The sequence below is a fragment of the Pogonomyrmex barbatus genome, unplaced genomic scaffold (assembly GCF_055798465.1).
Source record: "Pogonomyrmex barbatus isolate J1 unplaced genomic scaffold, ASM5579846v1 scaffold16, whole genome shotgun sequence".
Classification (NCBI taxonomy): Eukaryota; Metazoa; Arthropoda; class Insecta; order Hymenoptera; family Formicidae; genus Pogonomyrmex; species Pogonomyrmex barbatus.
In genome coordinates, this window is record NW_028297112.1 from 5695147 (window position 1) to 5839325 (window position 144179).

At 30.3% G+C, this 144179-nt stretch overlaps 6 protein-coding genes and 1 long non-coding RNA gene across 23 annotated transcripts; 5 read left to right on the plus strand and 2 right to left on the minus strand.

Annotated features, from left to right (window-relative positions):
• Window positions 1-4614: 4614 nt before the first annotated feature.
• On the minus strand, window positions 4615-9595 carry LOC148937146 (uncharacterized). 7 transcript variants are annotated; one of them, XR_016138682.1, is made up of 11 exons: window positions 9407-9595; window positions 9047-9120; window positions 8561-8794; window positions 7952-8118; window positions 7092-7545; window positions 6314-6742; window positions 6151-6246; window positions 5775-5932; window positions 5324-5473; window positions 5047-5231; window positions 4615-4902 (listed from the first exon to the last, which is right to left on the minus strand). It is a non-coding gene; the product is annotated as an uncharacterized LOC148937146 (long non-coding RNA). The 7 variants fall into 7 exon arrangements; XR_016138679.1 differs by lacking the exon at window positions 5775-5932 and having other exon boundaries at window positions 7092-7287; window positions 7393-7545; window positions 9407-9593; XR_016138683.1 differs by lacking the exon at window positions 5775-5932 and having other exon boundaries at window positions 8561-8788; window positions 9407-9594.
• A 529-nt stretch (window positions 9596-10124) lies between these two features.
• On the plus strand, window positions 10125-13796 carry LOC105430883 (uncharacterized). 2 transcript variants are annotated; one of them, XM_011644649.2, is made up of 3 exons: window positions 10125-11279; window positions 12043-12258; window positions 12841-13796. In XM_011644649.2, the coding sequence occupies exons 1-3, from the start codon at window positions 11238-11240 to the stop codon at window positions 13201-13203; spliced, it is 621 nt and encodes a 206-aa protein (XP_011642951.2). In that variant the 5' UTR covers window positions 10125-11237; the 3' UTR covers window positions 13204-13796. The 2 variants fall into 2 exon arrangements, with proteins under 2 accessions (XP_011642951.2, XP_011642952.2); XM_011644650.2 differs by having other exon boundaries at window positions 11208-11279; window positions 12050-12258.
• Window positions 13797-17821: 4025 nt separating this feature from the next.
• On the plus strand, window positions 17822-73360 carry LOC105430886 (calcium/calmodulin-dependent protein kinase kinase 1). 3 transcript variants are annotated; one of them, XM_089074072.1, is made up of 11 exons: window positions 17822-18273; window positions 27564-28039; window positions 31915-31984; window positions 51343-51719; window positions 51777-51944; window positions 53235-53656; window positions 56640-57000; window positions 57670-57866; window positions 63969-64331; window positions 64902-65080; window positions 65530-73360. In XM_089074072.1, the coding sequence occupies exons 2-11, from the start codon at window positions 28009-28011 to the stop codon at window positions 65582-65584; spliced, it is 2223 nt and encodes a 740-aa protein (XP_088930198.1). In that variant the 5' UTR covers window positions 17822-18273; window positions 27564-28008; the 3' UTR covers window positions 65585-73360. The 3 variants fall into 3 exon arrangements, with proteins under 3 accessions (XP_088930198.1, XP_011642954.2, XP_011642955.2); XM_011644652.3 differs by having other exon boundaries at window positions 17823-18273; window positions 51343-51944; XM_011644653.3 differs by lacking the exons at window positions 17822-18273; window positions 27564-28039; window positions 31915-31984 and adding an exon at window positions 39739-40088 and having other exon boundaries at window positions 51343-51944.
• Window positions 73361-73493: 133 nt separating this feature from the next.
• LOC105430885 (uncharacterized) lies at window positions 73494-75974 on the plus strand. The gene is made up of 2 exons (XM_011644651.2): window positions 73494-73961; window positions 75031-75974. The coding sequence occupies exons 1-2, from the start codon at window positions 73932-73934 to the stop codon at window positions 75724-75726; spliced, it is 726 nt and encodes a 241-aa protein (XP_011642953.2). The 5' UTR covers window positions 73494-73931; the 3' UTR covers window positions 75727-75974.
• Window positions 75975-76388: 414 nt separating this feature from the next.
• Window positions 76389-83595, minus strand: LOC105430887 (uncharacterized). Of its 3 annotated transcripts, none has more exons than XM_011644657.3 (5): window positions 83394-83595; window positions 83006-83257; window positions 82652-82900; window positions 81971-82465; window positions 76389-81883 (listed from the first exon to the last, which is right to left on the minus strand). In XM_011644657.3, exons 2-5 carry the CDS (start codon window positions 83201-83203, stop codon window positions 81329-81331), a joined length of 1497 nt encoding a protein of 498 aa, XP_011642959.2. In that variant the 5' UTR covers window positions 83204-83257; window positions 83394-83595; the 3' UTR covers window positions 76389-81328. The 3 variants fall into 3 exon arrangements, with proteins under 3 accessions (XP_011642959.2, XP_011642958.2, XP_011642957.2); XM_011644656.3 differs by having other exon boundaries at window positions 83006-83272; window positions 83369-83595; XM_011644655.2 differs by having other exon boundaries at window positions 83006-83272; window positions 83394-83594.
• A 1609-nt stretch (window positions 83596-85204) lies between these two features.
• LOC105430888 (uncharacterized) lies at window positions 85205-88086 on the plus strand. 4 transcript variants are annotated; one of them, XM_089074078.1, is made up of 3 exons: window positions 85205-85325; window positions 86390-86523; window positions 86597-88086. In XM_089074078.1, the coding sequence occupies exon 3, from the start codon at window positions 86744-86746 to the stop codon at window positions 87968-87970; it is 1227 nt and encodes a 408-aa protein (XP_088930204.1). In that variant the 5' UTR covers window positions 85205-85325; window positions 86390-86523; window positions 86597-86743; the 3' UTR covers window positions 87971-88086. The 4 variants fall into 4 exon arrangements, with proteins under 4 accessions (XP_088930204.1, XP_088930206.1, XP_011642960.2 ...); XM_089074080.1 differs by having other exon boundaries at window positions 86390-86497; XM_011644658.3 differs by lacking the exon at window positions 85205-85325 and adding an exon at window positions 85414-85640.
• A 120-nt stretch (window positions 88087-88206) lies between these two features.
• On the plus strand, window positions 88207-93833 carry ImpE3 (Ecdysone-inducible gene E3). 3 transcript variants are annotated; one of them, XM_089074077.1, is made up of 5 exons: window positions 88207-88852; window positions 89380-90076; window positions 90513-90593; window positions 90912-91651; window positions 93091-93833. In XM_089074077.1, exons 2-5 carry the CDS (start codon window positions 90032-90034, stop codon window positions 93473-93475), a joined length of 1251 nt encoding a protein of 416 aa, XP_088930203.1. In that variant the 5' UTR covers window positions 88207-88852; window positions 89380-90031; the 3' UTR covers window positions 93476-93833. The 3 variants fall into 3 exon arrangements, with proteins under 3 accessions (XP_088930203.1, XP_088930202.1, XP_025075047.2); XM_089074076.1 differs by having other exon boundaries at window positions 88240-90076; XM_025219262.2 differs by having other exon boundaries at window positions 88240-90076; window positions 93094-93833.
• The last annotated feature ends 50346 nt before the right edge of the window (window positions 93834-144179 follow it).

Here is a 144179-nt window from a genome sequence, read left to right on the forward strand (position 1 = left end):
TTATAAATGTCTTTCCAAAAGTTTTTTTTTTTTTAATAAAATATTGTTAAACTAAAACTCATTTCAATCATTAAAACTTCAAAATAGTAATTACTTAATTCAGCATTACAAAAAAATAATGTCTTTTATCTTTTGTAAAAACTTGTATTAAAATATTTGTTAGATTTATAATACATGATGCCTATGCCTATTTTGCAATCTCAGAACATCTTATGTAATCTCTTGCTTTTTGCTCTTTAGCTCTTTTCGAATTTTTCTCTAAGAAATTCATTAAAATTTCTTCATTATGAAAGGAAGACCGGTATAAACATATTGCAATGTACCTTTATAAACACGGATAACATTAAATTTTCCAGAGTGTTATGTCAACCTGACGTAATATCGCGTCGGAATATCGCAACGAATCGGTGCACCCGATTATTACGATAAATCGCGTTATCTGGCAGCCGGAAACGGCATGCAACGGCTGTCACGTGTGTCACTATGCCATTGACAAACGAACATCGTCTTCCGTGTACATACAAGCAGCCAATTAATTCGCCAAGGGAAAATGATATACTCTAATCCTGTATCTCAGAAAAAGAAGACATTTACATTTTAATTTCTCTTGTTTAATGACGCTCGCGGAAGTCTAGAGATTCCTTTAATTATTATATTCATATGTTTTAAGATTTTTTATCCTTAATCATCATTACATATTTATTATCAAGATAATGTTAGTCTAAATTCAAAAAGTTTCATAAATCTTTATACATAAATTCAACCAATTATATATCGATGAAATTTGAAAACTGAATTTATATCACATTTTCCTATATAAACAGTTTATTAATTATTTGTGCTGAAAAGTCAAAAATTGAAATGTCTGATATTTTTTTTACGTATTTTATCATATTAAATACTAACGATGTGTGTAATGTCTAACATGATAAAATGTGATTTTAATTTCAAAGTTTTTTGATATTTGAACTTCAATCCATACAAAATTCTTCTCGCATACTAATTCTTACACAGCACCGAGAAATATCTTTTAACAGTAACATCTTCCAAAAACATCTTCGCATTCGAATCAAAATATAGACATTAAAAGAGTTTTATAAATAATTATATTATCTCTTTTCTCTCTGCTTTCACTTTCTCTCTTTTCCCTTTTTTTTCCTTCTTTTCTCTTATAAAATCGACTCTAATTGCCACTTTTATTAGGGATAGTAATATTAGTTTTTACCATAATAAAACATATATAACAAATATAATATTTAATGAATATGACCATTTTTATGTTACCAAATTAAAAGTTTAACATTTGTATTTCGGAAATAATTGTGTAAAATGTCGGCAGACATATTTATTTCATCGTATTTTAATACAATTTGCATCACAAAGATATATTTTTGGAGTACAAGAGGAAGTAAAGAAAAGAGGAGGGTTAAGAAAAAAATCATTCTGTCTTTTCTGGAGCAAGCAACGCAGCTATACCGGATAGATTAATGGATACGCATATTCATCATGACGTAGACGGACTATGGTGTATACAGTTGAAGAAAAAAAAAAAAATAAATAAATAAAAGAAGAGGGACGAGGAGTATAGGTATAATATGCGTCTAATGGTATATGCGCCTTCATGAACAAGTTTCTCGTCGGAAGGATGTACAGCGATAATTGGCGATGCCTTTAAGCATCTTTATAGCTCGGGGTATATTTATTGTACCTACCGCGGCGCGTGTATTATGACGAATGAACATGCGCATGAGGAGAGGACTCACGGACGAGTAGGTCTTTCTCTTCATCTCTTCCTGCACTATCGTTGTTATTCCACTGGTACGAATCCACCCTTTATAAAATTATATAGTAATAGCAAATTCGATTCACTGCACTACACTGGGTTGGCGGCGCATTAAAAAGACTGCTACATATGAAATATCTAAATGTAGTAGCATAATATTACTTCTTTGATAATGAAATTATTAATTCACATTTAGATAAAAGACAAATTCATTGTTGATTTATTTATATAATTGTTTTGAAGTATTTATGTATTTTTACATTTGAATAATTTCATATATATCAGCGTTTTAATGTGCGCTAATCCAGTGCAGTGAATCGAATTTGCTCCGTTATAAAAAGTTGAATATATTATACACTGTTTAATATAATTCGCGATGATGAGAAACAAAGCTTCAGCTCATTTGTCTCATTTGTTATCTTTTTCAAAATTTTGATCATCGACTATTCGATGTTATTTCTTATAAAGGGAACAAATATTGCTACAAAACGCGATTAGCGAATCGCTAGATTTATTATTGCGCGTATGTTTGATTTGCGTTTTTGAAGTGTCAAATTTATAATTGCATTATAAATCTTGAATTTATTTAGCAATTGTCATAACACATAAATTATGTTTTATTCTTCAGTGATATACAGGACAGATTGTACATACAATGATCTTCGATAAAATAAGGCTGTGTGTCAAATATTAAATATGCTATCGATTGTCATCTCGGCTTCATCGCGGTGTCTGCTAATTTCTTACTTTGAAGTGTTGAGCGATATTACTATGAAATCATCTCATCATTTTTGGATGAGGCATAGAATTTTAGAAAAGACTTAATTTTTCCGGAATTATTGTTATCACTACTATTTTGTAGGCTTAAAGGGTTAAATATATCGTAAGAAAAAAATCCCCTCTGCGCGCGATGCGGGCAATAGACTTTCTTTTTCCATCATGATCTCTATTTCCTCGGACAAAAAAATGACCGCGCGCAGCAATGAAGGACTACAGTTGTCTTTCTATAAGGTATGCTAAACTAAGCGCGAGAAGCGACGACGGAGGTGGTTGCGGTTGATCTCTCAGCAACCTCGATGGTGGAAGGAAGTGGCGAGACAGCAAAGCAGCGGCCAAGTTAGACGTGAGTCATCGAGGCGAGACAAGATCTCGGGTAAGGAGGCGGCCTTGATGCCGCGAAACTGTTCGCGATATCGGAACGCCAGCTTCGATCGTCGTCACGTCGCGCGCCAGTGGACTATAGATCGTTCCAAGGAAGATTAAGGTAAATCAAAGCACTATATAGAGTATTCAAGGAATACCAGGAATCTCTCAACAACGTAATATCCTATATTTTGCGAGCGATACGAGGACGTCTTCTTAGTTAAGCCTTTCATTATAAGTGCCATATATATATATATATATATATATATATATATATATATATATATATATATATAGATAGGTAAGATTAGAAATTTTTTTATAATTGATTAAGATTTCTTGTTATTGTTTTGTTTATGCTGTACGCAGTTTTGCATAGAAATAATTAGCATAATTCATCTAAAATTATTAACACATAGAAATATTGATAAGAAAAGAGATAATTCCAGAAACATTCTCATCAGGTGTGAATAATGATATATAAAAATTCATTTACTTCAGAAAGAAAATTAGATATGATATCTCGTTTTTAATATCATAATTCTATATAACTTCGATGCCTGAAGCTTTGACAAGAACGACAATAATTTAATTTCAAAAAATGAAATTTGAAGGCGGCCATAATTGGATTCAAAGAATATTACAATAAAATATGTCTCCGATCGAAATTCAGTGACTTAATCGACCGATCGCGATCGATAAAACTGATCTAATGAATCTATTTTTCAGATTTCTCACAATTTAACGCCGTCATAACGGCGTTTTCATTCCATACGTTATAGCAATGCAAGAATGCGAGAGTGCGGCAGAAGACGATTTTCATGAATGATTCTCATTTGCCAGTAGAAATACGAGCAATGAAAAATATATTATGAAAAAGTTGAGAAGAACTTCGTGCAAAAATTAGATTGTTATATAATATCATTTAAGATTTTAATAACTTTTTTAAAGATATAAACACTTTTGCATTAAAGTAAATATTTGAAACAATAGCAGATATTGGTAAATATATAGAGAAAAGAATTTAAGAAAAAAGTTGTATTTTTAATCTGATTTACTTACAAGTTGTAATGAATTATACATTTGCTTCTAAATTAATTTGTTTATTCATACTTTTATTATACTTTATCCTTTAGATAATGTTTATAAAAAAATTAAAAAATTTTCTCAAAATTGTATGATAACATATCTAGGAAGAGGATAATTTTAAATGTTTCATCATTTTTAATACTGTTTAATGTAATATGTATTGCGAACTTGATCTATCTTTAGGATAAATTTTTCTCTCATGTCACTCAACATAATTAAGATATTATAAGATATTATAAGATATATTTATTAGTAAAAAAAAGTTAAGATTATTTAAATAAATTTATTGTGTTTATTTATAATTTACTAAATTTTATAAATTATAAAATTGTTTTTATTAATTGAATTAACATTGAATATCTAATAATCGTTTCTTGTCGTGCATAAGATATATTATTATCTTATTTGTTGTATACTTATTGTATATATACTGTTTTAAAAGCTATCCTAACTTCTTACTATATCTCACCAGAATAGTTCCCACTCTTACAATTTCAGTACGTTTTAAAAATCACCATAAAAAAGTCACAGCCTTTATGGGATTAATTATATATGTACAATGTTTGGTAACAATTGAATATATAATAATAATAGAATAATTATAATAATAACTCTCTATATATTTCTCTATAATTATATACAGATGCATTATTTATTTTTATGGAGATCACAGAACTGAAGTACTGTATGATAGGAAAAATGCCTTTGTGCTTTTAATTTTAAAAATAATATTAAATAATCCGATTTTATGTTTATTATCTACTTTTAATCTATTCTTCATCATACTGCAATAGTGCTGCAATGTCAACATTATTAAGATGTACATACCTAAGAGCAGTCTTCACTTTATTGCCATGTTACGCAAGATGCAGCATTGACGATGACAGCTGTAAAAGAAAAATTAAATCGAAAATTATCTACGTAAATGTTAAAAATTCATTTTTGAAAATTCTAGAATTAATCCAGAACACTATTATATTAGAGTAAAAGAATAAGAATTACTGAAAAATAAGAATTACAATAAATCTGACCTATAATGCAGTACTCATTCTTTTTATAAGCAACACCAACGGCCTTTCAGAACATCAAAAATGTTTTATAACTACTCAATCTTAAATATTGATACTCTGTATGTCTTGCATCTCTGAAGTTCCTTCCAGTTGATGTAACAATGGTGTCAATAAGAAAGAGTTGGAAAGAGAATGTAAAAAATCACCTAAAATATTTACAAAATGTACAAAATTAAATAAATAATAAAGAAATTCTTCATCTCTCATCTGTTTTATTAATATTGATAAATAAACATACCTCGAAGACAACAGTTCTTCTTACCATCTCTATATTTCTCTACTAAATAAGAAAAAACTGGAACTTTCGAAATATGTGCGAATTATGTGTTTCTTCCATCATATGCGCTACTTATAATTAGAAGTAACTTTCATTGTTGTAATCACAAATCTGAAATTATATCAATCAATAGTAACGATATGAATTTATAGCATTTTGCAGTCTCTATAAAAAAGTCTATACTGACAACTAAGATATTTAATAAATAATTTTTTCGATTTATAAATAAATGCTTTCTTTCCATTTTGGATGGAGAAAAATGGCAATATATGTGCTATCAATAGCATCAATTAGGAAAAGCAGATCTCTCAAAAAATCTTTCAGCAACAATTTAAAAAATTGATATCAAATATATACAAACTATTGTTATAAATAATCATAATAAAATACACAAATAAAAAAATATATTTACTTATTTTTGATTCTTTTAATTCTTTCAGGAGAGAAATGAATCCAATTCCTAATTTCTCATCGTATGATTTAAGACATTTATAATGATGTGAAGATACTTGTTGATTGTTGTTTGTTGACACATCATAAAATTTTAATTAACTCTTCTGTGATATGATTCTGATGCAAGAAAATTGAATAAAGCAAGTACTTAGGAACAACAGTAAAGAAGTTTCTTAAAAATAGTACGATTGTAGACAATTGTATATTAGTAGATTAATCTTATTAATAAATTTATTAAATTAAGAAAAAGATTTGACTAGTAATGTCACTATTAAGTATTATGGTGTGTATTTATTTAAAATGGAATAGTGTAAAACATTAAAAAAAATATTTACCTGCAATTCACAAATTATATCCGTATTTCTCCTTCTAGATAAAGAGCGTTAATTCTGTAATTAACTCTCGATACGTTTCTTTGGATAATCTACAATCTATTAAAATTACTTAACAGAGTACAGTTGTAGCAGTTGCACTTCTTCCATTAATGTATAACCTCACCTATATAGCGAACGAAATTTAATTTCAAATAGTGCAAACGGATCAAATTCATCCCTTAATCTTCTTCTTGTAATTCTCGTGACTCTTTCCCCCCGCTTTCCATTTTTATTTTCATCGAAAAATAATAATACGATTTTGGCCATTATTTATTTGATTTGATGCTTCACGCAGATTCGAAGCATTTATCCCTGCCAAGTGCTCATATAACAGCTTCTTTCTCTCTTCAATTTTACCATTCAACAAGAAATTTCTTATCAAGCAAATTCACGTGAAATAGCTCATATTTTCATCACAATGAAAGTTACGGAATCATGTGGACTGTTCACTTTTCACATTTTCACTACATTTTGGTTACATAATCGATACCCCGATATAGTTATATTTTAGTTACACAATCGATACCCTGCTTAACCTAAGCCCAATAAATACCTAAAGAAATATATAATTTATAGACACATTTGTATATAATAAATTGATATAATAAATCTTTTGTGAAAATTATATTGTATATGAAATATCATATATGTATGTGGATCATTATCGCCTTTTTCCATATATAAAATACTTGCAAGAATATTAACTGTTCTTACAAGTATACAATATGTACATATTATATTATTATCTTACTATTAGCTTTGGAAATTTCATATTAAATTTATTGGAAATTTTATATTAAATATATTTCATTATATTCATTATATTTCATTATATTCATTATATTATAATAAAATTTCCAAAGAAAAATTAGATATTTAATTAGATATTAAAACATATTTACCTATTTATTTGATGACATCATCTATAATAGCTGAATTTTATTCACATAACTTTTACATACAAAAATAATCCTATTCTTATCTTCACATATAAATCCATCATTTGTGCATTTATATCTAAATTACTAAGAATGTAAGAATTATTTATTTGCAATATTGTAGTATTTCATTATTGACCATAATGTATAATCAAATTATCTAGACATTCCAAGTGAAAAAAAGTTAGATAATATCACAACAAATGAGACTTCTGTCATGTGTACATCACGCCACATTTAACAGAGAATATTTCATAAGGATCACCTAATTTAAGAGGTTTCGGTTCATCTCGTACAACATCATAATCATATTTCTCTAAATTGTTCACTATAATATTACTTTTAATAAGTAATGCATACAGAACCATTATTGAAATTATTCCATTTTAGGAACTGATTTGGATGCCATCCAAATGATCTATTTTAAATTATTTATAATTATTTTTAAATTATTTATTTATTAGGGAATATAATTATTGAGAAATTCCACTTATTTTAAAAAAAGTTGCCATGTGTGATTGTACATAAAATATATTTAATGACAATATTTAGTAATTAACATAAATATATGAAATATTATATATTGCTATTATGTGGTATAATAAATAATATACACATGGTAATATAAATAATATATACCCTGTATTATATTTTATATTATTATATTACATAATATGAAAACTATATATTATTTTATTTTATTTTTGTGTTGTATAAGTATATATTGAATATTAAAATTATTATATATTAAATTTATTATTAATATTATCATTATTAAATATCATTAAGTTAATTTATTAAAAAAAATATGTATGTTTGCTTACATGATTCCCTAATATGACATTTTCAATATGATTAATGTCATCATTCCAACAGACAATTTGTACTCTTTTATCATTATCATTGTTTAAAAATTAAAAAAATTTATATTGTTGTTTATTTCCCAACAAAACGAGGGGATTCAATTTCATCTACGTAACCAATAATTTTGCTACAAAAATAATATATTATAATTGAAACAAATTAAAACAAAAATAAAAAGATAATATTAGCTTAATAATAAAATTTAAATATTAAATATATGGTCATCTGCATTAATCATATGTTTATTTTATATATATATATATATATATATATATATATATATATATAGAACGATCAGTTTATGTTAATCGCAAATCAATATACAATGCTTGCCATGGTAACAAATTTGAAGTGTAAATGATATCGTATGTATTGTATGTAAATTGTATGTATACACACGCATATATGCGTGCGTGCGTGCGTGTGTGTGTGTGTGTGTGTGTGTGTGTGTGTGTGTGTGTGTGTGTGTGTGTGTGTGTGTGTGTGTGTATGTATATTATGTATGTATATATTAATTTCTTTTTTATTAAAAACAAATTTTTAAAAAGTTGAAAATGTTATATACTTACACTGTAGAATCATAAATTTGAATAGAATCAAAAACTTCATTTGCACTTATTAATGTTTTTGGATCTAATTCTTTTTCATCAATTATATCTTTTTTTAGATATATAATTTAATTGGATGATAGAATTATTAAATCAGGCAGATTCAATGTCGATGTGTGATGAGATGAAAGACAATGACACCTTATCATTTTCTCTTCCGGAGTGCATGAACATTTGCTTAAGGATTATCTAAAACTAAACGTTAAACATAAAAATGTAATTGACCTAATATTTACTATAAAAAATTTTCTTGATACATAAATGTTAAAATATATATTTAAAATCAGATTTCAAGATAAATGACGTATAAAATTTGATTGGCTTAAGAAATATATATATATATATATATATATATATATATATATGTAAGTGACAAAAATATGTCAACATTTTAAAATGATAATTTATATATATTTTTTATAGTTACATAAATATATTTGTACTTACTCTTTATTCGGTTATCATTCACTATTTGATCCTGCCTATCTAAAATCTATTTCATCTCTTTCCAGGATAATATCCTACAAAGTACACTTATTTGCAGTTTGCAAAATACATTTACTCTAGCAACTTTTTGTATGACAAAGCTGCAACTTAAGTTTTGCATAAATAATAGTTGGAACATTAATTATATTTTTTTCCATATGAATTTTACAGGCATAACCTCAAAATTTAATTAAATACTATTTTCTTATGAAATACAAAATATAGAAGAAAAAATATATTTAAGGATATTTTTAATTATGTTTAGTGTTTTATATAAGGTTTTCTTAAGAAAACAAATATTATCTCGGATCAAAGTCGTACGTGATATCAAAAAGTGCGCAGTTGGGCAGAGTATTGTCCACCGGAAAGAAATCTAAAGCGTGATCTACAATGGGCAGTAGCAGTAGTGGAGGAGTCGTAAGCCGTAAGAAATTGATCAATCACAGTTGATAATTCACCTCACACTCGACTGTGATTGATCAATTTCTTACGGCTTACGATTCATTCATTACTGCTACTGTTCATTGTAGATCACGCTTAATAAAGCAGCAAGTAACTGACATTGACATTATCGACAATTCCGTAAAAAATACCTTAAAAATATCTTTTTAATAATATCTTAAAGAAATTATAATAAAAGCATTTAAAAGACATCTTAAAAAAGAAGATCTTAAAGACATTATTAAAAGTCATCTTAAAAATGTTTGTTTTAAAATATCTTTTGAAAGTCTTTTATAGACTTTTTTTCTTTCTACAATAAGCTATTAATAATAGATCATAAGAAACCAAGGTAAGCGCTTACGTCTCGTTCTCTGCCATCAGCCTAAGAATTGACCAATTACAGATTGAATATAATAAGAATACTCGACTATCAATTCTTATTTTCTAACTTATGGCTTATCGTGGAATGATATTTAGCACACTTATTTACTGGAATATCATCCATTTCATTTTAATTCAAAAATTTTTGGAACTCAAGTTATAAACTTTGCATAGTATTTTATTATTTTATTGTTATTTTATTGTTATTTTTCTTATTTTTAGATGTATATTACAATAAAAAATAATTTTTATCTAAATTCTCTTTTCGATGAAACTAATGTCACAAATATTGCGTTAATGACCAAACACAATTTTCATTGAGTCGGAAAATTCATATTAGGTTTATTTATTTCAGGAGTATTTAAAGAGGGACATGTAAAAAAGAAATATTTGAACAACTAACTATGAAAAATGACATTAAATGAATAAATGCGAAATATGCGTTAGTAATAATGTCTCATGTTATAAATAATTTTATTCTTGAAATAAATAAAAATATATAAATGAATAAATAAAGTTGCATATAAATAATAAACATTTTGATTTAATTATTGCATTATTTAATTAAATTAAATTACATGACCCTATTTTGCATTTTATTTTTATCTTTGTCTTTATATAATTTTGAATTAATCAAATTATTTCCATCCAAATTTTAAACACTTGAAAAAATCGTTTGAAGAAATGATTTTAAGACAAGATATTTCAAATAAAAATTGCTTGTTTTTTAATGTAGATTACAGAAATAATTATCATACGTAGATTCTCATTTGAAATTTTAAAATATTTTCAGTATTCCTTTAGAAGAAATGAGAGAGTAATAGTTTTCTACATAAATTAAAATTAATTAATTAATAGATCTTAAAATTTATAAAATTTGAAATCAAACGATTTTTTAATTGCGCAGTTTTCGAGACGTTAAGACTGTTAAACTTTATGTGGACTTCCTTATTGAATCAAGTTTTGTTCAATATTTGACGAATAATTAAGCGTATAAAATAATTATTTTTTATTGAAACTGGAATTGTGTTCTAGCGCAATAACGGGAACATTTCTCTTTACGGTGCGTTTGTTTCTCAACAAAATATATTTCGTGATTGCGACTGTCACCATAATATGTACATGTGGGTACCCTTATGCGATTACATTTTGCTTATTACGTAACTGTGCGTGAAACGGCATATATAAACGACATTAAGTATACATATATGATGTATTGCTTGTGAGTTCAACTAGTATAGTACTTCATATCGCACGAATAAGTTACGTAGAAGGAATAAGTTACATACTGCCTGTTTCAGAATTTCTTTATCACATATTTGATCTAATAATGGCAAAAGTGATGAGATTCATGTGGCTATTATTTGCGACGGTAAGATCTATAAACTCTCAGTAATTCATTTCTAAAACTTGGCAGCATAATTTATTTTTTTTTTTTTTGTAGAATAATTTTGCTAAAATGTCTAAAATTTAACTATATATAAGTCTGAAAATAATTATGTGAATATTTAAGCATAATAATGATATTACAAAAATTTTTAATAATTAATATTTAAATTGTGAAGTTCTGCTACGGTTTTGAATTGTGCTCTTCCCTGTATTTAATTATAATAAAGTTCCTTTGCTTTCTTAAATCGAAATGTATTATTCTTTCCGCGAAAGTGTTCCGCTGTGCGTATGAAAAATCTGGAGTAAATGCGCGAAAACAGTAAGAAGATGCAACAATAAGATATCTTGATAACTTAAATACGAGTATTTAGTTACATTTAGAAAATTGAGAATAGAGTACTCTAAATTTGTATAAATATTTTCGATTTTCTTAATCTCGAGAATAAGACTCTTATAATGGAACGATCAAACGAGCGAAGCGAAGCGACTTTTTTTCCTCCAGAAAATCTGAAAGATAAAATTATAAGACGTTTTTAAGATATATCTTTTAGATTTGCATATTTGGAAAGTTTTGTTACCATTCGCAAATCGTTTTATTTATATATTTTTTGTCACAATGTTTCTTAATAGGGACGTGCTTGAAATTTATAAGATTATTAATCAAATATGAAAACATTATATTTAATATAAATTAGATAATTTTTTAAAAATGTGCGCGTAATCAAAGTAAATAAAAATTTTTTAAGGTTACAGTAGTGCAAATGAAACCTCTGAATTCACCATTTGATGAATTTACCAACGAAGTCAATCATAGTAATGCGAATTTGCAAAAAAATCTATTTGATTTGAAGAAACAACGACGAAGTTCTGCTTTATCCACTGATGAGGCATCAATAAAAACGAACGCACAAATTGATACTTCAAGCTCGGCAGCTAATATGATCGATACGACCGTACAGTCTGTAAGCGTTTCTTTGTTGATTAAAATTTATAATTAAAGTCAAAAATATAGATTACTGATATCTTTGGTAAAACAATCAATAGTCCTATAGTTCCATTCCGCTAATGAATTATAATCATAAAATATATTATTTATCGCCAATTTATTTCAATAATTCGACAATTCTTTTCTTTTCTCTAGTAAAAATTATTTATTGTTGCTTTGATCATTAACTAACTAATTAAAATCAATTTTCCATTTATTAATTAATAATATGTTTAATAATTAAGATTAAATTATTATTTAATTCATTTTTGTCATTATCTAGTTAAAGTTATAATAAATTAAATTAATAATAAATCTTATATTAATTTTTGTGTTGAAAAATTTTTCTTTTATATTATTTATTATATATGTTACATCTCTTATGTATCTTTCGAATACTCATCTTCTCGAACTGATTAATTTTCAAAGAGAAAAAATACTGTAATACTGATAAAACTCTAAGTGTAATTTTCTTTTGCATTATAAGATATCATAAAATTGTGATTTGATTGAAATGTGATGAATATAAAATACAATTAATCTTTTCAACAAATTTAAGGAGAACTCAACGACAAAACCAGGTCCATTCTCTTGGTTTCTGATGCCACTGGCACAGAAAGTCCAGTTCTCGCCACAATCATTTCTACAAGATCGCCTGCTTCTACTGAGAGAAACACTGAATAATTTAGGCATAACTATATTACAAAACGCAACAGCAAAACAGTTAGTTGGGCCTAGCACCCTGGTGCACTTCTTAGCTCCGACTGATTCTGGTTTCTACACAAATCGGTTGGAACCGGCTGGTTTTCTCGGCGGTAATGGTTGGTTTGCCAACAAAGGCGGTATTCTTGGTGGACCGGGAGCTATAGTCTCTACCGGAAGCCTTCTTACAGATTATCCGACTTCTTACAGAAGAAAGTAGGACGAAATATTGTTTATTCAGATACAATCAATGTAAATAATCAAAGAGCAAAAATTGCGTTTCCATATGTGAAATAATATTTATTGAGCAATTTTTGAAAAAATTTTAGGTTTATCAAGTAAGTTATTTATCATTGATCGTTGCAGATTTATTATCTCTTTTTTAATCATTTGATTAAAATATTAAAGAGTAATCAGTAATATTAAAGAGCAAAGAACACAGTATTTCTTCTGATTCTATGCTGGTTCTATTTCTCTCTACAAGAAATTATTAATAAAATATCTTGACAGAAATTAAATTTGAGAAATGCGAACAGATTAAGTAAATTCCCAGCAAACACTAAGTTATATGTAATATAAATGTTATATAACACACGCGTTATATATAACAGTTACATTGTTGAGCGGGAAATTACAACTAACATTTATATTACATGTAACTTCGTGTTTGCTGGGTCAATAATCCAAATGCAATGTCACATTTTTGTATATATGTATTTATGATATATTATGATGTATTTTTATTATTTTTTTATGTACATCTATATCCATATGATAATAAAATAGATTGAAAAAATTAAAATAAATGTAAAATGTAGTAGTATCAAAATTAAACAATTCATTATAATAGACCGATAATATGTAAATAATCGATAATAACAATAGACAATCTATGCAAAATATCCTGCAAATTTTCACAAAGGTAATTGGGCGCTGTGTGAAAAGAAAGTCGCTACGAGAAATTTCATTTCTACCGAGGAAAAGATTCGATTTCTCGTCTGACGATAATCAATGGTGCTCAACGATCGGTAGTCTTCGTTTACGGTCTACTTCTCTTGACGCTGTCTGTAATCCGACCATGCTGAAATATTGCCTGTTACATGAACGATACCGACATCTCTAGAGACGAAGTTTATTAAAACCGATAACTGATTTGTGTGATTGGTACCGTCGAGAAAACGGTGCAAATCGCATATTTGAAATGTTTGATAATTGGTAACATATGATCGATATAAAATCCAATTTTTTTTTTTTTATGAAATATAAATCCAAGCTATTGATTGAGGCTAGAACTCAATCAATTTAACCGTTAATTGAGAAGAGAAAAATATGAAAGGGTTCATCTCACTTTGCATAAATAGAATTACGGCTGTCTCGACGTAATTCTGCGCGAACTTCGTTGCGCGCAGACTTGACGCAAGCCGCTAATGCGTCTCTTGATTACTAAAAATAGAATTTTTAAAGTTTCTATTATATGTACAGTGACTATACATGAAATTTTATATATGTATTTTATTGTTACTTTAAATTATTTATTCATCACTTTTTAATTTCAATTTCAATTTCGGATTTTATATATGTGTTTAGTGTTGCTTTAAATTTATTATTTCTTCAATTTCTTAATTAAAAAAAATAAGAAAGACTAAATTTAAATTTGACAACCTTCTTAAATTTTTATATTAAAAATCGAGGATAAATTGAAAATAAGAGTAGAATGTTCTTTCAATCAAATTCAAACTTAATCTATTTTATTCGGTCAATAGCTATTCGTCATTCTCGACTAAAATTAAATCTGTTTACTGTCTAGTTCAATACAAAAGAGGAATAGCACTTGATAAATTGGCAATAATACGCTGCACCCATATGAGCTTATGTACAAGCATCTAGTATACCTGTATAAGCAGCTGTGATCGATGAGATTGTAGCGACGCAGTTTGTAACACCGTATATCATTTATAGATTAATTCTGTATGTCAACAGTCTGCTGTGTCACGTTTCTATTGACTCGTTAATATATGAGTGTAAATTATATGAACTTTTTATATTCAAATATTCAAAAGTATTTCGAGCAATATAGTACATCAAACTGAATTAAATCATCAATTAAGCTGATATAATTGAAAATTAATTATTTTGAAAAAAGTTTGCAACTTCATAATATTACTAATATCTGTATAAATCTTAATTATCTTCTATCCTGATCGTTCGATCGTTGTTTATGTTTATAATACTTCACAATTTATTAGGTCATTGCGTAATTATATACGTCGTAACTATATACTGGATGTTGAAATACTTGGAAAATAATTTACATAATTCAAAGATCTTCGTAAGACTTGCAGTTAAAAAAGCAAGCAAGATAATTATGAGTTTTAACATAATTCTTACTAAGACTAACATTTGTTTGAAACAAGTTTTTATTGTCTGAATAGTCATCTGCATTTCATTATCAATAATAAAATGATTTGCCTAGATTGCCGATTAGCATTAATAATAACATATAAGCAGGACGGGATATCATAGTCTATTTTTATTTCAAGATCATTTTAAATAATGTCTTAAATACTAATACTATTCTATGACTAGTTTGAGATCTTGTAGTAGAGATCTTGAAGTATGTATTTAAGATAATAAATATAAGAATATAAAAACTGAACACCGATCATTGCCTTAAAAAATAATATATGTATTTTCATAATCTATAACAATTTATTAAAAATATCAATAAGAAGCAATTAAAAAAAAATTAATAAATTAATAAATTAATTCCTATATATAAAAGCATAATTCTTAATTCTGGACCCGATGAGAGATTTAATCTATTAAAATCAATTGTTTTCTTTGTTAGAAGCTTTTCTAATAGCTAAAAATTACATAATTATCAATAAATAAAATTGTCATTATTGAATATATTGTTACAATAATTACTATTATCACAATTGCAAAATGAGAGCATGTGCAGCTGCATTGACCGATATTGTGCGCAAATGAAGCTTTCTAAATTGAGTTCGATTAAAACACGACGGATCGTTAGTGCGGGTAGCGGAACTTTTTAATTAGATATCAGAAAGAGAATGTCACGGCAAAAAAATCACGGGGCATGATTGGATAGATATATTACTACTTCCGCCGATATCGTAAGCTTTTAACCGCCTGAAATGACGATCGATAGATTATATCCGAGAAAGAGAAATGACGTAGATTATAAATAGACTATGGTTGACTATGTCCGGTCAATCGTGACGAGGTTTCAACTTTGAGAATGGAATTGACAAGACAATCATTGAAAGTATTATCGATACATTAATAACAGCCGTGAAGAATTTATTTGCAAGATGTTAGGCAAAGTCTTTTTATTCGTGTATTTGAGTGGTTTATATAGCAACTGTCTACTCACGAAAGCAACGATGATAAACTCACGGCCAGAATTAGATAGGTCAACGAACGCTCGCGAATCGATGTATATGATGACGTAAGTACGCTTATCTGTAACCTTGAACATAAACTTGAAAATTTGTTCGCAAACACGGGAAATTTTTTTATGTTACATGTAAGTAATTGATGTATGAGGAAATTTTAATTATATATTTTCACAAAGATAATATTCCAAAATTTATAATAGAATCATATCGATCTTAATCTTGAAAATGGAATAATTCAAATTGCATAAAGTTTGAATTAAAAAAGTCGTAATCAAAAAGGTTTAAACGGTTTATCAAAATACAATTTGATTATTGTATATTGTATAAAATAATTAATTCTGTTATTAAAGAAACGAAAAAAATATTTATTTGTTCATAAATAAATTAAAAACAAACAAAATTTTATTAATTAATAAAAGAAATTTTAACGTTTTGTGATAAAGATGAAAACTTTTGAAAGACACAAAAATTTAAATGTTTATTGATCAGGCTGCATCTTATTTAAATCGAATCAATCTAGTAATTTTTTTATTTTTTAGGATTATTTATATATATTCATAAATTCAAAAATGTTTTAAAATTTTTTATTTAAAAATATTGGCATATTGTATCTCTTAGCTTTGAATTAAATTAGAGAAATTAGAGAATAAATCCTCTTATATCCTTATAGATAGAATCTATCTTATAAATAAATGTATCTAAATGTTTTAAATTGAGCATATTAGTTACATGAAATGATTAGTTCAATTGGCTAGTTCATTTAAAGCTTAAAACTGTCCACTATAAAGATATTGTAAGGCACACACACACATACACACACACACACACACACACACACACACACACACACACACACACATTCTTTTTTCAGTTGACTTCTAAAATGATTATTTTAATGAAGTCACTATTAAATAAATCAAGTACGTGTGCGTAAAACGTTGTAATTATTTTTATCAAAATATACTTTTGTTGGATATAAATGTGAATGATTCTACCTTAATCAATCTTATATATAACTTTTTATAATCTCCGAGGTATGTTATATGACCCTAGACTCTTATAACATGATCATGAATTTAAGACAAAATCATTGTACCGTAAAATAATTGTACTTTAACAAAAAACTCTTTAATTATCCGGGTGACAGGATCGGCTGTCAATAACACGTTAATAATGTTAAGTCAACATTGCTCTTTTTAAACAATTATTTTTGTCATGAGGAACAGACCTTTAATTGATCTTTGGATGATACGGTCAACTATCAATTACATGATCAACGACTAGGCTTGCGTTCACCCTCAACGTTCACGCACCCTCGAGCACCTACGTCGGATCGCGAGTGGGTGTTACGAGTGGGGTTGATTAGAAAGGGGGGGAGCTAGTAGATTCTGGTGGGGATGGAATAAAATCTCCCACAGTGTACGGGGAAGTAGTCCAGTCAAACCAGTCGACCAAGCAACGCGGGTGGAGCGTCGCGCGATGGTTGATCGTCATCTTGATTTCCATCTTGATCTTGCCTTCGAATTCGTAGAAAATATCGCAAAGAGTACTTAAAGAAGGCAAAGGAAGTTGATAATCATGCGTACATAGAAGAGAAATTTTCTGGTTAAATACGATGTTACGAAAACTCCCGCTCCGACGACGATCAGTACGCAACTCAATTGGTTTGCATCATTGTAGACGCGCCACGTTTTCAATTGTAAGAAAAAAGGAAGAATCAACCACTCTCGTTGACTATTTCCAACTTATCTTCGGCGAAGAACATCCTTCCGCTACTGAAAAGGATCTCACAGCGCAATTAGACAGGAAAAACACAAAAGAGGGAAGAGGCTTTTATGGAAAATTGCTATTTACGTCTGATATAACGAGTAAGTAACAGATCATAATTTGAAGAAGTTTCCGCCCGCGTGTGTGTTGCATCGCTCTTGATTACGCTCTAGCATGAATAGAAGGAGGATCGACGTCCACGTGTGCATGAGACATTAATTGCGAGAGTCGCATTTGTTTACAAGTCTGTTACACCAATAGCTCTATAGTCTTGTTCAGCGACTAATTCTGATTATACTATCTAGTTCCCTAACGATATATTAAGTTAAATTACATGAACGTATGTAAAATCAACTTCATGCTGTTGTAAATAAAAATTGGAAACATATAGATTTAAAATTCCTAATTTTTTAATCACATTTTAATAAATTTCCATATACAGATATCAGATTGTGCTTTAAATATCCATTTCAATAAACTTAGATTTTTTATTTCTTTCTATCGCTACCATTTATGATCATTTTAATTTTTATATAGTATCCGTGTAAACATAATAATTCCAAATAAGATTTTTCTTTACGATATACTTGCTTAACATTTTTCTAAAATTAAGAAAATATAACGCGCGAGTAAAATGTTTCAAAATTAATATTAATATTCAGCTTCATATAGTTTTCCTTTTTTTCATAAATTAATACTATACTAAATAGGATGTATTATATAAAGTGTTATAAGAATTTTCTTCGAAATCATTAAAAATAACGAAAAAATTTTTTTTGCAATTTTTCTGATTTGTATAAAACTTTTAAATAATAAAGTAATGGTATTACTGCTGGGTTTTCTAAAAAGGACAAGAGAAACGAAACTCTACTTTTTTAATAAAATAAATACTATAAATACTATATAATATGATAAAATAATGAAATAAATTATATATAAATTTTTGCATCTTTTGTTGAGTTCACATTAAATGTGAACATTGATTAAAAATATTTTTCTGTTTTTTGCATAAAGATTTAAATTATTTTTTAATGACTTAAATAAACTTTTAATAATTTAAAAACTATGGATGGATCAACACAAAATCAATTTATTCATTTTCTAAGAAATGTCATAATAAATGTTATAATAAATATTGAACATGTTGTCATGTTCATTTTCAAATATTTATTAATTTTGTTTTCTTATATTTTGTTAAAAATTAATTTGTGTATTGTTGTATTTTGTTTTATTAATACTTCTTTCTTTCATATAAATAAAAATAATATTAATCTTTCTATGTTAAAGATATTAAGATGTTTGTAAATTTATATGCATATAAATGAGGGCAAATGTATCCAACGGATCATTTAAAGTTCATTTATAAATTATTCCACAAAAAGATTGTTTATTCTGAATTTTATACTCGGTCTCCTTTTTATTTTTTACACGTAACAAGACACAATTATAATAGCAAAATTAATAAAAAGTAAATAAAATAAAAGGTGAAATTAAAGTTTCATAGAAACAGAAAGCTGTTTGAAGTGACTTTTAGAATAAGGCAGAGGTTTCATACTTTTTATTTTCTGCTATCACTGCATAATGCAATATGCAAAAATAATTGTTTTAGAAGTTGTATAATGTATGATATATTCATCACTTATTAAAAGAAAGGAATAAACACAAAATAAATCATTAAAAATTTAAATCATAAAATATGTTATATTATTTACATATTTCTTTACTTTATTTCTATTATATACATATTAATTTTATAATATTTATTATTTTATTATTTTATACAATTACTTATTTACATTGTATAACAATAATTAAAACATAATGAATTGATTCTGTCTCGGTTATTATATGAAGTTGATACGTTAGTTGAAAATGTGCGTCTTATTAGAACATACATTACTATTTTTTTTCGAGAACAGAGCCTTTTATTAAAAAGAATTCTATTTTCTTAACTTGTATTTATATCAAAATATGCTAAATTATATAGAAAATTTTGCATTTACTTCTTATTGTGAGGCTTCATTAATAGATTACTATATCTTTGTTAATTAACTTTTTAATTAATTAATCTAACGAAAATGATGAGAACTATAATAATTCATAATGAGCTTATATATAGACTACTTCTTTCATAAATATGTTTTAATGAGTATATGATCAATTGATTGCAGTATAATATCTAATTACTTTAATCATTAAATTTCAAGTTAAATTTCTATTAAAATTAAATTTAATGGTAATCAATTTTAGTTAAATTTAATTTACCATATATTACATATTTCTTTAAATTTTATAAAAATTAAAAAAATTTTTAATATTAAGTGCATAATTAATGCTAAAATATTGAAACAATTTCTATTTTGTTTAAATCAATTTTAATAATAATTAATAATTAATAGAAGATTATGCCATCTTTTCTTTGTAAAGAAGCTTTTCTTTGCAAAGAATATTTAAATTAAAATGTAAAACATTAAAAATATAATATATTAATACATATTAAGAATAAATATCACTTTATGTGATATTTCATAAATGTAAAATCTGTTATTAAATTATTATCCGAAAATTATCCGTATTTTGCGAAAATATATGGAATATTAAAGAATCAATATATTTTTAAAAGGCACATAGTACAAATATGCTTATAATTAAAGAAATGCGATAAATAGTCATTAAATTTTTGCTAAAAAAAGATCATCAAAGTTCACCAATGAAATACTTATCTTTTCACATTCTACTCGCCATTGTTCCTAATCATCCAATTTTTCGGATATATATTCTTCGTTAAAACAGATTTAGAATTGAATTAAAATGATTTTGATGCTTCATTCCTTTTACACTTTTACATAAAGAGATTTTCTAATTCAAACGATGCATTTCTGAATGTGTACAAAAATCTAGTTAGCTTTTATTCACCAAATGGATTCATCTTGGTTTGACATTTACCTCGGCAACAGGCAACATGACGTAATTCATTCATAATTGAAGAATAGTATTCGATCGGTATTGCCTGAGACAGTATTCGATTTTGACGTCACATCCTAGCATCGCAATGCTTTTGCATCAATAACATTCATCCATTAATAATAAAAAAGATGGATCTATTGCAAACCAGTGCAGGCAACTTCTTAATGATTTCTTAAATTTGTAATGATAAATTTGTAATTTTCTTTAATTTGTATTTGACAAATGCGATAATACGTTCATTCTTTAATTAAAAACGAAGAAACTTATATTTTTGTTATTTCTTTTAAACAATCACATTTATTTTTTTGTAACACATTTATTTAAGAGAGAAAGAGAGAGAGAGAGAGAGAAAGAGAGAGAGAGAGCCGTTCCATTGACATAATTACTTCGCTTAAGCACGTAATTATACTTCCATCATCGCCTTGCAGGAATTTCATTCTTCTCTATATATCTATACTCGGAGATATAATCTGCTTGATAAACATTGTAGGCTCGATTACGCAACATTATTATGAAGTAGCGACGAATTACGAATCAGAGAAACTGACGTAATTCCACTCGGTTTCGGATTACTCGATCTTCGTCCAGATCTGAAGATATGTGTATCCTGAATCAGTCAATTACATCTCATTGACTTTGTTACCACAATATCATTTGCATAGGCACCACATATCTCTAGTTCAACTCTTCGTTATTATCCAAGGAAGATTATATATATTATGGATGCTCGCATAACCGTTTATATGTAGAAAGTTTGAAACATAAGTTTTGAGCCAAGCTTCGCAGCACGCAATCAAAATTGAAGATGATTATACGTCTCAAGCTTCTCCTTGAAAATGTAATTGGATTATCTATTTATGAGATTTATATTCGTGGATTAAAAGCGAAAACATTCTATTAAAAGCAATATTAGCAATTTGAGAATAAAAAAGACACTTTATAACTAATCACAGTATATTTTGAGGATAAATTTAAATCTTATATCTTAAAAATGTTATAATTTTTATTTTACAGTTTACAGTTTTTTAATTTAAAACATCGAATTCTTAATAATGATTAAACATTAAATTAAACTGATAACGTATTATGATTCCTCTCTGAAATTTATTTTATAAGATATAAAATGTTAAGTGGATGTCTAATAAAAATTCGATTTAAACTTTTAGAGACGGTCAATTTAAAATTCAAGAAAGAAAAAATTATATTACGGCTATTTTATTTTTTAAAACATTACTGATATATGCTAATGACGTATAATACTAATAATGTCATACAGTTACGTAACGGTACACGTATTGGTACCATTATGAAAAATAGTTTAAATCCAACAACTGGCGATATTGAGGAAGTGAATTTTCGATCTGAAAACGTGTTTCTGCTTTTCAACCAAATAAAATCCTCAAGAAAATCGATAAGCGCGTCAAGGACACTTTCGCGTACTTTTGTGCCATCTTCCTTAGCGTGTGTCTCATCACATCGTGCTGAAGTCCGCAACAGAATTGCACGTGTAACTCCATAATGAACTATAATAAGAATTGACCATGCACGAAGCTGTAGTTGATTAAATCTCATTATAGACTACTGTCTACAAAATGACAATCGATAAAATGCAAAAGATGATATGAATGATTAATAATTATTTAACCAGTCATTCAATATTTATATACCGTTAAAAAAAGATGATTTCTTAATTGACTAATCTTCTTATTAATATAATCAATTTATCTTCAACTATATGTAATATCAAACTATATGCTTGAAATAGCTAGTAGGTGTAAAGCAAAATAACACGAGGATAGAGCGTGATTGAAGTTCGCAAGGGCAATAATTAGACATTGACGACATTGTAGAGACATTGTAAATATTAAGATTTTTTACGATTATGTAATGAAAGGCATACGCGGAAGAGGAAACCGTGTGTATACGAGCCGACTCGTTGTCGCGGTTACGTAGAGTCGTCCTAAATCGATAGAGCCAGAAGCGAGAGCATTGCCGGCTGGGACACACGACGATTGTATGTTACGTATATGTAAACTTAAACTTCCACGTGTCCACGTTTTCTTCACGTATCTACGTATCTTTTATCCGAATTTTTTCTACACACTACATTTTACATTCATATCTTACATTTTATTTAAACGCAAACTCCTACGCGCTTTTTACGCGTTAATTTTAATTGGATGAACTTATTATTGATTTGTTTCCATTAAAAATAATTAAAATTTAACACACACACACACACACACACACACACACACACACACACACACACACACACACACACGCACACGCACACACACACCACACACACACGCACATGCATATATATATATATATACATTACATTATAATTTTTAAATAAGTACAACTTTGTTATCAGCAATGCTTAATAGCAATTAATCATAATTGTAGAAGAATAAATTTATTAAGAATTTTCATAAATATGATGAATCAATCCATTAATTAAAATAACATATTAAAATAACACATTTTGAAAATATGTTCTATACCCGCCCGTTTCAAACTTATTTACTAAATCTGAATAATAAATATTCAAATAGCTGACAGAATATTTTCAGAGTCAGAATAAAAATACATAATAATTATATTCATAAAAAAAAATATTCAAAGTTAATTAATTTCTAACAATCGTCGTTATTGCATGATTAAGCATATAGCATATATTATTGTAGTTTCATTCGGATTTCTGGACGGTGCAAGTACATATTTACAGAAACTGTTTATGTCAAAGACGGACACATAATGACTATGCAAGACCAATGCAGACCGCAAGCGAATGTACCTTACAATGTAGTTAAGAGAATGTATCTATTCTAGAAATAAGCGTACATCTATCTCTTTAAACTCAGCTCTTTCTCTAATTTGGATATATAAAAGCATGTCGAACTACAGTTTCATACGTCGTCGTGACGTAAAAGCGAGTCCCTCATTTAAATACACGTTACCAACTTTGGACATCTATATCTATTTCTAACGACAGATATCATTGTTCCATATATCATCGCGATGCAATGCGACAATCATAACTAAGCGAATGTACATGCAGATATTGTAGTACGAATCATATAATGATCGATAAAGAATTTATCTCTGTGTGCATTCCTCAGTATGCGATATTTCAATATAAATTCAATATAAATTCGGCAATTAAATGGGTATCTATTTTCTTAATATTAATAAGCTATAAAGCTATTTTTCTGTTCTATTTTAGTTTCTATTTCATTACTGTTATTTTTTCTTCATTATTGTGTTTTTCGTTTTTACGTATATTCTTGATGACATAACTAACGTGAAAAGAAAATGTTTCCGTATACGTTCAATTTTGTGTAAGTGATCAATCATTTCGTAATATTTTATTAACGTATACTTTAAGCGGAGGTTGAATGGCAAACTGGTTAAATAAATGCTTATATTCGCAAAGCAGTTGTAGTTAATGGCATAATTTGCTGAATGATGAATATAAAAACAGAATTTCACTGCGTCATGCCGAACACTGCATTAATTATTTGCAAAAAACACATTAATGTTGGTAATTAAAAGAATATCGAGAAGCGTAAAGCAGTGGTTCTTGATCGGTTTGATTCTTTAAATATAAGCCAAAAAGATTGATAGAAATAATGATGAAATAAAAATCTTTTTTTTGGTAAAAATATTATATTTTTGCAAAATTTAAATGTTTTTTTTTTTAATATTTTAAAAGTGCATATATTGAACAAAAGAGAATTAATCATTAATCTTCCACCATAAATTTTATTTTATTGATATTAATCTTCTTTTATAGGCAACACTTTAAATTTGTGGGACTTATTAATAGCACCATTTATTCTTAGCTCAACTTTGCAACCTGACAGATTATTAAAAAGTAAAAAAACAGTTCTTAGAAATGGAACATTTCTTATAAATTATGAAATCTTAAAAAAAACTGCTCATGTAACTAGATAATTACCACTGGCATTATATACTTGCGATATCTTGCTGACTTTAATAATGCTTTTTTGAGCTCGACATTTATAATGTATTGTCTTTATATTTTATATTTTTTGCAATAATAGCAACAAGCAAAACAAAAGTACACTCTTCCGCTTCTGCGAATTAGAGCAGCTATTTTTCGATTACAGTTCAAGGAGCAGAATGTAATATTTTCTAGAGAAGGATAATCTGTCTAACGACGATACAGCGTAGGAAGAAGAATTTCTCGTAAAATTTTAACATTAAATGAACTATATCACTTTTAATAGTTCCTTAGTGACAACTTCTGTGAAAAATATAAACTTTTTCGCAATACTTCAGATGTTCTTTTTAAGTGTCTGATTTTTATGCATGTTATAATTTTTATATTTTTATAGTATCTTGTTTTGTTAATAATATTTATAACATTGAATTGAACATCAATTATGCATGTTTAATTTTTTTGTGATAGACAAAAACAGAGATTGCCTATTATTCTAAAATTGTAGAAATGTGATTAATATTTATAACATTTATTTATATTTCTTATTTGGAAATATAAGTAAATGTTTGAAAAAAGGAAAATTAAAAATTTATGATATCCATTTTTTTATATGGACAAATAATTTTATATACCTAAGCTCAGGAAACCAATATTGTTCTTAAGAGCTTAAAAATAAATGCATGAATTATGTTCATTATGTTTATGCTATTTCGCTCTACCTCCAAGCCACAGAATGACGCGGGTTGTAGTAGCTCAATGCTTTGCCTAACGTATACTTTAATATACTAGGTAAATATATCAAGCACAAAATTAAACGTCCACAGAATTACAGTTAGCCTTTAAATCTACGGCTAACCTCTCAGTTTAGTTTTACTTAGTTTCTCTCAACATTCTACTAATTTGCATTTGTTATATCTTTTGCAAATAATCAAGTTTAATATGGATTTTATTAACATACAGCTATGATGTTCACTGTATTAATTATTTTAAATATATTTATTTTATTACAAGTATATTGTGTGTGTGTGTGTGTGTGTAACTGTGCTTCATTTTCATTATGCACATTTAAATGTTATATCTTGAGCATATCACACTTTTCAATAATTGTAAACATCGTTATTTTCGTACTCTGCAATACGACACAGTATACAATTACGCATCCAACCAATGCAGGAGAGCACGTCAGAATTGCCGGAATACAATTGCGTCGTATTATGCTTCTCGATACGTTCGAGAGGATCATGTAACACGTAGAGATATTAACCCTCAGGTGCACGACATGTTACGTAATGCGTGTAGGTGAAACGACCGATTCAATCCGACAAGATTATAGATGTGCATGCTGTAGTATTTGCAAGTTGGCCTAAATTCCTTAATTAGACCATTAACATGATATTTCGGAATAAAAATCAAGAAATTAATTCGTCAATTAAAAAAAAAATGAAAATAATCAGAATTGAAACATTTGCAGTCTACCTCCATAAGTACTTTATTTTTTAAATATGTACACGATAAATATTAAAAGAAGAATAATTAAAAGAAGATGAGACGAAACTACATATTTAATCCATTCTTAAAAAAAAAAATATTTGAAATCGAAATCGAATTCATTATTGTTTTTTTACTGCAATAATCTAATTGATCATCTCAATCTCGATGCGTTAGCGCATAACTCCATATCGTGAACGGATCATTACATATTTTGATAATTCAATTTTAAGATTAAATATTATAGAGTTATGATTAAATCTATTATTCTAATTGAAAATATAATTTTCAAGAAAAAATGGCGCGAATAAAACGCGCGCTTTATAGTGTTTTAGTTTTAATAAAGTAGTAAAAGAAACCTTGTTCTCATCAAAAATTCGCGAAGTTTGCAATGTTCTCCGATCGTTGCATTATGCAAACAAGAGAAAATAGTTGACTTCTAATATTAAAATAACTTCCGTCGGAATAGCTATGATACATTAAACGCAACGTTATCTTGGTAGCGCATTAGTCTATTTCCTTCCAAATACCTGCGACATCACTCATAATTAATTCCTTATTTTTCTTTAAATTAGCAATCATGTCTTTTCAACCTTAAGCTAAAGGCATAGATGTGCAAAATTTGGAAAATTACATAATGCGAAATTATTGCAAATTATAGGTTATTATTTGACACTATCAATTCTTACTATAAATTATATTTCAAAATTAATATAGACTTATTACAATACTTTACAGATTTATAAATATTCCACATAATGCGATTTGTTGTATTATAAATTACATTATATTAAATAAATTACAAACATTATTACAAAATTAGCATTCCGTTTGATACATATTCTTCATAATCTATTTTACATAATATTTGGACATATCACAGTCGATTTTTCACGTTTCAATTTCTATAATTCTTTGGTCATTGAAACTTTAATGTAAACAGCATCTATTTCTGTTTTACAGAGATAAACGAAGCGTCCTCTTCGAGAAATTATCAGAGATAAGGTCGTTTCCAGACATATATATCCAGCACGAAGAATTTAAAGGACCAATTTCGCCGAGCATCGAACGTCATTTCATCGCACGTGATAAATTGAAAAATTGAAGTAGAAGTCCAATCGACGGGTTGGGATCGCGTTGCGAAGAATATTGTTCAATTTACGATTTTGGAAAAGGAACATTAATTATAATCCGTTATAATTAAAATTATGCATGTGTGATGAGTGCACGTGACAAATTAACAAGTGTTTGCGAATAAAAGTGACGAACGAAATAATTGAGTCACTAGATCGAGACTAAATATAAAAAAAAAAAAGAATGAAACTTAGACAATCAATGTTGACCAATCCTGTTAATCAGTGCTTAATGAGTGTCGCATGAACATGCGGAAAAGACGACAGCAGTCGAGATGAAGCTGGGAGATAATGTAACTATGGAAGGTAAGAAGATCATAATCAGAATGATTAAAGTATTAATCGATACTTCACAACTTGGCGCTTTGCAATTGTTTTTCATTTGTTGTTTCAATGGCATTATTTTTTTGTGACATTATTTGCCACAGTCACTCGTTATCCGTTCAGATTGTTCTTTCTATCCAACCTTTATCGATCCTCCCGTAGCTTGATTTCATATCAAATGCCGAATGAAAAAGTGGATCTACATCGGTTAATATCATCTTGTTTTCCATCATATATATTTGTCATATCTTCACATTTTCATGTAAAGTTTATTATTTCTCGTGTTTGAAATTTTTCACATCACGAGATTCTCCGCATAAAATCAAAATTTCTCGTATATAATTACATTTTCTCTCGAATATCTTGTTAAAAATATCAATATATTTATCTTGGACTATTTCAAAATAATTAGGTAATAACATTTGAATAAACGTTAGTCATCTAATTATTCAGAAACAAACATAATAAAAATTTAATTACATCTTAAACATATATATAATTGGTAGACTGCTAAAAAGTAAATTATAGATTTATTTCTGAAAATGAATAATTTGAATTCAATAGTTGATTAAATATATAAGAATAGTACAATTCTTGTTAAAATTCAACGATTATAGTAGTGACGACGCTTTATTTCTGCAGCCTTTCCGATCAATATCAGGTATCACAGAAATGGGACGTTGAGAGAGAGACAGAGGAGTTAGCGAGAATTGATTATAACCAGAAAGGAAGATACGAGAGATAATACGGATGCGTGATCTCTTGATGATTTAACAATTAACGTATTCATATGCCTACGAATCGTCTATCGGATAATTGAATACATGAGATGTACATCCTTACATTGTTTCCTCTCATATTAATAATATACAGGGTGTCTGATTTCTAATGGTACACTGCTTGTTTATAGGTAGAGCAGGTCAAATTGAACAGAAAGGTTCTCTGCCATTTTGCGATTTGGCGATCAATAATGATTATTTATTAATTACTAAAAATCATCGCGAAAATTACAAAATAGTAAAGGATTTTTCTGCTCAATTTCACCCCGTTCTATCTACACAGCGGTGCACCATTAGGAATTCTCGAATTAGGACACCCTGTATATTATTTAAAATAAAGTAACGATCCTATAATGTTTTACAAAAGAATTTACATTAGAACAATAAAACTGCAAATTTTGTAATTTTCTATGCTTTCATGAAATCTCATGATAAATAATAAAAATAATTCCAGCAAAATAATAAATTACAAAATAATATGATATATAATATTATAAAGCTTTCAATAAAAAGAGAACTTCTATATCAATAGCTTATTATAGTGACAAAATTATAATATCAATCCTGTAATTAACGTTGCTCACGCCGTCAAGGCAATACAAATTGAATGCAGATCGACTACTATATTTCATATATAATTATAAATCATTTTCTATCTCCGACTTTATTTTTCTATTTTTCTATTTTTCTATCGTTTTTATCTGAAAAAAATATTTAAATGGCATTTTTTTAAAAACATTGTTTGTGCCTCAGAAAATAATAATTTTCAATATTCAGAAACATTCAATAGTTACGTTAAAAAAGTTTATTGAAAAAATAATGGCAGTATAAAAAATAACATAAAATTAAAAAGTTAACAAACGCTTAATATGAGTTTGGAAAGTAAAACAATTTCTAGAAAATCGTTTTACTTGAAAAAAGTGATACATATTTATTGCTATTAAATCTGTACATTTTAATTGCTTGTGTTTTATACATATCATTATTATAATTAAAAATCTATACAATATCATTTAGATAAAGTAATAAAAAGAATACTTATAATAAATTCAACATCCATTCATATTCATCATATCATTAATCATCACAAACATTGCAAATACATCGTATAGTTACAAATTTTATTTTAATTAAATATTTAACAGATATACATATGTGTTCTCTCTGGTGCGCATTAAACTAGAAATTTAACGATAGAACATCTTTAAATCATATGCGCACGTGTACATATCGGATATAAACGGTAAATATAAGAAATCTTTTAACAGAAATGTAAAATCGCATATATTATAAAAAATAAAAATTTTTTAAATAAAAAAATTTTAATATTTTAAAATTATTACGATATCGATAACGTAACTTCAGCGTTTGAGAGAGAAATTGCAGTATTGCAAAGATTAAATCATTCGGTGGCATATTCAATTATGCCCGCATAATCGATGTTACTTCATGACTTCGTAAAAGCGGAACTTTATAATTAGCAAATGTCGTTCGTAACATGATAAAATATCTTTAATATCCGTTATAGCATAGTACTCTTCGAGTTTTACGTTTTACGAGTTTTTAGTTAAACTTGTTATGCTTACTTTCTATTATAAATTTTTCAATATTGCATATACCTGTTATCTCTTAAAATATTCTATGAAACTTGAAATTCTTCATTTTCTGAGAGATTGAGAAAAAACTGTTTAATTTTTATATTTATGTCTTTTAAACAATATAAATATAAAATTCTGTCTTTAATATTCATTAAAAATGTGTAATAGAGAAAAATATGAGAGCTTTCGGAAATCGTGCTATATCAACTTTTGTAATAAATTTCACTAACTGCATACAGATTATTTCTTCTTCTATATTACAAATAATATAAATATATTTCAAACTTGTTTATTTTTTTTAATTAACAAATAAATATAAAAAAAATTGTTCAAAATGCTATATCTGTATGTATTCTACAGAAATATTATTATTCGAAAGGAAGTATAATTTCAACACACTCAGCAATCGATCACATCATCGAGATAAAGCCATAAAAATGTCGAACATAGGAGACGATAAACTTAATAATCAACAATAAATTCAATATAAATTCAAAAACAAATAATTCAATTTCATTGTTACTCTCTATTATTCACTTTATGTTACAAATTTTCTAAGGATCAAATTCTATAATTAAAGAAATTAATAAGAAAAGCAAGCTAACAAATTATATAGACTAAATCGTTTCAGATAGAAAATTAAAACTCATTTTATATGTATTAAATACGATCACAACGTTAATTGTCTTTCTAAATACTAGCAAAATAAATAATTTTGTTTTTAAGCGACTGATTTTAATCAGGTTTTTTTCTAATAATATGGATTTGTAAAATAGTTTATGCTTCAGTTTTCAAAAGTTATTGCGATACATACGAAAAAGAGAAAATTATGTAAAATGAGAAGCGATTAAATTCACACTGTCTAGAAAAGGAATTAAATTAGAGACAGACAGAAATATACATATCATCTCATGGAAGTGATCCGCATAATTTCATTATTATGAAAGGACAAAAGAACATGCGTACAAAGCACTCATATCTCGGTTAAAAAACTAAAATTCCTCGATGTAAATTAATTTATTATGAATCATCTCTATAGCGAAAATAATGTGTGACATTTTATTTCTTGCACAGATATTTGTTATTTTTTGACAATTTCAATCACAATCTGTGTTTCAATGACAATCTGATTATAAAAGATTTGTCAAATTGTTTGTTAAAAATTATAAAATAATTTATTTCGAAATCCTGTCCTAAAAAAGATTAATATTTAGGGAAAATTTTTACGATACTAGAAGGAATAAATTTTTATTTAGTAGACTTTCGCTAAAATAATACAATTCTTATAATGTTAGCGGTATTTAATATAACAGTAATATATAACGGTATTTAATATCTAATATTGAATCAATAACATTTAATTCTATTTCTTTATATTAATATATGATCCTGCGCAGTAATGTTACCATTAAAGCAATCATATTATTATACCGGCATTTTTATTTATTTCAAATTAATAAATACTTATTTAATTTTGTAGCTTGCAATGTATGGAGCGACATGGGCTCTCCGCGAAAATATCGGCCACCGCGAATTGGTGACATTCCAAGGTAAGTAATTTCAAATTGTTTCATTTTTTTTATAAATAAAACTTGAAAAATCATGGTTCAAGACTTTTTAAAATAATGGAAATAGATTGAGTATGTACGTAATTATATTAGTTACGAATGATTTATTCATATGATTTATTCATAGTAAAAACATTTGCATTCTATTTATGTCACATATGTATTCTTATATTTAAAGTCGATGTAATATCGCTATCCAAACTGTTCATATACACGATTCTGTTTTGCAATGTTTATGGATGATAATATCGCTGCATAGCTAACTAAAAAAAAAAAGTGTTTTCGTTTCGAGAGCAAGATAATATGTAATATGATGACGATACACTCGCTTACGCAAATGAGCGATATAAATGCAGATATGTATGAGCATACATCCACGTACATAATACGATATATGAAACGCGTATTATATAAAAGAAGAGATGAACTATGTAGTTTCCGCTTCTCTGTGGAATGACGCATGTTCTAGAAGATTGACAAACATGTCTCGAGATCTTCTAAAAATAGATACATATTAATAATTTCAATTAATATCTCGATCAATGTATACTTCATATTTGGTCAAGTTCGAGATATAATCAGTTTAATTAAAAGTTGTTTTTGCAATTTATTAAAAATTATATAATTTTCTATTGGATGATACTTTCATCTTTATATAATTATCTGTTTTAAAAATGTACAATGTGTCTATTCCGTAGAAAACTGAAATTTTCAGACGACTTCTTTTAGACTCTTAAAAATCAAGAAATAAATTATGTAAATAAATGTATATTGATCTGATTGTCAATCCTTTGTAATGAAGCCATTATTTATTGAGTGAAAATTTTAGTGAAATGTTTACATTCATAAATTTTTGAATGAATTTCTTTCCAGATTGTTCATTAGATAGAAAATATCTTAAGACTTCTTTTTATTGGCACTCTTTTTATTGGAATTTTTTTAAATTCTATTTTTAAATTTTGTCCTTTTCAAAAAAAGTTTTTAATAATTTTGTTTTTATAATGCACTGTTGATAATTTGCCAATCATTCAAGTTAGCAATCAATACGTTATATAGATTTACATAAGATCTTATCTTATGTATATATTTACATGTTGTAATATATACAGTATGCTTTACGAATACATTTATATGTGACGTCATTTTTTTATAGAAAATCTTACATTTCTAGCGAAATGATCAAATCAAACCATTAATATTTAAATATTAAAAGATTTTCTTTTATGTATAGAAAACATTAAAAGATATATTTGATAAAATGAGTATATTTCAACATTATATTTAAGAATTCTTTAATTTTGCTTGTAAATTTAAATGACTTGGAAGATTTATGAATTTTTTAAGATTTAAATAAACATTCTATTTATATAGTTATAGTATAGATACTTATATTATAAATTATTAAATTAATTTTATAAAATTATCTATAATTTTACGATTAATTTATGCAATCTTTTATCATAAATCTAAAACAAGATTCTCAGACAAATAAATATCAATAAGTGTCATGAAACATGAGGGATAGGATCATTTCATTTTGACATCTCTAATATTATAAATTTTTACATTTAATATAAATAGGAAATGTTTTACTTTTGACAATTGTCTATCGATTAACCTCGACTTTCAACGACTTCCGATTATACTATACTTGGTTAAGGAAAGTGGCGAAAAAGAAAGTTCAAGGAAGACTGCCTAAACTACCATAATGCATCCAGGCATGCGAATAGATATTTTTAACCATACAGTCGAAGCCGATCGATATATACCAAGGTGATAGAGATTTGTGTCTAAATAATTGCATCTTTGTTCTTATTAATGTTGAAAAGAGAAAGAGAAAAAAACTTGACTTACTTGATGTTGCCTTCGTATTGAAGATTTAATATCTATTACCTTTTGTCAAAGAAGTCTTAAGATATATTTTCTGTCTGACGATCGATCCGGGAAGGAATTCATGAATTATGCAAACAATTCACAAAATTTTCACTCAATAAATAATGACTTTGCTACGAAGGATCGGCAATCAGATCAATAAACATTTATTTAAGTTATTCCCAAAGTACAGTCGTTGCAGTACAGAGGATTTCGCAATACATAGAAACGGGGATGAAAAATAAGCACTGGGAAATCGCAAGAGCGGGCAACGCGAGATATTTTAAACTTCAGCCGAGCGTCGATCGATGGCCAGGCCATTACTGCTTAAATTATTGAATCTTGCGGGACTAACCGATACAAGGTACGAAGCGCTGTTACGCGAGGGTGAGAGTGAACATTGCGAACGCCATAGCGATCGGCTAGCTTTTTCCCCAAAAGGTCATCTCTTCTTTCTTTCTATTTTTTTTTTTTACTTTCTTCTTTTTTATTGTTTCTCTCAGAACGCCGGAGTTACGTTTATCTCATCGCGACACGAAGTGGCGATAATGCGTTACGTAATACTCGTCCGCATATTCCTATAGCATAGGATAACTCGGAAATATATAGCCTCGGAATCACACGCGACGTTCTGAATGACATTGTTTTCATCTACATTGTTCAAGATAGGACGATCATCAGAGTAACGCGGTTATGAATCTCGGGATTTCGTCGATGGAGGTTTCGTAATATTTGTATCGCCGTGCGTTATCCAGCTGACATAATAGTTCAATTGTCGACACACATCATATGTACACTGAGAAAAAAATGCTGTTGAATTAATAACATAATCTAATTGGAAATAATTTTGTTAATTCAATAACATTATTAATGAAACAGTATATCATGCTTTTGTTTTAATAATCAAGATCTTCGTTTCATTAATAATGTCATTGAATTAACAAAATTATTTCCAATTAGACTAATGCTGTTGATTCAACAGCATTTTTTTCTCAGTGTATGTATTATTGAATTAGAGTGTCAAGAATTTGCTCAATCTTAAATAAAACTTTATTAATATTATTAACATCTTTATCTAAAAATATACGCGTGTTTATTTGTGATTTGTTTATTTTCATTTGTTGATTCTCGGTAAAAAAATTAAACAAATAATATATTTAAGTATTCACATGTACTGTATGTATTATAATCGTACTGTATGTAGTCTTATAAAGAGTAAATATATAACTAAACTTGAATTTAATATTCTTGTGAATATATTCAAATTCCGTGGAAATTGAGATTCAAGCAGCATCAATTATAAACTTCTACAAATATATAATAAAATATATATATATATATATATATATATATATATAAATAAATACAAAATGTTTCTCTTCAGGATATTAGATCATATTTAATAACATCATTAATATTTTATTTTCGAAAACAATGTTGTGTAATGTACATATGTAAATATATCCAAAATTACGTTTTTATCTTGATAACAATTCTTCGAAATTATAGGAACGTTTTTAAAATTTTCACATAAAATTGTAATACTCTATCATAAATAGACATAAATAGAATATTTGACAAATTGAAAGAATTTATAATATCATGAAGAATTTTTTTTATGTATTCACGTAGCATATGTCATATTATTTGATTTTTGTGAAAAAGTATCTCTCGTATTTATTATTGACAGAATTGATGCAAACAATATATAAAATGAATCACAAAGGGCTGGAAAAGTTTTAATAAATAACATGTTCAATATGATCTTTACTTTCTCATATTTCCTTAGAAACAGATCTTTACATTAAAATGTATGAACGTTTCGTATTTTACTCCATATAGATATGTACAGCAGATACATATCTCGCGCATAGAGAAGACGTTATTTACATATGACATTTTATCTTTAAAATATCTTCTCTTTTATTCTATGTAATTTCAGTCTTCAGAAAGAACTAGTCCGTAATTTGCCTCGATAATTCGGACCGAAAGATTAAGAAAGAAAAGATTAAGAAAGAAATTTACGAAAGAGAATGGAAAACTAACAAAAGATACGCGAGAATAAAAAAGAGAACGAAAAATATATGGGATTTAACCGTGTGTGCGAAGTCGTCAGTTCCCGTGCTTCGTTGAGCTTGCATTTGCGGAATTTTCGGTTCGCTGAAGCGTATCAAAGCCGACCTTTCCACCTAGAGGCGAATCGGCCTGCGTCTGACGCACACCCTCGCAGTGAACATCATGATTTTTGCCTGTTATTTTTCAAACGAGATGAAACGATATAAAAAAATAGTAGCCTACTGTTGCTTCCAATATCTTAAATATCTTTACGATAAATCTTTTTCACGTCTCCAATACATTGCGGCTTCGTGTATGCAGAATATATTTAAAGAAATCTGTAAAGAAGACCACTTGTTTATCTAGAAATATATTTTTAATTTTCACAACTTTTTTAAACATTTTTATTTTTATTTTAAGTATTATTTATGAATAGCGGAAATTTAGATTTAACTTTTGTAAACTTTTACAGTCTTTTGTATCTTAATCATGTGTCTAACAACATTTTCCGATCATTAAATTGTACTTATAGATACAAAGAATATCTAAGAATAATGTACTTGGAGTTGCAAGATAATCAATATATCCGTTTTCAACATTAAGAAAAAAAAGTCATTACAATTTTGATTATGTGAAAATATTCCTATATTAATTTATCTCTCATAATAATTCCTAATAGAAATTTGAATAATATCAATTATTTCTTCTAAAATAATTAATTTTCTTACATAAGTGTTATAATCATTAAGAAAAGTTTATTTTCATGAAATTATTTCTTTTACGTGACTTTCGTTATGTTAATTTTATTTAATAAAATTAAATTAACTTCAGTTACATTTTTAATTATCGCATTGCACGAAACTCTGCAGAAATTCATCGCGAAAATTATACATATTCTCTAATTTTCTTAGTTTATAGGTTTCATACTTTGTCAGCTATATCGCGCAATATTATACACAAAGCAAATTATTTTCATCTTAAAGAAAACATTTTACTTAGAATAGTTTCAAATATTCGAATAGTTAAAGTTTTTAATTTATAATAAGAAGTACAAAAAATAATTTGGTAATAAAAATTCATAATTCTAATAATAAAATTGTTAAATTGTTCTTTTTTTAAATTCGTGAAAGGAAATAATTCTAAATAAATTAAAGAAATATTATATTGTTTTAATGTTATAAAACATTGACGTAAGATTGTTTATTCAAGCTATTAATCACAAAAACACAGAAGGAAGTTTGTGGTGATTATCATGTAGGAAATACGATGCGGTGTAGTTGCATAGAAACATCTGGTATATTTCACGTATATAAATAGATATGACATATAATCTCGATAATTATACACAATGGCTATATATTTTTATCAAAAAAAATTTTCATTGAAATTTTAATGTTAGTAAGATTATTCAATTTAGATTTAATTATATTTTATATTCTTATATATATTTAATTATTTTTTAAGATTAAATTATTCTGTAATTTTTATATTACTAAGGTTACATTTCCAAAACGTTGCTTTCGAAGAAAATTTTATTCAATGATTGTTTCAAAACGTTATCGAGTGTTTCCTATCACAGAGGTGTTCCAAAGAAACTAGAAAAAAAAATTTTCTCCATCAAGTAAAATTCTCATCTGCGTTTTATGCAAGAGAATCACTAGTAAATTGCAATGATGAATTGGAAAAGCAAATACGAGAACGAAACATAAAATGACGTGACGTTACATAAGATAAATAAGATTAGAATCGAACTTTGATTATGATAATGGAGAATATTCCATTCCTATTTGAATTTGACAGAAAGCCATGTACTCATAATAAAGACTAATATGTCCTGTTAAACAGGCAAAGAATATATATTTTTATACAATATATAGATATTAGATACGTAAATATCACATTTATTAGGTGATTATGATATTATATATCGTCATATATTATGTATATTATAGCAATTAAATACTATGTCATTATTTAATGTTATTTTCGATTTTATTATATACACAGGAAATAAATTTGAAAAAAAAATATTTCGTCCCGTCATTATACAATAATCAGCTTCTGCTTTTCCATTTTTCCTTCTAGTTCTTATTTTCTTCTGAATTCTATCCAAGGCGTTCCAGAAAATGGATTATTTTCGTTTTTTCGTGCACATTCGGCCATTTTACTCTCGGCCTTTTGACCTTTCGTTTCTTCCAATAACAGTTTTGGAATGTAGCCTAAAATTTTGAATTGTGTAAGAGAAAATTGAAATCATCTGCGTGAAATTAACAGAATAGTCGATACGTGTTAGCTAGCAACCTTAAATATCGAGAATTTAAATCATACAAGTTCCATTATCGGTTGCCAAGAGGATGTCATAATTTACATCGCTAGTATGTAATAGATGCAATAATGACAGCGTTTCCTATGCGAATTACGGTGGCATATCGCCAAGAAGGTCAAAGTTATAAATTATCACTTTTTACTAGCAAGATTGTATTTTGCCGTATCAAGACATTCTGATATTACTCGCGTTTTCAAGCAATTCTTTCGCGACTCTCGTAAAGCTTTGTTGCAAGCATTTAAAATAATTATTTCTAAGTTGTCAATATAAATATTACGACAAAATGGATATATTTTCTCCAAAAGTCTTTCTAAATATCTTTATTATTATAGAATTATTTTATTATTTTTTTATTATTTTTATTATTATTTATTAATATAGAACTTAGAAGAAATTGTCCAGTCAGTGAAAAAATAATCTTCCGTGATATCTAGTATAACTTTCAAGTATATTTATACTGACGCTGGAGCATTCGCCAAATGTGAGAGTTTGCAGAAGCGACATTCACATAATGGATTAAAAGAACTGCATTCTTCGATCTGAGAGGCTTGCGAGAGTGAAGCGCGCACTTACACAAACCCATACTTTTCGATACATGTATTATTCACATGAACGCATGTCGCTACAGAGATGATGCAGGACAGTCTCGTCAAAAAATCCAGCGAATACTTCACAATACTTTTTACGATCCAGCAGATCAGAATTAGATCAAAGACGAGTTCAAACACGTGTAAACCGGGCAAACAAAGTTACAAAAGGGCATCAAACACAAAAAGCTGAATAATAAATTTACAAAGAAAACACGAATCCGCTTACATAAGCTCAATCGTTCATCATTGTCTATGTCAAGTTAGTCCTTTAGGAAATATCTACATACTTCTTTCGAGATTATCCATCGAACATATTTAAATATAAAAAATAAATTGTTAAAAAAACAAACTTGTTATATCAATATTAGATATGAATAGTCTTTACAACATTTTTCTCTGATGATTATTAAATATGTTCCAATAACATATATTGATTCGAGTTATAAAATATAACCAAGAGATGATACTTGCAAAATCTTCTCAAGAAACTTCTATTTCTCAATTGTAATACTAAAATGGAAATAGCGTTTTGAATATTCATTTATTCCTCTATATTTCAAGTCAGGCAGCAGAGCTCCATCATAGATGCTCCATGTGCTCTCTCTCTCTCTCTCTCTCTCTCTCTCTCTCTCTCTCTCTCTCTCTCTCTCTCTCTCTCTCTCCTCTCTCTCTCTCTCTCTCTCTCTCTCCCCTCTCTCTCTCTCTCTCTCATCTCCCTCTCCTATCTGTCATTATTACGCAACTCGTGATCGGAGCGGAGCAAGCTGGTACAATATACGACTGGAATATCGGTCTGAAAGGTAGTAGCTACGACGATACCGGTAAAGAAGAGGTGGTGGGAAAAGCACGCGGTCCAAACTCCGCGAGTTACATGTAGTTGCCAGAGCGGAGAGCAACGTGGTCGAGCGAACGAGTTCGTCTCTGAAATCCGAAGTGGAAACTGCGTCGGATGCAGAGTGCTCAAAAATCGCTGACTGCTGTTTTTCAGTCTCTCTTTTTTTCTAAGTTCTCGCAAGTGTGAGTAATCCACTTAATCTCTTCGCAGCTTTAAGTAGACATCTAGTGTGACTGAGCGTCAACATTATCCAGTGTGAAAAGTATTTGAGATTTTCATTAAAAGTGTCAGAGAAGAGGAGATTATTCCGATGATGAATTGACGAATGTTTGCGAATCATTGGTAAACTGCGCCAATGGCGCAGATATTTCAATATGAAGTTATTGAAGATTTCGGCGTCTCTGATAGGTAAGAGATCTCTATATAAACGAAGAAGTAGCAAGATTCTCGATAGTCTCTCTCTCTATATAAATAAAATTGAAATTGTATCTGATTTGTTTATTCATTCATTTGTAAAAAATAAAAACAGGCTACAGTACAACAATAGTTTTCAAGAAAACGTAATGGTTCTTATAAAAATTTTCTTGAAAAAAATAATCAATAAAAAAAGTTGAAAATATAATTAAAAAAAAATAATTATCTATTATAATTATGAATTATTTCACGATCATCATGAATCATTTCATGAATTAATAACAATTCAAATATTCTTGGAAATATTGACATTATTATTTATTTTAACACTTTTTAAGCAATATTTTTTTCATATCTTATAAATATGTACTGACAGTCAATATTTAAATAAGTAAGAGTAAATAATTATTGGAATATAAATTATTGCTCCAGAGGAGCAACTATTATGCAAATGGGATTTTATTCAATTAAAATTTATTTTATTTTCGCGAAACTTTTTTTTTTTGTTACTTATTGTGCAAACAAGATTATATTCAACGTTATAATAAAGACACATAAGAATATTATCTTTACGATCATTCGTAAATTTAGTCGGAATTTAATCACATAAATTATAAATGCTGACTTGAATGATTTAAACATGTATAATGATTTAAACATGTATAATTCGCGTTTCAAAAATTTCACATCCATAAATTGCACGCAGTTGCGAATGAGTGTGATAGCATTGTCAAGATATTAATAGCATCGTAACAATCTGGCAACAATCTGGCAGCTTCGTAACATCGAACGATACACGATGTCGATCGAGACTAATTAATAAACTATTATTATTCGATGCGAGTTTTGAAAACATCGAATCGTGCATGTTTACACGTACACGTACACAATGCTGTAAAATTTACCGCCTACAGATACAACGAACAATCTTATTGACTAATAAAATTAATTCGTAAATGTTAACTACGTCATAGTGAACTACTACGTAATTAAACTACTATATAATTTCAATATACTAATGTATTATCGATAGTTATAGAAATTCGAAATGTCGAGTTATAAAAGTTATACAGTTTATTTATGAGATAATATATTATTTTATCGTATGATAATATTGTAAATAATATTATAAAAATAATGTTACGGTTATCTAAATGTTGGAATAAATATATTATTATTAATTACTGATACTTTTAAATTTGCGATATATTTCCTTTGATATTGATAATATCATAAATATCTTATAATTTAAATTTTATTAAAAAAATATATAAATACACGTATAAATACATTTTGTGCACGGTATTCTAAATCGAAACAGAAGAAATGTGTTATTTAATATTTCACAAATCAGTCTGATCATAATTGCATTCAATAGTTCAATAATTAATTGAGCTAGTAATCATATTAAATCCGATATGACATACAATCTATCGCGTCATAAATATCTAGTTAAGTGCTAGAAGATAATTATGAAAATGTCCGTGTGATAATACGATAGATGAGGAAACAAATATTACAACTAGAAAAAATTTAATTGGTAAAAATGTCTACATTTTTTTATTATAATAACAATTTCATTTTGATATTCTTTGCATTGTTTTGAAAATCGCTTTAATTTGCTTTGCAAAATTGATAAATAAGTAAATAAATTGTTTTAATTTTACTTATACAGAAAAACAGAAATACCGAAATTCTAGATATAGACTATTCTGAAGTATGCTAATACTGTGATGATTCCGCAAGATCGAATGCAAAAGTCTGGAGGTTTAATTGATTTAAAAGACTACGAGTAACAAGAAATGTTGAAACGATTGTTTCGAGGCATGATTAATTTAAAGCGACTTCCAAGAGCCGGAGAGAACAGCAACATATCTATTGCAAGTTCATTTATAGTCTAAAACGTGTTTCTATGTGCAATGTGCATTGGAATCGATCGAATCGCAATATCGGTTTGCGTTGACGATGGTTGCGAACGAACGAACTGGTCGACGGCGCGATGCATCATTAATTCAATCTGTCAGCTAGAGTAAAAGGAACGGAACGACGTCACGAAGGAATGATGCACGCGATCACGGTTTGAAATGTCATACTCAAAGGATATTCGAATACGCGGTGTGTCTATATTTAACCAAAATCATGTAATCCCGAAATGAGACGAGACTGAGTGAGATGTCGACCGTAACGTTTGTATCCGGTAATTTCAATATGAGAAGTTTGCATGAATGTTGTTAGGTAAAGTGCGCGTAGACGTATCTGTAAAATTTATAGACTATATGATTTAAGTTATAATGATTTCAAAATTTATATATATATATATATATATATATATATATATATATATATTTATAAAATGCGACATGTTTTAGAGATTTTCGTAGAAATTCTTGTGTAATATTGTGAAGTGTCATAATTCCGCGGACTTCCTTCTCTTCGGATTTTCACTTCGGGTTTATGACAGCAAACGGAAGGTTGTCAAAGAGCCACTAATATCTACGGCTAGGTGTTAATGAGCTCAATCATCCGTATGATGTAGTGCAATGGTTTATGAAAGTGATGCATAGCCATCGGACGTCCATAAGTGTATGCTTCATCACGCTTAATCAAAATGCTTTCATCTGCTGACCATTACTACAAAAACGTGAATGGATGCGCTCTATATCGATTTTTAAAATTTTTTCTGCAGTTGGAATATCGCTTTGTATGTATTATTTATATCTTTTCTATTTTTTTATTTTTTTTTCTATTTTCTTATCTCTTAAAAATTATTAATAGAAACAACAAACAAAGAATAAAACAAATAAGAACTAAGTGCAGTAAGCAGAACGTACAAACATTAATTTAAAAAAAAAAAACTTAATAAATCTTGAACATTTCGATCAATTTAATCATCTTCAGTAATAGTCATATTCAAGACGGTTTCTGGTTTGGCTCCTATTTGCTTTATTCTTTGTTTATATTAATACATCAGAGCTTTATAATTTACTTATTATAGTTAATATAAACTAATAAACATATAACAATAATAATAATGAAACTTATATTTTTATTTTCGTATTATTTTGATCTTAATTACATATAATAGAAATAAATTTTTCTTTAATATCTTTGGAACATAAATTCCCTTAAAAAATTGATATCCATCAATTAAGTAATTAATTCAAATACACTTTTTTTCCAAGTAAAAGAAGGTCATCTAACGTGTTTCATGATTCTTATCGCGAAAAGTAACACGTCCTTCTAATTGCAAATAGTATTGATCGTTGATGTACGCTAACAATGCATGAAAATGATACGAGAGCTATAGGGAGTCACGTACTATAACTGTGTCGTTAATAACGCTATTAGTCGAGACACTGTCACGTTAGTAACTGATTAATAGCCAACAGAAGACAGTCTCTTCTCTTTCCTCTTTACTCAACTCAACTCGCTTGCCTGCATCATGCCAAACTTTACTCTTCTATCGTAAGAGATACATCTCTCTCCTTTTTTACAACTGTAACATTTTCTCATTATCGTTATCATAATTGATTTGTATCATTTAAAAAATTTTGCTCAAATTATTTTGAAAAATAATTAAGATTTTTAGGAAAAATGACACTTTAGGAAAAATATATACATATAATATATTTTCAAAAAATCCGAAATTCAAATGTTATACATTTTGTTTTAATATCAGAATGTTTAAATATCTAAAATTAAATATCTAATATCTTAAATATCTAATAACATGTTTATGAAATATTTAAGCTTTATTATAATTGAATATCTCAGTAATAATTTCCAACTTAAAAATGAAGATATTTTCAATCCATATGACAAGTATGTTAAGGCTGACATATACTTTTATTTTTGTTGCTTTTATATGCGTACTCGATTCATAAGTAGTTCATATTTTATTCATGTAAAATGAAAAATCCTTTCTATTCGGCATTTATAAAATGGAAATACGAAAGCAATTTTTTGTGACAAAATGTCTGTTTTTAGAATTTTTAGAAATGTTTACAAGAAAAGAGATAAACTATGTGCAAATTAATTTACACAATAATATTATTAAAAGAAAGATTATATGTAATCCAATGTAAAACTTGAAATCAGATTGAGAAAAATTAAATGATAGAATAATTATATGCAATATGCATATAATAATATATGTATACATAATATTTACGTTTTTTTTTCAAGAAATAATATATTTCCACGAATTTTAATACAGCAATATTTAAATGTTAACATTTATAAATCACTGAATATGATGTCACTGATAAATTAAAAGCTTCAAAAATAGAGATCAGATTATATTGATGAATTATTTTGAAAAGTATACAAAACGTACAAATGTAGATGTAATTTAAAATTCTTGTTACCATTCATGCAAAATATAAGGTCAATCTATTTCAGTTAAAATTTGAAAACATTCAAAAAAATAATAAAAATGGTAAATATATAAAAATATAATATATAAAATATATAAAAATGGTACAATAAATACAATAAAAATGGTAAAACAGATTTATAATTTTAATATTTATTAAATTTATGAAAAAAAGTCTTAAAATAAAAATTAGGAAAAATTTAACAATTTTTTCTAATTTCTGTGCAATATATTAATTTTTTTCTTAATTTTTTAGTCAAAAGAATAATTTTATACTTTTTGCTTTTCTTTTGAAAAAATAATAATTTTATTAATATATTTTCGTTTGTAAAAATTAATATTTTAATTTTTATGAGAGATTTGTTTGCTTTCACTTGTCATAACAAAATCTTTCAACTTTTATTTCATAGAAGAGTGCCATTATTGTAGTAGCTCAGCTTTCTCTGAAATTAACGAAATTCTTTTTCTTGAGGCTTTTCTTCTCAAGTAACTCATTTTACTAAAGTTCGCCCCAAGGATCTCGTTTAGTATTTCGTACGCTTTCGGAAAAACTTTTTGCAGAGAATGGCAAGACTAGAGAGCATCCCAGTTGAAAGCACAAGAAGTTTATTCATCAATTGAGACTCTGCATTACGTTTTCCATTTCTCTAATATTGCATGCCAAATGAAAACTATGAGATATCTTGAAAACATGCCAAATAATTAAGAAATCTTCTCTCTCTAAGAAAACATAATTTTAATGTAATGTGTTGTGTCTTTAAAAGCTTGAAACATCGACTTAATATTAGATAATAATATATCAAATCGATAAAATATAGTGCTGAACGATTGACTAATATCATATCATATATTGACAAATTTCGATGTCAATTCAAAAATATATTTCTTTAATGAATTATTCTTAAAAGAGTAGTAAAATTTTAAAATATTTTATTACTTCAATATTACAACTTTGATTCAACTATACATTTCAACTATACATAGGTGTAAATCAAAATATATCACTCCTTCAATATTCAGTTAAGTTCATTAAAATGTTATTAATGTAATTTAATATTTTATTTTAATATTGATAATAACTAGGGCAATTTTTCATTATTTTTGTACAAAGTTAAAACATTTACATTTATTATTACATTTACATTTACATTTACATCTTTTTATTATTTACATTTACATTTACATTACATTTACATTTACATTTACATATACAATAATTTCTTTCAATTTAATAATTCTTTTATTAAAGTGATATTTTATAGAATAATTTATAGGATAATTTTTTCTAATAATTGAAATAATATTTAATTCAATTTCAATTTTATTTAACAATTTTTTTATGTACATACTATGCATGCACTTGACATCATTTTGCTTTTTTTGAAAAGATAATTTTTTAATTATATCATTTTTTTAGTATATATATTTATAGGCATTATTTATTTATTTAGTATTTAGTATATATATTTATAGAATTTAAAAATTGTCTAATATTTGCATTCTGTAGGTGTATAAAATTAAGAATGCATGTGAGTGTAAAAATGTGAATGTATGAAAATCGGTTGCGTACAAATATAAAATTGTATATATTCGGATGTATGAAAATAGAGTATGAAGATATAGGTGTCTAAACATTTGAAATTGTGAGACAGCAAATGTGTGGGCGTATGGAGATAGAGTATATACATGTAGACCCATAACTGCATGAGAGAATGAGTGTGAGTGTATAGGGAGTGGGTAGAGATGTAAATGCAAACATGTAAGAGTGTGAAATAGCAGATGTGTAGGCGTATAAGTATATATGCATAGATAATGTGATTATGTGAAAAAGCGTGAATGTGTGCAACTGTGCAAGGTATATAGGAAAGTGGAGATATAGAAGTATAGGTGTGTAAACGTGTAAAACATGTGGGACTTTAGATGTGTAAGTAAAAGTGTAAGTATGCGTTTATAGTCAATCAAAAACTTGTTACCCATTATCGTCATTAAAGTCTATCTATCTAGTGATGCAAAAGTAATCATACGGAGACGATCAAGATGCTTTATAATAGGGAATTTATATATTCGATTTTATATTTATATTTATATTTTATATTTATATTTCAATTGTATATTGCAACTGGTTGATTGTATACTGTCAGTCTCATGCTTATAAGACATTGACGCATTTGACATGAGACACTGGCCTCTCAATTTCCTTCACGTCTAATTTATTAAATGATTGTAAAATTCTTTATAACAAAAGAGATTCACCGATAGCATCTACTATTTACGTAATTTCTAAAATTGTCTATTTTTAAAATAATTATGCCAGTAAATAACTGTGCATATAATTATAAGTGTTATTTTATAATTATAAAATATACTTATAATTATAAAAATAAAGAAAACTTAATAAAATAAAAATAAATAACACTTATACTTTGGTAGCAAGTTATGTGTTTAATATACATTCATTATTAGATACCCACAAGAACGAACATGTTGCGTGACGTATACTGCATGTACCGCACAACACAATGTAATTACACTTCAATTAATATATTAGTTCACTACTCACTCTTACTTTGAGTAAGAAGTTACACTGGATTCGCGGACGATCTGTAAATAAAGAAAGGATACAATTGTGTGCGCGTGACATGTATACTCATTTCTGAAATAATAATTAATTATTCGGGGATTTATTTTTATCAACCGTGCCGTTCGCATTTGATTAATAAATATCACAGGCATGAATTTTAATTGAAAAATATTCAGATCGGAAAATGTTATACTCTTCTTCGATTAAGAGCTTTAGTTATCACACATTTTGCGCAGTTTTTCAATTGTTTCAACAAAAATCATTGAAGATGTACGATTGAATCAAAGTAAATTCTTCGTACAACAAATCTAATAATCAGCTAGGCTAACATATAAAAGATAAACTTTGATATTTTAGACTTAAATATACTTTAATATTTAAATTTTTTAATTCATTATAAAATGCATTTTTTAGGGTTATTGCAAAATGGTTAAATAACATAATTAATAATCTAACGTTTATATATGTATCCTATATTGGATGTCTCATAGTTACTAACACATCTTTCATAGGCAGATAGATGGATTATATGGAAAATAAAAATTTTCTACCATTTTTCAATTTTCTCATAATAATTAAGATATTAATTTATAAGATCCGTAAATGCGCCCATGTGAAAAGACAGCCTAGCCTTATACACGTTTGTCACACGGCGAAATATTTTAAGATGTAATTTACAAATGTAATAGGCTATCCGTTTATAATATAAATGAATATCTCACTAATTATTACAAAAATCGCACTTCTCTATTTAGTATAATCCACCTATCTATGAAAGGTATGTCAATGAAACATTCTGTATATAATTATTTCACAATTAAAAGTTAAGCTTACATTATGTTATATGAGATGTAAGAAATCGTAATTATTACTATTGCAGATATAAAGTACAAATGTCATCAAAACATTAACTGGAAAGTTTTAGCATACGAAAGTTTTAGCATATCAAAATGTAAGGCGAAATAATTGTGAGATTCCCTGCGTATTATATTACTTAAACTATTATATTACTTAATTACTTGCAATAAATATTCATTACATTTCAGTAATCTAATAATAAAATCTTTAATAGATCTTCTAAGCATCGCATTTGTGATATCATATTCTATATATAAGAAAACGTAATTTGCAATCATACGCCAATTATTATTTCACGAAATTAAGAGTCACAACATCACTCAATCAACAAACAAGAAAGTCATATTATGATAAAATTAATTTACGTTATTGAAAATTTTAATTAATGTATAATACACATTACAAATATATAATAACTCATCAAAGTGTCTTGTCTTAACAAAATAAATATTTTTACAAATGTAACGTTACAAACATACTCTTATCAGTTTGTCAATATCATTAAATAGTGATATGAAAGTCATATAATCGAGCATTTTGTAATAAGATTATTATGAATTTCGATGTTCTTATCGCCACTTGTGGTTTCTATAGTATTGGCCATACTTCGGAATAGATAACTACAACGAAATAAAAAAAAATCTGCGATATGTGAAAATGCGTCTGATATACTATCATGTTATAAATGCAATGTATCGAAGCAATTCCACGATGGCATATTTTTATTACTTTTGCGTTACGTAATTAGTCAGGGAACATAAAATTTTTATATTTTTTTTACGCTTTCTCCTATAAAAAGCCATTTATTTCATTATTAATATTTATTCGTTTTTTTCCTAGCATCATCTCTTTCTCTTTCATTTTCAAAATATAAGATAACTGAAAATTAATTTTTTTGTATTGAACTTTTACTTTAAAAATAAGTTAAAAATTTCTTTTGGCAGAAAGTATATTTTTTTAATTACATTAAATAAATTTCTATCCTTCTTTAAGAGAAAGAGATTAATAAAATTTTAATATATTTTTAGAAAAGAAACGTATGGGAGAAGATAAATTTTAAGAGAAGATTAATTTTAATACAATAAAAAATATTAAAAGATTAAATATTAAATGAAAGTCGTTGGACAGATCATACATATAAGTATAATTATTAATAAATTTATAGCTTAAATAAATATAGAAACAGTTTTTAATGAAAAAAATCCACGAACTATTTGATTGTCGAATCATTCAATTTTTTCCGATTCTCTTCGGTTACGCCGTTACTGACCGTATTGCGATTTACGTGTGCGTATTACGCCTCATTTGCCAGTCGAATGCGGATGCAACGATCAGATAAATGCAGATAAATATGCATTCCGTGATGGGACGTGCTTCACGTACGTAAACAACAATGTACACGCGCCGTCCAGTTTTTGTAGTGATTACGATCCCAGCATTAAAACAGCAATCCCAGGATTAAAACCTGTAGGTTCAACATTAGTTCGTTGACATTCATGAATCGTTCGCAGCTTCAAGTGTTAAAACTTTTTCTGCAGGACGCGATATGTTTTAACGATATTCCTCACTAATCGTAATAAGTGATCCAGATGCCGACATATGTGTTGCGTGTTGTCTAAAAAAGTGTGTATAAAAACAATTTTCCACGTTCGATGCATTATATTCAATTATAAATGAAAATTTGTTTCAATGCAAAAATGTAAACGCCTCTTTTTGTGTTAAAAAAATTTTTATGAAAAATATACAATTTATACGCATTTTTATGAAAACTATACAATAGAATTTTAAAAATTTACAAAGAATTTGTGAAGTTTCCACATTATACTATAATAAAATAAAAATAAAAAATTTTTTTTAAATCGATCAAAATTTTAAAGTTTCTAAAACTAATTCCCCGATGAAGAACGTTGAAATGCGAAATAAGTTTAAAATTGAAATTATATCCTCAGAAACCTGTAGAGCTATGTAGAGCTTTTTGGACTAATTGACTCAAATTCGAAATTGATCCTAAAATAAACTCTGAGTCACGAATCAATGCATTTGCAAGTTATCTATATTGGAGTAGGTTTGCCCAAATGCTTTTTGAAGATCTATATTGATCTATATTTTTTTAAAAACTTTTAAAAATATCACTCTAGGTACTTTTCTAGTTAGTTAGCTTATAATATAAAAATATTTTCGATCTTGTCACATATGATGCGAAAATGAGAAGAAAACTTGGTTACTATTGTACCAAAAAAAAAAACGCAAACTCATCTTACACGTGTCAACAATTTTATTATTCTCTTCTTCGTTTTATCTCGGGGCAAGCCGTAAGGCATGAAACCGATTTGTTATTTAAATTTTATATTTTCATGTTTCAACGTATGATCACGTCGCCAATAAATCTCAATTGTAGATTACTTTGCCATGAATAAAAAACACGTATTTATTATGTGATTCCATATAACTCGGAATTTAATGAAATATCTTTTTTATATTTCTCAGAATCAACTTGATGTTAAATTATTATTAATTATTTGCGCAACTATTAACTTGATCTAAAAGTTTTATTAATTTTACTTCATTGAACAGAATTGAATGTTTTATTTTTAAAAATTATAAAACACCTAAGATTTTGCCTGTCGAGCGATAACCATTATTATCCCATTGTTCTATTATCCCATTGTTTTATTTCTATCATACAAAGTTTTCATAATCCGACGTATTTAGATATTTTAAAAAGTATATATTTTTGAAAAAAATATTTTAAATTAAAATTACAATATCTCAAGGAAATTACAGGACTATAATATTGTTTTCTTCTGCAATTTGACTTATCGATGTTTTAATGTATCTCGTTATCCACACAAGCCAATAAACGAGAGCTGTTTATATCAAATGTTAAAGCTCTACTTACATGTCTCTTATGAATTTGAAGGAGTTTTACGTAATGATGACGTTTTTTCGTCTATTCTGTGATTATTTTATGGTGTCAAATATTATTATCTCGATAAACGATAATACTACCACGTGTTGGCTGTTTGACATTTCGTTATTGAGTTGCAGCTTTGCACTTTTAAACGTTAGTGCAGAAATAAGACGATAATACTTTGATAAAAAATCTTATACGTTTTATAAATTATATATAACATATGGCGTAATCGGAAGTTTAAAATAATTTTATTTATTGTCGTAATAAAATCATTATTAATAATATCTTAATGACAATTTTATTAATTGTAAATAATAGTTTCCTACTAAGAAAAAAATTATGTCATGATCAGTTTGTACTATGTGAATATATTATTTTCACAAAAAATAGTAATGGTAATGCAGAAAGAGAATATTGCAAGACGTAAACGTTATTTTTAAATACTAAGATTTATGATTATTTAACAAGAAATTTTTTTGATTAAACATATGATAAATATTCGCTTCTGTCTCTTTTTCAGACGTTCTGCGGTTGATACTTCTCCTATAAATTCACCCCCTCCTACTAATACAAAAGATATTTCTGATACTGAACAAGTATCCACGAATGCGCCAGGTCCATCAAAAATATTATCGAGTCCAGAATACATTCAAGAAGTACGCAAAGACAGCGCATTGTATCTCGAAGAGGGAGAAGGTGCGTTAAAGACTCTAACACAAAGTACTACAGAAGTTCTCCGAAGACAGAGCAGTGGTTATGTGAGTCATCGAGACAGCTTCGAGGATAACAGAAGAAACTCGACGACGAGCGGTGATACACAACAACAAGAGTCTCTTTCGAAGGACAGACACAAATCGAAACCTATAAGTCTTGGAGTCTTAATTAAGGATCTTGCTGGTAGAGTGAAAGAGGAGAATATTGAAGAGAACATTGAGAACGTTGAGCCATTTGCAGATACAGCGAAGGAGAGAATGCCGACGACAGAAGTACACAGAAACGTGACCTCCGGCCTCGACATGCCCAACGTAGAAGAGACAAAAGATGCGGTCAAAGAAAAAACCCTGCCACGACAGAAGAGTTTCGAAACTCAGGAGATCAATGATGGACTAACAACTCGTCTCAGTAAGTAAACTGCATTGTTACTGCAAGCAGTACGATCTGTTATCTAGAACGATATTGCTACAATGGACTATAGATTTTCAAGTTAGATAAAGCGAGTCTTGAAATTCATGGCAAGAGTTCACATAGTAAATTCACATAGAGAATTCACATAAAGAATTCACGTAGTAATGAAAGAGAAATATTGTGAGCAAAAGTTCAAGTGATATTTTAATAAAAATCGCCGATCTCCGAACTGGAAAATTTCCTCATAAAACCGGCTCTCATATCTAAATATTATTTTTTATTCAAAAGAGAATTATAATTTTATTACAGAATTATAATTTTATTACAGCCATCTTAAATTATAATGTTAAAAGCGATGATTATAACGTTAAAATTCATGATAAAAATTTTTGCAAAATACACTAAAATAGAAACATTTTTTTATAAAATAATTTTTGCACTCCATGAAACAGAATTTTACATTGTAAGATATATCGGAAACTCTTCTTTCGCTCTGTTAATTAATAAATAATCATATATCTAGAATTGAATTGAATCTCTATTTCAGCTCTCTTTCTGATACACCATTCATTCCTAAATATATTCTTAGAGTTATTTATTAATTACACAACAAAAAAAGAATTTTCAGTATGTTTTATAAATCTATTCTATCGAGCGCAAACATTTTATCGAAAAATGTTTCTATTTTAATGTATTTTGCAAGCATTTTCATCACATGTTTTCCGGCTTCTGACATCATAATTCAAGATGGTTACAGTGAGAAGCCTTGAGTTAAAATGTCATAAATTAATCACAGAATCGTAATAAGTATCTTAAGATAATCTTGAAGAACGGATGAATACCGGCCTTTAGGTATGAATTGTTAAAAGCATCTCTACTACTCTGATTTTGTTCAGATTTAGGATTGTAAATAATCACAACTCAATTTACCATATAAATATCACCCATTAATTCTAAAAATCTTTCACTTCTTTATCCTAATTTTAGCTGTTTTTTTTTTTCAAAACACGACTCAAATTTTGACTGCTTCTTTCCTTTTTCTCTTCTCTCCTTTTTTTCGTCTGTCTCCCGCTATCCCGTCTGTCTTTATTCTAATTCTTTTTCTTTTTCTCTCGAGTCGCGAAATTTTTGCTACTTATTTATATCTTACATAATTTACTTGCTATGTAACATAATTCAATATATTTTCTTTTCCCTCAATTCCGTTACATAATATTAAATGAAAAATGACACCAAATATATTTTTGAAATTAATTTGCCAAAATTTGATTATTAATATTTTATTAGGCGATCTGCAAGTGACGTCTATTTTCAAGAACCCCAAGATTTATATTCCGCTTAACAGCGGCAAAGATGTTTCAACAGACGAGGTAACTAAGATTCAACAAACGGTTGATACAGTCATCGATCATTCCAAGAGCAGTGATACAAATTTTAAGAGCGCACATGAAGCAAATGTGGAAACTATTATTGCCACAGATAACCGGACAACAGATTTGAGAAAATTATCTTTACCTGGTGAAGCGGGATCGAGTCAACTTGAAAAAGCCAATGTCATCTACAAATCTGTTCATTCCCGCCATTCTCACATCAGTCCTCATAAATCGCCGAGGAAATGCATCAGAGCGCTCAATAGGGAGTGTTCCGTTGATAGCCATGATAGTCAACAACAATTGAATCAATACAAAGTCTTGAACGAGATCGGAAAGGTAAGATTAAAATCCCATTTACTTAAATCTCTCTATTTAAAATCAAGAAAAAAAAATCATTCCTTTTATTTATATGTTTCTAAAAAAATTGTTAGTTTATACGTATAATATATTCACAGTCATTTAAACAAAAATCATTAATAATCATATTTCATTCGGAAAGAATCAATTTTGGAGTAATCAACAAATTTATATATAAAAACTAACATTACTTATTTACAATATTATATAATATTATTTATAAAATAATAAATTTATTTATAAGATAATAAATTAAAGGTGACTTTTCAATTGACAATTACGAATAAGTATGAAAATTGCGTGAATGCTAGAAATTTTATAGCAAGTAATTAATCTTGTTAGACGTAGAAAGAAACTTTTTAACCTGATCTAAAAAAATATTATAAATATTTTGCGCTAAATTAATTTCGTAATGGATAGTGACAATCTAATATTTTTCCAGTTATGTCCATGTATTAACAATCAAGCTGTATTCACAGATAAGAGGATGAATGTATCATGTCTTTCTCATTGAAGAGTGAAGCCATTTCATGGCATTCACGTATCAAATGAGAAATGATATGATTATCGATATCGAACACGGGCACTTCCTCGATAACCAATAACTCATACCGCGAATCATCATTTCCAGCAATTTCCCCTTCTGCCTATCCTTCGTTCTTATTAAGAAATAATTAACAAGCGCGCAGTTACGAATTATTGCCGGTAATCACGTTATATCGCACTCGATAACCAAATTGGCCACAAAAATGGCAGCTTGAACAACATAAAAATTATAAAAATCATCATTGCTTTTACTCTTATTTGTTTGATCATTATAATGTCGAGATATACTTATGAAATGAATAGAGATTGCTTGTTTTTTCCATCTATTGCCATATTAACTTGTTGACTTGTTGAGTTGTTGACTTGTTGACTTGTCTTCTCAGGAATTATTTATTTTATACTTCTTGCTAATGAATTCAATTTTTTTACAGAGTATATATTTTTTTATTTTTTACAGAGTATATATATATATATATATATATATATATATATATATTTATCTATTTATTTTGAGCTTGTACGTTTAACTGAACTTTTTTTAATTAATCCTTCAATTGATTAAATAAAAATTCGGAAACGATAAGTTAAATAATGAAAATCATTTTCATAGAAAAATTAAAATAATAAAAATAAACAGTTCTGAATAAACTCTACATAGAACAAAATAGATAGATAAACATGCTTCTGTATTTTAAAAGAACAGCAATTTCTGTTTAAGCAGCGCTTGAACATTTTTCTCGAATGAAAATGCACACAAATACTTTTCTTAAAATGAAAATGCGATACTTCCAATATAGCCTAACTGAATTCAAAATAGACGCAAGAAAGAGAACAAAACAGCAATAACTTCGCACTTTGCTATAATTGAATGAAAAGTGCAAAGTTTTCAGCTATTAAAAGTTTATAGCGCGTGATCTTCGCATCAGGAATTCCAAAGATTGTTTCTTGAGAGAGAAAGAAAGAAAAAGAGAGGGACGAGAAAGAGGGAGAATAAAGTATTTTTTACGAATAAGGGCAAATGTCATTCCACGCGTGAGATCATCTTCGATGAGCGGCAAAAATAGATAAAAGATAAAGATCATTCTTGCAAAATTTACAATTCAATGCAATTTTTCTTCTCTAATCATATCGTTTAAAATTGCTTTCGAATTTTGAGATTGAATTCCTCATCGAAGTAAAACCTACCAATCAAAATAGATAATGTTGATTTGACATTTTAACCTTGTGACACTGATATTGAAATATTCAAAATAAAATAGAATGAAATCAATATTTTCTCATATATTTATAAATGGTTTATTAATATCTCCTTCCCTCTCTCTCTCTCTCTCTCTCTCTCTCTTCTTCTCTCTCTCTCTCTCTCTCTCTCTCTCTCTAGCCTTTTCTCGACAATGTTATGTCGCTCGTTCTCTTCTGCATAATTATGCTGAAAAGATCTTCTCGAGATAAAAAAAAACTGACACTTATATTATATCGCATCAAAAGCTATTTCTATGCGATGAACTAATTCATCTCGTGGCTGAATTAACTAAGCAATTGAGGTTACAACTTTATACAATACGAATAATGTTGCAACATATCAAAATTATAAACAATTTTATACAATTATGCTTATTAAGTGGTATGATTTTTAAAACAATATAAAATTATATTTGGAAAGTTACATTTATTATTAGAGGCTAAGATATATGCTACAAATGCCTTTAAATTTTATTGTCATCGCTCATATATTTATAACAAAATAACGGCTACAGGATGTACTCAAAGGTAACCATACCGTGAACTATAAAATTATGCTTTCACTCCCGATAGCATCGCCGATAACCTTCGACTTGATTGTCGTGGTGATATAAAGCGCATTAAGATAACAGTGTAGCTGAACTACAAAAGGAAACTTACAAAATTAAAATCATATTCAATCATAGTTGAATAAAATCTGATTTCTCTTCATAAAAAATTCTTTTATCTCAAAGAATTACTTAATAATATTTTTTCATACTAATGTAAACACTATTTCAAATTCTTCATTTAATTTTTCATTATTTTAAACATTTATAAAAAAAATTAATTTGTAGGAAAATAGATCTTCTTATACCATTCAATTTTTTTCTAATATAACTTTTTTATATTACTAACTAAACTCGAGATATAACCCATCCCAAAATTACGTGACTCGCCCTGTGTGTGTGTGTGTGTGTGTGTGTATGTGTGTGTGTGTGTGTGTGTGTGTGTGTGTGTGTGTGTGTATTAATTAATGAATTCACAGCATAGCAAGCCAAAACACAATCAAAGCCAAAAGCTTTTCTTCTTTAAATCGGTAATTAAATTTAATATCAATATCAATTTAAATTCTCCCTCTTCCCTCCACAAAAAATTCTTATTGCGAATTTATTACTTTTCATTTGCACATTTTCAGGGCTCTTTTGGTGTCGTCAAGAAAGTTTTCAACGAAGAAGATGACACATATTACGCCATGAAAATAGTGAGCAAGAGGAAATTAATGAAGAAAACAGGAATATTTGGAAGGATACCTCCGCGCAGAATAGGCGCTGATCCTTTAGCAAAAGTTTATAGAGAAATTGCTATTCTGAAGAAACTCGATCATCCTAATGTCGTGAAATTAGTCGAAGTACTCGACCATCCCGACAAGGATAATCTTTATCTAGTCTTCGAATTAGTCCATAGAGGTGAAATCCTTCTTATACCTACCGACAAACCTCTAAATGAAGTAACGGCCAGGCGTTACTTCCGCGATGTTGTCATGGGAGTCGAATATTGTGAGTCATTATATATTTTATTTTTAAATACGAGAACTTCGCGAAGAAATTTTTATTACGCAATCCAACAAATTATTAACTATTAAAATTAAATTTTAAATATTAAATATGATACACAATATCTTGAAATTAATGTTAATTACATTATTGCAAATTAAATAATAGTGAGATTTAGAATTCATTTTCTTTTCAATCTTATTTTTAAAAAAAGGATTTCGAAAAGTTTAAAGGATTCGCATTTTAGTTATACACAATAAGATATAAGGTTTTGTAACATACATTATTATATTTATCACGTACGCATTAAATAATAGAATGCAAATCTTCTCGGCGGAAAGGCGGATTTATGTAATGTATTTGGTGGTTATTATATATCACAACGCAAAACATTAATATACTTTATATGAAAGTATAGAATCGCGCCAAATACTATTTAAACATAAAGCTGCTTAAAACTTATTAATATTGATAAGTAATATTGATTTAATTTCGCGAAAAAGATAAATAAGACGTATTGATCAACTATGTTCTTTAACTTTTTTAAAATATTTTCTAAGTTGCAAATGTTTTTGATACAATATTTAAGTTTCTTAGAACTAAATTTTAGTAAAAATCATGCAATCATTATAAACGGTATCATGTAATATTTATTGTTATTTACGTATTTAGTGCACTACCAGAAGATAGTGCATCGTGACATTAAGCCAAGCAATCTGCTGGTGGACAAGGATAACAGGATTAAAATCGCTGATTTAGGCGTCAGCACAGAATTAAGAGAATCTGGAGAATTATTGACAGGACAAGCTGGAACGCCAGCTTTTGCGGCACCCGAAACAACCATTGCCAATGCACAATATTTGGGACCGGTAAGTACACGTTTATAATACTGATCCAACATATATAGTGTGGTCTTTATAATATATAATTAGTGTTCAGTGCATAAAAAAAGAATTCATATCAAATATAAATAATGTGTTTTCATCTATAGAAATAAATCTACAATAGTATACAAATGTATATACATATATATATATATAATCTTTTTTAAGCTAGAATTTAGCTGCTAGATTCTTACTGTAAATTGTTATCGTTAACTATGAGTATAGTAATTAAAAACTTTCTGAGCAGCAACTATATGATCCTATAGATAACAATTTCTAAATATAATAATTTAAAAATTATGATCTTCTATATATAAAAATAAGAATTTTTATCTACAAAGATCTAACTTTTTTAATTTATAACGAGTTTTTTTTCGTAATAATTCAGTGCCGTACCATATATCTTTTCATTTTTTTATTATACATATATTATTTCGCTTACTAAAATAGGATCTTTCTGATTACTGAGAACGTTTTTGTCACGCTTATCCATTGATGGAATTCAACGCTTGCAATACACATTCACAATATTCACAATGATTTCTGAGTCGCAGTCAAAGAGGATCAGACAACAAATAACGCATGTACGTGGCATGCATACAAGCGACCAATCTCGTTCCATGGTATTAAAAGTCAATAAATCGGTCGGCTATTACACGTCACTTCCACTCACAAGCAGTGACCTCTCAAACCGCAGAGCACGTGTGAATTGACCTACATATACTCATGAGAGAAACTCAAACAAAAGATTCCTCACGCGGCACCTATACTGTTAATAATTATAACAAAATAAGCATTTTCCGATCATCAGGCATTAGTCATTTAATTAAATGTGCTTCAATTAAAGTTATTAAATTTTTGTACATTGCATCGCCTATCTCGAATAATCTTCGAGCGCAGCAGTGCAGTATAATGGAGAGAGAGGGAGAGAGAGGGGGAGGATACAATAAAATGTCCGATGTAATGCTGAGGTAATTTGCATGACGCAAATGCGTCGAGTTTATTAAGTTGCACAGATATGAGCTCTAAATTTAGAGAAAAAAGATCAATGCTACGTGTTAATTTTAAATTTTAATTTTCATATTTCAAGAAAAACGATTTTACAAAGGTATTTTAACTAACAAGATGATAGGGTACACGATGTACACACACATACACATTTCGATGTTACAAAAAAATAACTTTTTTGGGGAGGGAGTACAGGAGTCTTTCAAGCTACAGCTCCCTTTATTTCAACTATGATTTTCTTGATCTGTTCAAATGAATTTTTTCTAAAAATACAGCACGTCAACTTTTAATTATTCAAGAATAAATTTGATATTGATGTTTCATGAAATGAAAATGTATATTCATGATACACACATACGATATATATGTGTGTGTGTGTGTGTGTGTGTGTGTGTGTGTGTGTGTGTGTGTGTGTGTGTGTGTGTGTGTGTGTGTCGAATATACATTTTCACGAATATATATATATATATATATATATATATATATATATATATATATATACATACATACATACATACATATTCGAAAAAATATGGAGATAATAATTTTCAAGTTTGAACAGTTATATATTTTATTTTATTTTTCTTCAATCAACATTTCACGATATTTTCTGTGGATATATTGCTTTGTAACAAAAAAAAAATAATCAAAATATTGCAACTGATTTTTAAACCACGTTTTATATATATATATATATATATATATATATATACATATATGTATTTTAATATTCTAAATTATAAATTATTTCAAGATTAAGTTAATATAAAATGCCGAAAACTTCTTATATCATATATAGATATCTATAAATTTTTCAATTTTCTTATAATGATCTCATTGTTGAGCTAATTGGAAAATATTATGATAAATTAATTTTTCTCTACTATCAAAGTAAATTAATTTTGATTTACGAGGAATGGAACTGCTTAAAATGATATATATGTAAAGGTGTATGTTTATTTAAAAAATATAGAGCAATTATGTATATTTGTTCTTGCTGTCTGTTTCACACAAAGAGATTCACACACATGAACACGTATATACACATGCATGTTCTATATGGTTCCACATGTGCAACATGGAGTTCAAAAAACGAATGTGGCGAATCACTCCGCGGACATGCATCATCTCTCTCTAATTTATGCTCCATCTCTTTATATCTAATTTCGTAATTGAGATTACTGTTATCACGTGACCTTATCGACATACCACGGTCGATTGCTTGAATTTCCACTGCATTGTCATCAAGGGAAGACGATATCTATAAGAGGCTTACAATATGCGAGACCATATGCTTGATTACGCTTAATCCTAGATTACCGTGAAAAAATAAATGGTCTGACGAGACAACGTAGTTGCGTGAAAATACAAGCATGGAAAATTACGAATTTACGACCATATCGACGAAATTGACTTTAGCCCTTAAGTAAAAATGCAAAAGATTATTTAAAATCCGTGATATTCAACGGAGATATAAGAAAAATAGAAAAATTACGATAAAATTAGAATAACAATAAATATGTGGAGACTCTAATAAAAATATTTTTTTTTATATTATTTAAACATAAACTACATATTTTTTTATTAATGGGAAATGTCACTTTAGCCTACATAATACATTCAATTGAATTAAACATTTACATTTTCTTAAAAGGTTATCTTTGTTGCAATTTTTCGATAATTGTATCATGTATTTAGTTTTTTAATTTTGTAGTTATATTTTAGTATTCTGCTTTATTTCTTTTCAATTACTGCAAGATCTTTAGTTTATAATAATTTTTTGCAATGTGTACATGGGTTTGTTTTTTTTAGTCACTGATTTCAATACTCTTTTTTTCCGTTCGTATAAACAGTTCAATTTTAGATTTCTTTTGACAACTGCTTTTTTACTAGAAATTCATTTTTATTAAAAAATATCTGTTTATTAGATATTTAATTCTCAATTACCTTCATATATGTTTAATATAAAATGTTTAATTCTCATCGTAATTTAAAAATATTTTTTAATTATCTTCAAAAAATTTTTGATTTATTTTATATTTCAATCTTAGAGACAACATAGAGATTAATAGAATATATTGAACTTATTTTAAAATTAATTTATTTTAAAATTAATGAGTCAATCATTAAAAATGTAGCTAATGAAGATGTCAATAAATCAAATGGTAGATAAAGAAAAAAACTACGTTTTTCAGAAAACTTTAAAATTTAACAACACAAAGCTAGTTTTAGAAATTCAAATAGATAAGAAAATCCTATTATATAAATAATTGCAAGTATATGTATGAATTTTTCAAGAATGTATATGTTAGAATTATAAGATTAAAATCTTATATAAATCAAATAAGTATATAAATTATAAGTATATAAATTATAAGTATACAAATAGAAATTATAACTTTTTCTAAAATTATTATTTCTTTTCCTATTTTATGAATTTTAGGAATGTTCATTTGACTATAAAATTATATTTCCATTATTCATTTCAACGAAAAAATTATTTCAATTAAAAGCGTATGATAAAGAGAATATTATATAGAAACATAAATTGCAATTGTACCTACGAATCAACTCGTTTACTGCATATATAATGTTTCCACATTCCTGAAATTCCTGCAAAAGTTTAACTAATTTGACGGTTAGCAAGTTTGTTCAATTGAGAAATATAAACGTGCGCAATGCATTACGAATTCCAAGCCTTCTCGGCATAATTATACATGTATGCTTTGCTCAAAACCATTTCCTTTGGAAACCAGAAATATCGTAATATACAAACCGTTTATTAGAATGATGATGTATAGCTGATAATCTAACAAGGTGAGAAAAAAATAGCATAGGAGTTAATCTTTAAAGATCATATAGATATTATTTATACATCATTTACACCTAATTGGCTGAGAGTATTTTTTAAATGTCATAGTATGGAGTTCATGGACGTTGGCTGAGTTGCCGTAAGTTTTTTTATATATAAGAAACATTTCCTCTTTTGTACGTTAATAAACATAGAAGCTTGACATTTACAAATCGTTTTACAAATGACACAATACATGCATAAAAAGGATTTTTGTTTTAATTAATAGTTTTTTTAGTCAAAAGAAAAAGCTATAAATCAAAATTTGGAATAATTCACTTTTATAATTATTATATAAAAAAGTGGAGTTTGGTTAAACAATTTTTTTAATAATTATAAATTTCATTTTCAAGCTTAACTAAATGTAAATTTTCGATTTACGGATTTTCAATGAATAGTATATTCGTCTTGTTTTCATTTCTAAAAAAGGCATATTAAGTCGATACTCAAAGTTATTGTTATCATAAACTATATAAATAAATTTTATAATATTATAATTTTATAAGTGATGTCGCTTTATTATGTTTTTTATGCATGTTTTTAATATTTTATTAATAATTTTTTTTATATTACAATTTATTATAGGCTTTTTTTATTTTTCACTATAGATGTGCAGAGTATTTTAAATAATATATCTTAATATCTCTTGAACAATGCATTTTAAAGAAAAATGTTTCATATAAAAGTTGAAGAATTTCGAGAAGGCCACATGATTGTGATATTGATTTATTTGCAGATAAAGTCATCATCAAAATTTTTTTATAATCGCCATTTTTTTAAATGGAATTATATATTTTTTATTATGTAATATGATTTATTTTGAATAAAAATGTATTAGTATACAAATATGAAAAAATCAATAGTTTACAAGATATTTTATATTTTATTCTGGCATATTGAGATATTCTATATACACATATGTGTCATGACAAGAATATATATATTTAACATAAACATTTGCGGCACGCAAAATAAAGAAGATTTGTCTTTGTCCCATATCTGTACGTCTATTTTTAAAGAAGTTATAGCCATTTAAAAATCGGAAGGTGCGCCCTATGAAAAAACCCATAAAAAAAACTCTTATCGCTGTTTTTGCTTAGATGTTCACACTTTTTTGCCTCCCTAAAAAAGTGTGAAAACACATGTAGTACAAGCGCTTTGAAATACGCCGACATATCGCCGCCATGGAAACATACGCGTGCGCTATCTGTCGGATAGATCATCGGTCGATTTTGTGGTCGATATTGTCGATCTCTTCTTAAGTAGATTCGCTTCTTAATAATATAACAGTATTATATAATTTTTGTTCCTTCTGTTTAAAAAGATAAATAGCACGCGCGCAACGCGTGTCTATAGTGTCTAATTTATACAAATTTATTTATACAAAACATCATTATTGCTTTTAAAATCAAGACTAACAATATCTGATATATTTCATTTAATAATTATGTTTTAACAAAAATTTTATTTTTTTATTTTATTTTATTTCATTAAAAAATAACAAAAAAAATATTGAAAATATTTGAGCAAATAATAATTCATAATTTCATGATAATCTTTTTATAATAATTGAGTGAGTCAAATCGATTCAAACATTATACAAATTCGAAATCGCATATTAATATAAACATATTGTAAACTGTTATAATAATGTTTAATGTGTTTTTGTATTTTTTTCACTTATCCCGATTATTTATCGATTTTCATTTATCTCAATTATCGATTTTTTGGTTTTATTTATTAAAAATCATCTATTTATCATTTATTTACAGACAATTAAATCATGCAATACAAGAGAATCGTAATTTGGCATATACTTCCGAATTTATTAAATTCATACTGAATGACATTATGAGATTAATTTCATCATTCGATTAATCGGGCAGATTTTTTTTGTTAAATTTACGCATAATATATTATTAGAGCATTAATGTATTATTTATTATTACTATAAATTACTAAAATACTTCATAATCTAATAAGTTAACTCTCTTTATCAGTAAATATTTTAAATTAACTTCTTGTACTTTTAAATAGTAGATATCAAATGTTTTTCAAAAAAATGAAACGACATGACTGAATTAAATAAGTCAATAAATCATGACTGAATTGACTTATTCAATTCAGTCATGTACGCAAACATATCTAATCATTGCAGATTGACGTTCTATATACACGGACTTATCTAATAATTGAAGATTGATGGCGAAAATATATTTATTTTTTAGCCGTGTGATATATGGTCTATGGGAATAACGTTATATGCGCTTGTGATCGGAGATCTTCCTTGGCGCGCTTCCGATAGTACAAACATTCAAGAGATTGTTCGTTCAAAACCGCTCGTATTTCCCAACAATCGCTTATCTCCAGAACTGCGATCTCTAATTGAATGTATGTTGGATAAATCACCGGAAACGAGACTCACGCTTCCGAAGATGAAGATGCATTCGTGGTTGACAAACAATGGAACTGAACCATTGCCGGCTGAAGCCGATAATTGCCGCCTGCGAGTCACCGTCACTGAAGAGGAAGTTATAAGGCTCGGTACTCTGCTTCTCGTCAAGAATATGCTGAAACAGCATAGCTTCCAAGTAAGCGAAAAATCCCACACTTTTTAAATCCCAAATTTAGTGATGTTACAATATAATATTTAATATTAAATATTAAAATATATATAAAATATTAAAATCACAGAACAAAAGCAATTATAAATTACAATATTGCATAAAATTCAGAAAAATCTGAATCAAATCTGATATTTTTATTTGTTGTCATAACGACAATTTCCGATTAAATGATTTGGAATTAAACTGTTAAATATATTTGTCTTCATGGAAAAACACATCTTTCTACATTTATTGTACTTGGATAAAATTCAGAATTTATATTTCAACTTTCCGTATTTCTAAAACTACTCCTATGCTCAATTTAAAATTTTCCTAAGATTAATGTGCCATATAGCATTATTTGAGATGTAATTCAATTCGAATTTCAAGGGACACAAAAATGAGCGAAAAAAACCACCTGTATTATCGAGAACTCTTTACATTTTGGGGATAATCGGTTTGCAAACTTTGCGAAAGAATTCGATATTTTCTTTTTGAGATTATTAGAGCACAATTCGAAAAAATAAACATGCACAAACTATTTCTATTCTGCAGAATCCATTCTTGCCTAAGCGGCTTGATCGGACAGTGGATAACAATACGGAAATCACCAACACGGAATCCTCAGCGGCAAAAGCAAAAGGTGACGTACAAAGAGATGCAAAAGCAGAACGTTTTCACGAAGCTGGGAGAAGCAACTCCGCGCCGGATTCCTACGATTGGCATACAAACAGGTAAATATGTTACATTATTAAAAAAAACAGAAAAACTGTAAACTGAAAACAGAAAACTGTATATTTTTATCAGTTCAAATTTTCTTGCATTTATTACGTATAATAGAACTTTACCTAGAAAAATCGTACTTGCGAAATAAGAATTTGCTGAACGCTGATGATGCAAATATTCTACAGAGAATTATTTTTTTAAAACAATTATTTAAAAGCATTATATGTAAATATATAAATTCCAAATATATAATTTCCAAATATTTTATTCGTAAAATGAATTTATAGAATGCATCAATAGTTTACTTGTGTTAAAAACAAAGAATAATATTCAATTTATCTTTAATCTCTCTTTGTAAAAAATAATTTATGTGCTGGTCATGGAATATAAATTATCGATAATAAAAGGCGTAAATGTTATACTTTAATTAATCCTTGTTGTATTTATGTTTTGACAGACAATTATCACTGGAAAATCCTTTATCGCCTGTAACGGAAACCGAAAAAAGATAAAATCAATATCGATAAAAGAACCATCCATCGTCGATATCACGAATCATCTCGATCAAATGAGCTGATGTCACATAGAAGATATCATTTGGGAATGATCTTTGATCGCGATCCAGCAGTCCAACATGATATCAAAGGGCGAAATCATCGAAAGAACCTATGAAAAATTAATCTTCTAGAGAACCGTCGTTATCGATTTTATTCTTATATTGTTAAAATCACGGAGCATTGCTTTCGATTTTGCAGGTAAGAACTCCGTGAATTATTTATAAATATACAGAAATTCCTAATTGATTGAGGGCTGACAAAAGAACTGATCTGACTTGTTGAAAATGTTTCTGTTACATTTCAAAATTTTTTACATGATTAAAGATAATGTCGCGGGGGACAACAATATAATAATCTTTTTCTGTACTTTTACTTATCAAATTTTGAAAGTCATGTTGAATTTTTTAAATAGAATATTTTATATATTTTTTTTGTTATAAAACTCGAAAGAACATGAAATACTAAATAAAAAGTATTAGGATATTTATATCAAAAATTACTAATGTAGAAAATATTTTATTGTTTACTTATTCTAATATATTTTAATGTAAATAAAATAAAATATCTCTAAAATAATTTTTCAGTAAATATCCTAATATATTCAGTGTTCAATACTTTTTTATAAAAATATAATATTTTATTTAAAAAATTCAATAGAATCCTTAAAATTTAATGTAAAAAGTATGAAATGCAAAAAGTATAAGAAAAAGAATTATAGCGTATATCCCTATAACTTTTGTTTGAAACATTTTCAAGTAGTAATTACAGATCGTTAAATTAAGTAAACATTTCTATACATGTATAATATAATTAAACTTATATGTATCAGATAAAAATATTCTTTAATATGATAACATTAGTAAATTATAACATCAGTAATATCAGTAAATCATATATTATAAATAATGATATACAGGATGTTTTAAAAATAGATCGCCAAACTTTAAAAGCGTATTTTACTCATATTGTAAGAATGGAAAAAAATCATATAAGAAATGCTTCCTTTCCAAATTATAAATATTTTTTATTTACAACAGATTTTGTTAAGTTCTTTTAAGTTCTTTTAAGTTCTTTTAAGAAATGCTGGAATTGATTTTTTTTCGCATCAGTACTTGCTTCATATTGATATCTCATGGATTATCGAAGATGTTCAAAAATCTTCCGGGAATGTTTCGTATTTTGTCACACAAAGTGATAATACAATTTTGGAATAGTGTGGAATACAACAGGAGTATTATAAACGAAAATCTTAAAAGATTTCTATAAATAAAGATCTAAAAGATTTAAATTGAGAGAATGTATATGCCATGCGATTAGTCCTTTTCTGTCAATCCATCTATCAATTATTATTCATGTATATAAAAACATGTAAAATATGTATAATTTAGGTAGGAAGCGTTCTAAACGTTCATGACTTTTTTCATTCTTATAATAAGTAGAATATGCTCTTAAAGTTGAGCAATCTATTTTTAAAACAGTCAGTATATCATAAAAAAATAAGAATTTATTATGTTACAATTTACATAATATATTTTAAGATTTTATTTTTGTAATATGATTATATTGTTTATTTTATAATTACTTTATATACTTATTAATTTCGTATAAGATTCTCTTTTTCTTCTCTTCTTCTTCTTAATTTGTATGTAAATAATTTATTATATTTGATTATTCAATGATTATTTTATACAATATGATAATAACTCTCAAATCGATTTTTCAAAAAAATTTTTTTTATTCTTCGTATATGATTATTGCATACACATGGTATTTAACATGCACCGCCACGAAAATGGAATACGTTTTTAAAACTATTGTGATAAAATAATTTCTTACGTGGACTTACACTTATCTACGTACAATAAAGCATTTTATCATAGATCGACAGGTTTTCTGTTACTAAACAATGATGTAATGAGAAATCGCTCATGTACCTGATGTCTTATAAGTGTCTTGTGCAGTGTACTTATTCCGATTTATAATAGATGTATAAATGTACATAAATATAAAATGTATGTATAGGTGTATGTATATTGTATTCATATTTTGTATGAATGATACTTGTATTTTTTAAAAAGTAGACTCGTAAACGAAAGCCCGTGATACAACGACGCTCCTTCTCAATTTACTATTAAATATGATTAAGCTTTTGTGTTTAACAACATATGTTATGAAACATATTATGTAATTGTAATTTATATACATCATTTATGATATTTAATTTTATATATTTTTATAATTAATGCATTATTATATAATTTTATATAATTATATATTACATATTTATATAAAATTATATAATACATATAATATGTATGTGATAAACAATTCCATTTATTTATATGGTTTATATTTAATATTTTAAGTTACAATGTCCATACAAATTTATATCCTGAATTCTAAAATAATTGCAATTTATAATTTATTTGTTTTAAATCAATTAAATTAATTAAATAATCTTTATTTTAATTATCTTATAATCATACTTTGATCATTTAACACATTTGCTGCCAAGCCGCATTTCTGCTGTCTCGATAAGCATATTATTTCGTAGGAAGAAATAAACAGCGAAATTAATATATAATATCATAATAAATAAAAATAAAAATATTCATTTATTTACCAGTGTACTTTGTTATACTTCTTTTTATCTTAACAAAGTAAATCTCACAAATGTAAATAGTTGCACATTCTAAATGCATTAATTATGATCAATGATGTTGATCACGATAATCGATAATCGAACGGAAAGATCAGTGTCAATCAATGGTAACTGTTATGGCGGTAAATGTGTTAGGCTCAAACAGTTTTTTCATAAATGAATATCTTTTATTAAAAATGAACATTTTTTTTTAATTTATCTTCTTAATATAGCCTAATTTAAAAAATTACATAATATATAAGTATTAAATATTGAATGGGAATAAATTAATACTTAATTTTTATTTTATATTGATTCCATTATAACAAAATTTGTAGCTTTCTAAAATCACAATAGAGCATGGGGTATACTTGTGTATATATGATATATCTTTGTTCATAATTATTGTAGTATATTGTAGTACATTCATTTCTATAATATCATTTATAATTTCTCTGTCAAGTAATCTTCTAAAATAAAGGATAAGATTTCAGCAATACCCATTCTGGCGTGAAAAACAAGAACTAATGTTCGTTGTAAACAGACTGATAGCAATACAATGATAGAATAGAAATGGCAAGTAACGGCGAAAAAACGAAATATATTAAAATAAATACCCAGAGCCAAGCTGGATGTGTGTGTTTAATATTCTATAATTATAAAAATCTAAACATTAATAAACAGAACGCAACACGACACGACTAATAAACGTTTCGACTTTTTTTAGTTCGGTCGTGACTTTATCATCTTCAATAACAAAGATACTAAACAATTGAGTTACAAAATACAACAAATACAACTGTTGAGTATATAAATTTAATGTCCAAGTACAGTTCAAAAATGTAAGAGTCAAAGCCGTATCGTTGTCTTTAAATTATAAAAAATCGTACTTCTAAAACGTTAGTATAAAGAGAAGTTTTTAGAAATATAACTTTTTATAATTTGGAGATAACGATACGGCTCTGGCTTTTTCATCTTTAGACTGTATTTGAATATTAGATTTATATATATAAATCTAATTACGTAATAACATTACGTTTATATATATATATATATTAGATTTATATCAACGCTTTGACCTAAACGCTTAATATCTTTATTATCGGCAAGTAACATAGCAAGTAACATAGTAACAGGCTTTTCGGCAAGCAGAATTTTGGTTGCTAAATCTTTTGTATGAAATAAATTTAAATAATCATATCACCAACTAAAACTATTAGTCTGTTAATTTAAGTGGCACGTAGTTGGTGATATAATTATTTAAATTTATTTTATACAAGAAATTTAGCAACCAAGATCCTGCTTGCCGAGAAACCGGCTATATTACTTGCTGTTGTTTGTTAACATGTACTCGGCTGGTATCAATATATTCTTTATTATCGCATTAAAGATGATCTAAGTAAAAAGATCAAAACATTTGCATTTATTAACATATATCCTGTTAATGTTTACATTTTTATAATTATAGAATAATAAATACATATATCTAATTTGGCTTTCTTGTCTTTTATTTGATTTAGATTTTTATTTTCGGAGACTATTATTATCATTAATTTTGAATTATATTTAACTTAAAAATTATAAATATATAAATATACAAAATGTCTCAAAATTATCTGATGTGTCTTTCACTGATAAAACCAGTAGAATATTCTAAAACAAAATTGTTGCCATTGTCCGGAATCATCCTATACATAAGGATTAATATCAGCATAATATGGAATATTAAACATATTATGGAATATTAATCAAATCGAATTATTAAAATTATCAACACTCAAATGAAGTGTCATAAGCAGATAAATAAATACAGATGAATCAATGTACAAGAGTATTTTCATTGCAAAGTGCTATACCTGACTTCGCGAATTTTCCACAAACAAATTAATCAAGTTAGTTTAATTTTTAAATAATTTTCACTTAAAAATGTTATAGCTTCGATGTATTTTCGTATAAGATTTTCGTTTTAATATATTCCACAGAAGCTATTAGTGAAAGAACATCCGATAATTTTGAAGTATAATTTCAAAGTATAATTGTATAATTTCAAAGTTGCATAATGCTATAGAAAATGATCATTATTTTTTGTTTTCGAGACTCACATTCTTAAGTTATAAATGATTAATAATTAAAAATTAAAAAACAAATAATAATTTAAATCTATCAATCTATTATATTTCAAATTTATGATTTATGTTAACTGCGCCGAACGTACGACCAAGAAAAAGTAGAATAGAGAAATTCGTGATTTTATTGGATCTTATTAAGATATGGGGACCACAATACAAACGTATAAATTTAAAAGATAGTTTTCAGAATTCATGACAGTGGACGGTTCAAGATATATCATGTCGCGAGCCTCGTGCGTATAAATCTATTTCAGTGCATACAATTGTTACATAGAGACTGCGATAAACTTCTTAGTCAATAAGGATAATTATTGGTGCAAATTATCGAATACGCGCATTTTCATGACTTTCATTAAGCCGTGACAATTCCAAAACTCAAGTTTATGTGAACCAATGCATTCTGTGTATAATTGCATACGCTAGACATAACCAGCCTTATAAAGAAAAACAATATACATACACTTTCTGATATGTTTATATTTATTAGATGTATTCGGCGTCTTATAAATTAAGATCTACATTGCAAAATCTACGTCGCATGATTAATCCTAAATATGCCTGTCCAATATAAAGCATAGGCAGTTGCATTTAAAGAAGAGAATGCTAATACGAATCTAGAAATCCTTCCAGGAAATACGGATAAACTGACTACTGATGACAATTGCGTTGAAATTATGCTTTGTATAGTATTAAATATTTTGATTAGTTCTCTATTATTTTTTATTGGTTCTATAATGTTTTATTTAACAACTTTTTTACATACACTGAAAGTAAATTATAATAAAATTTAATTCTACTCTAATTATATTTAACATATTTGATTAAATACACTTCAATGCGGATTGCTGTTAGTAGACGTTTTCCGAACTGTTATACGGGTATACAATTATTGTTATTTAAACAGTAATATATATATATATATATATATATATATATATACATATTACACTCATACGTGCACATTGCGATATATTCTTTATCACAGATTGTATAAGATATTTTGTATCCTCTAGATATGCACTCTGTTTCTATAAATCTCGTTGTAAAAAATTAAATACAACGTATTACTTTATTACATGTATTTTACACGTGTACTAAATATTTAACACATTTAACATTTATTACTATATAGCGATTTAGATGTGACAAATTTTTGCACTCGGTATCATGACCAAAAGTTTTTGTGATGCTCAATCGAGGCATTAGTTGGAGAGAGCTGATTAGAAAATTTAATTTTCCTTGACAATCAATATATTATGCGATTATTTCAATACATCTATTTTCATTCTAGTCACGAAAGTGACTAAAATCTTTCCATCAGTCAATTTCCAAGTCTACAACTTCAGATATATCTAAAAACTTTAACGATTGAAAAGCTATAACTTTCATTTTCTTACCATTTTCTTAAATGATAGACGTTTCCATTTTTTCCCTCTAATGTTAAATCCGGAATTTTACAAAATTTTAATTGCTAAATTAATTCGCTAAACAACAAATTGTTGTTTACAACTTACAATCTACAATTTCATATAATTGCGCTGTAATTTAGATATTGTGCAATCCATATTAAAACATCAATCTTTTCTTCATTAAATACTTTGTTAAATGTTTAAAATAAAATTAATTTATATATACATTACGAAATATAACAAATACATATGACACGTAATAAATAAAGGGATTGCACGATGTCGCAGTTATTGCGCGCAAAATTCCTAATGGACAAGATATGCGAACAAACAATAATCCTGCATATTTAAAAAGCTTGTACTATCTTACTATTTGCTATATCTACGATAACTTTTCACAGAATTTTCGCTTCTAGTTACTAGAAATCGATTTCGATTTTGAGATAAAACTCTTCTAACGCATATTTGTAATAACTAAGTACTGTAATTGCTCCTCTGTGTAATAAATCCTTTTTATCTTTCCATAACGTCATTTGCCTCGTAAAACTCAACTATTAAATCTTTCATAATTTATTTTCAAGTGTCACTGTTCCTCCTTGCGCATCAATCTCTTTCATTCGGCCAACATAGTGAAAGTTTATTCTCATATTATTCCCATTTTAATCTGATACTATTTCTTTTCCTTCTTAATTTTTACTGAAACATTGTTTTCAATAATCTTCCTACTCTACATATTATCTAAATTAATACGGAATATTGGAAGAATCACAAGCAAACACATTTCTTAGTCATATCTTATACAATTATTATAATACATATTTTATATATTTATAATATACTTGATACTCACTGAACCATAATAAAAAATTCTATGAAAGATCCACAAGTTAGTTAGTAAAACAATTCCATAGAAATTTAAAAAAAATTTTGTTGAAAAAAACATACAATTATTTTTTCTTCTTTTATATTATACTATATTATATTTATATTATATTTACTATATTATATTTATTCTTTTATATTGTTATTAAGTATATTCAAGTATAAATATAGAAAAAGCATAAAAATTAAATTTTTTTTTATCAAGAAAGGTTTAATCGGGCCGTGATTTTGTACAAAGGGATTCATATCTTTCAAACATAATTGTATTATGACTGCCAAAAATTTAGCCAAATATAGATTTAAAAATAATTTTATTAGGCTACATAATTAGGCAAAATAAATACTTAAGACGCGATATTAATGATGATAATATTAAAAAAAATTTTATATTTTAAAAAGCAATTTTAATGTTCTATAAGATTATTTTGGCCTAACAAAAATCATTTTTAGATCTATATCTGATTAAATTTTTAGATATTTCGACAAAACCGTTCTTTCTGTGTAAGTGTAAAATATTGCTCGTCGCGCCATTCAGGGTTCTTGTATATTTATATACTATATATTATTCTCTATATTTTATACTATATTTTATTCTCATGTACATTCTATTATCCACAAATGTGCCATTTAATTAAATAAATCATGCATTAAGATGATGTCAAAACCAAAACTATCTCCCCGAATTTTATCTTTTACCTATGTACACCGCGTTTGCTTTATGAAAAGACACGATAAGAGAGAAAGAAGGGGAAGGGATAATAGTCCTAATTATGTAAATCAAATCTTAATCAAATTTGCGGTCAAATTTGCAAAATTGATATTATATATGTAATATTTTATATATATATATATATATATATATATATATATATATATATTAATTTTGCAAATTTGATGTATATTATTTATTATGACATGTTTCTGGTAATATTTTGACTTGCCATAAAAATTGGGACTTAGTATTGTATATTGTTCAGATGAGTTAGCTATTGAGGTAGCTTGGTTGCAAGCAACCATGCGTGCCTCAACTATCAATTCTGTTGAGCAATTCTATGTTGACGGCTTACACAGACGCAGGTGAAAGACAATGGTCATCCATGAAAGCCAATCAATCGAGGTGCATGTTTATACTCTTACATTGCATATAAGTATAAAAAGATTTTGAAATCGAAAAGAGCCTTCAGTCGATCGTCCGCGCAGATCGTCCCAGGAAGTTATACATCATCGTAAAATTCTGAAGTATGAAGTTCTTGAAATATTATCTTCTTTGCGTAAGTATTTTATTAACTTAGAATTGATTAATTTAGCATATATTCGAAATTATAAAAATCTTTCTGTAATTTTTTGATTTTTTTTTCTCTATATGTATAATAAAAACGTTCTCAATTAATTTCAATAAAATGTTATTTTTAATAATAAATTTTATAAAGATTTATAACATAACTTTTAAAAATGATTGTTAATATATTATTATCCTTGCTAAAATCATAGTAATTTTATAATTTTTTAAAATAAATTATAATAAATTTTTTTTCTTCCATCGTCTTATTTCTAATTAATCTTATCTATTAATCTTATTTTAAATCGTTATTCTTTCATAAAGTAATAAATTTACAATTTTTTGCTATCAACACATCTATTGAAATTTACATTAACAGAATCTTTTTAAAAATCTTTATATTAGTAATTTTAATAAAATATTGAATTTTTTCTGAATACATAAGTCAACTAATTATGTTTTGTACAAAATTATGTAAAAACTGCCATTACTGCCAAACTGCCAACTTTTTTCAACTTTTCAAATTTTAATATTTTATTAAATAAACTTTCTAATTAAGAAGAATATTCTTTTACAAAAAGTTCAAATATATTTTTTGTCTCGTAATTTTTTACAATAAATAATACTTATTTTAAATAATACTTATAAATAGAGCGTAAAAATTACTAAATGCATTCACAATTGCAATTTATAATTTTTGTAAAATTGAAACTACCGTATGTTAATAGATTCAATGAGTGAACATGTATTATATGTTGCAACATACAATTATGTGTTATATCATCTGTAGTTTATTACATCATATTCAATAAAATTTATCTTGTAAAAATTAACTAAATTAAATTTATCTGACTGTTAAATAATATTATTATGATACTAATTATAATAATTTTTAGAAAGTTAATAATCTATGTTGTAAATAAGTATTCGAATAAGTATTTCGAAGATAAAATGAAAATGTAGAAATCTTATTTTTGTAAATTTTGAATATAATGCTTAAGAACTATTTATATCAAGATACGTGAAATCATAAACTCTTGTAATTTTTTTATGTTTCGCAGCTCTTTGCAATGAGAATGGAATCAAAACCGCAATTTACAAAATTATTCCCAGCAGAGGGATTGACAGCATATTATAAACAATTAGGCAACACCACAAAATCATTGGATAAGTTTTGGGAAAAATTACGTATAACGTATAATTTCGTTTTTCATCCTGATAATACTAATAACATAGAAAAGATACTATCAAAGAATATAACGGAAACTAATTTGCCAACATTGAAAGTAATCTGGGCCGATATGCTAAAAGCAGATAACTATACAAATTTTTATAACTATTCGAATCTCAAATATCCTACCAATAGCTTCCTGAATTATTTGAAATCGCTGTCTACACTAAAGAATCAGGACAGCAAAATAAATTTAACGAATCCCGAAAAGAATTCATCTGTTGAAATAGAAACAACAATCAAAAGGAACGAAAATAATACGAATTCTGAAGAAAAAAATTCCAATAAAACGAAGACATTGGCCGACGATGATTGGTTCAATATCATTCAATCTTTAAGACAACTAGAGTTGCAAAATAAAGAACTGAATAAAAAAAATAATATGAAAATTATGACACCAAAAATCCTTCAATTTCCAACGATGGTAGGTCATCATCTTGTCGAGTGGTTTGAATCCATTTTTAATCATACTTACAACATATACACAAAATTATCGGGTATTTCTTGTAATAACGTGAAACATTAAAAATAAAACAAGAGGAAAATATCCTACAAAATACCCTAGATTAGAAAGTATATCGTATTAAACTATTTCTGCATTAGATAAGCCTAGATATATGCAACACCGATATCTATAATTTATTCAATATAAAAATCGCATTTAAATTCAAAATGAAATATTATATTTAGCGCTAAACGTATGTCATGATTGAATATTGAATGAGAATTTACGGTTGTTTTAGTACGCTTAATATCAAATATAAAAAATAAAAAGAGGGAAGAAAAAAAAAAGGAAACGAGAATAGCATGGAAAATGTTGTATCTTTGTCATATTCCATTCTTTGTTATCGTATATTCCATCATAAAAATATATAAAATAAATAAAATTTATATCATATATATGAAATTAAACACTTTAAACGCTCTAAATTCTTTATTAATTCCCGAATCATAAGAGAAACGCATATAAATGTACGAACATGAAATACTATATCGTTGTAGTTTTGAGTGCAGAGTTCTGAAAGTTTTCTCATGCAAAATTTAATATACTAATCTTTGCGCAGATAATCATTTTGTTTGTATGATATTGCGTAAAATTATATAATGCTTTCTGCAATCAACTCAACTATAAATCCTACGCATATTCGATGCATTCGTGAGAAAACATAGAAAAAACAAGCTGCAATCTTTTACGTTACACATGTTTTATTCAAAAATATTTCGATCTAAAAAATACATAATGTCACTTTTTTAATTATTTTCTTTGTTATCACTATACAATAACAATCGTCTTGTGAGATAAATGCATAGTTTTTGTAAACGCATATTTACTATTTAAAACAGTCAAACACGAATCCTGTAAATGCACACTCACTGTTTAGAAGTTTGCATCTTACATTATTTAAGTAATGAGTAATTACATTATTTAACCGATAAGAAAATCATCAAAGCTATTGCTTCATCCTGAAAATAATATTCTATTGCTTTTTCTTTACGCAAAGATTCTTTGTGTTCAATACATTTATTAAGTTGTTAGGATGGCTTACAAAGAATTAAAAAAGATGTCAATGCAAATGATCTAGAATATTGCGATTTGATGTACGTATGTGTGTATAAAGTCTTTGGTTGTTACATGACATCAGAGTTCAATATATTTATTTTTAGTACCATCTTCTAATTCATATAACTAACGCATACATACACGGGCACATTCACTCGTATCACGTATGTGACACGCATATGTAAAAGAATGTTAAAAAACTGTAATCATTTCGAACATACGGCACATGAGAGTCTTTTAATGTTATGTCCTTCTTATATCTATATGTAGAAACTAAACTGGAGCATCAAGCAGGCGCATATACTAAAAATAATGTCAAATGCATAACGCTATTCTTCAATATACAAAAAGTGTCGATTTAATTTTTAAAAAAATTATTTAGGTAATCATCAAAATTTTGTATCTTTTTAAACTTTTTTAAATTTTAAATTTATGTAAGCTTTTATTTAAATAAATATTAATGAGTTAAAATTCAATGTATAAAGAATAGCGTTTAAGATTCGAAATATAATTATTTTTATAAATAGTCACGAATTCTACAAAAGAGATCAGCTATTGTAATTTAATAATCTACTTAAAATTTTATCAAACAAATGCTTGTTATAATTTTAGCTATTTTAATATTTTTTTTTAATTTTATAAAAATAAATTTTCAAATACATAAAATGGCAAAATATAGAAAAGATGATAACTTTTTAGAAAACAAAAAATATGAAAAATAGACGATAAAAAAGATAGACGAAAAAAAGATAAAGTCAGATTAAATTTATAATCAACAAACCAATGCAATGTTATTATTTTGAAAAATGTTTCAAATATTTTAGCATATCTTTCATATAAGAAATATCAATAGATTTTGAATTATATTTTTTAAAAAGTAACATTTATTTTGTGTAATTAAAATTAATAATACAATTCTATATTATATCAACATAAACATTATTGGAGACATTTATTTGAATATAATATTTATCACATTTTTTCAAAGTATTCTAGAAAAATAAACCTTGATATTAATCGTAATGAATATTTCAGCAAATAAAATTATTATGTATTCAAATAAAATCTTTTATAATTCTCTAACTTTTAGTAGTATATTGTTATTTCTGTTTACTATGGACAATAACTATAACATCTGTGCCAAATTTTTAATTTTTCTTAATGATAAGATCACGATTTGATTAAATATATATGTGTTTATCATCTTTTCACATATTTTGCAATCGATTTATCACTTTATATTTTTCCAAATTCATATTAATATGGAAAATAAACAAATATTCCATATAAAAAAATATTATCTATGATAAAGTGCAAAAAACTTCTGAATATCTGAACTATATTATTCGATAGAAATTCTTTTGTCAAAGAAACATTATTCTATCCGACAAATTAGTATTATTCTCATAATATGATATTTTATCAGTACCTTCCATAATTATTACATATATATTTATTTATGTGATTTTAACGTAAATGCATTTTAGTTATTGCAAAATGATTTAAATGTCCAAAATTAGTCTTTATTTTATGCAAATAACTATTAAAATTAAAAATTCTTGTTGACTCGTCGCGGCGATCTAAATCAATAAGATCAAAAACGAGAAAATACATAATTAAAATTTTTGCAAAATATATTAAAATATACTAAATATATTAATTACATTTATAATTGATAAAAGATTTGTAAAAGATATACTTGTAAATCTTTTTATTCCAATAAAGATACTTGTAAATCTTTTTATTCCAATAAATAATTAACCATATGTCTAGTGCTTTCGTTTTCAATTAATGGCAGATTCCTGAAATCATTTTGAGACAAAAATTTTAATATCAAAACCAATATCAAAATATTAAAACTTGAATAAGTAGTTTTTAAATAGAAAGATTTAAAGTTAATCAATTAAATTATCCAAAATTTGTGCGCCCAAACATGACACATGGCAAATAAAAATGTTTTCACAAATATTTATTCTATTTTTAAAATTGATATAATTCTACATATATTGTTAATCGTTGTAGCAATTACTTCTTATTTTTATTTTTTATGCGTGAGCTATTATGAAAATAAAAATAACAATATAATAAAAAATGAGAAATATAAGATAAATACAAAAAAATTATTTATTAGTTGAAATTAATTCATATATTTTTTACTGTATGAATTTTGTCATTTATTTATAACATATTACATGTGACAACTATAACAGTTCAATGCGCATCGTACTTTTTCACATTTTTTATTATGCTGTTATTATTTTCATAAATTAACAAATAAAAGAATAAAAATAAGAAGCAATTGCAACGATATATGCAGAATTATATTTCAATTTGGGATTAGACCGTCGTGATAGTATGTTTAAAAAAACATCTTTACTACTTGCATATCATGTATGTACCATACCTGAACGAACTGAATTTTGATCGCGTTTAAGAAATGCAATGGTTGCACAACGATTGAGTAATTTGTCAAGATAATTGGTCTAAATTCAGGGATCTAACATCAAAGACTAATAATCGTTAACCGCTCACTGATCGCTTTGTTCCTCTTGTTTAGTTATTTTAAACTTTTCTCATTTAAAAACTATCGTAATTTTGACATTTTGGTATTAGGATTTTCATCTTGAAGTGGTCTCAGAAATCTGCCATTAACAGATGACTTACTTCACGAGTTTATATATAGAGGACACTCTATATAGATGTATTTTATCCAGTGCAAACGATTTATTTAAAAAATTAATTTTAATGTATTTAATAAAAATATTCCTATTATGTGTTTTCTAATTTTTGATGTCATAAATCTAAAATGGCTGCGAAGTGCTACAAGAAGCTTTGATAATGGACTAGAATTATTAAACGTTTTCAATGGTTAATTTAAGTAAAGCAGACAAGCGTGTAATTAAATAAATTAATCTTCCTTCGCTTATTAATGTCTTTCATCAATTTTCTATTCATACGTTTTTAAAATATTAAGAATGCAAGAACAATTTTAGAATAATCTTTAGCTTTCTAAAATTCTAAAAGTTAAAACAATTAGAATAATAAATCAGCAAGTTAAGCATATCAGCATATCAGCAATTATCCGTTCTTTTAAAATTCAATTTATTTAGGAGCTTCAATGCGCGCGCGCATGCATATATATGTGTGTAAATTGTAATTATCAAGTTCTACAAAAGAAATTAAAATAAAATTTTATCAAATGCTCTTCATAAACATCTTCATAATGCTCCTTTTAGACATTGACGTGATTTCTTTTTTTTTTTTTTTTTTTTAGAAAACCGTAAAGTTTAATTTTTCCAAATATAAAAATAACACTGTAAAAGGAAGTGACAAGGAAGGCTGATACAATGGAAGGACAAGAAAGAATGATAAGATACATATAATCGCACCTCATCTTAAATATGTTAAGCTATAGATAGCTCAACACGTAATTATTCCAATGCTTTGCTACATTAAAAGTGCAAGGTCGACATATGCAAAACTTCTTTAATCTAAATTTTCCTTTAATCTAAGTTAGCTGCTTCCTATAAACTGAGTTTCTCCTCGAGTTGCTTTCCCATTTTTTTACATATATATTTATACAATATTATAATCAAACATATTAAATTACATCCAAATAAAAAAATCAAGAAACATCACGCGCTTTTGTGTGTGTGTGTGTGTGTGTGTGTGTGTGTGTGTGTGTGTGTGTGTGTGTGTGAGTGCGCGCACGCGACCAAAAATTCTACACATGTGCCATTAGAATAAAATTGAGGAGAAATTTTAGAATAGAGGAAACATTCAGTCCCGATGATTTTAGAATAGAGAAGACAGATGTATGATATATTGTTTTGAATTTTTTACAAAATAACCTTTAATACAATGCTCAGAATTAAATGCACAATTTAGATCAATTTCTGAAATGACGCTTATTATTTCTCCTCCCTATCGCTGCTATTCAAGATTTAATGGCCGAATCATTGACTGTATTTTTGACGCTCCGCCTCAGAAATATTCCCGTATCAGAAATTTACTAGCATCATATCTTTCGCCTAATCATCATTAAAACATTTTTCTTGCTAAATAATCTTTAGTTTTATAAATAATTAAGTACTAAGTTTTTGTAAGATCAAATAATCATTATTGTCACAATTGTATCATTACAGGATATATAATATATTAATAAGAGAAAACGTAGCATTTATTATTTATAAAAATAAGAATTATTTATCAAGGAAAATATCTTAATAACAGTTTAACTAAAAGTACAAACCCATATTTCTGATAGAATACTACTGAAGCAGAGTATCAAAAGTGCCAATCAGCGGTTCACTTCTGTCAAATCTCGAACAGTAGAAATAGTAGACATCACCTAAAAAATCTGCTCAAAATGTATATCTAATTGTGAGCATTGTTTTAATTTGATATTAAAACATTTCATCATAAAATTGCTTCAAACTATAAATCTGAAATAATCATAACCATTCTAGTGACAAAATATGAATTCGAAAATTGAAAAATTACCTACTTATAGCGATTCCATCATCCGTCGTAAATTGCTTTGGATATACGCGGATTTCATCTACAACTAAGATGGCATTAAATATCTTATATTTTCATTCATGTTACCACTTTGTGCCTGTTCAGACACATTTGTGTCTTTCATCACTTGTTCCTTAAGGGAAGCAAACGTATGTAATAGAGTCGGATTTTTATGAAGATTTTGGATATGCTGTAGAAGAGTAGTTTCTTGCTTCAAAAAGGAACTGTCTTTTACAATATAGTTTACCTCTTGCTTAGGCATTGTAGCAATATCAGTACTATTATCAAATATTCTTGTTGTATCTTTTTGATCAATGTAACAAAGATCTTCCTTTTTATTTTTGCGAATGCCTAAATGAGTTTGAAGATGTTTATTCAAGTGATCCTTACGCGAAAATGCTTTCGTGCACATAGTGCATGGAAAATCTTTGGTGCCGGAATGAATGACGCAATGTCTTGTCAAATGTTCATTTCTCTTGAACGCTTTATGGCATAGCGGACATTTAAAAGGTCGCTCGTCTGAATGACCTCGCATATGCTGATCGAGATGTTCTTTTCTTTTCAACATGGCACCACATAGTTTACATTCGTACTTTCGTTCCTAAAATAAATATTAAAAATTCTTAATACTAGTTTTGATATTAATTTTAAAAAATCTGATCTAAAACCAAAACCAATATATATGTACTTGTAAATGGGTCTGTATATGTTGCTCGATGTCCGTCTTGTTTGGAAGCCCTAAATTACATTCTGGGCAACAGTAAAGTGGAACTCCATCGAAATTAATGCTAACTTTGATCTCACCCATTTTTGCTCGAAATTTCGATTTTTTCTCAATTTTAGATGGCAAATCAGTTTGTACTTGTTGTTCAACCTTGAGAACATTTGGCAGACTGTTTTCAATCTCTTGCTCATTTTGCAGGTTCAGATCGTTTGGATTAACGGCCACTGTCATCTGATCTGAATTTGCAAAATTGCTATTTTGCAAATAAATATTTCTAACATTTGGTATATTTAGAATATTATTCTGTGTGTGCTCTATTTTCTCTTCTTGTATTTTCTCTTTTTTTATTTGTTCTGTATATAATTTGAATACATCTCGCAAAGAAACATCAGCTGGTAATTTCTGAAGATATTCAGCCATGGCAGCTGCTGTTTGATGCTTTACCTGTATTTCAGATTCCTATAAATATATATTTAATATAAATACACACACACATATACACACATATACATACACATACATATATATAAAATTTATATTAACCTAGCTATAGTTATATTATATTTATATATTTATATATATATATATATATATATATATATATATATATATAATAAAAACTTTTAACATTAAAAAATAATTGACCTTATCTGAATTTTTTTGTTCTTTAAGTTGGATATCTGACTCCTGCTTTGCATTATCTGTTTGTGATGTAGAGGGAAAACATAAATTATTGATAAAACTTAGACTATTTGATTGTACACCAAGTATTCCATTATTTTGACTATAGCTCGGGACGATTATCTCGTTAAAGAATCGCTTTTCACACAATTGTAACAAAGTATCTTGCCAGCCTGGTAAAGGTGTTGCAAAATACTTGCTAGATGCATTCGTCTACAAAAAAAAAGCAAAAAATTTTAAATATGTAATCGTGGTACAGTATGAATTAAATTAATAAAAAAAAAGACCGAACGCGGCACGAAGCATGAAAAATCTTACCGATGTTTGCTTTTGACTTGAACCTGCAGTGTCCGTTTGGACAGAAGTTTGCACCGTCTGCGATTGTACATTCCCGCTATCAGTATATTCTGATATATTTGTGGACGCGACGGCAATCGGTGCTGACCTCAGTTCTGAAAACTGTGGTAGCGTCTGCTTAACGATGCCGCGAGACATCTCTTCTTCGGAGAAATCCATAATGCTGCAGGTAATGCGTGCCGTAAGGAATGTGCGCGCGATAATGTTTCTAACCTATAAACGAACAATCTGTCCGCGTGGTACAAAATAATGTAAGATCGACATTATCTAATATGAAAACAATTACACGAGCAAATTAGAGTATCACTTGTGGAATATCCTTACATGATACATCAACGAAAAATTTTACCTAATCCAATTTAGCTTTCTATAGACTGTCCAACACATTTGTCCTTCTAGCGAAAAGCGTCCTCTCATATGATCAACATGGCGACGCGCGCCGCATGCGTAATGTTGCTGTTGTATGTTGTATTGTATTTCAAATTCACTGCTAGCAGAAAGGCTGCATTCCGAAAGGCTGTATTCCCTGCCAGTGAAAATCTATAAGATACGTGACCTGAATTATATATTTTCAGTATTGACAGTGAATATAAGAACACAGCCTGAGAGCGGACATGCTAGCGATTTAGCTATAACCTTAGTGTCGGTCTACAATAGGTGATTTAAGTCTTAAGCCATAAGAAATTGACCAATCATAGTCGATTAGTCTTCTATTCTTCAACTATGATTCGTCCATTTCTTATGGCTTAAAGCTTAAATCATTTATTGTAGACCGAGACTTAAGGCCATATTAGACTAGCGATTGCTCGGCTACGATTGCCGGTTGATGATTCTATTATTACCAATCACTGTAACCAGGACCTGCTACATTGTGTGATTGACTGAAATAGAATCGTCAACCAGCAATCGTAACCGCGCAACTGCTAGTCTGATATAGCCATAAGGAACCAACCTAATGTCCAAAGACAAAATTATTTTGATTTTGTGGTTCTCTTCCGCTAGATACAAGAGTGATAAAGACGGAGATATGGACATAGTATAAATAGTGATCATAGACATAGTATAAATAGATCGACCATGCTATATACCAGGCAATGGGCGACATGTGCGAGTGAGAAGAAACAATACCTGATTTTCTCTCTCTCTCTCTCTCTCTCTCTCTCTCTTTCTCTAATAGAAGAAGATGAAGAAAATATTAAATGAAATATTAAATGAAAATATTAAATGGAACTGTGTATAATCCCTACATGCTCGGTCTATCTATACTATGTCTATGGACACGACTGTCTGCAAGTAACATTTGTATATAACGAAAAAAATAAAAGTCAGCAATATAGTGTAATATATAAAAATCTGTGGTTCAGTTACAGAAAACAGACCTTAGGGTCAGTATTCACAATCCGTTCTTATATTTAAAATAGTTTGAAATAAGCTCATACAGCTATCTTATTAGTTGAAATGTTAATTTCAACTAATAATTTAAGAAATGTTCGATTAAAGTATAATGCTTACTTAAGTATAATGCTGGATTCAGACTAGCATAAGAACCGAATAAAATTATAAATACCGGCGTAGAGTTATTCTTTTTGGCTGAACTGATTGTACTAGTTCAGTTCTGAACTGGTTGTACAGTTTATTTTTCTTTTTTTATATTGAAAGAAGAAAGGAGTCTGTTCTTTTTAGCTAACTGCAAGTTCAGAGTTCAGGAGGTCAATCATGTAACTTTACGTGAAATTTTTCACTTTTCATTTTTCACTTTTTACTTTTCATTTTTCACATCTTTCACATTTTTCACATTTTTCACATCTGACATTTCACGTGAAACTTTTCACATACAGCGATTATGTATGTAGTTTGGATGCGTGGAAAGTGAAATCATGAAACATAATTTCATAGGTTTTATAGTTAATGAAAATTATTTTATTGGTACAGTATTATATACATCTTTTAATAACCAATTGTATATGGTGTTACTATGTACACTTAATCCTTAAGTGTCGGTCCACAATAAGTGATTTAAGCTTTAAGAAGTAAGAAATTGACCAATTATAATCGAATATGAAAAGAATAATCGACTATGATTGGTCAATTTCTTACGACGTAAAGATTAAATACTTATTGTGGACCGACACTAACGCAGCCCTAATCTTCTCTAATTCCGAAGCATATTTATTAATTCCCTAGATTTCTGCCTTTCCGCCACCAAGGTACATGGCGAAAAAATTCACGTGAAAAATTTCACATTTTCACGTTTGAGAGAGTTACATGATCCCGCAAAATCGTAAGTTTACGTGAAACTTTTCACTTTTCACATTTTCTCTCTAGGGGAAAAGTTACATGATTGACCCTCAGAGTTTATCTTTTTTATATTCTTATATTCTTAGATTCATGGCTCGGTCTTCATATTTTATATGTCTATGCTTTGAACTAGTGCAACTAATTCAGCTAAAGGGAATTGATGATTCTTTTGTGTTTTTTTGGAATTTAGCTAGCCTAAAGTGTTCTTTTTTGTTTACAATGAATGTTCTTAACCTTCATTGATGATGATCAATATATGTTCGAAATTGTAAAATATTTATCGAATATATTGTTAAAAGTGAGAAAACATTTTGATAATTTTGATGAGTTTCTGCCACTGATGATTTTTTTGTAAAAACTTTAATTGATGAATATTTGTTTAATATTGTAAAGGATAGATTAAGAAACTTTATATATTTGTACATTTAATAATCACGTACATACATTATATATCTACATTATACATTATACATTATATATCTTTGGGAAAAAGATATTTATAATTTAAATCTATAAAAAAATATATATGATTATAATAATTCTAGTTATTTGTATCTTGAATTTTCAATATATTTTTTACTATTATAATTAATTTATTCTTATTTGTATCTTATATAAACTAAATTATTTAATATAATGATGGTATTATTTAAATGAGTCACTTTTGCAATGTAGCATTAAAAATAATATTTAAATATTAAATATTTCAAATTCTATTCAGGCAATAAAATGTTAGCAGAATGTCGGCAGATTTGATCAGAAAATTATAGTAGACTGATTCATTTGAAATCACATTCTGCTTATGTTCTGCTTATGACAGAATCTGTTGGTTTTCTATGCCAGCAGATTGATGGCAGAAATTGAGCAGATTTTGTGTTATGTCAGATCCTACTTGATTTTTACCACCAATCTGTTGATATGGTCAGCAAATATTTTCATATTTCTGACAATAGTTTGCTGACATTAGATATTACAGACTTGTTTGAAATTTGTTGCCTTCCTGCCATCAGAAGTTGATAGCATACTTTATTCAAAATGTCTTTGTAGGTTTGGCTATTGGATTAAATATAGGTAGCAGAGACATTCTTAAAAAAGTTATGCAAAATAAGTTATATTTTGTTAGCACATGTTGATGAAGATTCTAAAAGAGATACTGTAAGAAGATTATATTCACAAATGCTGTAAATATATTTTGCATATAAATAAAAGTAATGGCATTATTTTGACAACTTAATTCCTAATGCATCTTTGCAGATTCTTGGTAAATGTGATTACAATTATTACAAGACATAGAGCTATTATTTTGGAGAAAATCTAGACTTATGGAAATTATGTAATCTCGAGTGAAATAAATTGTATCCGGAGCATTTTCCTGTTAATTCAAAACATATAACCTCATTAATGTCAAATATGTTAGCTTCTAGAAAACTAATGCTAACATCTAAGGGACCTCAAGAACAATGGATCACATCCAGGAAGCCAGTAAAAGGTTGTTATTGTTATTCTGAAATGAACAAGATGCATATAAAATCGCCGAGAAATCAGCACAAGTCTGCATCATGTCCCTATCATTGTAAGAGTGAATTCAAATTCAGATCTATTAGAGAAATTGATGACAAAGTAACATTACCTTCATCAAGCTGTGAAATATTCAAAAGAATTCAAAAAATTAACTATACGCCTAGATCTCAATTCCTTCATAATATACAAAGCAAGATCTGTGAGTTACGAGATCAAGGAGATCATTTATGGACATGTCCTCAATCATCCAATTATCACCGATCTTTAACAAGTGCCAGAATGCAGAATACCTTTAGTGATGAGAAAATAATATTGCAGAATGAATGCAAGTGTGTGGATGAGAAACAAAAAACTTCAATATCTCCGACTGTATCTACAAACTCGATAGCGAACGAACAAAACAGATCTATGCGTGATGATGTCGACGTTTGTACTTTGAATAAAAAAACTCAAGTATCTCCGCGAAAATTATCAAAATCAACACGAAAAACTATTAGATTCAGGAAACAGATATTAGACTCAAGCGAAAAGTACAAATCGAAGTCATCAATGCAAAATAAAAAAACAACACAGTTGTGCAAGCAAGATTGTTCCTGCTGCAGAAGCGAACTGAATAAAAAAATCGACGATAATAAATGTGAGAATGCAGAAAAACAGAATTTATTGGAGCAGAGAGACAGATATTTGAGACATGAAAATGATTCCGCAATTGAAGATTTCATGGATAGGGAAATAGAAGATATGAGAAAATTCCGACAGCAAAATTATTTTGAGACACATAGTTCGAATCACACTTTAACGTCGTCCAAATCGAAATTATTGCAACAATATCTGTTGAATGAGCGGTTATTTCCAGAATCAATGGGCAAGATTCAAAGGCAGAATTTAATGGTGACGATATCACCATGTACAACAACTCAAAGGAAGCGTGTCCATTACTTTCCCAGATATGTGGTGCAACAAGAGAAAAGTGCCTATAATACTAATTATATACGCAAACGATGCCAAAGCTGTCCTCTTATCGGACACGCTGTTGATCTCGGAATCCTGAAAACCAGACCGCCACTAAATAGCTTAGCACTTAAGTACCAAAAAAGAGCTCTTTGACAAAGCCGAAATAATATAAGATGTTTTCAAACTTTGATTTTTATTATGTATTCTGGATCTATACAGAACAAGATGATTTTTTTTCGAAGATTTATAAATGAAAATTTTAACATTGATCATGTCTCAATTTTTTTTATATCTTATATCTTATGCTACTGTATATAAATATTATATATATATATATATATATATATATATATAATATTTATATATAGCTATGTATGTATAAGTTGCGGATCTGTGTGCATGTATGTATGCGTGTGTTATAATTTTTATTTTTAATATAAAGCATTTTTTTCTATAAAATTAAGAAATTTAAGAATTAATTTTTACAAAATTTTTATTTTGTGAATAAAAATAAGTTCTTCAATAATTATGAATAGTGTTTCAGAAGATAACAATATTTTCGAAGTCACAAAACAAATAATATATGAATAACTTGGAAAACCGGTCGGATTATTTTTTAACGATTGTTTTGCTACAGCCGACTCTCCTTGAAAGAGTTGCTTTCGATCGAGAAATTTTATTCTTATCGGATCATTCTTGTGAAATCGTTGCGAAGGTCAAAATTCTAGCGATTTATAGTTAATCTAAAATAGGCATATTATTCGAAATGCAGAGTTCTAATGAAATAATGTGCTATTTGAAATAATGTGCACGAATTCTTAGAGAAAAAGAATTGAGATTGGAGAACAATAAAGAAAGTGCAAAAAAATTGTTATAAATTTTCTAGTTATAAAAAGTTTATATTATTTGAAAGTTTTATGATTTTCAACCTTGTATTACTTATATTTAAGTCAATTTTTCAAAATCATTAATTTGATAAAAGATTAGTGTGCCATAAAGGGAAAATTAAACTCATGAAACACAAAGGATGATATTGTAAATATGAAATGATTAAATTAAACTTCAAAATTGATTAAACAAAAAATAGAATAGAAAAAAGGAATGGAAAAATGTGATTATAGAGATAATTACATTATAAATTAGTAATAGCAATATGAACGCAAAAAATTGTGTGTGTATGTGTGTATTTTTGCAAATTATTTGCTTAAAAATATTTACTAAAGATTTATACTTATCATCTTTATTTTTTTGCTATTTTGTTAAATACTTTACATGAATTTTAATTATTTTAAAAAATTAAATTTATTTTTAAATTATTTCAGATAATTAAATAAATAGCTATATATGTTGATATTAATAAATATTAAAAGTAGAGTATAAAGAATATAAAATTTATTTCATTTTATTTCTTAAATTTTGCAAATTTTTCTAAATTTTTAATTATTTGCAACTTGAAAACTTAGCATTTTCACGTTTTTCGATAATATTACTATAAATTTGCTCTAATATGTATATGAAAATTTCTGGTCTTATGTCCTGTTATAATCTATGTATTCAACTAGTGAAGAAAGAAAGATTGAAGATGACCTGAGTGCATAGCAGAAAGTACATTGGCTTCAACTTGTCTCAAAACGTGGATGGCATATTAACGATGACTTAATTTAAGTATGGTTTACCTATCGGCACTAACGTACATGAGTACTGTGTGTCGCATGTGCGTTTAGCCAGTTCGTCAGCAATTAATAATCCTATACAAGAACTCACTCATTTACATACGTGATCGCGAGGAGAAGTGTGGAGAGTGCGACGCCGATTGCGAGGACGACTTGGAACCGTTATGAATCTTTTTGAGGCCAGTTTTGTTCGAACAACCGTTTGCGAGCCTGCGAGTCTTCTGCGAAAATTGTTGATTCTTTAACGAACGTTCGGAACTTTCGGAAGTTATATTTTTTCTTGTAAAATGAAATAAAAAATACTTCAAAATAGAATATCTAATTTCTTAAGTGGTTTCAGAATTGTCTATTAAAATTAAAATTTCTTCAAAATTGATTCAAAATTTTTTAAAGACAGCATTATACATAAATTTTTTTTTTTAAGTGATTCTTATTATTGAGTTGTGATAAAGTTCCAGGGAGCGTAACAAAAAAATTAGTGAATTTTATTATATATAAAGCAAATATTTAAATTCTATATTGATAAAAGAGATATCTCATCATGAAAATATTATGCAGCTTTATAATAATGGGAATACTTCAGTTAGTAAGTGAATTATTGTTCTTATTATATATTATTAATATATAATATTGTATTTCTAAGATATATTACATTGTTTCGCATTTGTAGTTATTGTAGTCATTAATTGTTGCTTTTATTTTTTAATAAATAAAAACATGAAAGTGCTAATATAACTGAAATTGATTACGTGATTTAATCGAACGTTAAGATATCATTTAAAGAATTTAAACTTTTATCTTCGATCGGATTTATAGTTTTGATTTTGCACGATTCTAAGCTTAATTATATATGTAATATTTAATGTTATACTAATAACATTCTTGTCTAGTTTCTATTTAATATGAAATAATTTCGTACAAATATGTGTTTATAGTTATATAATCTTGACTAACGGTTTAGAGAGTTATGTTTAGTTATGTGTAATTTTAGCGGATATAATTAAAATTCCTTGTTATCTTAGGTTATTGCCGCAATCGTTAGGAAACCACCGGTCTTTTCAACACCTATGTATTCAAATTCATATCTTCCTGCTGCCATGCAAGTGAGTCTTAAGTTGAAGAAAAGTTATATAAAGTCAAATTTTTTCGTATGTAATCATGTGATATTTCTTATTTTATACATAATAATCTAAATTAGACATATTTCATTGTTTTTTTTATCATTTTGTTAAAATATTACTTGATATATTCTTTTTAATATATTAAATTAAAATCATAATTGTGTATGCGATGCAATGCTAAATATTTTTATTCTCTTCTTTATTTCATATCTCTGTTTGCTTAGAAAAAGATTATATAGCTTCAGTTCTTGAAAAATATAATATTGAAAAGCTAATTTATACAATATATTTTTAAAACAGGTAATTTTTCATGCGGTCGAACAATTAAAACTACTTCAAGTGGAAGAAACACAAGTAGATTTAATGTCTTCATCAACATCGATAAAACATCAACAATTGCAACCAACAACGCAATCGATGAAGGATCAGCAATTGCAATCAACAACGCCTAAAGGGATAATATCAAATGTTACAACCGAAAAAGTGCACGATGAGAAGACAGAAGCTTCCGAAATATTAATTTCGACTTTATCCAGTGAGATATTGAATCAAGGACCACCTAAGATTTATAACAATTCGACAGAAGTCATTCAACACTTAGCAACTAATAGCGATTATAAAGAGACACCTGAAGTAAACGAAGAAATGACTGAAACGAATTACGAATTACCGGCTACACCGGAAATGAATTACGAATTACCGGAGCATATGCATGTGATCCAGGAATCGGATCAGAAAGTTTTGGGGCAGAATGAAGAAAAATCTTCAAGTATCGAAAGTTCTAGCGAGATAGTAAATATTCAAACTCCGCAATATACTGTATTGGAACAGCAATCGACACAAACTTTTTTGACACAGACATCAGAAGGTCAGAAAAAAAAGGAACCGAATGTTGATAGTGTCGTAGATGAAATTTACGGAATTATAAAAACAACCACGTCCCTATTTAGCGAAGAACCGAGTGATTCCAAAACAAAGAGCACATTAGAAATTTCAATAGAAAAGATGGAAAACATTGAAGATGAAAGAGAAGAAATAAGGTGATAACCTTTTATTATAAAATTATTACGATATAAAAAATTATTGTTTAGAACAAATATTAAGAAGATTCAATGATAGAATGCAGAGATTATACAAATATATCTCATAATTTGTAAATTCTCCTTCGCAACTGCTCCAACTTACTACACATTGGAATTAACATTATTCCTTTTTGTCCATTCCTTCTTCTATTCTTTTAATTCCTTTCATATCCGCTTCTATTTGTACTTTTCTCATTATCTCTTCTACTTTTTTCCTTTTTTTCTTTTTCCTTTTAATTATCCCTTATCATCCCTTTAATTTATCTTATCATCATATTCTTTCTTCTTTGTTCTCTTATCTCCATTTTCTTCTCTCCAATTTCTTTTCTCTATTTTCCATTTCCTTATTTTTTTATTTTTTTTCCTGTTTTTTCTTCTTTCCTTATCTTCCTTTGCTCTTCTCTCCAGATCGTTCAGTCTCATCTATTGTCTACTTCTCCTTTTTTTTTCATGTCTTCTCCTTTTCTTTTATCTTTTAATTTTTCTCATTTTTCTTTTATCCCTCTTGCTTTATACTTTCATCTCCTCTTTAATACTTTTGTTAATTCCCTTTTCTACTCCTCCTTAATGCTATCAAATATTTCTCTTCCTTCTTTCTTAATTCTCTTAATATTTTCTTCTGAGGCAGTCTTTGCACTTTCTTCCTTGCTTTGAAATTTTCTTGCTTTTTCTTTTTTCTCCTTTTTTCTCTTCTATTGTTCAGAAAAATACATAGTTGCTTTAAAAAAATTATGCAATTTGCAATATGCAAGTATTTTTTTTACAAACAACTATATATTCTATAAAAATTTTAGTGATAGCATCAATAGATAATTATTTTTGACGTAATTGGTAAATAATTATACAATACAAGTATGAACATGGTTATGAATTTCTTTTGACACATGTCCTAACATCTCGCTATTAAATTGATATTTTGTGATATGTTTCGATTAATTATATACAGGATGTCCTGTATCGATCGTATCATCTCTCATGGATAGGTAGAGCTGATAAAATTGAATAGAAAAGTCCTAGGTGCGCGTGTTTTTTTCAAGCGGCAATAGCTATAGCCAATATTGAAGAAAACAATTCCTCATGTGCCTAGCAACGATAATCACCGAGCGAAAATATCTTATATCGCGCTTACATTAGCCGATGGGCCGGGCTAATATGGTGATTTAAGAATTAATAACTCGATAATCATCGCGGAAATTGCAAAATGGTAGGAGACTTTTCTACTCAGTTTTATTAGCTCTACCTGCTCACGGGAAGTGATACGACCGATACCGGACACCTTGTATACAAATATAATTGTAGTAGCTCTAAGAGAATCAAGGAAAATGAGAACATATATACTTAATTCTAGGTATTAATAAAAAATACGTATTTAACAAAATTTGTTGCTTTTGTTGTAGCAGATTCTCATTATTGGGCGAAAAAGTAGCTCAAGTTCCTCGTCCAAGTTTGAACAGCTATATAAGACGTATTAAAGTGCCAGCAAGACCAGCACTTCAACAACTGGCAAATCTTTATGATGTTCTCAGTAAAGACGCGCGGAAACAAGGATTCGCACGTTTTGCCGGATATTCGGACGAAGTTTTGAAAGCTTTGCAATCATCTGCTGAGGGTGGTATCGGACCGCAGCTAAAGAAGCTTCTAGAAAAAGTGTTAGAGAGAAACGAACTCACTAGAGATGACGCAAAAATGAGGACATCGCAAGCATTACGTGATCTCGATGATCCTGCCAGTGCACTCAGCAAAGATCTAAGACGTTTATTACCATTACGTTATACATTTTAACTCTTTCAAAAAAGTAAAATGTTCTTATATTTTTTGGAGACAAAAATAAGAATATTGTATTAGAATAAAATTTATTTTTTTAAATAGATAATTATTATATCTTTATGAATTATAGAAAAAATAATTGATTTCAAAAATTTCTTCAATATTTTTTTTCAACATAAGTGTGAAAGTTTAACAAATGAGTATTTAATATGTTTTATTCAGAATTATTCTTTGCGTAAAACTCTTGCTGACTCATTGCAATCATGTTGAATTATGTTTCTGTTTAGTAATATTTGCAATCAAACAGACTTGTAAAATACATCAAAAATTTTCTTTTGATCCAGTAATCAAATAAATAACTATATATCTAGAATTGATTTGTGGTTCTGCTCTTGATTAAGTATCATTCCTTTCTGAATATACGTTCCATAAGCAAAATATTAGCAGTATGTATCAGCATATTGACAATAGATTTGATTAACATGTCAGTAAATTGGTATCAATTGCGTCCATATTCAGTTTTCTTCTGACAAAGGCTACGTTTCGATTATCACAATTACAGACTCGTAAGCATTTATCCTAATTTAACATTTGATAATAAAATAATATTTGACAAAAATAAAATTATTATATGAGCGCTACAAGCACGAATCGGAATACAATCATAATTTGCTCACATAATCATATATAACTATAGATTGATGGCAAAAACTGACATATTTATCACTAGATTGGCTCTTGTTTATAAGATTCTTATTTTATAGATATTCTACGTCATTGATACAAGACAATCTTTAAAATAAAACTTTTTTCATTGCTTTCCATTTCCTATTTTGAAAAAACAAATTTATATTGTTTTATTAATGAATTTATTAAATAACTTTTAAATAAATAAATTTGATAAAAAAATCTTTTCCTTTCTTTATATATAATATATGTGTGCTTTTTATAAATGTATGTGTTTAAATAGATTTTTCTTTGATTCTCTGAGATTATGTCATATTCTTGTCCTATCATATTATAGCATCATTTTTAATTAAATTATTCGATTAAAAGTTTCATTATTAAACTTGTCATTTTATGTTCAAGTCGATCAAATGCAGTTCATAAGTGCCTGATGAAACACTTTAATTTTCAAATCGCTAGATGGCATTAACATACTAAATTTACTAAAGTCGTTTAGCAAAACAAAGCAATCACCGAATAAGTGATTAGTAATTTTTGCTGTTATATGAATAAAAATTTGATCTAAATTTAAACAATTATTCAACATTAATGAAGTACTTAAGGGGATCCTAAATGTCCTGTTATCGACCAAACCTATTAATTTTCCGGCACGCTAATTTCCTAATTACATTTGCAAATTTAAGAATTCTTTTCCACAATTGAAATATACGCACCTATCTAAGTCATACCAGTTGACTTACCGAGAATGAAAAATTTAAGAAATTTCGATCTTTTTTAGTCCAATATGGTGTCAAAAGCTGTCAACATGTGCGAATATTTGCTTCATATAAAAATTTGGCAGTCTATTTGTAAAATAAGATCGGTAGAAAATGTGAATTACATACAGGAACAATATAGTTTTTACAATTAGGCTTGAAAATGTGATATAAAAGATTAGCGTGCCTAAAAATTTATTCACATGTGTATCATGTGTGTACAGAAATGTATGTGAGTGTACGTACACATAAATATATCTATGTACATTTAGATGTGCATGTGTGAACGTTTTCGTCAGAGTCGCTCGTCAATTTAGAATCCCCTTAACACTGTATCTTTTAAATGTAGCCAAAAGTTAAAAAAGTTATAAAGTTAAAAAAAACAAAGAATAATTAAATAAAGACTAAAATAAAAGTAAATAAAATAATTAAACAAAGAATAATTTCAAAGAATAGTTTCTTAAATTATAGATTATCTCAAAACATATATTCAATAAAAAATTAAAATACAAAGGTTTTATTTTTTCAATACTTAATACTTACCTTCTTTTTTTTCTGCGAATAAATTATTTGATTCATTACATTTTCTTGTATAACAAAATATTAGTATTGTGAAACATCATCAAATGTTACAATCATCACATTGCAATGTAAACATTGCATTTTTCTTAAGTTTTATAATAAAATGATGAAAATATAAATATCAAATTTGTAAGTATATAAATATACTTAAAGGGATGTTAAACTGACGAGCGAACTCCGACAAAATGTTAACACACATATGTACATCTACACATATATAGATACATTTATGTATACATACATACATACATACATTTCTATACACACATATACATATATGAACAAATTTTGTGATACTCCCCTGTTCGTAATAGTGTCTAATTCTAAACCTAATTCTAAGAATTCAATGTTGCTTTTTCATGTAACCTTCTAGTTTAGCAATATCAGTTTTATAGGTACACTGTAAAAGTTTCATAAAGCAAATATTTACGCGACTTGATAGCTTTGGATGGACGCCATTTTATGGTAAAAAAGACCTAAATTTTAAAATTTTTTCTCCTTCTTGATACGAAATTCATATACTAAACACATATTAATGAATAAACTTTAATTGTGGAAAAGGATTTATAAAGTTAATAAAAAATGAGAGCAATACAAAAATTATTGCATTTTGTCGGTAATACAGACAAGTTTAGCATCGCCTTAACTTGTAACTATAAATTTTTGAATGTTCTCAATGCTACAAATATTATAATATCGATTGAAGTTGGTAGATATGATATTGACACAAATCATAAACATCTATGGGTGCTTTCCATTTAGTGACACAAATCGACACAAGTATCGTTCTATCTTTCTTGAAAATGATACTTGTGTCGACTTGTGTCACAAATGGAAAGCACCCTATTTTTATATACTAGACCGCTAACTTGCCTCAAATACATGGCTCCGAAAAGCATGTACAAAACTCATGCGCATGCGTATGAAATAAAAGGGACACGCATGCGCATGAAATATATGCTATATATACCAACACAGGAATTTTATATATATTGAATAGCAAATATGTAATGTTTTTTTATTCTTTTCAATAATTATAGCTTTTATTCATTTTTTGAAGAAAAAAGTTTCTTTGAAAAAAGTTGTTACGTTTTTTACAAATATATATATATATATATATATATATATTACAAAGTATTTAGTCATGCGAAATACGTATATTTTTTATATATATATATATATATATATAAAATATATATATATATATATACCTATTTCGAGTGATCCCAAAAAATGGGTCTTAGGGCCCACAAAAATGGCCAAGCGATCATATGCAGGTAGAGCAGATTAAAGTCGAAAAGTCCTGTACTATTTTGCAATTTTAGCAAACATTATAGTTAACGAGTTATTAATTTATGAAAATAGTGAAATTGCAAGCGTGCGGTGAGATAAAACCGTTCAGTGAGACACGCATTCGCCGTTGCTAGGCACGCGCGCCACACTAGGCGCACGTAACATACATAGATGAAAGCGTAGCCAATGCCACTTGCAAACAACTCCAGTTTAGTCTGCTCTTGCATATGACCGCTTGGTCATTTTTTTTTTGGGACACCCTAATATCTGATTTTAGATATATATATATATATATATATATATATATATATATATATATATAAAATCAGATTTAGGTAAAGAAATTTATTTAATACAAAATGAAAAAAAATTTTTAAAGCAGAATTGAAGAATGGAGATATTTAAGATCTTTAAAATAAAAATGTCTATGCTTATAATGCATCAGCCATATTACATTCGCGTGACCACGTGACCTCGTGTTAATCACGTGATATCATTTGTCCTTATGTCACATTATATAATACATAAGTTTTGGGATCAACTTTCAGGCTCAAATAGAAGAGTTAGCGGTCTAGTGTATGATATAAATGTCTATGCACAAAAATGCTCTGCTCTAGAGCTTTGTTAACTTATGTCGTACTGTATCGTAAGAAAGCATTTGTGTCGACACTCTATCACACTGTATTACCTGTGTCTCTTAAAGACATTCTGTATAGTTCTTTTAATTCGTGTGACGTCCGCGCCGCGCGTACGTATAGTCCCTCGCTCTAATATTTGATTGTAATTACCAGGCGTTCAATAGCGCTGTTACTGTAACGAGGCTGTTAGCAATAATCAGTAGCCATAGTTCAGATTGTCTGTATAGCGGTTTAATTATAATAAAAGTTTTTATTGAAGCAACCGATATTGAAAAAGAACTAAGTAACCAATTCCTTGTGCCACACAGCAATAACGAGAAATGGCGCGTCCACATACGCAAGGACAATAAGCCTTAACAGTGATAAGCCTTAAAGTATATATATGTATAACTCAATATATATATATATATATATATGACACACACACACACACACACACACACACACACACACACACACACACACACACACACCACACACACCACGTTCCTGTGTATGTGCGTGTATTAAATTATTAAAAAGTTAATTATTTCATATTTAGAACCTAACTTATATATAAAACAATATACGGGTATTGTTAATATATTATAAATTTTCTTAAATTGATTGTTTATTGAATTTAATAGATTATTATGTTTGAAAACTTAAATTTTTTAATTTATATTTATAATATTTAATATTCATAATTTATATTGATATAATTTGTAAAGTTGTACATCATATGATATTGATATATTGATTATATATGATATATCGATCGGGAAATTCATTACCTCGCTAAGATCTCACGTTATTTATCTGAATTTTTCACATCGGTCTCATCTCAGTTCATGGTGAGATTCAAATAACGATTTTGAGAATAATACGGATGTAACAATATAGGCTTTAGATTTTTTTTTGCTTTGTTTATTAAATAGTTCACAATTATTTTTATTTTAATTTCTTTATTTTTTATGCAATATCATTCAATTTACCATTTTTTAATTCTTTCGAATTCTATTTTAATATACGAATTTTCTTAAGTTAAATCAAAAATTAATAATTGAGATCAAAATATGAAACGGTTTCTGTAAATGTTTAAATCGGTGATTAATCATTATTTGTTGCATTTCGAAAAATTTGTTTCAGAAAATTTCGAAAAAAACGCGACGTTATTAAGTAAACATTGGGTCTGTTCTTTTTAGCTGCGCTAGTTCAGAGTTTATCTTTTTTCTTTCAGTGTAAGAAAGAAAGGTAAACTGTGAACTAGTATAATCAGTTCAGACAAAAAGAATACGGTATTCCGTTCGGCGCTGCTCTCACATCGATTACTAATTTGAAGATCGTTCCTTGTCGACGCGGTTGTGAAGCAGTTGTCAAGTGTTGTTGTTATGCGGAGATTTGAGGCAGACGAACGTGTGTCCGCGGTGTATTAATTATTCTACAGCCGTAATAAAATTCCGTTGCTTTTTAAAGAAGTATGGTTATTTCGCGCGCGACTTACGCGTATATAACGCGATTCGTGATCGAGACCGCGAGCGCGAAAAATTTTCGCGTAACACAATCACACTTGATAACCGCTTCACAACTGTGTCGGCAAGGAACGATCTTCAAATTAATAATTGAGATAGGGCCCGTTTGACCACGTTGCAATTGACCATCAGCCACTCATAACGTTTGAACAGAAGAAAAGCTCTAAGCACCGGCCGCTGTGAGTGGCTGCGGTTAATCGTAACGTGATCAAACAGGACACTCCCAATCGATGTGAGGCAGCGCCGAGTGAAACATCATAGACATAGTATAGATAGACTGAGCATGCGTGTATGATTCTTATCATAGATACAGTTCCCACTTAATGTTTCCCCCACCTTCTTCTATTAGAGAGAGAGAAAAAATCAGGTGTTGTTTCTTCTCACTCGCACATGTCGCCCATTGCCTGGTATATAGCATAGACATATAATATAGACCCTACATACCATATATTCTTCTATACCATAGTTGGGTTTTGGCAGGACGGTGAGAGAGGCAAATATCGGGGAATATCTGTCCTTTACTATGCGCATATTATTGACAAATAAAAATGGCCTACTCGAGAATCATCTGATATCCGTAGCAATATACTTGTATTTAAAATGAAATAATATATTTTTAAGTTTATTGAATACGAGAAAAAAAGTTTTAATAGAGTAAAGCTATAAAGAACAATATAACCATCACGACTGTCCATCACGACTGTCATATAACCTGTCAATAAATCATCATCGCGCATCTTATCTGCGCAGAGAGAAAAAGAGAACTTCCCCTATATATTTTTCTGCCAAGAACTGATATATATGCTTGCTAATACTGAGCTAATACTAAGTCTATTATATATCTAATACTGAGTGGTATATAGCATGCTCGGTCTATACTATGTCTATGGTCATAACAATATGCATAAAGAAAAGAGGAACTCCGATTAAAATCGGCGGGGGTAATGAAGAGTCTCTATAAATTGGTCAATTCTTAAAAATACAATAGAACTTATAGCATAGACGTCTACTACAATGAGATTTATTGTTAGAACTGTATTAAATAATAAACATAACACATTTTCGCTAACTAACGTTATGCTGCTACGAATATTCGTAACTTTAAGATGAAATTCCAACAATTAACAAAATTAATAATTGTTTAAATTTAATCTTGAAGTGTTACATAATTATTGTATTAGCTTAGAATTAACTGGAACTTTTGACGAATATCATAATATTCGATTGGGTCTTATACTTTATAAAAAGATATACCGTATTGGAATGTAAAATTGATATATTTATTTTTTATTTTTTTTTTTAATTTTAAAAATGCTAAATTTTATTTACTAGATACTACGGACGTGGGCTTGCGCTATTTATCTTTTTAAACAGAATAATAAAAAATTATATAATTTATTATACTATTAAGAAGATATTGACAATATCAACCGCAATCATTCGATATATTACATCTATCCGATAGATGGCGCAAGTGTGCATTTGATATCGGCATATCGTATTTCAAAGGGCTTATACTATACGTATTTTCATACCTTTTTTGGAGGGATAAAAAAGTGTGAACATGTAAGTAAAAACTGGGAAGGGAGTTTTTTCACTGTTTTTTTCATTTGGCGCACGTACCGATTTTTAAAAAGCTGTAACTTCATCAAAAATAGACGTAGAGACATGACGTAAAGACAAATCTTCTTCATTTCGTTTGTTCCACAAATGTTTATGTTAAATACATCCATTCTTATCATGATACATATCATGTGTGTATTCAATAAATCAATATTGCTATTATGTGTATATATATATATATACATATAATAGCAATATTGATTTATTTGCAGATGCATCACTGTCATTTTTTTTATAATCGGCATTTAAAAAAAAAAATATATATATATATATATATAGAATGCTAGAATATACTAGAATAAAATATAAAATATTCCCAATGTTCCTAAGATATATATATATATATATATATCTTAAGAACATTGGGATAACAATAAATCATTAAAACATTATTATATTATAAGCTAATTGTTCTTAATTGCATGCTATTTTTAATAGTATCTTGAATGATAGTATTTATTGTTTGCTTGATTTTGTTGATAATTGTTTTATATAAATTTCACATTTAAATGCAAAAAATTTCAAAAAAATCTGTATTATCAATAAAACTTTGCTTAATTCCAAAAACATGCAATAGAGAACGCCACTGAACAGGTTAGCAACAAGCTTACGAAGTGATAAAGGCGGACGCATTTTACATAAAGCAATTATTTACTTGTGTGTAAAGAATATTAAGAGATGAATATAAATTCCTTTCTAAATCCTTTCATTAGTATACATAATTAGTTATCAATATTTATTGATTTATTTTATCAACTTGTCAATAGATTTTGTTCTATCAATTATATTTTGTTTTATTTTATCAGAAATCAATTTGATTTTTAAGAAATTTACATATAAATTTCTACACGATCTATTTTTAAAGTTTACTATTGCCCTTTTCCCGCGATATCAATTGATCATTTCGATTCTATTTCGATGCGCTGACACATGATTTCGTATCCTATCATATTTTGACAGTACAATTTAATGTGATTAAGGTTACTAAAGATTGAAGCTAAAATTAAGTTTGCTATTGTAATTAAAAATTTATTTGGAAATAAATAATGCGCGCATTTTCTATTTAATACTGTTTTCGTATCACCTGTGCTAACGCAGGCATTATTACTTAAGGGCACGAACTTCAGGCGATCAAACAGGGCAGTCTCTTTCAAAATTCCGAATTTGGCATGCGATCAAACAGGGTTTGTCTTTAGGATTTTGACGAGAAAATTCGGTCGTCAATCCGATCGCGCACGATCAATTGCGGTTCGATCATTTGACGGTACTGACGATAACAAGTAATCGGTGACGGCGAGGGAGATGTCGAAGTCACCCTGCTGGACACGGCCTAGTCAGGTATACATTGTCGTGCGCGTTAATTTAGTGGTGGCCATTATCGTGCACATTCGCCACTCGTCGTCTCACTTCGCCTCGTCTCGCTTCGCATTTCAACGAGTAGTCAACGCGGAAGATGAACGACGCGCGCTGTTATTACGTTGCATCTATTCCAGCCGCGTTTCCGCTCGGGCGAGCTCGCGTTTCCGCCGTTTCTCACTCGTCATCGCGGTTCTCTTTTAACGCAGAGGTTTCCTGCTCCTTCGCTCTCCGCATGCCTATCGAGCCTTCGTGGAAAGAGAGACGAGTTCTATTGAATAAGGAGAAGAGTGAGAAAATAGAATTTGCCTTTATCTTTTCTTCTTTTACAATCAGATTGGTCATCTTAGACGGAGAGGGAGCAGATTTGTGCGGAATTAATCAGCACAGCGCGAGAATATTGACGAGAATTTCACTTCAAGTTCCGCTCTCAGTCTCGATGATCGTCATAATTAATTTGCGATACTATTTCTTTTCTCATATCTTATAACGTCGGCGCGGCGTCATTATTACTACATAACCGCTGTCGGTAACAGAAGCGGCATGGTCGACGAGCGGCTTTCAGAGGGAAAATTAAGCCCCGGGTATAAACGGTCGACAAAGAAATTAACGCCTGTATCACACCTGTACCTATCTGTGTAAGAGGGACATGGAGAACGGGGACGGGAGGGAAACAAAGAGGGGGCTGAAGGCGGTACCGCTGGTTCGCCCAATTAGCTTTCGAGCTAATTAACCTTACGTACTTTAATACGGCACTCTTTTGCGAGCATGAGGAACCGCCATCTTGATAATAAAGGACCAATCTCTATTTTTCTTTCAAGTCGTGCAACGTGGGATAAGCGGCATGGATTAGGGAAACATGCTGACGTCGACTCTTCGTTGTGGTTTTTCATTCTCGCGAAAGAACCTCAAAGTCGACACGGGACGCGAAATTCCGGCCGATCGTTGCGTTAACCCGGATATGGCGACGCAACCACACTCAGCAATGAGTTAGGTTTATGATATTTGTATGGTCGTTATTTTTTTCTTAAATCTTTGAATCTTAAATATACTCATTTTGTAGACTTATGAGACCAAAAGTTGTTTAAAAAAAATATAAAGATTTTGATTATCATGAATATATTCTTATTAACAAATATATCTCATATTATTAATATATTTTATACTTTGCCATATTTCATTACAAATAATAAGCATGTTTTCAGTTTAAAATAATTTACTAGTTTTTTTTATCGCAACTTTGATACATAATTAAGATACTATTTTTTTTTAATTGTATTGTATATTTTATATTTTATTTTTTTCTGAATGTGACATCTTGCCATGAGAATTTCGTTGGATTTTCAATCCGCCCGTTTGAGATATTTAAATGCTATCGCGAGACTCTGTTCCGTCTATGTTATCCAGAAAGATTAATAATCTTCTCTCAAGGAGGAAGATTCTCCTCTTTCCTTTTTTACATTCTAAATTTGCATTTTTTGACGCTACGAGAAAAATCGTTGCTGATATATCTCCACCATGTTGAGAATAAGAAGAATAAGATTTATACTTTATGCGACGAAATTTTTTTTAAACGCCACATTTGATATTCGCACGAGAAATAAAGTAGATACTCTGCTGTTGAATTTTCGTTTTGCGTTATTATGGTGATATGTATCAAGGGAGAATAAGTCGAGATATTGTGTAATACAACATGATGCGCTCAAGGGATTCAAATATCCCGTTTCGAAGCAGGCGCTATGTTTCGTTACATTGTATCTTATCGTTTCTTTGAGGGTGCATTTATCCCGCGATAAGTTGGAAATTCCGCGCGTTTCGTCACTGCAATTTTTTTCGATAGTTGCATCAGAATATTCCGTGAACGCGGTTTTTAAAATATTAACATAAAATCAATATGAACGAATAAGATAATACGGAAGTGATAGTGAGCTCAGCTGTTTTCATTAAGTCAGAAATATATTTAAACCGAGAAATATCAATGGGAATACATTCAATGCCTTCACGACGTAAAGATGAGCAGAAGATTTGCTCGGTCTTTTTACATTTTTGTTCAAATGAATTTCTCTGGATTAGCTAATGCATTGCCGTCTCTTTATGTGAGAATTATCATTTTCGGCACGCCGGAATCACGAATGTTACATCGTTTTCCTCTCAAAAGTGCCACACCGTTACAACCGTTACAGGGATAAATTTCGATAAGGAAACCGGGCGTTATCATAATAATTCCCGAAGCATCCGCGGGGAAAAAAGGTGCAGAATCGCCGAAGATAAACGGCACCGTGCGTCATACGACGGCCGGATATGATCGCGAAATCCACGCTTTCAAATGTAAATGTAACGGACCGCCGCAGCGAGGACAATCGCGAGCGAGATTTACTGCTGTTTACCACAATTCATTTTTGCGCAAAACACAGAATTTTCCACCGTGGCGATGCTATTCCGTCGGAAGCGAGATTAGTACGTGGAGAAATCTGCATCACCATTCTCGTTGCCACTTCATTATCTCGGTGTTATTTACAGATGCGCGCCTTCCGTGTTTTAGTTTCGAAATTATTATCCAATTTTCGGTGTAACCTCGCATACTCGTACGCCACTGTCGAATACTTTGCTCGTGTTTCGCAATTAAATTTTCTTCGCGTAGATCCAATCATAGAAAACATTTCAGCCCTTGTATCATCATCTCGGTAATTGCTGCATTAACAATATTTGTTTATCTTCTCGTTATTGTATACAATATATATTGTATACTCATCATGCAATTCCTTGATATCATATAAAAAGTACAATTACTAGCTTCAATGTTTCTGTTGTTATTACTGCGAATATTACAGAGTCAAGAGATCAGATGTAATTGCTGTACTCGACAGCTAAGAATGCCAATGTTGTTTGCATTGTGATCGACGCGGATGAATTAATTGTTAATTGCTTAAAATGAAATTGCATGCTAGATAGCAACTGACCTTAATTGATGTCTCGACAATTGTTGAATAATATGTTCTTCCTCTGATCGACTATATACAAATTATTTAAAAAAGTTAAGCAAAATATAATTTTGTGATGCATTTACAAACTTGTTTCTTTATATACGTCCGTTGTAAAAAAAAAGTTTAGTTTTATGATTTGTTTCAGAAGATTTCCTTATTTGATTAAAAGGCTACAATTACATATATTTAATTTAATTTAATTTAATCTGTGGAAAGTATCGATGCGATAATTTACGGGAGAGTTTTATTTATCTCTATTTTGCGTTAAAGCGTTTGAGCACGAATTTATTTGGTTTTGATGTCGAGCTTTATGAAGGCTATAAACAAAGTCGCTAGTCGAGATATTCGGGTGACACAGGCGAAATTGGTACGTAATCTTATTAAAACGGATGGGAGTTTACTGCTGAATGCACAAGATATAGGTCAGTGGTTTTGACAAGGCCAGCGAGCCCGAATTCGAAGGGGATGGGTCGCATAAACGCGCGCACCTCGGTTGCCGAGGTTGCCGAGGTTTGCGGCAGTGAAGTTGATCGTAATGTTTTATCGTAATGAAAAGACTTCACTGCCGCGCCGATATCTCGAACGCGTCCCACGACGATCATCAAGTTAAAGTCTCGCTAGCGCGGAAACACTTTCCTAATGACACGCTCGGAGCCTGGGATAAATTAATCTCCCCGCCAACGCGCGGATCGTTCAGATATCAACATCTCTCTCTCTCTTCTTCTTTCTTTTTCTTTGTTTCTGTTCCAAAGAGGGTGACTATGGGGTGATATGCGTAGAATTTCTAGGACAGGAAGGATAAATCTCTCCTCCTCTCTCTTTGCCCGCTCTGTCCCATCGGGATCTGATTAATTAACGGTCGTGCGAAACGATCAATCGCTTCGCGGAGACAATGGAAAGTGCGTGAGAGATCGCATTGACTGATGATCGTCGAGAAGCCTGACCGAGTTAATGCCGATTACGAGTTCAGAACTTTAGTGCACGAATTTCATCGTAGATCGAGATATGTTAGACCTTCAGGGTACCTCTTCCCTGTGTTACGAACAATGAACGGCTTTTTGTGATTAATGAACAGCGTTTAACGATGATATCCCAGTTCCTCAAGCTTCTCGGCTCGATTGTCTCACTTGATTAGAGTCGCATAATCGAGTTGTCGGTTTAAAATTACTGCCAGCTGTATAGCGCAGTCGTAATATTTTATACAAAAATTTGCAACGATTATAACAATTTATCAGGAAATTATATTTAAATTTTTAATTATACACAAAACATTAGCGTAAATTAAATCAATTGCCTTTGTTAATGATCTTTCTAAATTTAATTATTCGTTTAATTTCCTCTCTCTATAAATATTTTTAAATACAAATACAATTTGTCGCTGTGTTAAGATTTCAAGACTCATGAACAGCATCCGATTTGATTTCTTAATTGAACAGTTACTCGATTCTATCTCGTATGCCATTTTTCACGTGCTGTGATACATATTTTTCGTTGAAAAAAAGACTTCGTACTTCTTTTCTCATTCTCGACTATTTTATTCACGGTGTCCCTCTCGATTTATGAGAGTTCTCCTTCCGTACTTTCCGGCCTTCTTTTCCTGGCACGAGAATCCCCGTCGCGATATCGCGGTCAGCGATGGGATGCCTCTTTCAGCTGGGCACGAGTTCTTCCACTTTGCTAAGCGAGGGTTCGCGCCACCATTTGTCGGACCGTCCATTCATCTGTCCGTCGGTGGTCGGTCGGTCGGTCGGTCGGTCGGTGGGTTCTACGCCAACGTAGAGGCGAGGCGGTGAGCCAGAGAAGGATGCAACTCGCAACAGCGCGCGCTTTCCGTTTTCCATCGTCGAGGGAGAGGAGGAAGCGAGAGAGCGAGCGAAAGAGAGATAGCTGAAGAGAGAAGAGGGAACAGAGGGATCCCGGGAGCTCTATCGACCGACTTCTCTCTCATCCAGCATCCCAGCTACGGAGCTGTAGGTAGTAGTTGCAGCTGAAATCTCCTCCTCCTCGTGCTACTACTACTACTACTCTCTATGATTCTCTCTTTCTCTCTCCTCTCCTACTCTATCCCGTTATCCCGATTCTCTCTGCCATCCTGTATATGTATATATATTTCTCTCTCTCTTTCTCTCTCTCTCTCTCTCTCTCTCTCTCTCTCTCTCCCTCTCTCGCTTTCTCTCGCGTTTGGGCAGAACGTTTCTCTCGCTTTGGCCAAAGCGAACTCTTGACATTTCGCCGCGTACCAGTGCACCAGTTCTCTATCCCAGCGAAAGCCCAGATGTCCTCCAAGGCTTGTTAATGTGCGTTGATTGCTAACGCCGCCCTGCCACGCCGTCCCTATCGAGCGTGAAGGGAATATAAAGAGAGACACCCAACTGAAAAAAGTTAAGAGGAATGAGTTTAGAGAAACACACCGATTACACGGAAAAGGTTACATCGAAATTCCCAGATTTATCTAAAGAAAGGGATCGTTTATATAACATACGCAAATTTATTTATTTATCATTACATAAAATTATTTTTTTTAGAATTTATTTTCGGCAGCACTTATAGAAATAGAATCTTTTATCTCGTCGAGATTCCGAATTTAACCCTCGGTCCTTCGCCTCGTTCTCATCTCTTGCTTCCGCCCGAACGACAATTTCTGACCTAGAAACTTTACGCGCCGTAAAGATTCTTTGTCCGGAGGATTGGAAAACGATTTAAGACGGCGATTTTTCCTCTGGACCGATAAGACGGTGCTCTTCCACAGCGATACATCAGAACGGTGAGTTTTCGAGAGAAACAGGCTCGCGTAGAGCCTATGAGCGGCAGCGGCATGAACGGTGGCAGCGATAGCGAAGGGATGGTCGATGGTAATGTTTCCGTGCCGGAAGTTACATTATTTTATTCATGCGGTGCCACGTCGGGATTGGCGCAAACACCGTGTGCCGAGCACGGCCAATTTCCATATGCAAAACGTCGCTCTGACGTCGAACAAAGTGGTATCGCGCGAATTCGCCGTGTAGTTCGATTCGATTCGACCACTACGATTTAGTCGCGGAACGGCTGCGAAACACGTACGTTTCAATATTATCAAAGAGCATAATAAGAGCGCAATTAGTTTTACATTTTTTTAAATATTTCCTATTAAATAATTATTATTTTTTTTCTTTATCGTAAGATTATGAATTTATCATTACGCTTTCTAATTTGTAACTTAATAAATTTTTAATTTACAATTTATAAAGTAGAAAGCGTAAACGTTTGAAGCTATTTAATTTCACTCATCGTCAATTTCACTTCATTTTATTATTTAACATTAACACATAAAGTTGTTTATTTTGAGTTTTTATTCTATGAACAAACAGATGGACGATGGATTAAAGTATGATCAAAAACCTATTGCGATTACTTTATTTCGTATTACAATATTTATCTAATGTATTAAATTTCCTTAAATAAACAAATTAACATTCGTGTTGCGTAATTCAATATGTGACGATATGCAATGAGCGTCGCGTAATAAGGTGATAGTCTGATGAGAACGCAAAGACGACAATCGATGCGAAACGTTTCTAGGACATTCCGCACGAAATCGTTGGAACATCGGCATTTTTTTTTTTTTCGCAATTTCATCAATTCTCTTCACGTGCGAATGACGCCGCGCCGGTCGCGGAGCAGCAATTTCCATTGAATATTCAGGGGCCTAAACGCTCTGTCGTTGCCAGCAGTCGCAAAGTTATTACAGCCGACATTCTCTGCGCGAACGAGGTAGACAGAGGAGTGAGGAAAGGTGCGAGCAGTAAGAGAAAAGAGAAAAGCCCGTGCGGCGGATTAATTTTCTCTCGCTTTTTCCGCTGTCCTTTACGCGTTTTTCGCCCGACTCGATGAATTATACCACAATCGCGCGAAAGAGGAGAAAAAAAAAAAAAGAAAATTAGCAGTTGTCTCTCAAGCAGCCGGAACTATATAGATATGGTCAAGTGGTTTGTCTCTCTCATAAACTTTATCTCTTTCGACGATAGAGACGCTTTGTAGAATACGTCGGATTTTGCTGTTTCGCGCGTGCAGTAACGAGCTCGGAGTTTGAATCTTGCGGCGAGCGAGCTCAGCGTAACGCGTTGTCAAAAACAGCTCGAACATACTCTCGTATGTATAATAATAATGCGAGATAATTCCGCGGGACAGTGTTACCGACGAGTTTCTCGACGTGCCGACTCGCGAGACGGGAACGGGACGAAAGTAGGTTGCGAGTTCTGACTGGAACGCCTTGTTATAATTCTCACGTGGCCCGCCGGATTCCGCCTCATCACGTAAGGCGATATTACATATTATCCTCGAACACGCTCGCCGCTGGCGAGCTCCGTAACGATCGGGGAAATTCTGTAATGGTAGCACACGATCCGTATGCATAACATTCGACGACGTCCCGTCTATGTACTTTGTAGATGGAATATATGTAATCTTCCTCTCATAGGGTCCTCCGAGCTCCGAGTGTAATCCGATGATCGTCTATGCTATACAATTCAGTCGCTCGTCTACGATTTGCACCTGTATCGATCGGTGACCATAGAGACGTAACGGGCAGACATATAGGTATCGTTATGGAACTAGAGCATCATTACACTCTAATTCAGAAATCCCTTCTTACCCTCGTAAATGTTAAATCGCGCGATTAATAATTACAACGCCGCTAAAGTGACCGGAGGAACAAAGGAAATAGATATTCAAGGGATATACAAAAATCGAGGGAAATATTATTAGATGCTTTTACATCCTGAATATATCTTATTTATCATTCTGAATATATCATCTTCAGTAAAATTCCCGCTTGAGGTTGTCGACAAAACTGCGAGCGTAAATATTATATTTTTGTGCTCGAAAATAGCTGTGGAGCACAATGGACTTTTATTCCTTGCTGAATCCTATATGCGCTTCGTAGAAGTTTACATACAGCATCTTTCGTTATAGTTGGAAATTCTATTGTTAAGCTTTTAGTGATATACAAAACGCTTGTTTTAAAATTAACGCGACAAATAGAATTATACTACTTTACTGACATATTCTCTGTTTAAATTTATTATTTCTACATTAATTAGCGTAAGATAACAATGTGATAAATTACACAGCGGCAAGTTTTGATTGATTATTTATTTAAAATTTTATCTTCTTTTGTCAATAATTCTTCTTTTGTCATAAATCAATTTTTATTGGACGGATATAGGATGATTTGTAAAGATTAAAATTATGTAAAAATTATATGAAAAAAATTTATTAAATCTATATAAATTAAACTTATGTCTGAAAATGCTTTATTTAATAAATATAAGATTTTAAAAATTTTCAAACAGAATATCTTTTATGAGTCAATTTGTCAAATTTTTGTATTAAAAATTATAATAAATACACTTTGAATATTTTTCAAAAAATTGATTTTATTTTTGTCACCGATTTTATCTAGTGAGTTATAAGAACAATTTTGCTCGTGAATCTTTAAACGCTTATAATACTTTCATAAAACATTTTCAGATATGAAAACATGTATTTTTTTTATCTGCTCGATCTTATTATCATTGTATAAATTTGGCTCCTACGTTTACACTCTGTACATATATCTCCATAACTAAAAGGTCAAAGAGAGAGAGTTAAAAGTAAAGTTAAAAGAATAATTAATTTAATATACATAATTTACGCATATTTAGCTGTGTAATTAATAACATCTTAATAACTGTCGTTAATCAGAATTTACGGACACACATACGGATATTCATACGATTGTAAGGACACGTGTTTAGGGCACACATTCTGTCTACATTTTAGTTTGCCAAACAAAGTTTGACCGTTCGATTAGCAGCAGCGATTATAATTTTCGCGACGGGACTTTCGTGCAATTTATAAACAGCACCGGTGTGCGGGTTCCCTGCGTAAATTCGCCAACACGAATGGCGACTCATTAGCATTCTTTAGCAGCGCCGAGCCGAGGCTAGGCGGGGCACCGAATAAATTCACCGCTCCAGGTAGTTCGCTTCGATTTTACCTCCCTTTTGTCACTGCCAGACCTGGAACGCAGTCCAGGGGAAGGGCTGTAACGGGAGTGTAACGCGCGATGGCGTCCTCGCTTTTGTTGCGCCCGCAGAGTTCGAATTTCATCAGCTGGAATTATACAACATCTCGCGTTATTCTTCGTCTTGCGTTGCGAATTTTGGAACGCATAAACTACCCGGCGCCGGGTAAAATCTTATTAATCCGCGAACCTTATTTATTTTGCCATTTGAATCGCGGTATGCATCATCGCGTTGTACGTCGCGATTATTGAAGCTGACAATGATTTATTACGGTTTTATCGTCAGACAAAATTTAATTTCGCTAGAGCCAGCAAGTATAATTATTACGTTACAACATCGTACTGTAACGAAAGATATCATCGCAATTACTCTGATTTAATTATCAATTGCATCTGCAAACAAACAACTGTAAAGTAGTACAGAAACATTACGGACCTCGGTTCGTTTATTTTACGAAAGGTTAAATAATGAAATATACTCTTATTTAACTTGTATTCCGTATCGAGTTTTGCAAACCTCTCCGAGCGCTCCCGGCTAGTTAGTTTTCTCTTGTTTTCCCTGGTTGTTTTGCTTTTGTTTCCTTAATCGCTGTTCTTCCTTCTCGGGAGAACTTTTATTAGCGATTCTAGGGTGGGTGACGGAATTCGTTTAAAGATAAGTAGTACGAGGAATTAGTAATTAAATAATACGCTTTATTACTTTACTCGTTGAACTTGCGCACTTCCGTTAATATTCGAATTAATCAGAAATCCGCAATGGGGCCTTGTGCCTGCTACCAATAAAGCGGAATGCTGCTGCGCCATAATAAGAATTATTTTGCAAAACAAGACACAAGAGCGATTTTGACGGGTCCGCGTGACGAATTTGCATTTCGATTGTTATCGTCGAACAATAACAATCGGACCTGACCATTATTAATTCGGTTCGCTCGATAACGGGGAATTAAATTTGGCCCGCGCTTCTCCATTTTGCGATCGCGCATTTTATTCGCTTGCCCGTGTCCTCGATTTCATTTGCATGAAACACGCTATCGCATCCCGATGGTGGGTCGCAACACGCCCGAGTGCCATACCAGGTGCCGCCGACATCCCGCAGAATTACAAAAATTACATTTTTAACACAGCGGCGCCGTGCAAAAATTGCGAGACGTTTTAAAATTATTCTGTGGAAATAAAGTATTATAATACAGCTCGATTTACATGCGATTATAGTCAGACTCGGATCTTTATACCTCACGATCCGAGAAAAAGAATTGCCATAAATTTTCTCTCTCTTTTCTCTTTCATTTCTTTTTTCCATAAAAAAAAATCTTTACGATAAAAATTGTTCAAGTATAACGAAAGCTACTCTCTTTAATTCTCGATAAAAAAAAAAGGTTAAACTATCGAAGACCTGGCATTCTTTTAAAAAAATGTTGTTTGAAGAGGCGTCTCTGGTGATGAGGTCGACCGTTCTCGTAATCTGTAACTGGAAGCTGTACTCCCACGGAACCCAGAGCATTATCGTTACCGGACCTTGATGTGATGATTATCTCCAGAAATATCGATATGTGCTACGACAATAGTCGTTCCTCTAATAATGTCAACAATTATTATCGAGATAGTTGTAGCAATCTGATGTGAGAACAAAACGTTAAATCAGCAGATATGCCGCACATAACGGAAAAAGAGCTTCCGCCACTGCTATCCCAACGCATTTCTGATATGGTAGCTGTAAATTCTAACAGTCACGCTTTCACGATTTCATTCAAGGTCCCGGTAGCGTAAACGATTAGAACCCCCATTCGCGTTGGTGTGACGACGGTATTACAGCTTTGTAAACTTTCAGACCAGCGGGGGCGGGTGGGATAGAGTGAGAAAGGGGAACTATGAGAGACACCCTACTGAATGCGCGAGGACATGCGTGCGTATCTACATATAGAGTTGGCGGGTGGTGGTGTGCAAGGGTGCGAGAGAAGCAGAGACGAAGGTGGAAACGGGAGCAAATGGTGGTACAGGGGTGTGGAAGAGAAAGCGAGTGAGGATGAAGGCAACCGGTGCCGCTGTTACCTTCCGGTCGGGAATGGGGAACGGCGGCGGAGGGGAAGGGAGAGAGAAAGCTAGGTCAGGGCAAAACAACGTTAAATCCGCACTGCCAGCCCCGGGGCGCAATTTCCGCCAACCAGGATCCAAAGTACGAAGGCGACGACGACACCCGCCAGTTCTTTGGATCATCTATCTTCGTTCCGCGAAATAATCCACGCGATATTATCGGTACTCCGTGTATCTCTCATTGGTCTGCCTTTATATAAATGATGTGAACCCGACTTCTATATAAACGAACGTATGTATCAACGCTTTTATAGAGATGTACAATATGGCTTCTTTACATCCGGTTTCTTTGACATTGATTACCTTCAACCGTAACGTAATCTTCCATTGTTGCACGAGTATAAAATTAATTGACGTGTTAGAGCAATCGGGTAAAATAACATAAAATATCGTTTGTAATTATCGGTGTTACTTTGTTTTTTTTCTAAGACTACATTATTCATCGTTGGAAAATTCTTCGTCATCTTAAAGGTCGCCAGAAAATTATCGTAGCTGTGTAGCTGGGTGCGATTCTCTAAGAGTAAAACAGCGACAACACTCGTGAGTATTGCTGTAAATTGCAGCAAGTACGGTACTAGAATTTTTACGGCTGTGAAGGAAATACGAGCGGTGTGCGTGAAAAGGATATTCATCTAACTTGGCGCTACGCACTGTGACTTTTTCCCTTCACAGCTAACGGACGAACGAGCCGTGTTCCGTTTTCCATTCCCGTTGAGTCCTCTCTCTTTCTTTTTTCTCCTCGCGTGCAATATTGAGCTTCTCGGGTTCATGAAATTGGTAGGTGCTACACCGCCACGTCATAGAGGACGCGTTATCGCTTCGACTATCGGTATCGACGATAGAAATCCGAGCAAACGCGTTGGCGATTATCAAATATCGCGTACGCGAGAGCTTAGCTCGGCTCTTCTATTCTCGATGGTTTCAGACATATTCAAAACAGATTCTGTCTTTTAAAGTCCGCCGAAAAAATCGCAATATCGGAAAAGATATTGTTCTCTTGTCGCGCATCGAATTACGTCGATCGATTATTTGACAGGTTGACACCGAATCGTGACGCCTGCTTTGCCATTCCGTTCGTTACAATCGCTGACGCAGATCGGTAATTGAGACGGTCGGAATAATTGCATTTACTCCGCCGCCATGGCGTCGGACACGTACCGAACGTCTCTTTTGTGGAATACCAATGAACATCGTTCTCGTTACTGAAGGAATATACGCGTTCGGATCGGCACGAAAGCGAACGAGCGAGAGAATCGGCCCGATGTTGCGGATGGCGCAGGAGAATGGATGTTCGCGTGCTTATCTGTTAAAAAATCAATAGCAAACTCGTGAATTTGTACATTCCAAGGGAGAATTTTATGTTGCAAAGCTGTACTTATTGTCTCTAAATTTATCGTCAAATTATAATTTGACGATATTAAAAACTGCGTTATGTTAAAAATTAAGAGGAACTCTAAATAAGGATATATATATATATATATATATATAAAACAATTAGAATTTTATGAATGTTTACAGTGCAAGTCTCTTTACTTGTATAATAATTTATATTGATTATTTAAAATAATTAAACGTTATGTTATATGGTAAATATCTGTCACACATATAGAATGATGTGCAAAGTACAATCGTCGCGAATATCTACGTTGCATAATAATTGATAATACGTGCTAATTGGAAACACCTGAATCGACTCTCGAAATTATCATATCCAATTGTTGATAGATTAATATAAAAAAATAAAATTTTTATAAATAAAGACTTTTTCATTTTTTCCTTTTCCAATTTTCTTTTCTTCAATATATTACAACAGAATAATTTCCCAATTAAAATTTTTTCTTCTATATGTCGCTATATATTTTTCGATAAACCGTGCTCATTTGTCTATATATTCGATTGACATTATTCTGTTGTAATATATTGAAGAAAAGAAAATTGGAAAAGGAAAAAATGAAAAAGTCTTTATTTATAAAAATTTATTTTTATAAAAATTTATAAAAATTATTTTTATAAATTTATTTATAAAAATTTTATTTATAAAAATTTTATTTTTTTATATTAATCTACCAACAATTGGATATGATAATTTCAAGAGTCAATTCAGTTTTACATTAGAGCTTTATATTACTGTCCATTGTTATTGATCAGTAGTCTCGTCACGAGTGATACGCAATCCTCTAACTTAGAAGATTCACAGCTTCTCGCAAAATCCTTTTTTATCGAAATCTACTCGTTACGGTAATGAAGATAAAATGCTTTTGCGTTTAGAAATTGCTTGCATGAAGTAAAAGATAACTACCGCTTTATTTTTTACCAAACTAATCAATATTCTATTGATATTTAAAAGAATAAATTTGTGAACATTATTTGAGCGATTTTACACAGATTGAAATATTAAAGGATTGAAATATTATTATATTGTTAATATTCTTCGGTGATACAAAATGTGGTTTCTTCGCAACTCGATACATCTAATAAATTTTCTACGAATTTAATTTACGATTTCTCGACAGTATAGAGCATTGTACGATGGTTATCATCTGTAGCGGCATTTACATTTGCTGTTAATTCGTACGATGGAGTTCTCAGACTCTCGAGTTTCGACGTGGCGCTTTTACTTAGACTATCTCTCGTAAAGAGGAAACGTTCCGTCATAGTTGGAATAACAGCCGTATTGTAGAGGGATACGAGGTGTTTGATATTGTTATAATATAAAATTATTCCATACACATACAATAGAAACGCATCCGATTTCCCGTAACTGCATAAATTAAGTGCGTAGCGCAATTTATTTCCTTGCGGATTTCCTAACTTTATATTTGATATGTATGCATATGTATACACACATTTCTAATTCTATCTAGTTATTAATAATTAACATAATTAATATAACATGAACTTTTCAAGATTCTAATTATAAATTATGTAATTGAATAATTACATAATTTACACATTCGATGAATGATCGTCGCTATTCATTCAATGCTTGTTTACTTCTGTCTCTGATTCTCTTTGTTCCTCTATCATCTCTCTCTCTCTCCCTCTCTTCCTCTTTATCCAGATTGGCTCTAATTGGGTCTTCACAATTACCGCCAAAGGAGTTCCCTACCGTTCCATCTCTACTGCCTCTACCTTCTCGTTAGTACGCATCGATAAATGATGTCACCTTGCGACGATTAACAAGAGACACTACAGCATCTCTACGTATCTTGATCTGCATCTGTTCACCATTCAGTCCATCCATCTGGCTCATGTTTATCGAGCGTTCGGCCATCTTTTAACAAATCGATTGTTAATCGATTCTTAACCATACCGAAATATTTTGATCACTTATGAATAAATATTTGTTGTTCGGTTTTTAGAAGAAAAAAAAGTACGCGTGATATTGTTAACGTATCAGTCAAGACCACAAAATATTTTTTTTATTTCTCTTTTTTTATGAAATTCACAATTTCAATTTGAAAATACGCGATACTCAATCTGTGATAGTATTTTTAGTTTATTTTTATAAAATTAGTAAATTTTTATAAAAGATAATAATGATAATATGTATGAGATGATGAATATGTAACGCTATGATTGTATTGTTTATATATAAATAATATTTACATTTTATTAGAAATTATATAGCATATTCAAATAGTTTTATTTATTGCTTATGCATTACCAGATACAAATGATAAACGCGGATTACAGGAAAAATGTAATTATATGTTAGGCGTAACAATCAAAGAAATACAGATTTGACACGCAATAATAATCGCAGCATAAAATATGCAACAATATACAGATTATATTTACAGTCCAATTAATTTACCTCATATTGCGGCCTCCTTCTCTTTCCGCACATCTTTATCGCTATAGATATTTAGATTTTAATGACGGTACTCAAACTAGAATGCCGCTTTATTGTCTATTACTTGTCGTTAGCTGCAACGTCGCAATTTAGTTGAGCGCAATCACGATTATCAACGCCTCCTGCTAGTTTCTCTTCGTCTCCTTTGCACCCTCTGCTATTGAATACAAGACTCAATAACGAGATAACGAGAGGCCACAAGAGACTAGCGAGTAGCCCAATAATTCGCCATTCTGACCTACTTACGAACGTGTCGTCGACACTTCAACAGATTCTAATCTGTAACAAATTCGCAATCTGTCTCCGTTGACTCGATCAATAATCGCATGATTGGAAATAATCCCATAATCGGGAGTAATTACAAATAAAACGAGATATTTAATTTGATTCTGCTTAGAGAAACTAAAAGCGTTAGCTAAGTTAAAATTATATAAAATTAACTCGTGAAGTGTAACTGCAATTGCAGAGCGATACAAAATGTAGTTAACTCTAGAAGTGTAGGCGAGGATTAACGGAATTAAGGCAAAGTATTCTCTATTTCTCCTGTGTCTCCTCTTCCCGCTCTGCTTTGTCGTACAACTTTCTTCATCGGTCGATGTTCATTTCCTCATTCTTTTCCCAGTAGTATCGATTCTTTCACTCTTTCTACGCTTTCATCGCTTGCAGTTTCTCGTCTTGGCGTTTCGCAATAATATTTTTATAATTGCGAGCACAGAAATAGCACGCGCGATACTAGAAAACGTAGAAGCTTTTAAGGCCAGAGAGTTAAGAGAGAAATAAAGGAAATCGCATAAAACAGCTGCCCGGGAAGGAAAACGGAAAGGCCGAAAATAAAGCACGCAGAAACGTTCGTTTCGAAACATTATTCGAGCGAGCTCTTAAACTTATGAAGAGGAAATAAGAATATAAACGATTTAATTTTACGTAACGGTGAATCGCTGCCGGGTTTTATTTTAATGAAAAATATTTAAAAAGATTAAATATTATATCACTGATATATATATTAGCGTCAGTAGTGATAAAAAAACATTATGATACATATAGCACAACTTTTATTCATATCGGCTTGACATGTTATTCTATAAACAGAGAATTTTCATTGCTCTTGTATAAAAAATATTTTGGCAAAAAAATACATAAAAAAATATTTTTATTAAATTTACATCGTATATATTATTATTTTTATATCCATCACACTTTTACTCCGTTTAAACTATAACAAGAGAGTTATTTTATTACTCGTTTCAGAATTTGTAGTTAAAAAATTTACATTGTTTGGCTGTCTGTGTCTATTTCAAATCAACACACACAGTTCATAGTTTGGATAGTTCAGTACAAAACTAATTAAGAAAACAGGGAAGTCCTTCCTCCTGCCATTTCCTTTTTCTTCGCTCAGGAAACTTTCTTGAGAGACGGACTTAGTTTCGTGGTTTTATCACCTTTGAAACAGAAACTCGTCTAGGATTGGCCAAACAGATTAGTATGTACTAATGAGTGAGATTCGACGAAGTAGTAGTAGTCGAGAGCAACGTTACTACTAATTAAGAATTCACGATGTGTCACCAATCTCGAGATCTTAATTAAGAGAAAGCCGCGTACCGCTAAGAAAATTCCTTTTCTTTTTCTTCATTTTTTTTTTCAAAAAGAAGCATTGCTTCTTTATGGCTCTTGATGGTAGAACGTTAAATCGAGCGACTAGAGACCAATAACAATCTGTTCGGCCTTCATACGTTCGCTCGAGTATCTTTTTATTATTGCTTGAAAAACATTCTCGGTTGTCACATAAGCTCTTTTAAGACATATAACAGTAAATCTTTCCGAATAGAATTTCTGCAAATGTTTACCGCGGTTTACTAGCGTGGCTTATGTACCTTAACAAATCACGCGATACACTCCAGTGTCATCCTAATTTTATTATCTCTGAAAGCGTAGTATGTACATGCGATGCAAGTGTGTCGCAATATCTTTGACGTTGAAGAGATGTTAACGCTAACTGAATTACACGCTAACCCACATGCTGACGTACATCCAGTTGCGAACGAGACATGTATTTTTGATACTCGTGCATTTTAATATGACACAAATACATCTGTGCAAATATCTGTCAATAAGATTTTACACAGTGTTGTTGAATAAAATAGATAGAAAAAAAGATTAGCTCGAACAAATCTGGTAATAAATCTAAATCTCTCTCGGAGATTCGTGGCATTCTTGGCACGGTGCCATTGGCGATTCAATTTTGGGCAACAACCCTCGGGTTAACAACCGTCGGAGGAATACCCTCGATTTTATATAGTAGACTTATGCTTTATATACAAATTTTCTTCTGTGCTCTATTTTTTGCGATAAAATATATTTATTGCGAGCTATGCGAAATTTTTAACAATTGCGTTATTACGTTTCTTTTCATAAAATTGAACCTCTTGTCTTTATGTCAAAATTATTTATTGCTATCAAAATTTAATAATTATCGGGTCACTTTGAGCAAAATATTAACGATATTATAAAAGTTATTGAAGTAATTGAAGTTAATGAAAGTAATTGAAGTGTCGTTATTTTACGAGATTGATATTTTTTTCTTCTGCTCTTCCACTTGAAATAAAAGGTAGAAAAGGGCGTGCCGCGATATAAATGGACATATAATCAAACTACATTTGTCACCTGTATATGACACAAGCGAGAATCAAACAGCACATGCAACATTTCCTCGCTCCATCGCTCCCTTTCTTCTTTTCCCTCCCGCTCGTCGTCGTGACGTCACGACACGATCCCGTTCCCGGGAGTTTGCTGCAACGCTGTGAACGGAGAACGATGGTGTGAGGGTGGTTCGCGGGGAGTCGGATCTACAAACTAGGGCGACGACAGAGAAGGACGCGCAACACCATCGAGAGATGGTGGGGAACGATGTGAGTGTACGTGCAAGGGGGAGGGGGGTAAGTTTAGCTCGCACTCTGCCCGGGCATGGGCCCTCACTCTCACTCCCGAAGGGCACCCGCGGTCGCGTATACGTGCAATCCCAGGTTTCAGCGTGCTCGTGCTGGGATTTCAGCCGCCGTTGCTAGGAGACCGTATAGTGACGTCACAGATTGACGTCACGACTGTACACCACCGCGCGCGCTACCCCCGGACCAATCGTCGACCCGAGTATAGGGCTGCGCTCACTCCCCCATGTCGGGCAAGCTCTCTGGGATGTTCTCGCATCGAGATGTTGATTTCGAAAATTGTCCTCGGTTATATCGAGATGATACTGCGGAACAACGCAAAGTGGAGTTACAAGAGAATTACATTATATCAGCTTCCTGTTGCTTCCCATTCCTATTCTCAAAATTTCTATTTAAGTTAAATGCAATAACAGTTTGTTAATAATAATCAAAATTACGAAACATACACTTTTCGATTTCTTAGCAATTTATCTCAGATTTTAACTGGTGTTTTTATAATGTTTTGCACTTTGTGAATAAATTATGAGAGAGAAAAGAAAGAAAAAATAAACTAGGTCAAACGATTAAATATATGCAACAGAAAATTAGATTTTATATAAATGATGCAAATTGGGAGCTATTGAGAGTCAGCCTGATAAGTAATTCTTAATATCGATTCTTTTATGAATAATTACAATTTGTAACATTGATACAGAGATTTACCAGACGTTTCGACTCATATTAAATAAATTATATTTCATCGTGTTATTGATTTTATTAAATTTGCATGTCATTATAAATTTGCAACAGATAGAAAAAGCTCTAAAAATTGCTTCTTCATTTTTTTATTTCTCTTCGTCTTAAAATCGAGGATGAGACGGTAAAATGTAAAACGAGAGTTTTTAAAGGCTCAATCTACCGTTTGTGATATCGAAGCAGGCAGTAATAAAACGCCACTCGCTCGTATCCGTTTTTAGAAGGCACGTAAAAATTTATACTGCGTCCGCGCGAATATATTTGCACGTAACATCTGCATGCGCAAGTGTCTTTATACTCTTGCAATTTCGATGGGCAACACGGCAGTTTCGACCTATGACCTTTTCACGAACGATGATAATGCTATCGTGCATCGATTATAGCAAATCGATGAACGCATCCCGTAAAGCCTGGTGAGATCGTCCGTTAATTTATATGTAATTTTGGATCGGAGCATCGAAGCGATATACACAATTCGGTTCGATAGCATCACTCTGATGCTTCGTTTGTACTTTTATTTCAGTGTCCTATTTCCCGCTTAATGGCTTGCTTTCGTTTCGACGAATTTTCAACGATTTATTTCAAGCCAGTTAACTCGAACATGCATCTCTCTCAGGATTTTGTACAAGCAAAAATATTTAATAAAGTAGATCGTAATTTACGAGATGCAGAGCCAGTTAATTATGCGTGCGACATTGTTGATGCGTTAATATCTCGAAAAAAAAAAATTAGTAATTTGAATTATTAAACTGACAATTTTTTTTTACCAGATGTATTTAGCTATAAATTTAATTTAACATTATTACTGAAGCTTAAATTAAATTTATAAGTATAGTAATAATGTTACTGAAGCTTAAATTAAATTTATAGCCTCATTTTTTAAGTTTTATTTGTATATATTATCTTTTATTTCAATTAAATTATTATTATTATTATTATTATTATTATTATTATTATATCTTCGTCAAATGTAAATCTGATAATCTACGAAAAAAAAACTCGTTTTTTTTATATTAAATAGACAGAGAGATAAGAAACTATTCTTCTATAAAACTGCAAATCTTTTGGAGACTCTTTTGACTCTTCTAACTTTCGATGAGTTTTAATTACACGATTTTAAAGTAAACAAATTTCTCGCACCGCGCTGTTAAAGCGCTCGGATCAGACTGTATGTTATCGAGCCATCTACTCGGTCAACGCGTTTACGAGGCATTCCGTACGAGGGAGCATCGCGGTTAATCCGGCTTTGCGGCGGTGCCGGTTACAAGCATCGGGTCCAACAATCGGATCTAGGAGTGTTTCGACCCCCCTCATTTTGACCCCTTTCGCCGATCCGATGGTGTATATATACTGTATACGTGGGTTATCGCGCGCGCCGCAATCATTCCCGATCTAGGTTATTGCCTAGGTTGCCAATCGGTGCGACTGTTGCGGCTTGCCAATTATCAAGAGGAGAATCGACAATTCTCTTCCACATCTTCTCAGCTTTCTCTACTCTTTCCGTCCGCGCGTCGATTCGAGCATCGACCGCAAAGTCTCTCATCTCTCTCTCTCTCTCTCTCTCTCTCTCTCTCTCTCTCTCTCTCTCTCTCTCTCTCTCTCTCTCTCATCCCATTCTTGTAAAGGCTCGATTATCCTGCGTATCCAATGTAATGTTCAGGAGGTAACTGAGAAAGATGAGCAACAATTACAAAGGATTCTGTGCTCCTAAGCGCAGATTAACGGGAGCTTGCTTACTATGGATAAGCGGGATAATACGGAAGAAAGCGAGTAAAAATAGTTTTCACCTCAGCTCGCGCGACGATCCATTCGACTTTACAACCCGGTTCTAAACCGCTTGAATTGTTTATAAACAAGCAAATACAGCTAATGAAATACGCATTACGATGATACATACTATATTACATTTTTTCTTCTTAATAAGCCTAGCCTTATTATTAGATTTTATCAAAAATTATGAGAATAATCAAAAAAATTGTAAAAAATTAATTTTTTTCAAATTAATTAATTTATTAATTAAAAATCAAAAGAAATTTAAAAAAGAACATCGAACAAAAGCCAAATAAACGTAATAAGAATAAAAAAAATAAATGGAATATTTTGATTCAATAAAAATGAAAAAGAAAGAATACAAATATAGATAGTTTTGTTTCATGATTTTACAACTGCATACTTCTTAAAAATAAAAATATTTTCTAAAAATAAAATTTTTTAAAATTCTAATAAAAAAATGAGAGTTTATCAGTTAGTTTATCGTTAGAAATTAATTTTATAATTATTAATTATTTATGAAATATAAAGTTGCAAGCAAATTTGAAAATATGTTATTCATTTTATATTAAAGTTAATAATAGATGCATGTAATTGATAACAGATTGCAAAAGGAACTAAATAAAGAGAAAGAACTAATGGAACTTAACATTATTAACAAGAGCTGTTTATACAGCAGTTAACGAAACGTTACGCATTCTGTATTGTGACTCTCCGTTAAACATGCACATTACAAAAGATGAATGCGACTAGCAATGACATGCCTAACATGAGAGAAATTACTAGAACTTAATGCTATAAACGTAAAATATTTGTGGAATGCAGTCGGTTATATATGTGGTTAACAAAACATTGCACATTCTGTGTGCACCATAAAGCGTAATATATTATGTAATTACACGTCGCACGTATGAGTATTTCGCGATCCTCTATCTGTGGTTAAAGTTATAATCTGTCCCCAAGACAATTATCTGATTAGTTCTGCAAATATTAAAAATCAAATCAAAAGATTCTAGCCAATTTCATGCGAGAGAGATTTCAATAAGTCTAACATCTCGTAATTGAGTTATTCCAACTGTGAATTTTTTTCGCCAACTTTGCAAACATTCCGACACCATTTACCGAACACTCGAACGAGCCATTTTTTTTCGAATTTCGCTCAAATATTCGTACAGGATGGTATTTTCATCATCGTAGCTGCTCGAATCCTGCATTAATTCATGATTCGATATTTGCGACGCTCTGAGAATAATCGTGGATCGGCAGGAATCCTATGGAGCGAAAATGGTGTATTCCGTGCAATTCCGCGTGATGCACGGCATTCGTGGCGGCGACGGCGGCGACGGCGGCGGCCTTTCCTGCAATCTAACTCGGTGGGGCAGACACGTGCTGCAGCTAACTAACTCGCCGATTATAGCCGTTTTCGGTTGTTCGGCAAAGCAGACTCTCCTGCATTTACATATCGCACATCGGCGATCGATTCATAGCGATTCACGCCGTAATACGTAATAGGAGTGCGAGAGTTCTCCCGTTATATACCTCGCGAATGAAATTTTGCCGGAGAATTCGCGAAGAGATTTCGAGCGATATCGAGCTCGATAACTCGATATGCAGCCGCATGTTGTATTCCCAGCTTGGATACGCGACACACACACACACACACACACACACACACACACACACACACACACACACACAGATGCGAGTGCATCCGCGTGCGGTGCGCGTCACGTACGCTAGAACAAGGTAACGTAACATTCGTTATTCCACGTTTCATAACTCACGCCGCGCGAGACCGGCTATGGATCGGTGGGATTATTTATGTCCGGTCAATATGATGAACGAGACATTTCTTCCGGCACTATTGTTACGCAACAACAAAAGTCCACTCCTCGTCCGGTCGCGCATACGATATCGTGGACTTGGATTTTAGTCGAGCATTCCAATTTGTGAAGGAGAGAAACGGTCTCGGAAGACGAATGAAATCTTCACGCGATTCCAAATGTAAACGGAGATCAGGACATCGGTCGCGATGTCGTTAAGCTCGCAAAAGCCGGATCGTTTTTCATTCTCGTCGTGGAAAATCAAATGCTCAAAGCGGACACGTGCAACTTGAATGAACGAGCTAGACGAAATTAGCTCAATTAGTCACGAGAGATTCCATCACGTGGATTAAACGCGACGTATTTAAAATAATCAATATAATTGATTCTTTCAATGACGTCACGCGCCTTTTAAGCAGCATGAAAGAACGAAATAGATTGCTGTTGTTATACTCAACTTGAAAGACAGTATTAAAAAAGAGAATATCCCAGCAATCGCGACGCGTTTATCAATTCTGATTATCTACATACATTTGCAGGAATTATCGTTCATTTTAACGTCGGTGCCATGTTTAATCGTCAGCAAGCAGTTTTGCATAAAATGTGACATCGTGACATCGCTGACGCCATCACTCGCAAAACTGATTTAATACTCAAAACGCATCGGCGCGTGCTTTTACGACTGAATATTGACAATGTGTCTCTATAAAAATCGTGCGCACATGTATGTAACTGCCAGTCCTTGTGATTTATAAGTTATTATTCAATAGACATTTGAAAAATAGCTATCATTAAACTTATGTGCAATCTTTCAAATTAATGATCAGAAAAATTGCGCGATTAACGTGCATAATAGAATAGTCTCATAAATTGTGAAAATTTTACAATTTCATGAGACATCTTTGATATGCGTAACATGAAGCTCTGAAATTATCCAAGAGGCAACCGAGTGTTCCCGGTGATGAAGTGTGTCTGACATTGACACACGATTCAATTACAGGAGAACTCGCGAATTGCTTCGACATTTTCAGCAATTTTCAGCAATAGGAGAAATATGGAAAAAAATATATATATATCTTGTTTGAGATGATTTATCGCAGATTATGCAATTGTCTTCTATTACATAACTGAATTTGAATAAACTCGACCAATAAATTCCAATAAAAAAAAAAAAAGATAAACAAATTTTGCTTGAAACTCAGTAGATAGAAAATATTTGTAAAATAGGTAGAAAATATTTGTTAGTATAATTAATAATTATATAAGCAATAGTTTAATAGTCTTATCTTTTAATGAACTACCGTCTCGTGACTGTAACAATAATATATTAATGTATTGATTTTTCGATAACAATAAAATGTATTCGATATTATCGGAATTAAAAATTATGTGTATTCTCTACTGATACTAAACTGATACTAAACTAAGAAAAATAGAAAGTTGTGAACAGAATGCCATCGATACCATCGAGGCAACCGCAAGGAGATTCCTAGGAATAATGGATTTTGCCCGCTAGGAAAGTTTCGACATCGGCAGGTAATCGAAAACTTTCGGATTACATTAGTTTCCGACAAAGGAAAGGAACAATACGAATTCATTCGAAACGAGAAAGGTCGAGAATGCGTCCGACGTCGATGCGTTAGATAAAATGTACTTGGCGCATAGTCAATGGAAAGTAGCAATATGTGTCGGAATTTAAATGACAATGTAAGATATCTGGACAATTGAAATAGTAGGCGAATCATTTGGCACGGATCTCTCGCTGCAACTTTCTATTTTTCGCCATTTGATATCGGATCGAATGAAACATACATTATGCAGGCGCATCATCGCTGATATTCAACGTGTCCGGAGCACGTACTTGAAATTTATTTACGTTCCCAAATCGTCTCTAGAAAATGTTGTAACTGACGTGTTTCATGAGCACTAGTGAGGCTTGACAGCTCGGTAATAATGCAGCCGTGCTCACGAGAAGAATGACGATGCGTACGATTATCATACCGAGATTTGCCTTCCATTTGGAAACTGTCACAGGCAGACACGCCACATTGCTTTGTATTAATTCATAGAAGATAGATGAGGACAAATATGAGTGTATCTTTTGGAAGATCTTACTGGTACTGATAAAAATATGCATCTGATATATGTAAAATTATTTCACTTTAATCTTAGTGTTAAAAAAAATATTTCGTGTTCTTTATTTTATTAACACACGTTCTATAATTTTTTAGAAACAAAAAAGTAAATATGGATTATTTATTGTACGGAGTTATTCGTTTAAAGCGTGTCTTTAAAAATAATGAAGTAAATTAGGGAACTTAGGATGTCTGATATATATATATATATATATATATTGAAGTGATGATAAAATGAAATTAAATGATAAAAGAAGACAATAAATATTCTTTTATATCCACGTGTTGTACTCGGTGATCTCTTTTATACTCGACTCGTGTCAATCTTAACTTAATCGGACCCTCCTCTTATGACAATTTCCATCGAAATCGAACGTGGCTTTTATGGACTGATTCTCGCTTCATTCTCGTTTTCCGCAAGTTATCGTTACGCAACATTCTCGATCGTAGTAGTGATAGTAGTAGTCAGTTTTGGTATCCTTCGATTGGATCCACCGATGTGTGAAGAAATTGCGAAGACGACGAGAGGATTTCGATTTGGCCGGAACCGCCGCTTATCGCGTTGTCTTATTCGCTTTTATTCGCTTCTCGCCCCTTCGTGGACGAACATAAGCTTGCGCGCACATAGGGGTGAGTTTATATTTCGTAAAAAGTATAAATTCCAACGGAATTCATGGTTCCGCTCTTGTGTGCAGACCACCATTCGAAACGTGGCGCGTATAATAATCGTGGAAATCGAGTCGAACAGGGCTTAACAATGGATAATTGAGTACGAAGGAGCTCGCAAAAAGATTTTAATAATAATAATTAGTTGGTTCTTATCGAAAATGTGCACGGAATATGAAAACTTGCACAGAAATATATATTTTTAACTTTATTCGAAATTATATTATTGAATTTCTTTACGTGAAATATTTGATTTTGGATCAAATGTTTTATTGAATTTAAATTGTTGTATTTTATTATTGTTGCAAGAAACGCGAATTTTCAATATAAATATAAATATAATGACATATTCTTCAGCCGCTATAATATTTTAATAGCAAAGTTTGAAAATTGATTCAAAAAATTTTTTTAAATATAATAAAGTAGTAATTCTCTTCGACTTATAAACGTTCCACATCAACTAGATCATACAGGGTTCATACATTTCAATTCGTAAATATGAGTATTACATAATCATGTTTTATCATATTTTTAATTTTTTTTATTTTATTTCGCGTAAGGTAAAATCAATTTGCTAATGACACTTAGATTTAAATATATCCCTTATTGCTTTATAAATTCTTTCTAATTTTAATAAATATAATTCAACATTCTTTAATTATAAACGATATAACATACAGTTGATGTAATGAGTAATCGGGATTCAATAAATAGAAAACCGTATAATGTATCAGCCGTTTAATACTAAATAATTTGAAATACAAAAAATAAAATATTCTGCTTGCATTAGCTTCATTGTGCGTTGGATATTTCGAAACAATATAACGCGATAATGTTTGACATTCATTTTGAATACAAAATACAGCAAGCTATTGTTTACGCAAGGTCATCGCGCTACCATTCAGATAACGCTCAAAACGCTTCAGATAGGACTCGAGGAAATAGCTAGGGACTCAAGCCATTCCGCACGATCGTATTACCTCTTGAAACAATTGTCGCAATTGCGACAAGTAAGATATTGAATGTGATCTCTCCCTGCAATTAATGTACAATTAACTAACTCTCGTGTATTACGACTTATAACTGTATATGGCGGTTATTTGCCGAAATAAATACTTTGTGCGATTTGTTCATTGCAGTTGTAGAATTTGAATAAAAGACATTTGATAAAAGACAAGCTTTACAGAAATTATACATAGAATTTTACTTTGATATTTAATACAACACTTTTTTATTATTCTTTAATATTTAAACTTAAATATATATCACGCTTTACAATTTTGACCGATTCACATACAATTTGCTTATTGTTTTTAGATTGAAAATATAAAGAAAATGCGCGATTATATTGCACGTCTCGTTCTTGATGATAACAACTAGTACTGTGTCCACAGTGCTTAACTTCACAATGTTTAGTCAAAATTTTGAAAATTCCGCGTTTTTCCCTCAACGTTCTCTTTTGGCGCCCTCTCGGACTTCATATTGTTTTTGTTGTGCGAAGGTTTTTAAATGTGCAGAGTAAATTCTAAGATCTATTATTTTAACATCAAATTATAAATACTTATAGAAGATAGGAAAAGCTAAGAAAAGGAAGAATTCAAGGTCCCATTCGAAAGAAAAAGAAAAAACTGAGAAAAAATTACAGAGAATACAAAATCAACTAGATAACTTCTCTTCGGTTATTGCGCAATTTACGCAGTCTAAAAACGCTGGGGAAAAAGCCCTATCATTACATGATACAGAGAATATTGCTCTTGATGGTAAGTTTTTATAGGTTCTAAGAGAGCAATTCTTGTCCTAAACGGATAAAAGGATAAAAAAGCTACATATCCTAATCTCATACTGACAGTTATCCTAGTCTTATACAGACTAAGAGATAAAGGAAGCTCGAGAAGATACGAGCTATCCTAGACGGTAAATTCTTAAAAATAACGCTCAAAATGAGCTATCTCTGGTCCTATACGGACAAAAGGATAAAGGAAGTTCCATACGAGCTCTCTGGTCCTATATGGACAGTTATCCTAATCCCATACGGACAAAAAGATAAAAGAAGCTCTACATGATCTATCATAGTCCCATGGTCAATTCTTAAAAATAATGCTTCATATAAGCTATCTCTGGTTCCATACGAGCTCTCTGGTCCTATACGGATAGCTATCCTAGTCCCATACAGATAAAAGGATAAAGGAAGCTCCACACGAACTATCCTAGTCTCATACGGACAGTTAGTCGAAGCAAAGCTCCACACGAGCTGTCGGAAGTCCCACACGGACATCAGAGAAAAAAGCAAGTCTAAGAATGTTACGTAATGTAACATTACATTACTAGAACTTGTTTTTCTTTTTTCTTACTGTTTACAGAGTTACTTTCAGGTGAGTCTGAAAAAGAAAATCAATCGTCTCAAGTCAACGCTCAGATAATAGAGACAGAAGCAGGCAATAAGTCAAACATGGGTTTATCCAATTAAATAGAGTGGAGAATCTGAGAATCAAAGAATGACTCAGATTTAAATGAAGAAATCATGAGTTTGTTAGGAGACGATCCTAATGCTCCATCAGGATCTTCGATTCAAATACATCCAGAGATTAAAATTCATTGGAAAAAAAATATCCTCGTGAAGGAGATTCGTATACAGAGTCCTTAAAGATTAATAAGGAAATAATTCTAGTTTTAACGGAGATAGCAACTAAACGCGACGAACATTTTATTAACACGCAAAAATGTGTGAGTTCTGCTGTCCTTTCCCTCGGAGCGCTATCTATGCTCCTAGAAAATTCAGAAGAGGGAATTAACTTTATTAGACTATCTTTCTAAGAGATCACTGGCAAATTACTGACAGATGTGTTTTTTCATCAGTCGATTTCTAGGAAAGTGTTCATTTCTCTATTAATGGACAAGGCTGTCAAACCAATATTAGACTCAGCGAAGGATCAAAGCGGCTCTATAGAGAGAAGTTCGCTGATCATATAAAAGAAGCAAAATCGGTTAAAAGTGTCAGCGACAATATAAAACAAAAAACTCTTAAAAGACTAAGCATATTTTTGAAATATTGGAGGGAAATAATGTCGGATAATTTCGTTCTGTATTATATTAAAGGGTACTCAATCAATTTTCTAAGACCTCCTTTTCAGCTGGATTCTCCAAAAGAATCTGAGTGATCTAAAAACGAGTTTAGAGAAATGGAAAGCGAAATTAAAAATTTAGGTTTTGTATTAAATTCAAAATATTATAATTTAGAACTAATGGTGAAGAAAAAAGAAAAGATTATAAAATTTATTTAAAGAATTATTTATTTAAAGAATTGGAAGTAAGTAAAGCTTATAAAATAAGACAGGTGACTCAATTGTTAGGCATGCTTACAGCAAGCTATACAGCAGTGGCATATGGCCCAACTTATTGCAAAAGATTGGAACGGAACAAAAATTACATTAATATACATAATTAACTCTAAACGATGAAGATTATGAGAAAAAAAAATTATCATTGATAGTAAACCAAGAGAGGATTTAGAATGGTAGAAGAAAAACATATTCTTGAAAAAAAAATCCAATTAGAACTTATAATTCTAATTTAGAAATCTCCTCAGATGCGTCATTATCAGGATGGGGTTCACACTGTAAAGATATTACCGCTAGTAGGTTTTGGAATCCAATTGAACGAAAAAAGACATATTAATTATTTGGAACTTCTAGCAGCATTTTTTGCATCTTTTGTTTTTAATTACAATAATTGCGAGATTTTATTAAGATTGGACAATCCCACAGCAATCGCATACATAAACAAAGGAGATGGCATACAATATTCACTGCTTAATGATTTATCTGGAGAGAGATATGGCAGTGGTGTGAAAGGTGGAACTTATGGCTTTATGCGTTTTATATATCTTCGAAACAAAACGTGGAAGCAGACAGGGCTTCTAGAATTTCAAATATCGATACGAAATGGGAGTTATCTTCTACAACATTCACAGAGATCGTTAAGAAATTTGATCAATTTACTATAGATTTACTATAGATGATCAATTTATAGATTTTATAGATTTATTCGCATCAAGGTTAAACAAAAAATGTAAGAGATTCTGCTCTAGATTTCCGGACCCAGAAGCATTAGTAGTAGATGCGTTTACTTTCTCTTGGGGACGTGATAAGTTTTACGCATTCCCTCCTTTTGCATTAATATTGCCAATCTTAAAGAAAATTATTAACGACGAGACCATGGAAACGGTTGTTGTATCTTTCTGATCAATACAACCGTGATATCCTCTATTTCTGTCGTTTCTTACGAAACCACCATTGAGGTTTAATCCATCTTCTGATCTGTTAATTTCTCCTTGCAGGATTGTCATACCCTGACTAAGAATCTCATATTGCAGGGAGATTATCAGGCAAAGCCTTATAAAAGGATGTCCAAGTGTCTCAACAAAAATACTTATTAATTCATTATCAGAGTTGACGCTTAGGCAATATCAAACTCCGTTAAGACAATGGTGGAAATTCGTTAAGGAAAAAGATCTTCAGTTATTTGACACAGATACTCCAAACGTTTTGGAGTTTTTGACAAGGCTGTTTAAAAAGGGCACATGCTACAGAACATTAAATTCAGCTAGATCGACTCATTAATATCAACAAGGGATTTATCAAAAGATAAGCTTATATCTAGATTTTTAAAAGGAGTATATAGAGAAAGACTAATAAAACCGAAATATTCGGTTACTTGGGATATCGATCCAGTATTGGATTATATTGAAAATATGAAATCCATGTTTACATTATCAATAAAAGAAACAGCCGAAAAAGCGATAACCTTATTGGCATTAGCTATAGCTCATAGGCTCCAGACTGTGACATTAATAAATGTCGACAATATAATAACATCGAGTCAAGGATTATAAATTAAGATAACCGACCTAATAAAAACTTCAAACCCGGACGTTTCTCAGCCAATTTTATTTTTACCATTTTTTAAGGATAGACCTGGATTATGTGTAGCAAGCGTTCTGTTAGACTACATGAAGATTACTAAAGAATTAAGACGAAACCATAAAAGATTATTTATAACAAATGTTCGCTCATATGGTCCTACAGGTGCTCAAACACAATTGGTCACTAAATAAAAGCTCTATTAAAAAAGGCAGGAATTGATATAAACAAAGTTTAGTGCATATAGCACAAGGCATGCGGTGGTTTCAGCAGCACTTTCAGAAAAGGCGTAGATATTAATATAATAAGGAAGACAGCGGGTTGGTCATCCAATTCAAAAATGTTTGCAAAATTCTATATCAGACCAGTCCAGGCATCTAACGATTCTTTTGCTAATGCAATATTAACTAAACCAATATAGTTAAGTAAGCTCATGTATTTTTGTGTGATAAAGAATATTCCATATATGTACTTGCTATACAAACAAAAAATTAAAGAGAGAGAAAAGAAATTTTGAGAGTTGTAAAAAAACTCTGAACATCTATTTGTTATCATCGAGAACGAGACGTGCAGTATAATCGATCGAAAACGAATTCGCTGAAAGCGAGTGAATACCCACCCAGAATAACTATTTTTAATTTCTTTTTCCCTACTCTCATCCCATCCCACAGAAGACAACTCTCAAAAATGTTACTCTAAACAATATGAAATCCGAGAGGGAGCCAAGGAAGAAATTGAGGGAAAAATGCGAGATTTTCAAAATTTTGACTCTAAACGTGAAGCTAACACTGCGGACACAGTACTACTTGTTATCATCCTCGAATGAGACGCTTCGTATAATTACGATCGAACTTTACTCGCTCTCAGCGAGTTCGTTTGATCGATCAATAAATAGCTGAAATAAACGATTCTAATAAATCGCTGAAATAAATGATTCTAATACGAAAAAATTATTAGATCAAGGAGTGTCATCCAAGTTCCGCGCAGTACAATTTATACAAATATTATTGATTAACTTTGCTACAATTTGAAATTCAATTTTGATTACTATTTATATGTTAAAATTTTTTATTTTATTTAATCTTTAAATTACAATAGTTTACAATATAAAATTTTTGAATAATTTATGTTTATATATATTTTTTTTTCTTAAATTATTTCTGATTATGAAAGTCAAGATTTTTTCTGCAATTAGTATATATGCGTTCTATTCATTCCACAGATTGTTTGTGCAAAATCTATTCTTTCTTATCACAAAGATTTTATGCGAACAAAATAGAATAAGTGAAATGTTTGAATATATCACGGTTGCTAGTGAAAGAAATTTCAGCTTTTATGATCATAAATAATTCGAAGAGAATCGAGAGAAAGAGGCTTGAAAAAAAATCGCAATGTTCCGCATAGCATACGGATTCAAGCGGATTTTCATACCGTTGTAACTGTGTTCCCGGTCTACATGGTCGCATTAGATCGCCATAATGGAACGTAACGAACCGTCCATCGATCAAGTTTCCTCCCGTGTTCGTCGGATTTTTTGCCACTTAACGCGTTCTGTCCTCGGGCGAGAGTTATAACAAGGGACGATGTAATAATGCAGGCGAATGTTGGTCTTTGCCGTAACCCGCGTAAAAACACTCATCTTTTTGTGATTCTCGTTCCTTCCACGGAATCAATGCTTCGCTTTCTATTATTATGATTATGATGTCATTTAAATCACATTTTCAATAAATGAGCAATCAAAGGGATGATAGCGTTAACAATTGTCAATTTTTCCGTGCAATTCCGAGAATATCGTGCGAATCATAGATATGTTCTGCAAAAATGCGCACAAAATTGCGAAATATAAAAGAGCTATAGCCGGATATGGCGATTCCGTGACGGGAACGAACTCTATTGCTGTCATATCTGATCGCACTTGCTCATGAATTTCATCGTGTGGATGAGCGTGAGGAGATTCCGGAACACGATCGGGGCACCTCCCAATCTGCTGTATCCTGTCGCCATGACGATGTCGGTGGTCGATGGTAAAGTCTGACGAGCGGTAACTACCCTCTCTCTATCTCTCGGTTGAATTTATATGATCGGCTGAGCTATCGACCCGATGTCGAAGAGTCGAACGGGTCGTCTCCTTTTTCGTGTCTCTCGATAGTTGTCGAACTGCTGAGAATCCGTGAGACAGATGGCCGGCGCGTGCCGTCTGCGACGACAAGCCAGCCAATATGGGACTCTACCCCGAGACTTCATGTAGGTTTTTTCTTTCTGCCTTTTCGTTTTTCTTTCTGTATAGCTTTCGCTTTACAGTAGTAAAGCGTACGTAATTACATTTGCGGCTTTTCCGGTAATCCTGAAACATTAAGATTTCATACAAAAAATGCGAGATCAGTTACGATTCCACTTAGAAACATTTTTCTGCTTTGATAGAATTAAATTTAATTTCGAATTAATATAGTAGTTCGTACATATCTAGATAGAGGCTTTTGGAAAATGCGTCACACACTTCAAACAGGTCAAAGGGCACACTTGTATCAGGCACGTTCTCGATTATGCGGTTTTAGCATAGTCGAGATACCCATCTTGTTATCCGTGTACTCGTTCACTTTGTGTTAAGCATTTACATTGGTAATTTTAACCTTAACGTCACGTCACTCAACCATCGGAGCGGAAAGAAAATCATTGATTGCGTTAGCATGATAATTTTTTTTCTTTAATTTCGTTGATACATATCTTCCAAATTTATTGTGAATAAATTGAGCATTCAGTCCCTTTATTTTTTAAAAAGGCGCATTCAAAATTGCTACGTTCTAATCTTCCATCTAATTCTTTTGTACATGCTGCAGTTTTTTTAAGAAGAAAGTTGTCTTACGAATGTAACTGTATAATATTAAATTCAGACTCGGGAGATTTCTGATAGTAGAACGTGATGATCGCATTGAATTCGTTAAGGTCAAGGTGCTCGTTTTGTACTTGCAAATTGAGCGTTTGTTTTCTTTTTAGAACAGCGATCGAGCGACGGAAACCGAGAGGAACGACAAAGCTAAGCTGTGAGACATGATAAATTTCGTCAAGGTATCTCGTTATATCTTGAAGGTAAAGTTCTCTAACCCTTTTCGATAACATTAACGATAGACAAGGGCACTCGCATTTGATGTGCATGAAACGAAAAGATTGTTATCAATTTGTAAGAATTCTTTAAAGAGGTTACTTACTCTTATCAGTTTTATCGTATCTAGTCGGCAACGTTTGATTTTTAAACACAATCGTAATATATCATTATTGAGTCGTGAAAATCATAAAATATGATTAAATCTTGTAAGAATCATAATAATTATTATAATAATATTGAAATTCTCTCCATAAAATTATTTTGTGTCAAAATTATTGGTAACGATTAAGTTTTTGATATATAAATAAAGTTGACATAATTTTTCATCGATGTAACAGAATACGAAAATAACTACAACACTGTTTTCCGTGTTCCTTCCAACGGCGAACAACGAAAGAAAAGGAAAGGAGTTCACGTGTCAAAGAGAATAATAATAGCACTTCAACGAGCAACTACGCTAAACGCTATGCACTTCGTTGAAGTTCGAGTGCTCATTGTTCTTTTCAGGCGCTTTACTTACGACAAAAAGCCCTTTTTCCGCGTTACATAGGTTTTCATTCAGCACCGACCTTATAAATGCTGGGAGTCGCGAAAACGTTTACCGGGATTGAAGAATAGAACTCCTCGGTGCCCGTTTCGTTTATCAATGCATCGAAATCCATTCTCTTTTTCAAGAACCCTTTCCTCCGATATGATGAGAAATTGATTCAAGATGAATTTATAATATAGAATATCTATCTGAACTTACCGCAAGATACTAATAATAGATACGCGTTTCTTAAAAGAGAATCATATGCAGGTTATCAGAATATTCATATCTTTATTCATATGTGTATTCAAAAATAAATGATACTCTATTTTTAGATAATGTTCTGCTTCATTTAAGAAGATAAGTATATTTTACACTATAAAATAACATAATTAAGAGAACACAGTTTTTACAAAAAAATATATTTTAAGATTAAATTTATATTAATCAAATATATTATATATATATATATATATATATATAAATATATATATATATATACTTGGAACATTAATAACAATTGAATCAGATTTTTAATTAAGTTTCTCTTGTCATTATTTTTTACTGAAAATACGGCTTGATTGAAGATTTCAGTGCAGTAATACAATAGTAATATAATCCGCTTTATTATTAAAAATTTAATAATAAAAGTTACCTTAATTTAATAATTAAATAATTTTTTTAATTTTTAAGCTACAACCGCTACTACTTCGTAATTTTCATCTCTATAATCGCACAATAATTGCACTCACTCATATTTCGAAAATATAGATATTCATTTCATTAACTATCAAATATATTTGCAAAAGAAGGAAACAATTTGCGGCCGGAGTGAGAAAAACTCTTTGAGGAAATTTCAAATAGATATTTCGTGTATGTGACAGATCACTGAGATCGAGAAATCTCTCGTACTTTCTCGATTTCCCAGGAACAACCCACATTTCAGAAAGAGAGAGAAGGGGCGAAAGAGCGAGGGGCGGTTCTAAGAAGATCTCTATTTCCATTGCTGGGGTTGGATTCGAAGGAGAGAAGGACATAGTTCGTGAATTCAATTCGATACGATCGTTTGCATCGTAGAAGCTTTCGCGCATGTCCCTAAAGTCACGGATGAGGCTATACGTGCATGACGATTCATGTGCGCGGAAACCACCCCAGGGACCTGTTCATGAAAATAGGAAAGGTCATCTCTCCCCCTCCTCTCTCTCTCTCTCTCTCTCTCTCTCTCTCTCTCTCTCTCTCCCCTTTATTGCATTCTTCTCACATCCCGTGGGATACTTGCTCGCATGCGACAAGCGCGCTCGCACGATACACACTGCGGAAATAGAAGTTTCGTCGACGACTTCCGAAAACGTGTTTTTTCCATGCAATCTTGCATGTCGTCCGTATCAAAGCCACATCACAGTTTACTTTAGTATACTCGATGTTTGATGTCCGGATTTGTTGAAGCGGTTCGTTCTAACATAGCAACTGAACACTGGTCAACTTTCAAACGTTCGCGACACAAATAATATTTTTTTTTAAATCCATGTTTTTTTATTACTGTTATGTACATACATTGTGTACATTATATTATATTATATTACATAATATTATATTACAGATATTAAAAATAATATTATATTTATATCTAACGTAATAAAAAAAAAAAAATCACTGAAAAATGTTAATATATTGCAATGTGTTAGACATTTACGACGGTTATTTGGTTCTTTATCGCAAGACTTTTTTAGCGAGGGTAGAACGACTTTTAACAAAACTAAGCCCAAAGTTGTGGGATGGTTTGCAATAACCGCATATACTTAAAAAATATGCGAGGGATATTATGTCCCGCATATGCTAATGCATATACTCCCGCGTTGAATTACAATGACTAACGCGATACCTGAATATTCTTCCAAAATATTCTCCTCTATTTAGTACTGTGAAATGCTCATCTGCACCGTGCGCATATTTCAGGGCGCTTTAAGCGGCCCCGGAATAAAATTTTCGTATACGACGCGCGAAGGGGGCGTAGCACCGTCAGGTTGATAAACGCGAGCGAAGATAGCGGACGCATACGCTTTTTTTTTTTCCATATACTTATGCACAGGCGGCTTAATTATAATCGTGAAACTTTGGTGGGATTCCCCGCGCGATGCGGCGCGGTGCGGCGCGGGGCGACGTGGTGGTACGGCATACGTCATCTGGCATTTTATCCTCCGCGAGCATTCGGTACGCCCGGTATGAAGTAGGAATACATCCAGAACTTTCAAATGCCCCCGGCGACTTTCTCTCTCTTCCTCGCGCTGGCAGAAATGTTCTTCCTGGCTTCGATCCGCCTATGCGCCGGGAGATGACAGAGGGTCTGAAAGGTCGTGAGGTGACTTCGAAAGTGGGTAATAAAAGTTGTAGAAGAAACCGCTGCAGAAAAAAAAATGTTTAAGAGAAGGGAGATGGTTGCATGTGAAGGAGGTGAAGAAGAAGACAAGAGGAGACTGAAGCGCTTGAGGCAAAATCGGTGTATAATGATAAATCATACATGACACATGCTTGTTTTTCCGATCTTTCGAACTTTTCGTTGCGGTTTTCCAGTTTACGGCTTTACTTTGGAGATAGGATCATATTTTCCAAAAAGCAGACGTATCACTGAACATAAAAGTGTCGCAATATATTAATATAGAAAATGCGATACTTACGATATTATGCGGATTAAGTGATTGTCGAAGATAAATTAATAAAAATCAATATTTTGCTTTTAATTTTGATAAATGATTTTTTCTTTTTTTTATTAATAAATTAAATCGTTTAATAACGTCTCTCTCCATGCTGTTCTAATATCGAGTTCTTCTACTGAGTTAACTATAAAAGTAAAGTGACATTAACGATATTGCTGCCTTAGGCGTCTACACGCTATAATTATTGCGTGTAGCGATATTATTACAATGACGCCAAGGTTATCTAGAACGTCAGGCCTTTTCTGTGTACAAATTTTTGCCCTTATCATAGACATAATAGTCGAGACAATTAATAAAATATTAAGTCGTGCACGTTATTTCGGTATTTTAAACAATGTCAAGTCAGACTCGACAGACAAAGCGATTTTTGTCAAAGAGATCCGGCGAGAACTTTCTGAATGGATCGGTACTCGTGCTTTAAATCTACATTAAATCTTGACCTAAATAAAGAATAGCTCCGTATGACCGGTGTTAAGTATTCATTTATGCCCCTTTTATGCACAGCTTCCTGGTTTACGAGGGTCGGAATGCAAAGTACTCGACGAACTCCTTCGACCGTCTGTCACATTCTCTTTTGTACGTTTTTATAATGCAGCTAATGTAACGGCTATTCCCAACGTGACGAGCGGAGGAAAAATAATTTCGTGCCGCTGGTTGCGGGTACCGCTAATTCAAATTACGTTGTTACGTGACTTAAGCCCTCTCAATAATATTCATTCAGATTCATCATATTTTTAGACAACAGATACCTAATCGCCCAAAACGGGAATATAACGAAACTATCGTTATATTTTACTTAAATCCACAAATAGGAATGCCTGTGGTGTGCAAAGTTCATTGCTTATTCTGAAAATTATTACTTCAGTATTCAACTGTATATTTTTTTTACTCCACACGACAACTTTACGTCTCATTGCTATATATCGTGTATTTAATGTAATATTTTAGTATGTGAGCACACTGCTCTTTTTATCAGCATCATAAGATTACGACAACTCGCAACTTTTCTGTAAAGTATTTTCGTAAAATGCTAGAACTGCATGGAAAAAAGCTTTGCGAAGTATCTAAAAATTTGGCTAGATACAGATCTGAAAATAATTTTAAGTCGTTAAAATATTTATATAAGATGTGCATAAAATGGTTGCTGGTGCAAAATATCAAAAATGTTAGCAAAATAATTATTATGTTTAAACATCTTATAGTTAATGGCTCAACGAAATTATTTTCAAATCTGTATTTAATCATTCTTACCGTGCGCGTTCCAAATTTGTCTTTTATTTATAATATTAAGATGTTTGTTGAAAATCACATTAAGATATCGTACAAGTGTAGTCAGATCAACAATAAATACCTTCGATACCGGAAACATTGTGACAAGTTCAATGATCACGTTTAATGCGAGACGCATGAGGTCGCGCTTTACGATGCTGTTTTCATAAACGACGACGATATAATTTTCGTATCCGTTCCCGTGGGAGCGGAGAGAAGAGACCACCGCGTGGTTGATATCGACCGGGACTCCGCCCTGTTCCCCGTTCCCCCGTACGTTCTCCTCCCGCTCTGTCGGTGTTCCGTTTACGAAAAATATTACCCGCCGCAAAACACCATGATATCTTTGCTGACACAACTTTCGATTGTACTTCATTTAGTAAGAATTGTAACGTGTCATTTGTGACGACCCATTGAGATCCCAAATGATCCTAAATGATGCGGGTCCCACCGTAGGGAAAGAATTCAATCATCCTTTATGCGCAAATATAATTGGACAAATTGGATTCTTTTGAATTGTATAATTATATTTGTGCGTGAATTTGTCAGTGTGCTACCGCAGTTATTATTATAGAAAGTCGTTGTTAATAATATAACCCTTTGACATTACGCGACTTGTGGGTATATTTATCGAAGATAATGTCATCGTCTGAAATAAAAATTCAAGTCGCATCTGAGCGTTGTTTTTGCGGTCTCCCGAGAAACGTAATTATTGAGTAGTCTTGCTCTCAGTCACCGTTCGTTCTCCAATTCAGACGCGTTTAAGTATCAGAATGAAACATTGTACCGACAATATCGCGCAACAATTATTTCGGTAGGCCGTTTTTCCGTGATATTTCTGGCTACAACTGACCCTTGACTTACGGTCAGCGTTATGTCCCGCGTGCCTGTTTACGCAATTCCGAGATTTCCTTCCGGAAGCTCGCGTAGTCGGAAAATTTCTCGCAGCCCCTGAGAAATATCAATACACGTCTTAGCTGCCTTGTGCTTTAAACCCCCGGGGAAATTATGAAGGTGTAACAAACGGAAATTCGCGTTCTGATAGAAAGACATACGAAGTAGTGTCTTGCCATCTTTCGCGTCTTATATCCTGGAAATGTTTGCGTATGATTAAAAATAAAGTACGTGATGTAAAGAAATTGTATTCTATTAAACTCTAACGTTTTTAAACAAACACTGTTTATCTTAGTCTTTGACGAGATAAAATTGATTACGAAGACAAGTCGTCATGAAAAGTGCAAGTCTTTCAGAGGGGGATGATATCGGGACAAAAGGATCAACAGGTTTAGATGGGACTCATTCCTTGAATGCACGCTTCGTCACTGCTAAATAATTTAGCTAAGAACGAAAAAGTCAATAACGAAAACTTCGCTCAAGAAACTTATCTTTATTTGATTCTTTAGGATTATCTCGAGGAAGAACTAAAACATCGATTATTAATATATGTAATAGTTTTTATTTCACTTTTTAAAATTGCGGAAATATTGTTTAAATTGTGATCTTATTAAATATAATAATAATATTTGTGTCAATAATAATAATAATAATAATTACTATATACATTGCATGTTTTAAAAAAAAACAAATACAAATCGTGGAATTACTTCTCTCATCAATCTGTTAATAGTTTGATCTTAAATTGCTCATATTTCTTCTCTAATTACTTAAAATCATTTGTCTTTTATTATTCGATCTATATTCACAGAAAAAGATTATAACTAGCAAGACAATTTTTGCGAAACGGAAAAATAATTTGCTTTGTGAAAAGAAAGCAACTTAATAAATCGGTACACGCTTTTTTATCTGGGGTGCAGAAAAGGGTGCATGGAAATTCTGAAAGTGTCAGTGATCGAGTAGCAGCGTCGATCGTGGCCGGGAAACAAGGAGGAGAAGAGTTGAAGATGCAGGTGGGGGATGAAGACGAATGGAAGGGAAGCAAGAGTAGTTTAGGGTAGGGAGATCGAAGGAGAATGAAGGGGGCGATGGAAGGACGAAGTTGGTGGGGAGGCATCCACCGAGGGTGGGTCAGATTGAATTGCGAGAGGGTAAAGCAGTCGAGTCTACATGTTGTCGGACGTCTTGCTGATCGATAACCAACCTATTAACCCAGTGGCGTAGTGCGCTTGCGCCGACTCGTGCTCGTAGGCGTCACGGCTACACTCCTGTGACGTCACGGGACTCGTCGCAATATCGATTGAAAAATCCGGGAAATGTCCCAGGACGTCGACGCGCTCCGTTCTGGGATTCTGGGCCGAGATCCGGGCGACAATGCTGTGAGAGAGAAAGAGAAAGGAAGAGGAGGGAGAGAGAAAGAGACTGGGACACGGCGGCATAAATGTCAAGGGGTGTTTTTCGTTACGCACACTATACTCCGAATATATACGTGCGTTTCTCCCCAAGGAAAAATTGCAAGGAAAAATTTATTTAGATGTTGTATGCATATATAAAATTTTTATTTTTCTCTCATAATTTGATACTTAGATTACATAAGCGGAGCTAACACATTTTATAAAATAATGGAAACGTTATCTTTCAATGGAGTAATAGAATAATTCCGAAAATTATATTATTGGTTTATTTGATAAATATCACATTAATTACAGTAAAAAATTTTAGATAAATATGCAATTTATTTTCCTTGTCCTTAAAATAATTTCTCTTATATTCTCATATTTAATATTTAAAATATTTTCCAAAATATTTTATTCTTTTCTTTCCTTGTTACAGTATATTGTTTATTATAGTACTTTCGGAGCTTACATGTGCATGTGTATAATTTCACAAATGCGTTCTATTTACTTTAGAATTTGATTCTGAAATTAATTTGATATCCCGAAATTTGAACTCAATTAATGTAATTGTCAAAATAATAATTTTATGGAGCAAATTATATTTTGCAACAGAGATTTTCTGCAAGGCAAGAATCTCATTGCGGAAACGTTGCAGAGATATAACCTTGCAAGTATCCTATGAAATATTAAAGAAAGATCTCTGCGCGAGAGGTATTTAAGCATTTCGCGCTTTGGCAGAGTTTCAGATAGTAACACTATTTCTTAGCAATGTTCCATGAGAACGGTTATATTTTATCAAATTCAGTTGTAAATCTTACGTTGCATAAAGGTGCCACTTTCTCAAGCATATAAAAGAAGCTCTTTATATTTTATCAATAGCTTCGCAAATTTGCAAAGTGCACGCGTAAAATTCCATCGTAAAATTGACGTTACTGACACCGTTTCGTCATGGCTAGCTCATCACTTTTTGATATCTTCGACATCAATATCAGTTTTAAAAATGACTAGCAAAAGATGTATGCTGCAGTTGCTCCATTTATTTTTCAGTATTTTACAGATATTTTCTATATCGTTTTTACGATCGACGTTCAGTTTACAATCATAGAAAATGATTCAAAATTACAGATGTATCGATAAAAATGTGTGCACAGTTATAAAATTGTAGTTGTCTAACATCTAACACAAAATATAGGTTTAACTTTAAAGAGAAGGAGAGCGGGGCGGAACGTGCCTCGATCGTGTTTCCTCACCTAAAAATCACAGGATGAAGAATGACATTCGCCTGTAAGAATAAAGGCATGCGCGTGCGTGCGGACGATCGCTTATTTACCGTATACCGTAAACGATCGCAATATGAAATATGTATGATCGCTCGCGCGTAGATACGTTCGCGCGCGCACGACACGGCACGCGCATAAAACATATTACGCGTGCTCGTCTTTCCTTCTTCTCTAGGCGCCCTGTGCACGCGATGCACGATTTTACATTCACTTTGCGTTCGCTTAAACTAATCAACTACATCGCATCTGCTTACGAATAAGCTAAGACCTCACCTCATTAACTCCGTCGATCGATGTGAGATACATGAATATTTTATCTATTCGCTTATTTATCGTTAATTTCTTAGCCGACGTTGATATGTGAATGCATATGATAATAATGTATGTGCTCTTGTTTACATTAAAGTTTTTATTCAGTTGCTAATAATTGGATCAACAAAATATTAGCTCGCAGCTTTGAATAACGACATTACGACATTACGACTTATTTTTCTTTAATACACAAAAAAGAGGTATAAATCAGTCCAGAATATTTCACTTCTCTTACAAAAGAATCGGATTATTCTACTCGAAATTTGCCGAAAAAGTGCTTATTCATGTCCACTATTAATAGCAAGTGACCAATTATTTATTATGAAAGTAAGAGATACAATAAATCAATTCGCAAGTGGAGTCTCCGTAATATATTAATAGAAAATGGTATTTGGCTCAGCTTCACTTCGCTATCTTACATCTGATTGATCTAAATATAGATCGTGTGATATCTACCCCCTATGTTTTAACACATATGCTATCTCCCAAAAGATTTCCAATAATGTTCTGCTAGTTGAAGCTAGCGTAACTCCGACTTTCGACCGGAAATAAGAGTCGTCGCGCAGTCATTGTTCGCGCACTTACAGTTTTATTTAGACCAGAATAATGGAAGAGCGAGTTTCTTCGGCCAAGCTGGCGTAAAGAGATTATTGTTAACATCATCGTACCGTATTATTGGATTACTTATGTACTTTCAATTGGAATACCTTAAGACGTTACGAACGTCATTAAGTTTATTTGTACCGGTGGTTCATTAAAATCCTTGGCGAGCGTTCTAGACAGTCCTAATGTTTGCCGGTTAACCTAATCCT

Bases quoted from the DNA above. Each gene is read 5' to 3' on its own strand.
- ImpE3 (XM_089074077.1), top strand. From the start codon at position 90,032: ATGAAAATATTATGCAGCTTTATAATAATGGGAATACTTCAGTTA. The intron at 90,077-90,512 runs GTAAGTGAATTA...TTGTTATCTTAG, and splicing joins TAATGGGAATACTTCAGTTA to GTTATTGCCGCAATCGTTAG. The intron at 90,594-90,911 runs GTGAGTCTTAAG...TTTTTAAAACAG, and splicing joins ATCTTCCTGCTGCCATGCAA to GTAATTTTTCATGCGGTCGA.
- LOC105430887 (XM_011644657.3), bottom strand. From the start codon at position 83,203: ATGGATTTCTCCGAAGAAGAGATGTCTCGCGGCATCGTTAAGCAGACG. The intron at 82,901-83,005 runs GTAAGATTTTTC...TTTTTTTTGTAG, and splicing joins CAAGTCAAAAGCAAACATCG to ACGAATGCATCTAGCAAGTA. The intron at 82,466-82,651 runs GTCAATTATTTT...ATATATTTATAG, and splicing joins AACAAAAAAATTCAGATAAG to GAATCTGAAATACAGGTAAA.
- LOC105430883 (XM_011644649.2), top strand. From the start codon at position 11,238: ATGGCAAAAGTGATGAGATTCATGTGGCTATTATTTGCGACG. The intron at 11,280-12,042 runs GTAAGATCTATA...AAATTTTTTAAG, and splicing joins TGTGGCTATTATTTGCGACG to GTTACAGTAGTGCAAATGAA. The intron at 12,259-12,840 runs GTAAGCGTTTCT...AACAAATTTAAG, and splicing joins TCGATACGACCGTACAGTCT to GAGAACTCAACGACAAAACC.
- LOC105430885 (XM_011644651.2), top strand. From the start codon at position 73,932: ATGAAGTTCTTGAAATATTATCTTCTTTGC. The intron at 73,962-75,030 runs GTAAGTATTTTA...TATGTTTCGCAG, and splicing joins TGAAATATTATCTTCTTTGC to CTCTTTGCAATGAGAATGGA.
- LOC105430888 (XM_089074078.1), top strand. From the start codon at position 86,744: ATGTCAAATATGTTAGCTTCTAGAAAACTAATGCTAACATCTAAGGGA.
- LOC105430886 (XM_011644652.3), top strand. From the start codon at position 28,009: ATGAAGCTGGGAGATAATGTAACTATGGAAG. The intron at 57,001-57,669 runs GTGAGTCATTAT...TTACGTATTTAG, and splicing joins TGTCATGGGAGTCGAATATT to TGCACTACCAGAAGATAGTG. The intron at 57,867-63,968 runs GTAAGTACACGT...TTTATTTTTTAG, and splicing joins ATGCACAATATTTGGGACCG to CCGTGTGATATATGGTCTAT.